General features: G+C 40.8%; 1 protein-coding gene across 2 annotated transcripts; it reads left to right on the forward strand.

Annotated features, from left to right (window-relative positions):
- Positions 1–8972: 8972 nt before the first annotated feature.
- PAPSS1 (3'-phosphoadenosine 5'-phosphosulfate synthase 1) lies at positions 8973–115791 on the forward strand. Of its 2 annotated transcripts, none has more exons than XM_084872465.1 (12): positions 8973–9105; positions 17775–17889; positions 28394–28629; positions 31485–31623; positions 36229–36347; positions 54185–54298; positions 57530–57641; positions 59370–59575; positions 64077–64212; positions 75017–75285; positions 96553–96782; positions 115060–115791. In XM_084872465.1, exons 1-12 carry the CDS (start codon positions 9046–9048, stop codon positions 115196–115198), a joined length of 1875 nt encoding a protein of 624 aa, XP_084728591.1. In that variant the 5' UTR covers positions 8973–9045; the 3' UTR covers positions 115199–115791. The 2 variants fall into 2 exon arrangements, with proteins under 2 accessions (XP_084728591.1, XP_084728592.1); XM_084872466.1 differs by lacking the exon at positions 8973–9105 and adding an exon at positions 14538–14556.
- The last annotated feature ends 28388 nt before the right edge of the window (positions 115792–144179 follow it).

Here is a 144179-nt window from a genome sequence, read left to right on the forward strand (position 1 = left end):
TTCCCCCCTCCCCTCCCCTCACCCCGGCACAAATTTTCATGCACCAGGCTTCTATTGTGTGTGTGTGTGTGTGTGTGTGTGTGTGTGTGTGTGAATGCTTTGCAGAAAAAGAGCACTGGTTTAATAAATTTTGGAGATTGTGCAAACTAGAGCCTTTCTCTTGAGCTAAAAACAGTAAGGATTTTGCACTATAAAATCTATTTTCTTTGCTTACCCAGCATTTCTCAAACATTTAAGTGTATTGAACTGTGCCTGGTACTTCCCTTGTAAATATTTGTTGAGTGAAACTTATCACAGGACCACTTTTTTCACAAAATACCCATTGACAGTACAAAAATTGATGTTTCCAATGGAAAGAATTTGGGGAAAACAGGGCTATTTTGTAAGAGAGAAGTATGCGATTTTTGTGTCTCTCTGACCTTCAAACCCCATCTTGGTGCTTCCTAGTGAATTCATTATTGTATTTAGATGGCGTGACCCCATTTCCTGGTCCCAGGTGATTAGACTCCAGATGAGCACGTGGTCCAAAGGCAGCTATCTATAGGCTGGCCAGCTACTTAAAATATATCCTATCACTAGAGCTTTTGGGGGAGCCTAAATTGGATAGTGATAGGCAGACCAAATTAGGTCTGTCCCTTGGATAGTTGGGATGTGAGAAAACCATTCAGCTAGTTGATAGGGGCAGAGAATCAATGAATTTCCATTCTATGGAGCCCTTGGTGCTAGTTCTTCATTATCCTGATGCTGAAAACACTTCTCTGTCCCTTTCTCATAGCAACTTTAGAAGAAAACTCCTGTAGTGAGGTAGCCCATCTACGTCTCTATTTCTCACTATCTGAAAGAGTCTATTACATGATGTCAGGGAGGGAGGCCTATGCTCTGTTTTTCAGAGTGAGGAAACCTTCTACTTACTTGTCTAGTCAGGGAAGAAGTGCCACTATGACATGTCCTTCTCAAGCATGCAAAGCCGGTGGGAGTTCAACAGCAGACAGGACAGGGTAGGAGAGGCTGGCAAACCAACTGCTCAGGCAGTGTTTTCAACTGTCGTAGGAAACCCTTTGTCAATAGATCAAGAGGAGACTGGATATAGGTGAGAATTTTTCTTTAAAAAACAACTCGGAAATATATGCTGAAAGTTCTAGTTCTGGGCATGTTATTCCCTCCCCCCTCTTCACTGACTAACAGAAAGGAACAAGGAGAAGTTAATGGTAGAAGAAAGGTGACAAGTAGAAGAAAAGAGCACATAGAGAGCAGTGAAGCTGGAGCTATTGTGCAAAATGTAGTGAATTACTGAAGCGGAGCTGGTCTAGGAAATAATGGACAACCAGGAGAAGGTAGCGCAGTCACTAGTCCAAGTCTATGGAGGAGTCAAAACGGAATCATTCCCTAGGTATTTATTAGGAGACGGTTTTGAGGAGTGGGGAACAGCACCCAGAAAATTCCACTTAAGTCCACAGACATGCCAGGTCTAGAATGTCAGTGAGAAGAGATAGAATACTGACTTTGGGACACTAAGTCAATAGTGGGTTTAGCTGCAATTTTCATGAGGTAGAAGAAATTACAAATTGAGATGCCAAGAGCAATAGGGCTTGCCTGTTGTTATTATGCAGACAGCCTCACTGCAGGCCGAGCGTTTGGGGAGTTATCACAAGAAAGAAACATGCCTGCTTTGGGATGGCAGGATTCTATTTTAAAAGTAGTCTTTTTAATATATATATATATATATATATATATATATATATATATATATATATATATTACTGATTTTTTACAGAGAGGAAGGGAGAGGAAGAGAGAGTTAGAAATATAGATGAGAGAGAAACATCAATCAGCTGCCTCCTGCACACCCCTTACTGGGGATGTGCCCACAACTAAGGTACGTGCCCTTGACCAGAATTAAACCTGGGACCCTTGAGTCCGCAGGCTGATGCTCTATGCACTGAGCCAAACCAGTTAGGGCTAAAAGTAGTCTTTATCTTTTAGAGTAGTTGTCTATTTACAGAAAAATTGAGCAGGTACAGAAGTACATTAAGAGGGTAGAGTTCCCATATACCACCATGCTCAATTTCCCCTATTGTTAGCCTTTTACCTTAGTATTATTACATTTAATGAACCAATACTGATACATTAATATCAATGAAAGTTCAGTTTATTCAGATTTCCTTAGTTTTTGCCTCATCTCTTATTGTGTTTCAGGGCCCATTCAGGACACCACATTACATTCAGTCCTCATGTCTCCTTAGCTCCTCTTGGCCCTGCCAGTTTTTCAGACTTGCCTTGTTTTTTATAATCTTTACAATTTTGAGGAGTACTGGCCAGGTGTTTTGTGGGTTATACCTCTATTGGAATTTGCCTGATGTTTTCATCATGACTCACCTGAGGTTATGAGTTTTTGGCGGAAGATCCAGAGAGATAAAGTGTCATTTTCATCATAACAGCACATCAAGACTGCATGTTATCAACATGATTTATCACTGTTGATGTTGATCATGATTACCTGGCTGAGACAGTGTTTGCCGAGTTTCTTCACCATGAAGTTACTCTTCTCTCCATTTCCTTAGTACTGCTTGAAAGGAAGTGCGCTCAGTCCATATTTAGAGAGTGGAGATTATTCTCCCTCTCCTTGAGAGTCAAGTACCTACATAAATTAGTTGTGATTCTTCTGCATGGGAAATTGTTTCTTTTCCCTACTTATTTTTCAATCATTGATCTATATTGATTTGGACTCAAACATTTATTTTATATTTGCGATAATCCAATAATGCTTTATTAATTTTGTTGCTCAAATCATTCCAGCTTTGGCCAGTGGGAGCTCCTTCATTTGGCTTCTGAGTTTCTTTGACAGACACTCGTGAATGTGGTGTTTTGTTGTTTTTCTTTTTTGTATTTCCTTACTTTCTGACACTCTACTAGTAAGATGTTCCAGGCTCATCTTGTATGCTTCTTTGCTAATCCTGAAAACAGCCATTTCTCCAAGAAACCCTGGTTCCTTTTATTATAGATAGTATTAGAAACCAATACCATGGACATACAGGAAAGTGTACTGATTGCTACTGGGGTGTTAGTTCTTTTGAGCTCTCTCATCTGACAGAGCAAAGACATATATTAGTACATGTATATAATACACACACATCTATAAATATTCCTATATGTAGTCATCAGTACCTATATTATATACACACACACATCTATAAATATTCCTATATGCAGTCATCAGTACCCATATTAGACTAAACATGAGTTCTTACTAATGTCTCCAATTCGAATCCAGTGCCAAATGAATTATTCTAGCCTCCTCCCAATTCATACCACTTCCTTACCTGAATCTCACTGCACCAGTTGAAAAACTTGGCTCTTCTTTGTGCCATCCATTTACTTACCTTTTTAGTTACATTATACATGTATAGCAGCATCAGAATCATGAACTCTAGCACCAATTAAAGCATAATGCTTATTTGCAGTTCCTTTTGCCTTCTGTTTTACAGACTCCACTCATTTCCATATTCACTCAGGTCAGCACCCCACTCCCTTTGTTGACACTGTAAGGAAATTAAAAGATGGAGGAGTAAGCTTACACATTAAAATAGTTTTAAAGATATGTCTTGCATGTTAACTTGTTAATACTAAATTATGCTGTCTGTGGATGCACATTTAAGTGGTGAAACTTAAAAAAAAGCAAAGAAGTTATAACCATAGAAATAACCTCATAAGAAAGCAACTTGTACTTTTGGGCAGAAAAAAATATCAGTGACTTGGATGTACTTTCCCATTTGAAACAACCACAGAAACCCAATAACATAATACACAAAACAGTGGTTTTCAGACATTGGATACCAGGCATACTTGACAGTGATTCCTGAAAATGGGGAAACAAATAAGATAAGCCCTATAATTGCCTTAGCTTACTATCTGGAGGGAGTTTCCAGACTACAAAGCAGGGTTGGGGAACCCAGGCAGGGACCAGTGGTCCCCTTAGTTAAGAAGTTGGAGCTGGGAGTCTGGGAGACCGGGTAGAGTTAGAGAGGGGAAAACAGAGCAGAGAAGAGAGAGCTGCCACAGAGCAAGTTCCAGAGATGGCAAGAAGTCCACCTGGCAAAAGGCAGTGGGGAAACTAATGAAGGACAGAGAAACACACAGAAGGAGCAGAGGGAAAATGCCTGGAGCTCACAACCAGCAGAAAATAGACTGTGCTCCTCCCACCAGCCAGTGGAGAACCTTGGTCATGGGCCAAGCAGTCAAAATGGTGTTCTGAGTGGAGGAACACAATTAGTCATAGATGAATGGTTATTCTGACGTCACCGAATGATGCTAAAATCAAACCCTGAAAGGATTAAACTGTTTCCAAGTAACTTGACTGTGACCCAGAATAAAGTTCAAGAATATTTATAGAAACATAAAACAATGCAGCATTCAACAAAGTGAAAATTCATAATATCAGGGTCTGGTAAAGAGGAGGAAGAAGGGAAGGTATGGCTCATAATGAAAAAAAAAAATCAATGCAAAGAGATGTAAACACAGATATAGAATTAGTAGATAAAGACATTAAAAGAGTTTTGTTCCATATATTCAAACAGGTAGGGGAAAGATTTTATGTTAAATGGAGGCATATAACATACACTTATGTTTTGTAAACCTGAGGATATTTTCTCATTGATTTTTAGAGAGAGTGAAAGGGAGGGGGAGAGACAGAAAGAGAAAGAGGAGAGTGAAAGGGAGGGGAAGAGACAGAGAAAGAGAGAGAAAGAGAAACATCTATTGGTTGCCTCCCACATGTGCTCTGACTGGGGCTGTGATTGAGCCTGCAACTGAAGTACGGACGTTGACTGGAATAAAACCGTGGACACTTTAGTCCACGGGCCAATGCTATATCCACTGATCCAAACCGGCTGGGGCAGTGGTCGGCAAACTGTGGCTCGAGAGCCACATGCCGCTCTTTGGCCCCTTGAGTGTGGCTCTTCCACAAAATACCATGGCCTGGGTGAATCTATTTTTAAGAAGTGGCATTAGAAGAAATTTAAGTTTAAAAAAATTTGGCTCTCAAAAAAATTTCAATCGTTGTATTATTGATATTTGGTTCTGTTGACTAATGAGTTTGTCAACCACTAGGCTAGGGGAAAATATATCTATATATTTAAAAGACCCATTTTGACCTTCTAGAGATGAAAAATAAAATATTTGACAGGGAATATATAGAGAATTTTAAAACTCAGGAATAGGAGAACAAACAACTCATTTAAAAAATGGACAAAGGTTCTGATCAGACACTTAAAGATACATAGGAGCCAAAAGGCACATGAAAAGGTGTTAGCATTACTGTCATTAGGGAAGAACAAATTAAAACTATAATGAGGGCCCGGCTGGTATGGCTCAGTGGTTGAGTGTCATGGTTCAATTTCTGGTCAGGGTGATGTCTGGGCTTCAGGCTTAATCTCCATTGGAGGCAGCCACCAATGATTGTCATCATTGATGTTTTATCCTTCTCTCTTCCCCCTTTGAAATCCATTAGATAAACCACAGACACACATACACACACACAACAACAACATAATGTGGTACCATTGCATACTACTACAGTGACTAAAATGAAAACAAAACAAAAAAAATCAACCATACCAACTGTTGGCAAGGATATGGAACAACTACAATTCTTGTGCACTACTGGTAGAATTTGTAAAACCATTTTGGAGAATGGTTTTGGCAGTTTTCAAAAGTTAAATATATACCTGCCGAAAGGCCCAGTCTTTCCCCTCCTAGGTAATTACCCCAGGGAAAGGAAAACATATTTCCACACAAAGACTTGCATATGCTAGTAAATGTTCATGGCAACTTTATTTGCAATAGCTCCAAACTGAAATCACCCAAATATCCTTCAACAGATGAATAAACAAATCCTAGTATATCTATGTGCTGAGTTTAGCTAAGCTACTCAATGATATCGCTGCTTCAGCATCCATTTTGTTTTGCCAAGTACCTGTGGGAGCCTTAGCCTCTTTTTTGCAATTGTATACTCTAGATCAGGGACTTTCCACCAGTGTGCCTCAAGAATTTTCAAAACATGCAATACCTGACTGCTTAGACAGGGGCACTGATCTCTTTTCCCTTAGATAAAAAAAAAAGAAAAAAGAAAAAAAAAAAAGAAAAAGACCATGGTCATCCAGTATAAATGAATCAAATTATATATATTTTTTTTGTACCACAGAGTTTTTAGTAATTAGCTTCTGTGTGCCGTGAGATGAAAAAGGTTGAAAATCGCTGTTCTAGATAGTAGCTTGCTGAGTCACAAGCAAATACAAATTCTGGATATGACTTTCTCGAAAGCTCTGGTGACCAACAGTCTCCCCTGCCTCCAAGACTTTCCCTTTGCATGCCTTTTAGGTGCGATTCCCATGGAGCTTCTCAAAACTCTGCTCTTGTTAGCTTGACTTGAACAATGTGTCCCTAGCTTGGGGAACCCAGAGCACTCCATTAATGGAGCCTAATAAAGGCATATGCTTCAGGCTATCACTGTCTGTCTGCACCTTGCCTGACCTCCCAGGCAGCTCCTGAAAGTGGGCTGTGTTGTGAGTAATAAACTTCTGTATTTCAGTTTCTCTTGTGGTCCCTTGTTGAATAGCAACTCACTATCCAGCATCCTATGCTCTACTTAACACATGTCAATTTAACAAAAGAATGACATGGTACAATGGAATACTAATCATCAATAAAATGGAATGAACTATTGATATGCACAGCAACATAGATAAATCTCCTCATAATTATGCTGAAGGAATCTAGGGAAAAGAATACACACGGTGTTTGGCACTGCTTCCCATTAGTCACTACTCATTTATTTTAACATATCAAAAATTTTAACACAATGTTTTACATATAGTGAGGTACTTAAAGATGATGTTTGTCTTTGGTTCAATTATCTGAAGCTTGGATGCTCTTCCAAGCTCATTGCTATCATTGGCAGAATTCAGAATTATACTGAGATTCAATTCTGCATTCAGATCCTTGATTAAGAATCCTGTAGAAAAAGCTATAAGAAACCACAGACATTGTAATTGGTCTAGTAACAAGACCAAATTTCTCTTTTAGAAATATCACTCTGACAGAAGCTTTAAGAACGTTGTGAGTGGAAGAGAGCTGCACCGGTGGAAAGATGTACAGTTAAGGGGCTTAGCTGTGATTCAGGTTGGATACAGGAAAAGCCTAATTTGAGATAGTGGTAGTCTAGCAAATAAACAGGGGACTTATTTGCTAGCTATCAAGAGGTAGCAGCTTCAGGTTTTAGAGATTGGGGTGTGTGTGTTGAGGGGAGAGGGTTTTGGGTATGGGGGAGCAGAGCTTCACATAACTATCTCGGTGCCAGGGCAAGCAGCAGGGAAGCTAAGAGTAATGGCGATGGGAGAGGAGATAACTCATGGAGGAAGCTCCCCCACACCCTCTAGCTCATCGTATGGATTAGCCCTGCAATAACTGGGTGAATTTGAAAATGTTCTTCACCGCCGCCGGGCATTCTCCCCGCTGGTAACACTAAGCCCTCTTAAGCCTGCATTTCAGTCCTCTAAGGAGTTCCTGAGAAGCTAATAATACAGAAGCATGTTTTCAGCCTAGTCAGTGAGAAGTACTGGACAGAAATCTGATGTGAAGAGAGGTTTCCAAGTGGGTGTTAACTAAAGAAGAGGTTCAGGCTGTAACAACAACAACAAACAAAAGGATTTATTTTTTTGGAATCTGAGAGATGTAGATTCAGGGAGCACCCCAAACTGCTCCGGAGAGAACAAAGAAAAGGCGAGGTTTATAAAGGCAAAAACCACAGCATAATCCTTCCATGAAAATGAAAGATAGGTTCACAGGGATGGTTAGTTCCAGTATGCAAATGAGGGAGGGAAAAACTACAAGGATGAAGGAGAGTCCAAGCATTTCCATGGAGCAGTTGTTCTAGAATGTTTATGGCTCAGCCTTGAGCAGAGGTTAGTGACTTGTGGCAGCTCTGAGAACCGAGGCACAGTGTTCATAGGCCCCACTTCCCTACCAGCCTCCTGCCTGTTTGACTCTCTTAGCAGCTTAGGCCATTAGATTTTCTCCGTGATGGTGGGGAAGGAGGACACTTTGCAAATAACCTCTAAGCCCAGTTGAGATAGTAATTATGGATGTCCAGAAAGGGCGCATCAATTCTGTAAACTTAATCATACGTTGAGCAGAAGGTTAAAGTGAAGAGCAACTTTTGGAAAGTAAGTTCAGTGAACCAATCCTTCCCTTTGCAAGAATGGAAAAATCCATTAAAAAAATACATTATTGATTTTTTACAGAGAGGAAGGGAGAGGGATAGAGAGCTAGAAATCAGTGAAAGAGAAACATCAACCAGCTGCCTCTTGCACACCCCCTACCGGGGATGTAATCGAACTTGGGACCCTTCAGTCCACAGACCGACGCTCTATCCACTGAGCCAAACCGGTTCTGGTAAAAAAAAAAAAAAAAATCCATTTTTAAATGTGTCTTGGCTAACAAGGGCACAGACTTGGTGGACACAAGGCTGGTAGCCTGGCGTATGGAGGAAAAGCCAGAAGGGCAGGATTTCCCATCCATGTCTTCTCCCAAGAGCATTGGCCCGAGAGAGCCAGTAGCCATTCCCCAGGAGGCCGGCCGGCCCCCGCGCAGGCGCAGCGCAAGGCAGGCCGGCGAGGCCTGGGCGCCCCTTGGTTCTCTTCCCTGGCCCCGTCCCTTCCAGAGAACGAATAGGGAGGAGCCTCGTGGGCGCTCGAAGCCACACCCCACCTTCCATTGTCCCGCCTTCCGCTTCGCCCCGCCCCCGCGTACCTCTGCCCCGGACCAGCAGGAGCGGCAGCTGATGCGCGTGCGCGCGTGCGGCAGGAGTCGCGAGCACGAGCGCACGTCGGCGGCGCGCGTGCGCGCGTGCGCCGGCGCTAGGTGACCCCGCCTCCCGCTCCGCCCCGCCTCCCGCCCCGCCCCGCCCCCGCCCCCGCCCCCGCCGGCCCTCCCTGCTCCTGTCGGCCTCCGGGCTCTGAAGATCCCGGCACCCGCGCGCGCTCTGCAGCCATGGAGGTGCCCGGGAGCTTGTACAAGAAAGTCAAGCTGAGCAACAACGTGCAGAACTGGGTGAGTGGGGACGGAGGAGGCTGGTTCCGGAGCCCCTGCCTGCCTTCCGCCTCCCTTTGCATCCTCCCCGGGGCGCCGGGGATGGGTACCAGAGGCCGCGGCGCCTTGCAGCCGGGGTGGTGGGCGGGTGGTGCGGGGCGTGGGTCGGGGGCTACGTGGCGTCCCACCACCCCCCTCCGTGGGAAGAACGTCCTCTTCTTCCCCGGTTCCTCGGCTCCGATGAGACCTCGACGTAAAGTCTTTGCCGAGAAGAGCCGGCGGCTGCGGAAACCGGCACCTCCGGAGGGGAGCGAGCTGGTTGCATCCCCTGGCGTGGCGTGGCGTGACGGTCTGCAGAGGAGGCGGGGGCGGGCGCGCGTCTCGGGGCGTGCTGCTCCTGGCTGGTTTCTCTTGGCTCCGCCAGCGCGGTTACCCAGGGTCGTGTGTGTGTGTGTGTCCATTTCCAAGTCTTTCCATGTCTGCGCTTCAGTGGGCAGAGAGAGTGCCCAACAATGTATCCATTCATGGGCTGAGAATTCGCTGAACTGAGCTTCTTTGTGGCTCGGTGTTAAAATGGAATGGCATAACATTACATGGGAGTTTTTAAGACTCAATTCCTGGAGACAGCAAGGTGTGGGGAGACGGAATGGGTTATAAGGTTTAGCAGCGACTGCCAGTTGGCTTTGAGGGTCGGGTGGGTGGTGTGTCCTCCTGTAGGCTGCTTCCTTCCTTCTTCTTTGGTAAGAAACAGCCTTTAATTCAAACGCGTTAGTGCCCTCCTGGGTGGGGTGGGGAGATGGTGTCCAATCTGGCTCTTTGGAAAGGCGCTGGTTTTAGGTGTAGGTGGGCATTTTTATCTCACAGCACAACGAAGCCATGAGGTTTACAGGCAGCCTTTGCAAATCGTTTCAGGCAGATGCTCATCTGCAGCCAGTCATTTCCCGTGTCTGTCTTTGCCCAGGAGGCTCACCTGCTTCCTTTCTCCTTGTAGATATTGTCTTTTCCTTAGGTGTTAGGGAAGGCGAGTTAGAACATTGGAAAGAGCACTTACTGGACTACTGGCCTGGTGTCTCTGACACCAGCTTGGCCATTCACTAGTGTGTGATCTTGAGGAAAATAACTTTACTTCTTTTAAACCTCAGCTGACTAAAGAAGGGTATGACAGTGTGTACCTCACAGGGTTATTTCGAAGAGTAAAGGAGATAATGCATTTGAAAAAGTACAAGGAAGTGTCATGAAACTGTCGACTCTGCTCCTGTTATCTTGAGTATAATAGGGGACTCCGTTAAAGTATTTAAAGGTAATTTCAGTTACACCATCTGTTGGTCATTTATTTACTATTCCATTTGCCAAATAAATGAATATTTGTTGTAGAGACCTGTGCCAGACATAGAAAAGATGAAAAATGAGGGACGCGCTGTTTGCATTTCTGGTTGCTCATGGCCTGATTGGGGTTGTAAATGACTTTGCCAGGTGATAAGTTTGTCATTTTGAAATTCATTTATTTTATTTATTTTTTGCAATTTGGAGGAGAGATTAATTTAGCCTTGGTGTTTTGGGGAGGGTTTACAAAAGAGAAATGTGCCCACATTTCTGAGGGAGAGGGGAGCTGTGTGAATAAGGGCTGGGGATAAGAATTATTTTTTATTCTATGACCAACTCACAGTTTACTCTGGAGAGTTTTTGTTGAGGAGTGGAGATAAAATTCCATAAGCTGGGACTATGTTATGCAGTTGTTTTTGTTAATCCTCACCCAAAGATATTTTCCCATTGGTTTTTAGGGAGAGTGGAAGAGAGAGGGAAAGGCAGAGAGAAACATCGATGTGAGAGAAACACATCGATTGGTTGCCTCCTTTATACATCCCAACCAGGGCCCAGGCCAGGGAGGAACCTGCAACGAAGGTATGTGCCCTTGACCAGAATCGAACCTGGGACCCTTTGGTCCGCATGCCGATGCTCTATCCACTTATCCAAACTGGCTAGGATTAGGTTATGCAGTTGTTAATGTTTGCTCCCAGTGTTAAGACTTGATTCTGTGGGAGATTTAAAAAAAAATTTTATTTTATTTTATTATTACATTTAAAAAATATATATTTTTATTGTTTTCAGAGAGGAAGGGAGGGATAGAGAGATAGGAACATCAATGATGAGAAAGAATTATCGATCAGCTGCCTCCTGCATGCCCCATACTATGGGTCCCAGGCATGTGCTGCCCTGACCGGAAATGGAACCGTGACCTCCTGGTTCATAGGTTGATGCTCAACCACTGAGCCACACTGGCCTGGCATTCTGTGGGAGATTTTTGATGAGGCTAGAATTTTTAATTTTCTGGGCCTTGTAAGTCTTTTTTTTTTTGTCCCAGTAGGGAACATCCACCATATTTCCAGGATTGAGATTGACACAAACTTGAAGAACTCATACACCTTTAATGTTCCTATTGCATGATAAAACTGGTGTTCCAGGAAGACCAGGTGATTGAGAAATTAGACATTGTTCCAGATGTGGAAGCCCTGGAAAACAGACAGGGTTATAGTGAGGTTTAAATGAATTACAGGCATACCTCATTTTATTGCAGTTCACAGATACTGATTTCATCAACATTGAGGTAAGACCTTCTTCCTTCAGCAGAAAGATTATCACTCACTGAAGACTCAGTTGATGGTTACCATTTTTAGCAATAATGTATTTCTAAATTAGTTATGCAGGTTCTTTTTTAGACATAATGCTTTCGCACACTAAATAGACTGCATTGTAGTGTAAAGATAATTTTTATGTACGTTGTGAATCCAGACATTTCTGTAACTGGTTTTATTGTGGTAGCCTGGAACCAAACCCAAGAGATCTCTGAGGTATGCTTGCGACATGCCTTGTTCCACAGGTTGGGATGCAGTGGTAAAACAACAGAAAAGGGCTCTGCTGTCATGGGTATTACATTCTACTTGAGAGACAGTTAATTGAAAATAAACAAATAAATGAAGGAGATAATTTTCCTTGTTGCTACTTATACCTTTTCTGAACATTTCCCCCCTGAATACTGCCAGGTGCCTTTCACAGAAGGCCAGCTGCCTGTTCTGAATTTTGGGGGAGACTGAATGAAGTAGCACAAAAATGAGACAGGAGTGCAGAAATGGCACACATAGCATATTGAAGGCCAACCGAGAAGCCCGTATAAATCATTCTTTGGAGCATGGGCCTCGCTCTTGTCAGGGGTAGATATTGATCTTCCCATTCCAGAAGCTAGGGAGATATTATAGGAATAGTTGCCCAAAGAGGAAAAGCTGGTTTTTTTTTTTTTTTTACCAAGAATGTACTCTTTTTTTCTTCTTCTCTTTTTTCTGACAATATTTTTTTCCATTGATTTTTAGAGATTGGCGGGGAAAGAGAGAGACTGAAAGAAACACAGATGTGAGAGAGACACATCGATTGGATGCTTCTTGCATGCCTTCGACCAGGGCCTGGAGCCTCTAACCAAGATTGTGCCCAGAATCGAATTCGGCCTTCAGTCCATAGGCTGATGCTCTATCCATTGGGCCACACTGCCTAGGGCACAAAGAATGTACTCTTTAATGTTGACTAGCAACAACAATAAAAAGAATGATAGCAAGGTCTAGCTCTGTATCTTACAATCTGGTAGCCACTAGCCACTTGTGGCAAGTTAAATTCAGCCAAAGTTATAAAATAAAAAAATTCTGTTTCTTAGTTTCTCTGGCCACATTTCAAGTGCAGCATTGCCTCATGTAGCTACTGACCACTGTATTGGACATGCAGTATAGACCATTTTCATCATCTGAGAACAGCAGGGCAGGTCTAAGTAGTCACTTTGGGGTGGATGCCAACATTCTTCCTACTTACCTAAGTATACTCGTATTCGTGGTCTTATCTTTACTTTCTGACCAGGGCAAGGAAATTTCAAGAGGTAATGACTTCTATCAGGATTTTAGGCAATTCTGAGCTCTGGCTCCTCGCAGGGTACCCAGCACTGTTAGCCCCTCCCTTAGCACAGTTGCTTCTCTAAATTTGAAATGTGAAATAAACTTTCCCATCCTGGCTTTGTTACATAGAATTTTGAGGTTTAGGTCTTTACCAGTGGTTTTCAACCAGGTAACATTTTGCCACCCCCCTGGGAACACTTTGCAATATCTGGAGACATATTTGGTTGTTACACTGTGTGTGTGTGTGTGTGTGTGTGTGTGTGTGTGTGTGTACCCCTGCGCATCTGGCGAGTAGAGGCTTGGGATGCTGCTAAACATTCTACATGCACATAATAGCTCCAACAGTAGATTATCTGGGCCAGAAAGTTATTATTTATGAAGTTGAGAAAGTCTGCTTTACTCTTGGCTTTGACTTAGCAAAAGGGGAAAATGTTATGTAAAACTTAAATGCAAAAGTAGTAATTTAAAATAAAAATCCAATTGATACTAGAATTCTCTTTTTCACCCACTTGGAAGTTACCATCTCTTGCTCTGAGTTGGATCAATTACCCATAGCATACCAACAATAAAATTCCAACCCTGAATTATTTTAAAAACACATTACTAAGTCATTACTTCAAATGAAGAGTATAATACTTCTTTCTGTTACTTACCTAAGGGGTAAACATTTTAGTGAAAAATCCTTTCCTAAGGACACAGTTCTTTACCAAATAAGTTTTAAGTGAGTCAAACTAGTGAAATATTAGACATTATTTTATAGAAGTTCATTTTCTAACTTCAGAAGAATGCAGTCATTAGGTTGCTTTCTCTTATTCTCTCTTTGAAGTTTGCATCCCTTCCCTTTGTCTTTATCTCTCTTTTGTGCTAAGTGTACAATTCATTGTGTCTTTGTATATTCACAGAGTTGTGCAACCATCACCAATATATAAATTGAGAATATTTTCATCACCCCTAATGGAAACCCTATACCCATTAATCATTCCCTACCTTTCTGCTCCCTCCCACCTCCAGCCCCTGACATCCAATAATACACTTTGTGTCTTTGGATTTCCTTGTTCTAGATTCCTATAAATGAAATAATAAATAAATGTAGCCTTGTGTGTGTGTTTTCTTTCACTTAACATACTGTTTTCAAGGTTAATTCACTTTGTACTATGTATCGGTAGTTCACTCCTTTATATAGTTGAATTTTCCATTATATGGATATACCCCCTTTTGTTCATTTGAGCTATTTCTACCTGTGGCTATTACAAATAATGCTGCTGTGAGCAATTGTATATTAGTTTTTCTGTGCACTCATGGTTGTAATAGTTAATTTCAACCTTTCCGGTAGAAGTTAGTGAGCTGTTGGCTGCCAGCGTCTGAAATCCCTTCATGTGTGTGGGGTCTGTCCTGCTGTCTTCATGGTTGAGGCAAGGGTCTGTCACCGTGTCATGATTTCTTTATCTGTTCGTAGTTGGTGCCCTTCCCTGAAATGTTTGTCCTCTTTTATCCCCAGTATCTCGAAGGGATCAATCAACAATACTGAATGAATGAATAGGTATAGTTCCAGACTCATTTCTGACTTCTAGGAATCTTTTAGGGCTGGGCTCCCCACCTGGAGGTTGTCCAGGGGCCCTTCCGTATATAAAATATTTAAATATTTTAAATCTTAAAACAAAAGTTGTGGAGACAAAATATATGTGCAATAGCATGCATAACAGTTGATGGTGATCAGATAAACATACTGGTCATTTGGAGGTTTGGGTTAGGGCCAGAGATCTGCTTCCTGCCATGCAATCCGTGTTACTACTCACGCATGTATTCACAAGGCTTAAGTGTAGCCATCTCAAGTTTTCTCAATCTTCAGGAATGTATGGTCTCCACTTTTGCTGTTTGGCTTGGTATCATTCAAAAACTAATTTCAGTTATCAGTAACTGAACTAAAGGTTTCAGTCATCAATAACTCTGTGAACTAAGGGTTTCTTCTTATTGTATATTACTGTCTCTTCAGTGTTATCCAAATTATGTCTTTGCACATAAAAGGAATGTGCCTGTTACCATTGCAGGAATTCTCTTTAGCAGTCAGTTTAAGGTAGATTGTGGGATGAGTGAGAGAAGTGCAGGTCCTGAATTATTCTTGATATTTGGTATATGCTCTGGGCCTTTACAAATTTCACTTAATGTGGGGCTCTTTATAAAATCATAATAAAGTCACAAAGCATGAAAGTCTCTATATGCCATGGTAGGAAAACTTAGTTTGCCCTAGAGGGAGTGGCTAAAATAACAAAACAGCTCACGTGGAAATTAAGGTGGGTCAGAAAGGAGGCCACTTGTGTGTGTGATGAGGACAGCAGTCTGTAGAATGTGTAGCAAAGGTACAGTGGAATATCAGAGGCCATGTGACTCTGTCTAGCCCGGCAACAGGACTGATAGTCATTTAGTCGTGAATTCTTTGAAAATGAATTGCCTAGTTCTGCTGGATTTAAGATTTCGGAATGTTAGTCATCATTTCATTTGCATGTTATGCAGAGAAAAGAAAACATGCTGTAAAATAAATGCCTTGTATCTAACTTTTACTGAACACTGGCTAGGCACAAGAAGAGAGGATGGGCATTGTGGAAAAAAACAAAGGAGTATGTCACTCAGGGTGTCTGATCTGGCTCCTCAAGCAAGTCAAAATATATGCACAAAAAGACATCCAAAAGTATTAAAGGGTCTATAAATAAATAATGACTCTGGTAGTACATATTACAGGGTCTATAACACGTAACTAAGCCATTGAAGACAAAGACTAGGAATGTAGAATCAAAAGGAAATACTAACTTAACTCACTCTTGGTCCTTAGTGAGTCACTCATGTTATATTTTTCTGTTAGAATTATAGGAAGGATTTATTTAGAATGGGTGGAGAAGGAAAAGAAAGGGGGAGGGGAGCGAGAAGAAGAATGCACATGGAAGTGGCCTTTAGTGCTTTTATGTAGTTCAAGCATATTTTCAGGACCTTGCAGTTTCAGTTGTTTTAAAAAAATGCTTTTTGATTTATTCTAAAAAACCAGTAGGAAGGAACATGTGGCACATCCTTTTTCTAGAGTTTATTTTTTTATTGGAAAGTACCAAACATACATAAACAATAAGCCTTCTCATACCCAGACTGCCATATTTGCTGCCTGATTTTTTTTTTTTTTTTTTAAATGTAGGAGCATTCTTTTCTAGTGATTAAAGCAAAAGATCTCTGCTTGTCTATATTTTTCTCTCAGCCATATCTTCAGTAGATTATTGCTCGATATTTTTTATACATTCTACTCAATTTACTAAGGAAAGCAGAAGACATGGTATAGGGCTAAAATGAATTAAAATTCATCCAGATACATGTTGCTTTTTGCCCCAAAGCACTTGGAAAAATTTCCCCAAACAAAATGACCTAGTTAAACCTGTTTTGCAACTATAGGAAACTAACTTGTAGGCACCCTCCTTGTTGCTTCCCCCATTTCCTGTCTTCTCGCCTCAGGCAGCCTGCCTGGGAGCTAAAACAGGAGGAGGTGTCTCTGCTTCCCAGAGATGCAGATGTCTGTTTGGAAGCCTGTACTTTGACAGGGGTCTTCAAACTACGGGCCCGCGGGCCACATGCAGCCCACAGAGGAGTCTGATCCGGCCCACCAGGTTTTTTGGGCAGTGAGCGCAGCCGAGGTGTTACAGTAGGAATTAGTAGTTCATATAATCCGGCCCTCCAGCTCTCTGAGGGACCGTGATCTGGCCCCCACTTTAAAAAGTTTGAGGACCCCTGGAAGACATTGGAAGTGCAGAGCTGGAAAGTTAGGTTTGCTTCATCAGCTTATTGGAAAGAAATGGATTGGGAGACTCATATTAAAATTTTTATAAGTGGTTATTGAACAAATAAATATACTAGAGGCCCAGTGTACGAATTTGTGCACAGGTCAGGGGTCCCTCTGAGTGGCCTGCAGGGATTGGGCCGAAACCCCTCAGTCAACGCCGACTGCAGCTCCTATCTGCCCCTCCCGCTTATCCTATCCCCACTGTGCCTGCCTTGGGCTTGTGCCCAAACAGTCCCGATGGGGAGAAGCTGTGGCCTCCAGCCATGAGCCCTGCATCTGTGCCCTCCCAAGGAAAATGGCCTGTAGGATCAGGCTGAAACCAGCTCTCCGACATCCCGGAGGGGTCCCGGATTGTGATAGGATGCAGGCCAGGCTGAAGGACCCTTCTGGTGCACAGTTGGTCTAGGGAGGGACTGTGGGAGGACTCCGGGGTGTGTCTGGCCCATCTCCCTCAGTTAGAGCATCTGCCCCCTACTGGTCAGTGCACGTCATAGTGAGTAGTTGAGCAACCTTAGGATATCATTATCATATTACACTTTGGTTGTTTGGCCGTTCTGCCATTCAGTCTATTTGCGTATTACCCTTTTATTATATAGGTTATTGTAAATACATCTATTAATGAGGTGATCAGTGGGGATGGGTCGGGGTGATGTTTGTGGTGTGCCTATTAAAAGAATTGTCCAACTGTGTATGTGGGCAGTGAGTGACAGCAAGACTCAGATGGGCAGAGATGCCTTCCCCTCCTGTATGCTGCAGGGTATTGGGAACGGGAGATGTGGAAAGAGATCTTGAACCTTAGGCACCTCTCAGGCAGATTTTAGAAAAGACTATCTCTGGAAGTTGAAGAGCTGGATGGAAAGATGTTCCTTTACAAAATCCATATGCTTATCTTTTGAACAATTCAAGTGAACAAGAATTCTTTCTTTTTTCCCCCCTTTTTCCAGGGGATGCAGAGAGCAACTAATGTCACCTATCAAGCTCATCATGTCAGCAGGAACAAGAGAGGCCAGGTGGTGGGGACCAGAGGTGGCTTTCGTGGTTGCACAGTTTGGCTAACAGGTATAGTCAAATGAACCAGGTTATTTCAAAAGCAATGTTATAAACAACCTTGAGCTAGGGGTAAGCATATTTAAATTTTGAGCCCAGTTCTTCTATCTGGAGTGTCATAACATGTAACCAACAAAGTTGCATAATAACCTATTTCCTTTGGGTAATTTCCCCCCCCTATAGAATTGTTAAAATAAATTGATGCACCTTAAAACTATACCTTGTAATTGATAACTACATTACATTCTATAGACTTTTGCATGAAAATAAGATCTGGATTCTGCCTTCAAGAAGCTAACAATCCCCTCTTTTATAGATACTCCTGGGTGTTATGAGGTGGTATGTAACATGGACACTTTGTAATATTGATTGATTAAATGTAGGAAAATTCATTAGAAAAGAATTAATAATGTAAACCAAAGAAGAGAAAGAATGAGTGATAGAGAGAATTTATTCCTTTCATTCACCTTTTGTCTCTTGATTGGTTTTTGTGGTGGTTTTGCCAGAGTCTTTGTGCTTAGCCAAAGTAGGTTGGGGAGAAGGCAAATTCATACAGATTTTGGAGATAGATTAGGAATTGTGTATTTAATAAACATGTATTCAAAATTTATATACATCTCACCAAATTGCCTACTTAGATTTTATACCTATTCACTCTCCCACTAACAGTGTGGGAAGAGGGTCCATTTTCCAGTGTCTTTGTCAACATTAGATAGTACCAACCCTGAACATTTGTGCTAATTGTTAAAAACAACATTTCTACTTTGGTTTCAATGTTAAACAATTCTGTTTGTTTTTGTCTGAAAGAATTCAACACACATCTTCCCATCTCCTCATTCTTAAGACTGGATTGTTGTTAAATTGCTGTTTTTTTCATAGCTCATGTTTGAACACTTAACATACTGTTCTCCAATCTTAGATTTCTGTAATTGTTTGTAATTGAATTCAGTAAGTAAATTAATTCAGTATGTATCTCACCATCAGTTCTTTTATCATTGCATGCTCACTCATGAACTCTTCCTTTGAGTTAGGTTTCAGTTTTCTGTATTTCATTGTTAAATAATTTTGGTAAGATGGTTTTCTGCTAGGTTCTAGGTTCCCTGAATTTTAATTTTCGAGGATGTCTGTCTATTATGACAGCTTGTCTTGCAAAATATATATTTGTGTATTTTTTGTTGTTGTTAATTCTCACCTGAGGATATTTTTCCATGATCTTTTAGAGAGTGGAAGAGAGAGGGAAAATCAGAGAGACACATTGATGTGAGAGAAACATATCGATTGGTTTGCCTCCTGCTCATGCCCTGACCAGAGCCCAGGGTCGGGAGGAGCCTGCAGCCAAGGTACTGGTCCTTGACTGGAATCAAACCCGGGACCCTTTGGTCTATCCTCTGAGCCAAACCAGCTGGGATGCAAAATATATATATATGGTTCATACTCTCTTTGTCCAGAATTCTGAAAGCATTACTCCATCGTCTTCTGGTATTAAAAGTTGTGTGAGACAAATATGATCCTCCCTTCCTCCCCTTATTTTTAAGAGCTTTCCTTTTTCATCTGGATGCGTGAAGAATTATATCTTTCCTGTATTTTCTTTTTTATTTATTTATTTATTTTTATTTTTTTGGGCTAAGGAAAGCAAGTTACAGAGGCAAAAGAAGGACCCTTGGAGCTCAAGAGAAAGAAAGCAAAGGGGGAAGGAAAGGAGAAGGAGAGGGGGGGGGGATGGGAGGGAGGGGGAGGGAGAGGGAGGGAGAGGGAGGGAAGAGGAAGGAGGGGAAGGCAGACGGGAGAGGGGAGAGGGGAGAGGGGAGAGGGGAAAGGGGAGAGGGGAGAGGGGAGAGCCCTTCCCTGTATTTTCTTTTAGAAGTTTTCCCTTTCTCACATAGGCCCTATATCCTTCTGCAGTTGATTTTTGTGTGTAGTGTGGGGAGGGATCCATTTTTTTTTATATGGATAATCAGTTGTCCCAAGAGCATATGCATATATTGATGAGGGTATCTGATCTGCAGTGCCAGCCATCATCAGTTTCCACTTACGTGTGCTTGTTTCTGGGCTCTCTGTTTCATTGGTATACTTGTTGATTCTCCTACGATTACCACATTGTCTTAATTATTATATTTTTATAAATCTTGGAATCTAGTGGGATAAGTCCTCTTATCTTATTCTTTTTAAAAATAATTATTGATTATTATTTTTTTTTTAGAGAGAGGGAGGAAGGGGGAGAAAGAGTGAGAACAAGAAGGAGGGGAATAAGAGGGAAGAGAAAGAGAGAGAAAGAGAAAGATCAGTTTGTTGTCCCACTTATTTATGCATTCATTGGTTGTTTCTTGTATAAACCTTGACTGGGTATATATCTTGGGGTATCGAGATGATGCTCTGATCAACTGAGCTTCTTGGCTAGGGCTTACCTTATTCATTAGGAATAAGAAGATTTTTTTTTTTTTTTGTCTCTGTATTATTGTATAAAATTTTTAATCAGTTTTTCCAATTTCCCCTAAACCTTGTTGGGATTTAGTTTGGTATTACATTAAATGCAAAGCTCAATTTGGTAGAAAATTGATATTTAGGATATTGGATTTTGGGTACTCTTTTTTTCTTTTTAAATATTTTTTTATTGATTCTAAAGAGGAAGGGAGAGGGAGAGAGTGATAGGAGCATCAAAAATGAGAGAGTGCCCAGTCAGGGAGTTGAACTGTGACCTTCTGGTTCATAGGTCCATGTTCAATCACTGAGCCATGCCAGGTGGGTGGGTACTCCTTTTCTTGAACATGGTATATTGCACTTATTTTACCACTAATGATGCTTATAAATACTGTTGATCAGCTTTTTAAAAATATGTTTCTTTTGATTTTTAGAGAGAGAGGAAAGGGGAGGGATAGAGAGATAGAAACATCAGTGAGAGAGAGACATCATTGATTGTCTGCCTCTTGCATGAGCCCTTCTGGGGATCAAGCCACAACCTGGGCATGTGCCCTGACAGGGAATGGATCCTTAATCTCTTGATTCTTGGGTTGACACTCCCCCACTGAGCCATATCAGCCGGGCTATCAGATTTTTTGGTACTTGCATTATGGTCCTGTTGAAGTATAATAATCTCTATTTTGTAAAATCACTGTTTAAAATTTTCTGTTGTTTTTAAATGATCCCTTGTTCTACGTAGTCAACTCAGTTATTTTTTAGACAGTCCCTTATTCTGCAAATTAACCGTTAATTTTTTTTTAGCTTAAATGAAAAGATAAAGTTAGCTGTCTGACCTTGAAGGCTAGCCATCTGATGTAAGGGGCTGATACTACTCCCTATTAGTTATGTACTATACTCAAGGTTATAAGCTGTCTGCAAAAAATAACTTACACAAAGCTCTTTGTAAAGTCTGCAGAATGTCCGGAACCAAGAAACTGGAAGAGACAAAGAACTGGAAGCATATAAATAGGGAAAGCTTCCTCCATAATTTTTTCTCAGAATTTGACAAGAGATATTCTGCTCTAAACCCACATGTAATAAAGACTCCTAACTAATTGGCTCATTAAGGTGTCCTATGTTCCACTCACTGATTTACAATATAACACCATATGTTTTCATAAATGTGTATTTGAAAAGAACATATAGTTTTCTGATGTGTGAATATGTTCATCATATCAAGCTTGGTAGTTACACTGTTAAATCTTCTATAGCCTTTATTGATTTTCTTTTTCTTGTTTTTTATGTTGAAAATGGAGGCCCACATTTCTTTCTTTTCTTGTAATTCAGTAGCTTAATTGGGATCTGTCAAGGTATTAGGTGGTTTGTTTGCCATTTTCCTGGAGCATGGTTTGCTTTTCCTTAGATTTTATTTCAGATAAATTTTCTTTTTTTTTGTATTTTTACATTGGTTGGTTTAGTAGTATCCCAGGACTGCTGAAGCAAATCACTACAAAGTGGGTGGCTTCTAACAACAGAAATTTATCCTTTTGTAGTTCTGGAGGCTAAGAATCTGAGGTCAAGCTGTCGACAGGTTTGGTTCCTTCTGTATACTCTGTTCCCTGTTTCTCTCCTTGCTTATGGAGGTTGCTGGCAACCCTTGGAGTTCTTTGGTTAGTAGATGTATTATTTTATTTGCTTTTACAAGCAAAAACTTATTTAGAAAGTTACAGAGGAAGAAGAAGTGAGCCATGGAAAAGGTGAGTCAGCTGGGCTGTGTGGGCTTGGGAAACAAGTCACAGAGGCCAAAGAAGGGCCCTTGGAGCTTAGCAGAAAGAAAGCAAAGAAAACTCGCCTGGGGAAATAAGGAGGAGAGTGAGGGAGTAGGAGAGAGAGACAGAGAGATCTCCTATCTTCACAACACCTTCTTTCCTCTTTATGTACCTGTCATATAAGGGCACCAAATATTAGATTTAGAGTCCACCCTAATCCTGTACAACTTTTTTTTTTTTTTTTTTAAATAAATCTTTATTGTTTATATTATTACAAATGTTCCTCATCTTTCCCCCCCTCCATTGCTCTCCTCCACCAGGTTCCCACCCCACCCTCTGCCCTTTCCCCACCCCCCATTGTCCTCATCCATAGGTGCACTGTTTATGTTCAGTCCCTTCCCACACCCCCCTCTCCCCTTTTCCCCAAGAATCGTCAGTTCACTCCCCTTCCATACCTCTGATTCTATTATATTCACCAGTTAATATTGTTCATCAGATTTTTTTTTTTAATTCCCTTGGTTTTTAGATTCACTTGTTGATAGTTACGTATTTATTGTTCATAGTTTTTATCTTTATTTACTTTCTCTTCCTAAAGAACCCCCTTCAGCAATTCATATAATTCTGGTTTGGCAGTGATGAACTTCTTTAGCTTTTTTTTTTTTATTAATGAAGCTCTTTATCTGGCCTTAACTTATTACATTCACAAATGCCCTATTTCCAATTAAGGTCACATTCTGAGGTTCCATGTAGACATGAATTTTGGGAGGACACTATTCAATCCAGTTCAGCTGGTTTCTCTTCTTCATGAATACCTTGAATAGCATACCTTAGAGCTGGGCTGTCTACCTTGTTTTATTGTTCTTCTATGACTGCTTTAATAACTTCACATCATTTTTTCTATGTTCACTGTAATCATCTCAATGAATCCTTCTGTGTCAGTAATTCAGTATTCAGCAGTGTCAATTCTTATTTTGTTTCAAATTAAATCCTATCTAATAAAAGAGTAATATGCAAATTGACCATCACTCCAACACACAAAATGGCTGCCCCATGTGGTAAAAGATGGTTGCCCCCATGTGGACACAAGATGGCTGCCACAAGATGGCCAGCAGGGGAGGGCAGTTGGGAGGGACAAGGCCTGCAAGGGAGGGCAGTTGTAAGTGATCAGACCAGGAGGGGAGGGCAGTTGGGGGCGATCAAGCCTTCAGGAAAAGGCAATTAGGGGTGACCAGGCCAGCAGAGGAGGGAAGTTGGGGGCTTCTGGGCCTGCAGAGAAGGGCAGTTGTGGGAGACCCATGCCTTCAGGGGAGAGTATTTAGGGGGACAAGGCCTGTAGGGGAGGGCAGTTAGGGGTGATCATGTCTGTAGTGGAGGGCAATTAGGGGTGACCAGGCCTTCAGGGGAGGGCAGTTAAGGGTGACCAGGCCAGCAGGGGAGGGCAGTTAGGGGCAATCAGACTGGTAGGGGAGTGGTTAGGGGGTGATCAGGCTGGCAGGGAGAAGTGGTTAGGGGCAATCAGGCAGGCAGGCAAGCAGTTGGGAGCCAGCAGTCCTGGATTGTGAGACTAACAGGATTTGGCCTAAACAGGCAGTCTGACATCCCTTGAGGGGTCCTAGATTGGAGAGGGTGCAGGCTGGGCTGAGGGACAACCCTCTTCCATGTGCATGAATTTTGTGCACTGGGCCTCTAAAATTTGTAAAATATATAAATACATGTGTGGATAGGCTTTCCTTATAATTTAGGTTGTCTTTATGTTATAACAAGTTTAGATTTTCATGTTTCAGTTTTTTTATTTTTGAAATTTGTTGCTCAGCTGGTAGTGCAAGAACGTTAATCTCTTTGTTTTAGTATTATTGCTGTCTAACAATATATTCAAAACCCAGCTGTGTAAAAAACAATTTTAATTTGCTCACCATTTTGTGGGTAAGGAATTCAGAAGGGCTCAGGAGAGCAGGTAGGTCTTGCTTGGTTGAGGTCACACTGGTGTGGGCTGCAGTCTTTTTAGGGCTCAACTGGGCTGGGTGTGTGTGAGATGATTCAACTGACAATGCTTGTCAGCTGGGATTTTAGCTAATCACCTGGAGCACCTGCTTGTGATCCCAGAGTAAGGAATAGCTGGCTTTTCTCAAATTAAGTGTTCAAAGAGAAGCTGCATAGCCTTTTCTAGTCCAGCCTTGGCAGTCACACACTGTCATTTTCAGTACAGTCTTTTTTTTTTTTTTTTTTTAATTCTGGGATGTAAAGCTCTTCTTAATTTTAGCTGATATACTATATATATATATATATATATATATATATATATATATATATATATTTTTTTTTTTTTTTTTAATTTTTTTATTTTTAAAATATATTTTATTGATTTTTTTACAGAGAGGAAGGGAGAGAAATAGAGAGTCAGAAACATCGATGAGAGAGAAACATCACCCAGCTGCCTCCTGCACACCTCCTACTGGGGATGTGCCCGCAACCAAGATACATGCCCTTGACTGGAATCGAACCTGGGACCTTTCAGTCCACAGGCTGACACTCTATCCACTGAGCCAAATGGGTTTCAGCTACAATATTATATTAATTGCAGGTATACAACAGTGATTTGACATTTATATACCTTATGAAGTGATCACCAGGACAAGTCTAGTAACTGTGATGACTGTATAAAGTTATTATAATATTATTTATTGTGTTTTCTGTGTTGCACTTTGTAGCTCCTTGACTTATTTGTGTTATAATTATAAGTTTGTACCTTCTAATCCCCTTCGCCTTTTTTCCCACACCTCTACCACCCAACCCTCTGGCAGCTATCAGTTAGTTCTTTATACCTATGAGTCTGTTTTGTTTGTTTAGTTTAAAGTTCATTTAGTTTAAATAAACATTCTGACAGGTGTGAGATGATATGTCATTGTTTCATTACATTCTTTTGGCCACAAGTGAGCCCTATGGCCAGCCTAGATTCAAGGGCAGTGATGTGAGAGTGTCAATGTCACATTGTCGAAAACCTTTCAGGATGAGAAATAGCTGTTGTGGCCATCTTTGGAAAATATAACGTTATGCTATACTCATATGAGTTTTTATTGTTGAGATTATTACAGATGTTCCTCTTTTCCCCCCCATTGCCCTCCTCCACCTGGTTCCCGCCCTAGCTCAGGCCTTTAACACCCTATTGTCTGTGTCCATAGGTAATGCATATATTCATATAAGATCTTTAATTTCTTCCCACCTTCCCCATATCCCTTCCCTCTGAGAATTGTCAGTCTGTTCCATTTTCATGCCTCTGAATCTATTTTATTCATCAGTTTATTTTGTTCATTAGATTTCTTATTTGTTTATTTTGATTTTTAGATTTAGTTGTTGATAGGTATGCATTTGCTGCCATTTTGTTCATTTTTTTTTTTTTAATCTTTTTCTTCTTCCTCTTCTTAAATAATACTTTCAATATTTCATATAATACTGGTTTGGTAGTGATGAACTCCTTTAGCTTTTTCTTCTCTGTAAAGCTCTTTATCTGATCTTCAATTCTAAATGATAGCTTTGCTGGGTAGAGTAATACTGGTTTTAGGTCTTTGCTATTCATCACTTTGAATATTTCTTGGCACCCCCTTTTGATCTGCATAATTTCTGTTGATAAATCAGCTGGCAGTCGAATGGGCATTTCCTTGTCGGTAACTAACTGTTTTCCCTCTTGCTGCTTTTAAGATTCTCTCTTTGTTTTTAGCCCGTGGCATTTTCATTATGATGTGTCTTGGTATGGTCCTCTTTGGGTTCCTCTTGTTTGGGACTCTCAGTGCTTCCTGGACTTGTAAGTGTATTTCTTTCACCAGAGAGGGGAAGTTTTCTGTCATTATTTTTTCAAGTAGATTTTCAATATCTTGCTCTCCCTTTTTCTTCAGGCACCCCCATAATGTGAATGTTGGTATGCTTAAAGTTGTCCCAGCGACTCCTTACACTATCTTCATGTTTTTGGATTCTTTTTTCTTTTTGCTCTTCTGGTTGGGTGTTTTTTGCTTTTTCATATTTCAAATCATTGATTTGATTCTCCAAATCCTCTATTCTACTTTTGAATCCCTATATATTATTCTTTATTTCAGTCAGTGTATTGTTAATTCTGATTGGTCCTTTTCTATTTTTTTTTTTTTGGGGGGGGTTTCTAGAAGATTCTTGAGTAACCTTATAATCATAGTTTTGAATTCTATATTCAGTAGTTTGCTTTCTTCCATTTCTTTCATTTGTGACATGTTTCTTTTTCTCTGCATTTTGGCTGCTTCCTCTGTTTGTTTCTATGTACTGGGTAGAGCTACTATATCTCCTTCAGCTGGTAGAGTGGCCTTGTATAGTAGGTGTTCCATAGGGCCTAGTGGCTCAGCTGGGAGCTCTCGGTGCACCCCTTTGTGGCCTGTGAGCACAGTCTTGTTGTAGTTGAGACTTAATTGCTGTTGGTTTTACAGGGAGGAATTAACCTCCAGGCCAATTGGCTGTGAGGACCAGCTGCACCTACAGTGGGAGAGCTGCTGTGCAGAAGACACCCCTATGAGCAGGACTTGCTTCAGTGGGGCTTTGGTGCTCACTGAGTCAGTGCCTTATGGATGTGAAGAGTTGTAATCTGATATGGCCTGACATTGACCATTGGGTACCCTGGCTCTTGGATCTCCAGGGAGGTGCAAAGTCAGCTACTGCCTGGTGCTACCAGGCTGGAGCTACAGAGAGATCTGCAGATTCCTCCTCTTTTGTATTAGGTTTGAGAAATTCCCAGATGAGTCCCAGGTATGAAGCAAGGCAGACTGGTGCTGGTGCCAGTCTTGGGCCTTTTATTGATAGGTTTGGGGCTCCCTGACCCAGCTATAACTTGTTTGAGAGATTTTAGCCTGAGCAAGGACAGACCATTCATATGCAAAAGCCACTGCACACAGCTTGGGTGGCATTGTAAATTGGATGAGGCAGGGTCTTAGGGAATCACCAGGGTGGAGCAAACAGAAATGGCTGCCACTCAGCCCTGCACCAGGGAGGTCCCAGCATAGGAATTATCATCCCTGCAAGCACCTCCATCTGGGAGAAAGCCACCCTGAGTTCCTGCCCTGATGCCAGACAATCCAGTTCCTCTCGCATGTGTCTATGTTCCCCAGAGCCCCACCCTAGTGCTGGAGCTCAGAGGAAGTAGGACCTTATAAGTTCAGTTTGTGGTGCTGGCCTTTTAAGAGGAACAACTGTAACTCCAGCAGCCTCTGTGTCACTGAGCCCCAGTCTGCACTGGTTTTTACAGCTTTTAATTCTTACTGCCCTTAGAGACTTCTTTTCCCAGCTCTGGAACCCTGGGCTGGGGGTCTGGCGTGGGGCTGGGACTCCTTGCTCCTCTGGGTGGCCTCTGCATAGATGATCTCCCTCCTGATTAAAAAAGTGACCCAAGTGGGTGCAGGACGGCCCATTATGGGCCTCCACACCTCCAGCAGTCTCAGTGTGCTTTCTTCTTTACTTCTCTATTTGTAGGACTTCCATTCAGCCAGCTTTCTGGCAGTTCTGGATGCTGGTTGTTCTGTATTTTAGTTGTAATTTTGATGTGGCTCTTCATATAAGTTTTTAATGTATAAAACAATTAGTTTTGAATTAATCCTCTCAACATATCTTTTTTCTTTCTTTTTTTTCAGTTAGTCTTCCATACTACCACGACTTCTTTCCAGAATGTCAGTACATTAGACTTCAATATTGTGTCTCTTGCTTCATAGCTACCTTAGTTATGAATTCTACAATTACACATCCCCCAAGGTGGCAAGTATGAGTGCATAAATGTGCTCTTTCATTCGTTCCTTCTTGGTTAGTGAAGTAACATCATTGGTAGAGACAAGTGGGTTGAAATGAGGATATTCTTTCAAGGTTAATTATGTTATAAATTGGATTCCCAGATACTTTTATCTATCAGAGGTGATGATCTTGGGATATAGAGGTAACAATAATATTTCATTTACTTTTGTCTTTTCTTTTTCTTCTCTTGTCAGAAGTAATTTGGGCATACAGAAGTAATGTGGGTAGCTTTAGAATAGTGGTAATAAGAAGACAAAAGGAATACCTATCCAACATTGTCTAATATTAAAATTGGTTAAGCTCTTTGAAGTTCATCAGTGATTTCTAGGACACCTTTGGGCATAGATAGGAGTTATTAAAAACATAAATGATTATTATATTTAAACTACAGATGTTTTTCTAGCTTAGAGGTAAATCTTACAGAGAAATATTTATAAGATTGTTACTGAGAGACTGTTGTGAATAATGAATGTAATTAAGTCTGTATTAAAATTCTTTATTACTAACTCGTCCTTCTGATTTGATGTATGACATCTCTGTGTACTGTGTAATTTTAGGCTTATCTGGAGCAGGGAAGACCACCGTGAGCATGGCTTTGGAGGAGTACTTAGTTTGCCATGGTATTCCATGCTATACTTTGGATGGTGACAACATTCGTCAAGGCCTCAATAAAAATCTTGGCTTTAGTCCTGAAGACAGAGAAGAGAATGTGCGACGCATTGCAGAAGTGGCTAAGTTGTTTGCAGATGCTGGCTTAGTATGCATCACAAGTTTCATATCGCCTTATACTCAGGTATGTGACTTTGGGCTAAATACAATACATGTATTGGGAACATGGCAAATAGTTTCAGCATTAACATTTGCTTTGAGGCTAAATCCAAATTAAAAAGAATTAGCTTACCACATTTTTGTGCCGTGACTTTTCTGAGTAAACTCATTTTTTATAAAACCTGCTATAAACTCTTTCCCCCCAAAAGTGTAACCAAAGTCATTGTCCTTAAGCCAAGCTGACTTTTTAATTCAATATGCCTAGAGAAAATACTCAGCGGGTATCAAACACCAGGAGAAATCTTGTTTCTTAGCATGTGTTCTACCGTGTTAGCTTCTCTGCTCAAAATTCTTAAGATCCATCTTTCATCATATTCTTCTTACGTCAGAGACCATAGCAACATTGGATCACTATTTGGTATTTCTCTGAAAATCTTTTTTTCTCACTGCAAGATTTTTGTTTCTCCCATCTGAGAGGCACTCTTCTCCTTCCTACTATCCCCCTCTTCTCAGCATCACCCAGTCCGTTCATGCTTTGAGATTCAGATATCTCCTCCTCCATGAATACCTTCCTTTTCTCAAGAACCTCAGGCTTTGTTGGGTGCCTCTCTGTGGTGTCCTCATTATTGTACTTTAACACATTGTTAGTTATAAATACCAGTTCCTTGGTTGGTGGTGATTATGTCAGCAGCAGCAGAGGTAGTGGTAGCAAAAATATTAGTGATAATAGCAGCTAACGTTCATTGAACTGTTGCTTTGTACTAGTAACTGTTTTATAGTGCTTTTATGTGAATTAACTCATTTAGTATACTTGTCACCCAGTAAGGAAGGTAGAGGTGAGGAAACAGGTGTAAATTACCAACCACAGCAGGGGTTTGCATCCACACAGTGCCCCTGAAGCCCATGCTCTTGTCTGCAGTTCTTTGCTGCCTCTTGGGGCTGGGACTACATCTTATTTATCTTTGCAATATTGATGCCACGCTCTGTTCTTGGAACACAGTAGATATTTAATGTTTGTTAGGTGATAGCATAGCTCCTTAGGAAGCCCAGATGTCAAAGAAGAGGCAAGTTCGTTTAGTGATTAACGGCAGGGACTTTGGAAACAGACACAGTGGGCTGAGATGTCAGCTCTTTCTATTGTGGTTATGACCGTGGCCAGTTTACTTAACCTTCCTAAGCTCTGATAATGCTTGGCTCATAAGGTTGCTCTGAAGATTGCATTCAAAGCTCTCAGCAAAAATTTTGTTGCTCTCATCTCTCGGAGCATTAAGAATGAGGTTTGGACGGTGCTTAGGGCATATGAGAATCTGTGTTACCATTGGGATAGAATAATGTAATATAGGACATGTGCATTTTTCTATGTCACCACTGAACTTGAGCGTCTTCGTTCTAAAATAAACCTAATCATTCCTGTCAAGGAGTTGGTATGCTAGGTAACCTGGGAGGAACATACAGATGTGAACAGTCATAATATCTTGAGGCAAGTGAAGAGGTGAATGTATATAAGAGGTTCTGTGGAAGATTCACAGAGGAGGCTCCGCAAGTGAGTCACAAAGGATGAATCAGAGTATACCAGTTAGACTGGAGGTGAAGGCTGTTTCAGACAGAAGGGTTACAAAGGCATGGAAATGTGAGGGCATTTGGTCTTTGGAGGACTCTAGGTTGGTAAAACTGCTGTGCAGGGTGAATGTGAGGGGAGATAAAGCTAGAGCAATTTGCAGACCCTTGGGGTAGTTAACAGTTCAAGAATGCTGGGGAATGTTGTCATTGAGTTTGCACCTTAGTGAGGAACCTTTGAACCTGGATGAGAATGTCCTGGAGGTGGAAGACTGGTTAGGAGGCATTTGGGAATGGACATATTGAAGGGCTGGTGAGCCATTAGCAATAGCAGACTTGGTGTCTGGTTAATTATTGCTTCTTCTTTTTTTTTTTTTTTTTGCAGGGAGAGCAGCTAGGGAGTGAAGGCTGGTGCTTTCTGAATAAAGATGGAATTATTAAGTTAGAAAATACGGGATAGAAAGGGAGAGGTTGAGTATTCACTTCAGGTGGGTTAGATTTGAAGTGCTAATGGAGATGATCATGGGAACATTGGTTCTGGAGCCCAGGAAAGTAGAATTGAGATGCAGGTTTAGTTATCATTCACTTCCTTAGTTGAAACCTAAATAAAGTTGAGTATACAGAAGAGCGTATAGAATGAGAGGAGGGCTGCTGATGGAAACTCGAGCACCTTCTTTGAAAGGACAGCTGGAGCAGTAAGATCACAACTTAGTAATCACTCTGCCAGACATTATAGCTATAAAGCTAGTGAAGTGATTTTAATATATGGGAATAAGATCTATGACAGAGGTACATGGTGGGTACATCTGGGAAGCTGGAGAGAGCAAGGACCCTCAGTCTGGGCATGCACGGGAGGCCTCCTGGAGGATGCCACCTTGGGGATATGCTGTGAGGGAGCACCTTGCGTTAGCCAGAAGAGTGGGTGTGTGGGGAGGTATTCCTGCCAGGGAGGTGGTAAGAGCATACGCCCAAACATCTATAGATGAGGGGTTTGCATCTGGCAAGTGAATAAACTAGCCTCAGACTTCTGAATGGCCCTCATGTAGGCTGAGGTTGGACATTAGGGAGAGGCCTGATGATCCTGTATTCAAGCTGTGCTCTGGCTCAGGTTCCTCATAAAATCAAATGGAAGTTTTTATGGGGCATCTTTTACTTTTCCCTCCTTGAATTCCCCCAACATCTCATTTTAAGAATTGTATGCTTTTAAAAATTGTTATGGATTTTATCTAATGTATTTATTTTTTACTCATCTTTGATATTCACATAGTACCTTTGATTTGTATACACACTTTTTATTGTTCCATACCCATCTTTTTTTCTAAGGATCGCAACAATGCGAGGCAGATCCATGAGGGTGCGAGTTTACCTTTCTTTGAAGTATTTGTTGATGCTCCTCTGCATGTTTGTGAACAGAGGGACGTCAAAGGACTCTATAAAAAAGCACGGGCTGGAGAAATTAAAGGTAAGTAACATTTTCCCCCTGTTTCTCTTCGCTTAGATATTTTATCTTACCATATCAATTTCATTTCTTTTCTAAGAGATTGGGGATATTCAAATGACTTGGAGCTTCTTGAGAGAGAAAGTGGGTCTTAATACACGGTGGTAGCTCTCAGGCCCAGGAGAGGTACTGGCACTTGTATTCACAGTGACTATCACTGATCTGGTTGGAATCCTAATCAGAAGACAGAATTTTAGAGTGTTGGGACTTTGGGGGCTGGTGGAAACTCCTTGATATAATTAGCTGCCTGGCATTAGATGGGATATCAAAGGCGAGCTGCTGCTATTACAGCCCTTTGTTCCATTGATAATGTAGAACATTTCAGAGCCAGTGGGAAAAATGCCTGAATTTTAAGCATCCTGAGAGCAAGAACAATGTCTTGTTCTTGTGCTTGGAATGATGGCTTATTTATTCTGTGTACAATAGTTGAATTGGATTGGATTAACATATCACTGTTTCCACAAAATATACACACCTTGCTTTTTAAGTTTTATGGTCTGCTCCAAGAGTTTCAGCTGTGATGAGCATTTGGACATAGGAAGGAGACATTTAGATCTCGTCTGCTGTGGCCTTTGATATCAATTATATTATTTATCTTCTAGACAACTTTGACATTAGTCCTGTTCTATTATTAACAGAAATAGAGCACATGCAGTGTTAAAAAGAAAAAAATCAAAGGTAGATTACACAGTCAACCTCATATAGGAATCAATGATTCATGCAGGTAGCTTTTGTTTACCTCCCTCACAGGGAGTGCTATGGCCTGGGACTTCCGCAGGAGTTCCATAAGCTCTGAATTATAGATGGTGGCATTCAGCTTCTGGTTCTGAAAAGGAAAAGGTGGAATGGGAAGGAAAATGCTTGTCATTCTGGGCTCTTCTGTATTTTGGACATGGGGAAGCTTTAGCGGTTGGGTCATAATCCTCCTGCTGTGGGAAATCTGGGTCCTTGGGCCAGGTTGGGGTCCTGTCCTGCCCCATGGAGACTCAGTTTCAATTGGTAAGCTGTCACTTGCTTGACTCAAAAAGCACAGGATAATGTGTGACCATGGGAGGGAAACCAATTTCACCCCTTAACTTCTATATCACTCTCTCCCTGTTGAAGGGCAGTTTGTTGTAATAGAGTTTTGACGAAGAGAAGCAAAATGATGTGTCCAGGATCCTGAAGTCTACATTTTTTACTTTTTTAATTGTCGTTGGTTTTGTAAACATGTTTCATTGAGGGAGGTAGATGTGTCTGCTGGGCTGGAGTAAACGACTTGAAAGCAGGGACACCACCTTGTGTGTTTTCATAATGTTAGAGTGTAGCACAGTGGCCCAAAGCATAATGCCTGGCAAACACATAGTAAATGCTTTTCAGATGGATTAGAAGGGGGAGTGGAAATCAGATGACAACACCCATTTATCAACCCTTGCTATTTGCTTTTGGCAGGGAATATATTTGGAGTTGGAGATGCAATGATGAATAAGACTTCATCTAAAGTACCTTGAGTCACTTTGAATTTGCATTCTACATCTGAGAGTGTGTTTGTATTAGCTTAGTTTGCTATGTGTTACTTGTTTAATTTCCTGTTCTCAATGCTTTTGTGCACACATTGATAAGATGTTCCTCAGGCCGAAACCGGTTTAGCTCAATGGATAGAGCGTCGGCTTGGGGACGGAAGGGACCCGGGTTCGATTCAAGTCAAGGGCATGTACCCTGGTTGTGGGCATATCTCCAGTAGGGGGTGTGCAAGAGGCAACTGATCGATGACTCTCTCTCATAGATGTTTCTAACTCTCTATCTCTCTCCCTTCCTTTCTGTACAAAATCAATAAAATATATTTAAAAAATATTAAAAAAAAAAGATGTTCCTCAGGTTAAAATATGTATGTGTATGTACATGTGTACCCAGATTTATTTTATTTTATTTTATTTTTTTTAAATATATTTTATTGGTTTTATACTGATAGGAAGGGAGAGAGATAGAGAGTTAGAAACATCAATGAAAGAGAGTCATCGATCAGCTGCCTCTTGCACACCCCCTACTGGGGATATGCCCGCAACCAAGGTACATGCCCTTGACCGGAATCGAATCCGGGACCCTTCAGTCCCCAAGCCAACGCTCTATCCATTGAGCCAAACCAGTTTCGGCCCAGATTTATTTTAGGTTTCCTATGGTGCTGGAGTTCTGATTGTTCATTTGTTTGTTTTTAAAAATTTCTTGTTAGATGACACTTAAAAAGGTACCTGCCAGTGTTGATGATATACATTCAAGGACAGATGAAATTGCATACATCCAGCAGGTCTCAGGATTTTATAGGTCATTTGGCTTTTATTAAACTGTAAATATATCACTCTATCAGCCATTCTAATGCCTAGAGTATTTTCATGATTATTGCTCATGTAGTTATTAACTACTGAAATATAAATGTTTTTCTTACAGCATTAGTGTATTATCCTCATCTACGGGATAAGTTAGCTTGGAAGAGAATTCCTCGACTAGTAGAATGTTAAGCCAAGTTTTCTAACATACTGATTGTCAAGCTTTACTGCTTGACAATTAGCATTACTTGTAGGAATTTTTAAAACTCTAGTGCCAATGCTGTCCCTAGACTCATGAAATCAGAATCTCATGGGAATAGGACACAATGATCCCAGTGTGTAGCTACATTCGAGGATCAGAGCTTAAGAACTAGTGTTTTAACCAGAATTATTCCTCCCTCCCTCCTTCCCTCCTTCCCCCCCTCCTCCCCCCCGGCTGTTTTATTGTGACTCACTACTAAATACTGCTGGAAATGTTAGTAAATCAGAAATTTATTCCTGGGTTTAGGACTTCATGTGATACTTAGAAATATTAGATAGGAAAAAAGTGAAATAAGAGGACTCTATAGACTTGTAGTGTATATTTAGAACACTTTTGAGAACTGTACCTCTTAATAGTAATGATGTTAAATTCATGTTCATCCTTCTAATCCAAGGCTGACCTAAGCATTCCAAGGTGGGCAGGCCTTGAATGACTTGTGTGTGTGGGTGGTGCAGAAGTGGGAGACAGGAAGAATATGTCTTCAGCTCGGCTAGCCCATTCTGGGAAAACATCACGTGTTCTTTATTTTCTTGGCAGTCACAATGGGAGAATCTTAAATAGTGGTTAATAACTAAATTTGATTGTGAGATACATTTTGTGATAGAACAGGATTGCCCTCCTGATTTGTGTTTTGTTTAAGCTAAGAGTGGTTAATTTGTCTTGCCTGAACACTTAAGCTGGTGGCAAGGGGGAGCCTGCATAATCTCTGTGGACAGACTGATCAGGTGTTCGTTTCTGCATTGAGAGGAAAAACCTTATCAATTTAGTTTTATGCCTAGAGTAGAGGTACTATATTCTGTATTTCTGTGGAGAAATGAGGTGCTCCTTTTGCCTGGTGTTAATTCCTGTGTCTTCACAGGCAGTTTAGACATTTAAAAAGAAAAAAAAAAAGCAGAAGTATAGTTGATCCTCATTAATTGAAGATTCCATAATTGCGGGTTGGCTTACTCACTAAAATTTATTTGTAACCCCCACATGTGTACTGACGGCACTTTAGCAGTCATTTGTGGACATGCGCAGAGTGGCAAAAATTTTAGTGATCCGGAGCACACATTCCTAATTGAAGTTGAACAAGGTGACATTTGGCCTTTGTTTCCTCTATCATACTGTAAAGAAGCGTCCTTTTTGTGGCTTATTTAGTATCATGGTTTTTGCATTTCTGGGGTGCTTTTTGTTGATGATTTTGCTGTTTAAAGTGGCCCCAAGCCTAGTGCTGAATTGCAGTCTAGTAAGTTCTGGAAGGCTGCCATGTGTCTTACAGAGAAATATGTGTTAGATACACTTCATTCCCGCAAGCATGAGTTAGAATGCTGTTGGTCATGAGTTCAGTGATAATGAATGAACAATATACACTTTATGAACGCATAATAATCTGGCCACTCAGTGTGTGTGTGTGTGTGTGTGTGTGTGTGTGTGTGTGTGTGTGTGTATTAGAGGCCTGGTGCATGAATTTGTGCATGGGTGGGGTCTGGCCTGCCTGGCCAGGGCGTGGGGACATGGGCAGTTGGCTGGCCTGCCTGTTGGTTGAACTCCTGATCGAGGGGACAATTTGCATATTAACCTTTTATTATATAGGAAATACACTGAGTGGCCAGATTATTATACCTTCAGAGATCAAAATAATCTGGCCACTCAGGTCTATATTAAGAAAGGTGCTTTAGACAGAAATGCACAAAAAACAGAGTTATATATTAATCAGTTAACAAAAGTTTTGTTGCCAGAAACTCACAGGAGTATAACTCCAAGTTTCACCTATGAAGAGTGCTTCAGTATTTACTGATTTAGTGTTTACAGCACACAACTACTGTGATGATGACAACTGACTGTATGTGGATAAAGAAGAAACGAACGTTTAATTAGAGGAAGAAGTTTTATTACTCTAACCTTGTACCTTAGAGGGGCAGCATAAATATTAACTTCAACATAGCAGAGACTTGCACTGATGAAACAAAGGTAGTTTGCTTTTAATTCCTGCCTTCCTTTATTATCTGGTACCTTTTATAGGTTTCACCGGGATTGATTCTGAATATGAAAAGCCAGAGGCCCCTGAGCTGGTGCTGAAGACAGACTCCTGTGATGTGAATGACTGTGTCCAGCAGGTTGTGGAGCTTCTGCAGGAGCGGGTAAGAGGAGGTCAGAGCGGGAATCACCAGAGACTGTTTCTATTTATAGCATACCCATGACCCCCCAAAAAAGTGGAGGTAATGTGGAGGAATGTCTGTATTTTTAAATTCTTTATAGTGTCAACGGTTTTCTGTATGTGTCCGTTGCTGTGCTAGGTATTGGGGGTGGGGGAGAGGATATACTATGTATGCACAATATATGAAATACCTATCAGTGTAACCTACAGGAGGCTTGAGAGCCAGTAATCTTTTATTTTACCGGTAATTTTACCACAGAAGTACCTAACAGAGAAAACTCAGCCTTGACTTATTCAGCTTTACAACTTGGCATTATTATATATTTTTTTCAGTTAAGATACATAAGGGCATACCACGGTAGCTAGCATATACTTTGGGCCTGGGAGGTTTTGGAGGGGGAGGTTTCTGTGTCCTTTCATGCATCAGCAGATCCTGGGCCAAGAGTTCCTCCACCTCCCTCCCTTTGGCACCATATTTGCTTCTACCCCTTCCCCCCCACACAGGGGACCCTGTGAGACTTTCTTGTCCTTCCCTGTCAGCTTAAGGCCTGTGTTTTGTGAGCCAAGGGTGCAGGGAGATAGGAGAGTTTGATGCCTGTGCACCACTGAGGAGAGCTCACTTTCAAGTCTCCAGACCTGCTTCCAATCTTTCTTTCGAGCAGCTGTTGTAGGCCTGACTGTGAGTGAGTGCCGAATCCCTGGTGTCTGGGCTCCCAGTCATACTGGTCCTTGCTCATCCTTTTGCGTTTTAAAAGCATTTTAGCTGTTCTTCCTTTCTGCCTTTATTGCAGTATTTTCTTGCTCTCATGCTCTACTAAAGGGAGCAGTAGGTAATGTGTCTTGTCTTCTCTTGGTGGGACTTGTCACTCTTCGGGAGCAGTTCATGCCACTGCAATAGGACCTCTGCTCTGTGACAGTCTTAGGGAAGTCTAGGATTTCATAGATTAGCTGGTCTTTCCTCTTCTAGAAGCTGCTCTACTTGGGTATTTTTTCCTACCTTGTCTTCTAGCTCACTGATGTGGCCCTCTGCTTCTTCTAGTCTACTCTTGCTGCTTTCTATTGAGTTCTTTACAGCAGCGATGTCATTTTTCGTTTCTTCTTGGTTCTTCTTCATTTCCTCTTGGTTCTTACACATATTGTCGAATTTGTCTTCTATTCTTTTCATCCACCTTATGACCATTTATCTGAATTCTTTCTCTGACAGGTTGCTTGCCTCCATTTCGTTTACTTCTTTTGCTGGTGATGCCTGCTTTTCTTTCATATGCGGGCTGTTTCTTTGTCTCTCCATGCTCTCTCTTATCTGGGTGTCTGGTCATGTAGTTCTCTCTCTCCTTATCCCAGGCGAAATCTGAAATCTGACCTTTCCGTGAGGGAACGTAGAGCTCCTCTGAATCTGCGTGCTTGTGCCACGTGGGGACCAGTGTTCTCGGCTTCGCAGCTTTTTGGTGGATGCCGTAGTTGTAGATTCCCAGGGCTTTTCAGGTTTCCGATAAATCCACTTTCCCCTTCAAGATGGCGTGGTCTCTGCATCGAGCCAGTTGCTCCGGGAGGGAACCCAGCAGCAGTGGGGGCTGCCCAGTCAGGGGAGCCCTGCCCAGCAGTCTCTGAGCAGTCCCCCACTGTCTCCTGGGGTATAGCTGTCCCTCATCTCACCAACAAACACTCCCTGTGAACCACACATTCTCCCTTTATTTTCTCACACACACACTATCTTGCAGTCTGCCTTCCCATTGGCAACTATCTTCTTTCCTGGCCTTTCTTCTTGTTACATGTTCTGCTGCAGAACCTCTGTTCCATTTTCAGCACATTGGGTTTTTTATAGTTTTTAAAAATTTGTTTGAAAATCATAAATATTAATTCCAAGTCATGTTTGTTGCAACTGTTTTCAGTATTTTTCTTTTTCATTTGATTGTATTTTTGTTTGCATTTTTTGTACATCCAACCTATCTTTTTAAAAAAATATATTTTATTGATTTTTTTGGAGAGAGGAAGGGAGAAGGATAGAGAGTTAGAAACATCGATGAGAGAGAAACATCGACCAGCTGCCTCCTGCACACCCCCTACTAGGGATGTGCCTGCAACCAAAGTACTGCCCTTGACCAGAATCGAACCTGGGACCCTTCAGTCCACAGGCTGACGCTCTATCCACTGAGCCAAACCAGTTTCGGCCCAACCTATCTTTTTTACTTAGATTTGTCATTATAGTGTTAGAAAGTTGTACATGATTTTATTTTCTGTTACTTTAGATCACTGTTTCCCAAACTTTTGACATGTGTGTACCCCTTCTATAATTTTCGTAACATTGAGTACCCCTTGTACTCATGAGAACGTAGAATTAGGCACAGCTAAGCACAGTGAAGTGCATATTCCCACCAAACTCCAGTGCAATGCGTACCCCCACCAAACTCTTCCTGTACCCCTGCGGGTACGCGTACCGCACTTTGGAAAACACTGCTTTAGATGATTTTTTTTTTTTTTATTTTACTAAAGGCCCGGTGCACAAAATTTGTGCACAGAGGTGGGGTGTCCCTTAGCCCAGCCTGCACCCTCTCCAATTTGGGACCCCTCGAGGGATGTCCCACTGCCCACTTAGGTCCGATCCCACTGGGCAGTCGGACATCCCTCTCACAATCCAGGTTTGCTGGCCCCCAACTGCTCGTCTTCCTGACTTCCTGATTGCTCCTAACCACTTCTGCCTGATAGCCTGATCACCCTCTAACCACTCCCATGCCAGCCTGATTGATGTCTAACTGCTCCCCTGCCAGCCTGTTGTGACTCCAACTTCCCTCCTCTGCCGGCCTGGTCACCCCTGACTGCCCTCCCCTGCAGGGTTGATCGCCTCCATCTACCCTCCCTTGCAGGCCTGGTGCCTCCCAACTGCCCTCCCTTGCTTGCCTGATCACCCACAACTGCCCTTCCCTGCTGGCCATCTTGTGGTGGCCATTTTGTGTTCACATGGAGGCAGGATCTTTGACCAAATGGGGGCAGCCATCTTGTGTGTTGGAGTGATGGTCAATCTGCACATTACTCTTTTATTAGATAGGATAGAGGCCTGGTGCATGGGTGGGGGGCAGCTGGTTTGCCCTGAAGAATATTCTGGATCAGGGTGGGAGTTCCCTTGGGACGTGGGGCAGCCTGAGCGAGGGGCCTCTAGTAGTTTGCAGGCTGGCCACACCCCCTGCTGACCCAAGCGAAGGCCCTGGTATCTGGAATTTATTTACCTTCTACAATTGAAACTTTGTAGCCTGGAGTGGATCCAAGGTTCCTGCTCGCTCTGTGGCTGGCAGCCATTTCTATTGGGATTTATTTACCTTCTATAATTGCAATTTTGTAACCTTAAGTGGAGGCTTAGGCCTGCAAGGGCAGGCGGAAAGCTTGGCTTTCTCCATTGCCTGGGAAACCCAAGCCTCTCCTGCTCTCTGTGGCTGTAGCCATCTTGGTTGGGTTTATTTGCATACTCACTCTGATTGGCTGATGGGTGTGGTTTGTCGGCATGGCTTGTCGGTGTAGCAGAGTGATGAGGTGGTTAATTTGCATATTATTCTTTTATTAGGTAGGATTAGTGATTCTGAAGTGTTTTTCTTTAATAAAACCTCAGAAACTTACTCATAGATGCTAATATGTAATTATTGGGGGATCATGAGTCCCTAAAGCCATTTTATAGATTACAGATAATTGCAGGTAGTTCAGACATTTATAAGTGATTATTCTTACTGTGTGATGGTACCACGGGTCTCTCTCTCCTTCTCTTCTTTTCTTCCTGCAATTCCTAGCCTCTTCTTTGGGCCCTATTTACAATAGAACCTTTTTATTGGGGGAGGGGCAATTTTTTTTTTTTTGTTATTCTTAAAAAATGTTATTTTGAGAAAAATTTTTCAATTCTTTGTAAGTTTAAAAATAGCACAGATAATTCCTGTATTTCCTTCACCCAACTTACTCTTGTTACCATATTATGTGAACATAGATCATTTCTGAAGAATAAGAAATTAACCTTGGGTATGATACTAGAAACTACAACTATGGACTTTACAAGTTTTTCCACTAAAATGCTTTCCTGTTCCAGGCTTCAGAATCTCATGCTATATGTAGAGTTAAATTGTTCTTTGACCATGATTCTATAAAATGAAAGTACAGACTTGTATCTATAATGCATAAGACTGCAAGATTTTTTCCCTTATGATTAAAAATGAGAGTAAACTGCTACTGTACAATTTTAGGCTCCTACTATTCATATTCTCTCTAACTGGTCACCCAGCATCCAGTTTTGTATGCCTTTTATTCCATCCTAGACTGTTTGCAGAATTATCTTTCTAAAGTGTAGTCTAATATTTTTTGTTTTTACTCTAAAACATATATTGATTCCCCCCTCCCCCCCCCCCCCATTGCTTATAGAATTAAGGTGATTCGTATTCAGTCTGGTACCAAGCTACATATTTTGTTATTGTCCTTATGTATTTCACCATGGTATTACTTCCCTCCCCCCTCCATCCTGTAATCCCTCCCTCCTTCTTTCCTTCCCTTCTTCCCTTTCTCCCTTCCTTTCTCCTTCCCTCCCTCCCTCCTATGCCATTGCTTATCTAAGACTGTGTTCGTAGTATTAATCTGTCATTCCTAATTAATGATTATACTAATTGCCTTTTCTTTTATACAGATCTTAGTCTATATTATGCCTGCTAGATGATCTGGTAATTGTCATTCAAGGTTGGAAAATAGGGCTAGATATGAAATTAGAAGTTACTGATTACTAATTATAATGGACATATATGCAAGGGTTTGTATCTTAAAATTTTCTTTTAAAATTGATTTTTAGAGAGATAGAGAGAGAGAGAAGAAAGAGAGAAAGAGAAAGGGAGGGAGGGAGGGAGAGAAAGAGAGAGGAGAGAGAGAGAAAGAGATAGACAGTCATGGATTTGTTGTTTCACTTATTTATGCATTCACTGGTTGATTCTTGTATGTGCCCTGATAGGATCAAACCCACAACCGTGGCATGTGTGAACAGTGCTCTAAAGATATGAGCTAACAGCCAAGGCAAGGCTTTATGTCTTTTAAAATATTTGTTTTGATAGCTAAACTCTGAGGGAAAATGGCTTTCCTCTTAGTTTAACTTGTATATCAGGTCCTGAATAAAGGCATTTTGTTCAACATTGCTTTGTTATAATGCTGATGTGATGCTATAGGAACCTATCTTATTTGTATCAGTTAGCCTATGATAAAATTGGTTTCCTTATACAGTCTTTTGCTTAAAACCATAGAACTTAAGGAGGATGTTAAGTGATGGATCACGAGAATTCTCTCCTCATATTACACAGAATTTTGAAAGTATCATATTAACTTGTAAGAACATGTAGTAAATAACTTCAAAATGCAATGGGTGTTTAATTTTAAAGCGTGCCTTTACCATTTATGTAAAACATTTTTGTGTACTCTTTCAGTAGAAACTTACCTGGCCACTGGGTAAAGCTACTGGTCCGCAATGTGTTAAGTGAGGACTTACTGTGAGAAGATCAAACCACCCGTTGTTTATTTATCCACACAGTCAGCCTATGAAGTATTTCACAGATATTAAGTAACTTGCTCATCAGCATGTTGCATTCTATACCTAGGATTCCAGGTATATGAATTCCTAGGATTCATTTTCATATATCATTGGCTTTTGCTTTCAAGAATGTTCTTATTTTGCCTTAAGTGCAATGTAATTAAATCTACAACTAGAAAGGGGTTCTGTTTATATTCATTGATGAGAAACATTTTCTTTTGAAAAATTATTTATTTTTATATTACAGCTGGATGATGACAAAAGAAGAAATTCAAACGCTTCCTTAATGCAATTGTTTTCTTTTGGTACCACCCTCCTTCGGGGGAAGGATTTCAATTATGTACTTTCCTAAGTAAACAACCTCACTTCCCATTGAAAGCATGCATTTCTGCATTGTACATGGCTCACACTTAATTTAACAGATACTTTGTGCTATTCACACTGGGCACTACTGTAAATACTGGGGTTTGTGGCAGTGAATTAAAAACAGTAAAAATTCCATTCTCATGGACCTTAATTTTTAGTTTTTAACCACCATTACTTACAGTTACAGATGAGAATGACATATATAAATTCATTACGTTTTTTTATAACATGATGTGGCATTCAAAAATACTATGGAATGGTAATTGCTGGGAGGGAGAGAGGAGGTAGAAGAGGGTATAGTGGGAGTAAATACTGATGGGAATAAAGAAAATAATTACTATTGAAAGACGACTACACACACACACACACACACACACACACACACACACACGACTAACTTCCGTCCTGGTATGCATCCTCCATTGATTTTTCTCAACAAGTTGAATCTTAAATGAAACATGTGAACACCCGACATTCAACTCAGAGTTCATGATCAAGGAGTACATTTACCTGCTGCACCCTTATTGCAAGGTGACTTTCATACAGACCTCTGCATGGCGACCAGGGTGGCAAATGCAGCTCAGCTTCAATATCCTCACACACGCATTTGTTAGGTTTTCCAAAGGTGGGCTATGTGAGCTCACGTAGTAGAGTTCAGATACTGACTGGGAGGTGAAGAGGTTGAATGTGTAGAGTGAATTGGTGTCTTAAAGCAAGGAAGAAGAACAGATCATCGTGGCCTTATAGTGTGTGCTTTGAATGGGGATGTGGAGAATAAGGAGGATATGCCTTTAAATAATGTTTTTGCATTACTACCTGTTGTTGTGTGTAAGAGTATAATTGCAGGTGCTCAAGGCAGATGGCATGGGCAGAGATGGAAACCATCAACAGTAACTCCCAGTAGTTGAATTCTTACCATACACAAGGCACTGTGCTAGGCACTTCAAAAGCACTGTTGTGTTTAATTTGTATTTAAACTGGAAAGTAGTCATAATTATCTTCATTTTACAGATAAGGAAACAGATTGAGGGAGGTGAAGTTGTTTGTCCCAGGGTAGCTCAGTCGGGTGGAGCAGGATTTGAACACAGTCGGATGGGTTCTGCAGCCCACATCCTGGTCTTTCTACTACACTGCCTTCCCTAATATCTAGATGTTTTCAGTTTCTAGTTTATTTCTGAAATATGCATATTTTCTTTTAACTGTCTTTCACATTCCCTGGCCAATTGTTCTCTAAGTGTTGTTGGGATTAAGAAATTGAGAAGAATGGACATTTCTTGACTTAATATTTTTAGAGTACTTTTAAAATACTTCTGAGCAGATCAAAGAACACTGGGCTGGAAAAAATGTTTACTATGTAAAGAACTAAGCGGCCATGCCTGTCCTTGGTTAGTGTGGAATGTTTGTTCAGTGTAGTGTGAAATAAGAAAAGTGTGTGTAGGTCATTTGATTGACCTTGGGAAGCTGCCGATGAGTCATGACTTACTTAGATACTAAACCCACATCTAAGTGGTAAATGAGTTGACTTGGCTTTCATGCCATCTATAACAAAAACTCCATTTCTAAAACAGCCATCTAAATTACCTTTTATCTCCTCTTTAGATTCTGTTTGCTAGACTTGGAGGATTTTTTTCTTACACCAACCAGTTCTCTGGTTTCTCTAACACCAATGGGGTGTCTAATCATTCAGTTCAGTCCTGACACTAACTATCCAGAGTTAGCTCAGACCCTACAGGTTAAGGGCTTTCTCTCAAGACTGCCTCTACTTCAGATGCCAGCTGGAAATAGGGTGCCCAGGCTGCCTGTGTGTCTGCCCAGCTGACTGCACATTCAAGGGTTCCCATGATGTCCAGCCTGGCTCCAATAATTCCACTCACAGAACTTGGAAAAGCTCTTTCATTACTATTACCAGGTGGTTATAAAGCAGGGGTCCTCAAACTTTTTAAAGTGGGGGCCAGATCACGGTCCCTCAGAGAGCTGGAGGGCTGGACTATATGAACTACTAATTCCTACTGTAACACCTCGGCTGCACTCACTGCCCAAAAAACCTGGCAGGCCGGATCAGACTCCTCTGCGGGCCGCATGTGGCCCGCGGGCCGTAGTTTGAAGACCCCTGTTATAAAGGATACAGTGCAGGAACTGCCAAAGAGAAGACATGCATGGGGCAAGGTACGGGGCGGGGAGAGACGTGGGGCTTCCATGCTACCCTCAATGTTCTCACCCTTCCTTTAGGGGTTTTTATGGAGGTTTTATCATGCAGGGACGATTGATTCAATCTTTGGCCACTGGTGTTTAAACTCAATTTCCAGTCCCCCACCCACAACCATCTAGGGGTGAAGCTGAAAATTCCAGCTCTCTAATGACTTGTTCTATTGGGACTGAGCCCCGCAGCCTGGAGCAGCGGTTTTCAACCGTTTTCATCTCACCGCTCATATAAAATAATTACTAAACTTCTGCAGCACACCAAAAAAAATTTTTTTTCTTGATCTGTCAAAAAAAAAAAAAAAATTGGTATAATTTTGATTCATTCACACTGGATGGTTATTGTTATTTTGGTTATTGTCATTTTTATAATTTGACATTCTGAGGGAAAAGAGGTCAGTGCCCCTGACTAAATAGTCAGGCATTGCATGTTTTAGAAATTTGTGCAGCACACTGGTTGAAAATTGCTGGCCTAAATGGTGATGGAAGGAGACTTGACGTGGGGTGGTAAACACACAATCCAATATACCGATGATGTATCATAGAATTGTATACCTGAAACCTATGTAATGTTACTCACCAATGTCACCCCAATAAATTCAGTGAAAAAAAGAAAGAAAATTTTTGCCCTAGAGTCACCTCATTGTTACAAAGACACTCCTACCACTCAGGAGATGCCCGGTGTTTTAAGAGCTCTATGTCAGGAAGTGGGGACAAAGACCAAATATACATTTCCCATCGTACCACAACTTGTTCTAAGAGCAAGGAGAGGAGTGTGTTCTGGACCGTCTAGAGAACGCAGGTGCTTGAGAAGTGCTGTCTCCATGGTAACAAATGGGCGTTTTTCTGCTTGGTGTTTGGTGTTTGAAGAGACTCTTCTGAAATGAATTCTATCAGGAATTGTTTTGTTAATTTTTACTCTAAGTGGCATCGATTTCACTGATCGAGAAAAATGTTCTTTGAGCATGTGGCACCATGGGTATGTTAGGAGGAGTTTAGTTAGCATAATACCCTCTGTCATCTTTGTTCTCTTACTTGTCTTTCATTCTGGACTGTGTAACATAATGGGATAGGTTAATGCAGTCATTTATATAAAGACTGAATTTCTCAGTATTTTGCCAGAGCATGTTTATTTCTTATTGTGCTTCAGGAGGCATATATTTAATAAAAAAAAATGTAGAAGACTCTGAAAAAGATTGAGGGTTTTGGATTAAAATTTTTCCCCTAACCCTGGAATGGTCACTAGATGGCCTGCTGGTATTGCATTTTAACTTGGTGTGTTCTGACATAAGGAAGTAGGCTTCTTGCTGCTGGTTTTAATCTAAAGAGATATTTTAAATTATGTTTTTGAATCTACCAGGAACTCTAGATTTACTACTGCTATAAATTATTTAAAGGTATGTCTCTTTATGGAATGGTGGCTTAGTGCTCTTAAGTAGGTTTTATACTGTACATAAAAACCAGACTTCGCAGCTCAGTTTTAAAGTGTTGCCAGAATGTTTTTTGGTGCTCATGCTTTGGAGGCATTGTAGTTTAGATAATAGACACTTAATATTTACATAAAAATACGAATGTGCTCTAATGTTCAAATCTGTTGAGCAGACTTGGCTCAAGAAAAAAGTACAGAAAATTTACTTAAAGGAGAAGGTACGAGCCACTATGTGTTTTCAGGTAGTGAAGACAGTGCATATCGTTTTTCTGTCTTCCGGTTTCTGATTAAAAAGAAACAGTTGTCTCCTTGAACAAAGATACAGATACAGTGCATGTTAGATCTGAGAGTGCATGTCATCAGTCAAGCAGAAAATCTCTTGAGTACTCATGTTACATTTTAAAATGAATATTTAAACATTCATACTCTCTAAACCCACCTCACTGGTAGTGTGTGAATGGTGTCCTGACCCCCTTAGTTAGGGGGACTCCTAGGGACACCCCTGATCTTCCTTTACCCTGAAATGCTGCGGAGCTCTGAAGATTAGATGAGGGGCTTAGGTGTGCAAACACATGCTGACCTGGCTTATGATGTTTTTGTGATAAAAAGTAAATTCCCTGAAAACAAGGGTCTTAGATGTACCATTTGAAGGACACATTGTTTTCTAATGGCTGTCTGTGTCTCTGGAAATCCTGATGAATCCCAAATAAAATGGGAAGCTTGTGTGGCAGGGACATCCTTCTGCTGTCCAGACCCCTTCTCTACTTGGAGGTGGTTTTGCCCCTGTTAGAAGTTTAGCCGTAGTTTTGGAGACTAAAAAGGGTTATTGTAACTAGAATGTGCTAGGAACTGTCTGTCTGCATTTGAAAATTCTTTTTGTGTTCCTGATAGTTCTCCGTACACTTAGCCTATGTAGAACTTGCTTCCTGTAAGCAAATGTTCCATGTTCATCTTCATTCATGCTGTTACATTGTGTTATTGCAAAAAACGTTCACTTTATGAATCTTTTCCGAGGAGGGGGAATAGTAGAAACCTTTTTTTTTTTTTTTTTTTTTACATTTTTTAATTAAATTATTATCTGTGTACATATTTTAACATTGCGCCCCCCCCCCCCCATAGATACCCTCCCTCCCCAGAGTTTTGTGTCCATTGGTTGTACTTATATGCATGTATACAAGTCCTTCGGTTGATCTATTATCTCCCCCAGATCTCCCTACCCTACCTGCTGTAATTTTACAGTCTGCTTGTTGCTTTACTGTTTCTATATCTACCTTTTGGTTCATCAGTTTATAATGTTTTTTATTATCCATAAATGAGTGAGGTCATGTGGTGTTTCTCTTTCATTGACTGGCTTATTTCACTCAGCATGATGTTCTCCAATTCCATCCAGGTTGCTGCAAATGATGAGAATTCCTTCTTCTTTATGGCAGCATAGTATTCCATTGTGTAGATGTACCATAGTTTTTTGATCCAATCATCTGCTGACAGGCACCGATGCTGTTTCCAAATTCTAGCTATTGTAGATTGTGCTGCCATGAACATAGGGGTGCATATATCCTTTCTGATTGGTGTTTCTAGTTTCTTGGGATATATTCCTAGGAGTAGGATTACTGGGTCAAATGGGAGTTCCATTTTCAGTTTTTTGAGGAAACTCCACACTGTTCTCCACAGTGGTTGCACCAGTCTGCATTCCCACCAGCAGTGCACGAGGGTTCCTTTTTCTCCGCAACCTCACCAACACTTGTCGTTTGTTGATTTGTTGATGTTGGCCATTCTGACAGGTGTGAGATGGTACCGCATTGTTATTTTGATTTGCATCTCTCAGTAGAAACCTTTTGAACTTTTACTTTGGCATTGGTTAGGAATCAGAAGGATTTTGTGTCTAAGTTGTGAGGCTAAAATTCATTTAAAGATATTTCTGGGTGTGAAGTTTGAAAAGAAGAATTTTGTAAAATGCTTGTAATGAAAAGATTATTATGACTCAAAGATAGGAAAACATTTTCTCTTTATTGAAAACAGTGATTATAGCATCTATGTTTGTACATATAAATTACTAAACCTGTTTTCATGCTAAAACTATGCTTTATTCATGCACAAAACACTAACAGATTAATTTGGTTGGATTAATAGTATAAGTGCTACCCTTTCATGTTCAAATTAATTCTCTTGGAGACACTTAGATTTGCTCCCAAATTATTTATACCTTTGCTTTTTAATTCTGGGTATGGTTGGAAGGAAATAAGACAGGATTGTGTATAAATATTTGTTAGTTCTCAGTTCCTACTTTGAACATCTCTTCAGAGGAAATTGACTCACATGCCTGATGGGCCTTCCCAGGTTGTGGCTTTCTGGAGTGGGGTGCTTCCAGGGTGGAGGCAGGGAGTACAGACCCACGCACGCGGGACATCGCAATGAGCACCATGTATGCTGTTCTTCATCAGTGTTTGTGACCTGAATCTAGTGATGCCAGACTAGGAAACCAGCCCAAAATGCCCTGTGGCGTCCAACGAAGATCAAAAGATTAGTCTTTGGATGCTGGTCTCTGACCCCCCAAGATTGTTGACAGCTATCTGTGGTAGATGTGGAGGAGAGGGAGAGTAAGCAATCCCAGCACAACATCAAAAAGGTATTGCAGCCTTACAGTGATACAGGATTCAGAGATGGCAGTGGAAGCTTTATGCAGAGTTGACCTACCATTGAATTGAGAATGGAATGCTTCTCTTCCCGGGAGGCCCTGTGTCATTTGTTCCCAGGCTGCATCATGGTTTCGAATTTCTAAGGGGACTAGAGTGGTTGGAGTGGAGGTTTTCATTTTGTTTACAGTGATGGGATTTGAAAAGCTGTTTGAAAATCATTCACATATTAACGTTTAGGCCTAACTGAAATGTTGAGATATCATTACTTTTTGTCAAGAATTGACACAAATATCACATGGTAACCAGAAACCGTGGGAATTATAAATGAACTCATGAAAATAAATCAAGAACACCTTGTGAGAGAAAATGTTTTATAATTTAGTTTTTTATGGGAGAAACAGTAATGGGTTTTTGTTTGTTTTGGACTTTTTTTTTTTTTTTTTTTTTTTTTTTTTTGGAGGAGAATTGTACTGGGACCTCAGTTCCAATACTTACCAATTAACTGTACACCTCGGATAATAACCTCCTTTCTGTAGCTTTCATTCTCTGTTCTGTAAATGGGAAACAACAATAGCACCTGCCTGTCTCAGAATGGTACTGAGGATTCTATGAGCTAATATGCGTCCAGTGCTCAGGACTGTATCTGGCATGTAGCAAGCAAACTACAATAACTATTTATTGAATATTTATTGTGTGTTAACTGCGGTGGAAGAAAATATAGCAGGAATCTGGGACAAGTTACTAACCTTTCTCCTGAGCCTCAGTGTCCCCGTCTGTAAAAATGTAGAATAGCGATAGTTTCTTCCGCTGTCGTAGGTAGAAGTGTATGGAGATTAAATGCATTAATTCATTTGAAGCTCCTAGGACAGCACTGCTATTACAGAATGCATTCAGTAAATATTAACCCTGCAGTTCAGATACTGTAGTCATTTAATTGTCACAATGGCCCTGAAAGAAAGAAAGCATTAACTATTTTTAAACCTCTGAGAAGGAGGCAGGTTCGAGATGTTAGGTAACCTGTTGAAGGTTGCACTGTTAGAATCTGAACTCAAATCTTAGATACAAACATCAGGAGTAACTGGCCTGCAGACCCCTCAGGCTTTCTTGAATCTCTTTTTAGTTTTGAAGATGATGTGTCCCTAATGTATTGTGATTAATGTAAATATTTAAGTTTAATTCCATTTTTCCATCCTCTTCCTCATAAAAGTCCTAATGAATGTCAGACTTTTATTTGTAACTTAAGTAAATTTTAGCATTTGTTTCTAGTCTGGAGGATATTAGTTCTTTGTTTTGCAGCTGGGAAAATGTGTATGTCTCCTGACATCTCTGAGAGCTTTACAGATCCAAAAAGCTAATTGAACATATAGGGTGTGTGTGTAGTGCACTTAATGCACATTACAGTATTCTTATAGGAAAAGTTGATTCTGAATTTTTATTTTGTGGTTGACGAAGTAATAGGCTGTGTACAAACTGCTAAAACTATTAATTGTCCTGTAATGTGCCTATGGGCAAAAACAGTTGGAAGGGAATATGTAGAAATGATAATGATAACCATATATAAGGTAATGTGCTTTTCTCATTTCCATTTTTTTACTGCGATTTTTTACTTAAAAATGTATTAAAGTGCATGTATTAATGTATTAACTGTATTATATTTAATAAATGTATTAAAATGATTCCTGGAGTTAGAAGCCCAGAACGGTACAACGGTTGACATTTCTTTTGGGAGCCAAATTTTTAAAACTTAAACTTCTTCTAACGCCACTTTTTCAAAATAGACTCGCCCAGGCCGTGGTATTTTGTGGAAGAGCCACATTCAAGGGGCCAAAGAGCCGAATGTGGCTAGCGAGCCGCAGTTTTCTGACCATGGGACTAGATTAAGTTAATCTGTTTCTCTTGTCAGATAGAAGGAAGAGTATTTTCTATATGTAATTTTCTCTTCGGGTGCACAATGAAGTGAACCCCTCAGCAGAACTTAAGACATGTCCTTCTTACCTTGGTTCATTGGAAATGATAAGTCTCATTCACCCAAAATTGCTTGGTATTTCCATCTACAAAAAGAAGATAGAGGCAGCAGATGGGAGCTTTCTTCCTTCTCCAGTATTCTTTGAATGTGCTGACATAATCTTACCATCAGCAGAGATAACAAACACCTGCAGCTGTGGGCACCTGCTGGTAGCTTAATTGCAAAAGAGACTCTAGAACAGGGGTAAGGAATGTCCCACTCTTGGGCCTATAAGGCCCAGGAAATCATTTGGTCTGGCCCTGCTAAAGCATTAGGGGTGAGTTAAATGAATATTTGACCAAATATAGCAGGCTAATTTTTAAGTTGATAATTTTGTATGGCCCATGAGTGATATAAATATCTAAATGTCCCTTGGCAGGAAAAAAAGGTTCCCACCCCTCGTCTAGAAGGTTAATGAAGTGTCCTGTGCTATGCAGGGTTTCTCTCTCTCTCTCTCTCTCTCTCTCTCTCTCTCTCTCTCTCTCACACACACACACACACACACACACACACACACACACACACACACACGTTTCCACTTTCCCACTTTCCTCCTGTTAGCAGTGGGGCGGCCATGCATGTGACTAATGGGCCTTCAGAAAGTGCCCTTCAGGTCTACATTCCAGGAGCAATCTATTGGCTGAACTTGGTAAGGCAGCAAAGAGTGTTTCCTTATTTCTTCTCTTTTAATTTTATTCTTTCTCTCCCCCCCCCCCTTCATGTTTATTCTTATTTAATCTTGGGTTTATGATGAGAAACACCAGAATTTTACCCATAGGAATAGCCTGATTTTGGCACATGATTTAGCCGGAGTTGAACTGTCTCAAAGAATAATTGTTTCTAGATTCTCAGAACCCACAGGGATTGCTTGAATAGTGGCATCCATACCTTTCATAGGTTATCTAGCTTTGATACGCATATCTGACCCTGCTTTTTTCTCTACACATAGTATTAATGTAAGTCCAAATATAAGTTGAAGTTTCTTCTAGCACCTATTCCTTAGGAAAAATAATAGGGATTGTCCTTAAAAAAGTTGGTTTCCCATTAATATTTATTTTGAATAACTTTTTGTTATTTTTTTTTTAAATGGACTTTATAGGGCAGTTTTAGGTTCACAGCAAAATTGAGTAGAAAGCGCAGAGAATGAGTTCTCATATGCCTCCTGCATGCCTCCTGCTGTCAACATCCCTCGCTAACACCCCTTACCAGAATGGTACATTTATTACAGTTGGTGAACCGCATTGACACATCATTGTCACCCATAACTTACAAGTTACCATAGGGTTGTACCTCCTGGGGTTTTGACAAATGTATGATGACATGTATCCACCATTGTAATATCATACAGAATCGTTTCACTGCCCGAGAAAATCCTCAGTGCTCTGCCTATTCATCTTGCCCTCCACCCTCCTCCTGTCCCCAACCCCGGCAACCACTGACCTTTTTTACTACCTTCAGAGTTTTTTATTTTTTATTTTTATTTTTTTTATATAAAATATATTTTATTGATTTTTTTACAGAGAGGAAGGGAGAGAGATAGAGAGCTAGAAACGTCAATGAGAGAGAAACATCAACCAGCTGCCTCCCGCACACCCCCCACTGGGGATGTGCTCACAACCAAGTACATGCCCCTGACCGGAATCGAACCTGTGACCCTTCAGTCCACAGACCAACGCTCTACCACTGAGCCAAACAGATTTCAGCTACTACCTTCAGAGTTTTGCCTTTTCCAGAATGTGACATAGTTAGAAGTATACAGTATGTAGCCTTTTTAGATTGTCTTCTTTTACTTAATAACTAGTGGCCCTGTGCACACTAGTAGCTCGCTACTGCTTGCCTCAGCTGGCTCACCACCGCTGTAGCTCTCCCCCGTTTGTAAGCTTGTAACTGGCTGCTTCCCCCTCCTGTAGCTCTCCCCGGCTTGGAGCTCCCTGTCCTGCCCACCTGGTGATTGGTTGTTATGCGTCATGGTGTAATGACCGTTTGCATGTTACCTCTTTATTATATAGGATATGCATTTAAGTTTCCAGCATTTCTCTCCCCCCCCCCCCTCCGCATTCCCCCCCCCCCCCCCACAACCCCAATACTGCCTAGCTCCTTGCTCATTAATGCTGAGGAATGTTCCATTGTTTGGATGCATCACAGTTCATTTATTTGCTGAAGGACTTCTTGGTTGTTTCAAGTGTTGACAATTATGAATAAGGCTGCTATCAACATCTGTATGCAGGTTTTTGTGTGGACATAAGTTTTCAACTTATTTTGGGAAATATCAGGGAGCACAACTGCTGGATTGTATGATAAGAGTAATTTAGTTTTGTAAGGAACCACCAAATTGTCTTCCACTCGGTCTATCATTTGGCATTCCTATCAGCAATGACAGTTTTTGTTGGTCTGTATTCTCACTAGTTTTTAGTATTGTCAGTATTTTGGATTTTGGCCATTCTAATATGTCTGTAGTGGTATCTCATTGTTTTAAATTTAATTTGTCTAATGACATGATGTAGAATATTGTTTCAAATGCTTATTTGTTATGTGTATATCTTGTTTGGTGAGGTGTTCGTTCTGATATTTGGCTCGGTTTTTGAATGGGTTTTCTTGTTGAGTTTTAAGAGATCTTGCATATTTTGGATAACATATTGCAAATACTTTCTCCTTGCCAATGGCTTGTCTTATCATTCTCTTAACAATTACCTACTTTATTTTCAATAACAAAGTATTGCTCACATGAGATAAATGTATGAGAAGCTTTAATCCAGTTTTATATGCTTACCATTGTTACTTGATAGATTTGGCTTAAAAATTTAAAGTAATTATATACATTTAGTAATTATTCCCAGGAGTGTGACAAATGTGACCAAGCCTTGTAATGATCACCTGTGTGCAGCAAATGAGTGTCTGTGTTGTGGTAATTACGCATGTGTCCTTGCAGGATAAATGAGGCTAAAGACCACCCCAATCCTATGGTATATAATAAAAGCATAGTATGCAAATTGTCCCCTCAACCAGGAGTTGTCCAGGAGTTCAACAAGGAGGCAGGGCTGGTTGGGGGAAGAGAGGGAGTACCCAGCTGGCAGCCAGCAACTTCTAGGGATCCTACCAGTGCATGAATTTTGTGCACTGGGCCTCTAGAGTTATATAAATGAGTATCTGGAGTTTATATAAAGTTTCCAGACTATATTTCATATGGGATCAAAAGTGCTGTTTCTCAATCCTAAAGTTGTGGAGCACTTGTCATATTCCTGAAAAGGTGGCTTAAGTGGCATGTTCTCATGACATGTTAAAGGTAATAATGGTTATGTTTAAGTGGATTTTTTTTTGGTTTGTTTCCAAATTCTTTTTATCATTACCTCTTTAAAGTCATGTCTTCTATGCAGTTGTCCGATTTTGAAGGTATATGGTATGTTCTAGGAATTTCTTTCTCACTAGATAATGGGACATTATGCATAGTGACTTCTTGTATGGGGGATTTTATCTGCTTGAGGGTAGACCAACTGATATTTGGAAAATTGATTGGGGAGGGACAGCATTCAAATCCCTCTTTTATGCCTCTTTTTAAAAGTCTTATTTTTAAATTTAAGTTTTTCTTCATTAAAATAACCCTGAAGAAGGCTAAAATTCAACAGTTTATTGTATTTGTGTTTTTGTATAGGATATTGTACCTGTAGATGCCTCATATGAAGTAAAAGAACTGTATGTGCCAGAAAATAAACTTCAATTGGCAAAAACAGATGCAGAAACACTACCAGCATTGACAATTAGTAAAGTAAGTACTTTGTTACTTTTTATACCAAGTACTATGGCCTTATGTACAGTTGGTAGTCTGTAAAATTTGTGGTTTTATGGTTGTGTTTGAGGGCATAGTTAGTTGTGGTGTGTATCACAATTTCCAGGGTGGGAAATGTGCTTAATTTTAATTTGTAAAGCCATATCCCTAAATGGTCATCGCCTTGATTTTATTTTAGTCATTATATATATATTATCTGCTTGAGGGTAGACCAACTGATTTTATATATTAAATATCAAAGAACAAAGATTATATAAGATTTTTAGGTTTATCAGAACTGGGTTCTAAAAGGTTGAGAAATACTAATCTGCAATAACTAATTTAATTTACAATAACTAATTTAAAGTTAATAATTAATTAATTTAAAAATGAACATTTTTTTCTTTAAACATGTTTCCCAATCCCCTGCCAAAACTCTGAGTCTCCCTTTCTTATATTATTAAGAATATTTCTTTTGTATATCTTAACTCTAATGATATCATTGGGTATTTTCCCAATAAAAAAACCTGCTTATTAAACTAGATATGGTGACAGTGGAAATTATCTAGTAAAACTAGATATGGAGACAGTGGAAATTATAATTTACTAGAGGCCTAGTGCATGAATTTGTTCATGGGTGGGGTCCCTCTACCTAGCTGGCGATTGAGGCCTATTGGGGGCCAGACGGCCTGGGGGAGGGGCTTCGGGAGATTGGCTGGCTTGGGAGAGGGACCATGGGAGGTTGGCTATGGGAGTGCACTGACCACCAGGAGGCAGCTTCTGCATTGAGCGTCTTCCCCCTGGTGGTCAGTACATGATAGAGCGATTGGTCATTTTGGTCATTCAGTCATAAGGGTTGCTTAGGCTTTTATATATATATATACTAGAGGCCCAGTGCACAAAATTTGTGCATGGGGGGGGGGTCCCCTCAACCCAGCCTGCACCTTCTCCAATCTGGGACCCCTCGGGGGATGTCCAACTGCCTCTCATAATATCCCTCTCATAGTTGGATATCCATCTCATAATCCTGGACCACTGGCTCCTAACTGCTCATCTGCCTGCCTGCCTGATCGCCCCTAACAGCCCCCCTCTGCCGCTGGCCTGGTTGCCCCCAGCTTCCTTCCCTGCCAGCCTGGTCACTCCACGCAGCCTGCTGCTCAGTCATAGGATGTCAGGGGATTGGTTGTCCCTCACCAATCCCCTGACATCCTAGTCGCCCCATGCAGCCTGTTCCATTGTCCGTTTGGTTGCGATGGTCTCTTAGGCTTTTATTATTTTAGTTAAATCAGTTTCAAATTTTAGAGAATTTAAGCCTTACCTTTAGGTATACTATAAAAACAGAGATTAAGGAATAAGAGCCTGGACTAGAAGTGGAATTTCCCAGTCTTTGTTTAGTATGATAAAAATTTGACACACCCAGCACAGTGCCAAGTCTGAAAGTAAGGAAAAAGAGGAAAAACCAAACTTCTGAGCTTGGAGAAAGATTTTCCAAGTACATAGTTTTTCAAATCACTGATAGGAGTAGATGATCCAGTGTTCCTTGTAAGGAATGATGGGAGTACAAACATTTGGAGTCGGAGAGCAGAGCCACTTGGAAAGCTGATATAACTCACTATAAAGGAACTGATGACTTTGCACAGAATGAACACAAGCACACATGCATGTGTGCGTGAACACACACACACACACACACACACACACACACACGAAGAATGACAGTGAATGGACATGAATCCAGGTCAGTCAAGCTTGACAACCCAGAAGGATAGTAGCCTTTTCTGAAATGTAAATTTTTCTTCAATACAGTGGTTTGTTCTCTGCACATCAGTATGAGAAATAATTAAAAACTCCATGCTAAGTCAGATAGTATATTAGCTTGGTCTGCCCTAACAAATACGATAGAATGAATGGCTTAAACAGCAGGAAAGTCCAAGATCTAGGCACCGGCTGACTTATTCCTGGTAAGGCTCTCTTATGGCTCAGGGACAACTGCCTTCTCGCCATGTCCTCACAGGGTAGAGAGAGGGAGCGCTGGTTTCCTCTTCTTATTAGGGCTAACCTATTGGATTAAGACCCACCCTTATAACCTTATTTGACCATTGTCACTACTTCAGAGGCCCTATCTCCATGTCTATTCACTTCGGGGGGTTAGGTATTGACATGATTTTCAGGGGGCACATTTAGTGCCTAATAGATACCTTTTAGAATTAGATTCTACTATAGACAAAGAGTGGCCTTGGTCACAGGTGTAGGGAAAACTTGAAATTAATTTGGTGCATGCATATAATTTTTTCTTTGGAATTGAAGAAGAGGAATTTGATTTTTCAGTGGGTCACATTGGCCAACCTACTTCGAAAATAAATAGTAAGTAACATTTTACTTGGCCAGGTGCTGCATCTTTTCTCATTTGAGAACTACGGCTACATGTTACAGCACTAGTTAAAAATGAGCATCCCTAGCTTACTTTAATGATACAAAGATGATCATTTCTTTAATGTTCTTATGGGATATACTAGAAATCGTTGTAAAGTGAAGTGTGCTCTATTATTGGGGAAGGGCTATTTTTAGCTGAAATTTTAGTTTAGGACAGTGTTGTTAAAGTGTAGTTTTTAGATATCATTGTCAACATTTTCTGGAAACTGTTAAAAACACAAATTCTTGGGCCCTATAGCAAACTATCTGAATTGGAAACTTGGAGGTGGAGCCATCTTCATTTTAACAAGCCTTCCAGTAGTTTCTTATATACATATATTAACATTTGAGAATCACTTTAGGAGATACTTTTCTTATTGGAAACGTTTGCAAGTCTGATGTTATTTAAACTTACTCGGAAAAATGCGTATTTTTCTAGTGCCCTAATTATTAGATTTGTATAATCTATAATCATTCTTGAGATGTTTGTTTCCATCACTTTCTTTTTATTTTATTTTATATTTTATTGATTTTTTACAGAGAGGAAGGGAGAGAGATAGAGAGCTAGAAACGTCAATGAGAGAGAAACATTGACCAGCTGCCTCTTGCACACCCCCCACTGGGGATGTGCCCGCAACCAACGCACATGCCCCTGACCGGAATCAAACCTGGGACCTTTCAGTCCGCAGACCAACGCTCTACCACTGAGCCAAACTGGTTTCGGCTGTTTCCATCACTTTCAAAATTAAATTCCTAAAGGCCATTACTGCTTTTGTTCACAAGTACATGACATAGAAAATTTCCTTTCTCCTTTACTAGGTGGACATGCAGTGGGTGCAGGTTCTGGCAGAAGGTTGGGCCACCCCACTGAATGGCTTTATGCGAGAGAGGGAGTACTTGCAGTGTCTTCATTTTGATTGTCTTCTGGATGGTAAGACATTTTGCATGTACATAGAGTGTGGAAGAGATGTTGCACAGTTATAGGGATTCGTCACTCTTTATAGGAAGTAGTGGTACCGTTTTAATGAAGGTAGTGTCTTAAGACTAAGTTATAACAGTACTAGACATTTTAAGTGGATAGTGAGATCTGTTTTCCATTTTTGTTTCCCCGATTGTGATTTATTGCATGGGGAGAAGGAACACCTGAGGATTAGGGATGAAAAGAATTTCAAAGGCAAATAGTTTCCCTGTGCCATAGCCACCTGATCATTTTCGTGCTATATGGAAGCCGTGCTTGCTTAAGCCAGGCCTTCTAGTAGGGAGCCAGGGAGATCAAGTTTAGGAGTCCTGAAATAAGTGGTTGAAAGGATGGTTCTTCCTATTCTTTTAAAACACTCAAAATTACATTTTGTAATAATAATTGTAATAATAATTACATTGTATATTGTAATAATAATTCAGCTACCTTAAATGTTGTATATACTGTTGTTCCATGTCACAGAACCCTCCTCAATTGCTACCATGCCCTTCTGTATTATGACTGCTTTTCACTGGGGAGTGAAATAGATAGTAGAGAATGTAATTTCTAATTGTTCTTCCAGGTAAGTTTTATCACAAGAACATAAGGATTAAATATTGTTCTTCAATTTTCTTCCTTGGACTGTGTCTTGAGTATTGATTTAGTTTTGGGTTTGATACAACATTTTGCACTGTATGTAGTGGTGGTAATTTTAAAACATCTAAACAGTTATCAAAGAAGTTATGCCATGATTTCCCAGAAAAGTATGGTTTCCATTTGGTGTGTAAATAAGATCCACATAGCAATTTGAGAGTGCGTTTTATTTTTCTAATCTGTGCATGATGAGTAGGAAGAAAACCATTTGGAGCTTGAAAGGTTGGGAACCGAGAATGTGCCTTTGGTCTCAGTGGCACACATTTTGAGTTAAAAGGAGCACTGATTACCTTCTGCCTTTGTGTCCTGGCCAGTGATAGCTGACATGGGTTCAATTCTGATTAAAAACCAAGTAACAAAAACCTTTTAGGTGTTTTTGTCTTTCTGTCTCAAGGATATCTATGTATATTCAAAAATATATTTTATTGATTTTTTACAGAGAGGAAAGGAGAAGATAGAGAGTTAGAAACATCGATGAGAGAGAACCATCAATCAACTGCCTCTCCTGCACGCCCCCTACTGGGAATGTGCCTGCAACTAAGGAACATGCCCTTGACCAAAATCGAACCCGGGACCCTTCAGTCCGCAGGCCGATGTTCTATCCACTGAGCCAAACTGGTTAGGGCTCAAGTATTCTTAACCAACTTGCCACTCAAAAGGCAGTTATCAGCACGAATTAAAAAATTTTTTTTAAAAGGCCCTGAACCATATTGCTTTATTTTATTCATATATTGGAGGTATTTAGAATATTGCTGGTGATGTTAAACTTAACCAGCTGAGTTTTACTTGTTAAACAGCTTCTTTTACTTCTGTGATTCTATCCCATACTTTCATCCCAAAAGACAGTTTCATGAATTGTTGTGAGTATTGCTACACACACTGTTGATTTCCTTAATTTTTGCTGTTTTTTTAGCCTCTACTGCTTATTCCGTCTCCTGATTTTCTGTGCCAGGCACCAGTTAAACATTGTTAGTGTCCACTGTGTGAGATGTGGCTACGTGAGGCCCGTTGAGTAATCCAAGCTGTGTGTTCCTTTGTGCCCTGCAGGGGGTGTCATTAACTTGTCAGTGCCTATAGTTCTGTCAGCTACTCACGAAGATAAAGAGAGGCTGGATGGCTGTACGGCATTTGCTCTGATGTACGAGGGCCGCCGTGTGGCTATTCTTCGCAACCCAGAGTTCTTTGAGCACCGGAAGGAGGAGCGTTGTGCCCGCCAGTGGGGAACGACATGCAAGAACCACCCCTACATCAAGGTCCTGTACAATCCTGGCTGCATTTTATCTCGATTCATTACAAATAACATTTGTGCTAAAAATGTGGGCATTACCTGTCTGTTGGTAGTTCCATTGACATGGTTACTAGTTTGCAGAAGGGAGACTGGATCTTAGGTTTGTGTGATGAGCATATGGTCTTATCACCTGGTTCAGATAAATATTTGTTCAGTAACTATTTAAACATCTACTGTACACGAGGCACCGAGCTAGATGCTGGTGCTGGACACGCAAGCACAGTCTGTATGCTCGGGGCTCCTAACTTTTAGTGGTGGTACAGACGTTAATCATGTCCATACAGGTAGGGAGGGAGGTCAGGATGGTTTTGTCTTGTCTGGGTTTTTAATTGAACATTGTGCTTCCAGTATGGGAGCAGTGCAATAGAATTAGTCTCCTCAAAGTGCCTTGTGTACTTTATATGTGACATGTTTTCATTGAAGTAAAACTTCTGTTACTTGTTAGGTGTTTTAAAGTACACTTTGAGCACTGAGAGAAACTAAGTGAAATTGTAGTTACTTTATCTAGAAAATGTCTGTAACAGCTATTTAGATATTGGAAATGTGCTAAAATCTCATTTTATTGTCTTATGAAGGACAAAAATTGATAACTTTTTAAAAATGGGATGTATTTTCTTAGAAAATAAGGAGGTCATGGTGTCAGGCATTCCTTCAAAATTAAATTTTACAGTTAATAGTAACAAGTGACATGGCTTACAACACATGCTCATGTAAATTCTTTGAGTCACATGGCAAACCTGTAGGATGGCGGCATATCCTTTGAACATATGGACAAAGTGAGACTTACCGGGGATACATGTCTCGACCAAAATTATGCAGGTAATAGATGGGATGAGGGTCTGATTTTAATCTAGATCACTTTGGGCGCCAAAGCCATTTTCCATAATCATAGCAGATAGTGGTTATTGGTATGTGAGCTTCAGATACTATGTAGCCTATATCATTAGAGCAGGGGTCTTCAAACTACGGCCCGCGGGCCACATGCGGCCCGCAGAGGAGTCTGATCCGGCCCGCCAGGTTTTTTGGGCAGTGAGCGCAACCGAGGTGTTACAGTAGGAATTAGTAGTTCATATAGTCCGGCCCTCCAGCTCTCTGAGGGACCGTGATCTGGCCCCCACTTTAAAAAGTTTGAGGACCCCTGAATTAGAGGGTACTTTAAAAATATCTATTTTTAAAAAATATATTTTATTGATTTTTTACAGAGAGGAAGGGAGAGAGATAGAGAGCTAGAAATGTTGATGAGAGAGAAACATCGACCAGTTGCCTCTTGCACACCCCCTACTGGGGATGTGCCCGCAACCAAGGTACATGCCCTTGACCGGAATCTAACCCGGTACCTTTCAGTCCACAGACCGATGCTCTACCACTGTGCCAACCCGGTTTCGGCAAAAATATCTAATTTTTAAAAAATATTTTTATTGATTTCAGAGAAGAAGGAGAGGGAGAGAGAGATAGAAACATCAATGATGAGAAAGAAACATTGATCAGTTGCCTCCTGCATGCCCCCTACTGGTGATCGAGCCCACAACCCAGGCATGTACCCTGACCAGAATCGAACCAGGGACCCTTCAGTCTGCAGGCCTTCATTCTATCCACTGAGCCAAACCAGTTAGGGCACTCTAGGGTACTTTTCATATGAATTTGATGGAAGAAATATTTATTTATTTATTTGTTAATCCTCCCTTGAGGATATTTCAATTTTTAGAAAAAGTGGTAGGGAGGGGAGAGACAGACAGAGAGAGACACATTGATTGGTTGCTTCCCACAAGGCCCCTGACAAGGGCTGGGGATTGTGCCTGCAGCTGAGGTCTGTGTCCATGACCGGAATGCAACCCAGACACCTTCAGTCCGATGCAGTATCCAAACTGGGTAGGGCGACGTTTGTTTTTTAATCACTCAACAAACAGTACTGTTTATATTTTGAACCATTTTTTAAGAGTGATCTGTAGACTTCTTGGTATTAGTTGGTACCTGGTCTGCAGCCTTCAGGCACCAGCAGGGTCTGGATAGGCGGGGGCTGAGCTAGCCAGAGTTCTCAGCAGAGATTCAGTGTTTGAGAACTAGCTGGTGTCCAGTGGGAGAGAGGACCTTGGGAAGCTAGAGGGCTTACCATTCTGCCCTGAAATGTTAGGACTTGGTTCAGTCATAATAACCATTTGCATGCAGTTATGCTTCTCAAACCACATTTCTGTTAGTTGGTCCTTTCAGTGACCCTTGGAGGTAGACAGTGTATTTCTTTGTCCTCAACAAACTTGGAGTGGGCTCCGCTTGCCCAGAGCTGCATAGGCAGCAGTCCCGAGTCAGGGGTAGGTCTGTCCTGGGTCTTCTGTGTGCTTCTTGCTACTCTGCATGCTTGCTACAATCGAAGAGGTTGCAGCAGGCTTGGGGATGAGAGGACCACCAGGTGTTGCTGTGAGGAACTTAGCCGGGCAGTCTTTTTTTTTTTTTTTTTTTTTAAATATATTTTTTATTGATATTTTACAGAGAGGAGGACGGGAGAGAGATAGAGAGCTAGAAACAGCGATGAGAAAGAAACATCGACCAGCTGCCTCTTGCACACCCCCTATCGGGGATGTGCCTGCAACCAATGTACATGCCCTTGACCGGAATCGAACCTGGGACCTTTCAGTCCGCAGACCGATGCTCTACCACTGAGCCAAACCGGTTTCGGCAGCCGGGCAGTCTTGCTCAGGATGTCCAGTCCCAGCTCCACTCCCACCCGAACCGCCCGAGCTATCCGGTTTCTAGGCTAGACTGGTGCTCCTCACCTGGCTGGAGTCCTGCGTCCTCTCATACCCACTACCTTCCTTTCTCCTCCAGCAGCCAGAGTGCATGCAGAGTGTGTCTTCTCAAAATGGAAATCCTTCCAAAGTTGTCAGTAAACGGCTCTTATAATTAGAATAAAACCCACGGGCCTCTGTGGCCTTGCATGATGCTCCTGATCTCTCTTACCTCTGCTCCTGTCCTCGCTTTCACCTTTCCTGACCTTCCAGCCACATTAACTTTCTTTCTGTTCCTCAGAGACAAAGCCTTTTGCTGCTCCGGGACGTTGTATAATACTTGCTGTCCCTCTGCCTAAAATGCTTTACCTCATGGCTGTTTCCTTTTCATCATCTCAGGTTAAATGCTACCCTCCTCAGAGAAGCCTTCACTGCCTCCTTTTTCGCAGTCACTCACTATACGCCCAGGGCACTGTGTTCCATTGTCCTTTCGTGTCGGTACCAGCTGGTATTTCTCTGGTTGCTCCTCTGTCTCCGTTATGTGACATAAGCTCTATTGCAGGAAGATATCTCTCTCTCTTTCTCTCCCTCTCCCTCCTGCGCCCCCCCCCCCCCTCTCGTTTCCTGCTGTATTTCCCAGTGCCTGGTGGAAGCCCTGGCACATACCAGTTGCTCAGTAAATGTTTGTTGAATGAGTGGTCTGATGGGAGGGGAAGGACCTTCTCGTGGGGAAGACCAGGCAGGAAGGGGCGGCAGCAGTTCAGGAACATCGTTAGCACATAAACCGCAGTTGTGGGAGAAGGGCCAGCTTGAGCTGCTCTGTGGGAGGGACACGTCCTAGGAAATAGCATCTCCTTTTCCAGATGCAGGGAAAGAGGACAAGAGAAGATAAGAAATTTGAGGTGGTGTGGAGATTGGAAAGCATGACTCTGTGCCCAACTCTGTCATCATTACTTTAATTGCTCAAAAGTTTAGGATTGGAGAGCACAAAATAGGGGCTAATCTAGGGTTACAAATTTTTGTTAATCAACATACAACAATGAAAATAATGTTTTTATTACTTAAAAGTCTTAATTATTCATGTTGGTTTTGTTTGCCCTTTCTTTTTAAATGGACTAGTTGTTTCAAAAGTCCTTTGAGAAATTATAGAATGCTAGAGGCCCAGTGCACAAATTCGTGCATTGGTGGGGTCCCTTGGGGTGGTCTGCAGGAATTGGGCCCCAGCTTGCACCCGCAGCCCTGCAGCCCTGCCTGGCACCACTCTGTAGCCTGGTGCCGCCCCTTTACCTGCTCCACCATCCCACCTGTGGGGTGATTAATTGGGACTGGGCCCCCACTGCTGCCTCTGCAGGGCGATTGGGGGGGTGATGGGCCCCTGCTCCCACCCACCTTGGCCTGCTCATCTGCTCCACCACCCCGCCTCGGTTTTGCTCTCGTTGGGGCCCGCTGCCAGCACTCTGTCCCCAGTGCCTGCCATGTTCTGTGCCGCCCCTGATGGTCAGCACACGTCATAGCGAGCAGTCGAATTCCTGACTGAACAATATGCATATTAGGATTTTATTATATAGGATACTCTAATTCTGTAGCATTTTCAATCCCAATTCAGTTGTTATGCTAAATGTACTTACCATTGACCTTGAGATGAAAGTAAAGGTTTATAACCATAGCTAGCTTGTATGAGAACAATGTTCTTATTTTTCTCTTGGTTTCTATTTAAAACAATTATTTTCTCTTTCTTCCCATTAGATGGTTATGGAACAAGGAGATTGGCTCATTGGAGGAGATCTTCAAGTCTTGGACCGAATTTATTGGAATGATGGTCTTGATCAGTATCGTCTTACTCCTTCTGAACTAAAGCAGAAGTTTAAAGATATGAATGCTGGTACAACATGGAACTAAATACCTAATATGGGGCTATTTATTTATTTTTTTCTTGATGGGAAAAGTGTAGATTTCCCCCCAGTATTTAATAACTGGAGGCCTAGTGCATGAATTCGTTCACGGGTGGGGTCCCTCAGCCTGGCTGGTGATCGGGGACTATTGGGGTCACAGGAGGTTGGCTGGCAAGGGAGGGGCCACAAGAGGTTGGCTGGCTGAGGTAGGGGCTGCTGGAGGTTGGCTGTGTGTGCACTGACCACAAGGGGACAGCTTTTGCATTGAACATATGCCCCCTAGTGGTCAGTGTGCATCATTGCGACTGGTGGGTTGCTTAGGCTTTTATATATATAAATCTAACACTGAATGATGAGTAAAGGTAAATGTAGCAATTGGAATATGTAAGGAAAAGTATCATTGGATCTAACATTATTTTGTATGCTACGTGGAAGATGAATGCTAATAACAAATTGATCTTTTAATTGTTTATTATGAAACTCTCCTGTTAAAGCTGAATAGAACTATGGAAGAGGAATTTTTTGAAGAGCTCATTCGTATCAGTGTGCTTTATATCTCAGAATGTCTTATATGAGTGGACTGTGTCACTGTAGAAAGTAATAGGAAAACAGAACTTTTATCATGTTTGTTATTCAGTCAACAAATGTTTGTTGTTTTTCACCAAGTACAGAGGTCCATAAGTACATGACGGGAGCTCACAGTGGAAAAGAGAGAGACATTCAACAAATAGCAGAAAAGGTTGTTGAAAAGTAGGTTAATAATGATTTTAAATTTCTGGATTAGGATGGAGTGGAACAGTAAGAGCAGAGAGCCTATAGATTACATATTATAAAAACCCTAGGAGAGGCTTTTTAAAAATTTTTATATCAGATACCTGCTGCTCATAGGTCTTTTACATAGAGGTAGGTAAATGGTGTATTTACACTGGTGTGCCCATACTCTTTCTCTCCCTATACTCACAAGTCCACGGTGCCATGTAGGACAAAATCATTCATTGGAGTTGGGAGGCTTTTTTAAGATCTGATGAATTTTGAAGCATCTTATAATCACGTTACTAATTAATTCTCACTCCACAGAAATGTTTAAGCCCTGAGTGTTAATGCTGTTTTGTGCGTTTAAAAAAAATATTTCCTGTGTAGTATAGAAATCAGGCAAAGAAGGCGAGAAAAATCAGGTGTACATGGTTGCTTTTTAAGGAAATAGCTGGCCTCCAAGCTGTGTTTGTTCTCTCCTAAGCGACTGTAGGAATCAGGGCAAGAGCACCCATTTCATCAGTTGTGTCCAGCCTCTCTGAACCCTAGATCCCAGCAGGTCATTTGGAGTCTTGTGTACAATGTCCCCGCTTCACCACCATAGTAGTTATGTGGTTGTGGGAAATTGCATTCATTTCTAAGGCTCAGTTCCCTTCGTTGTAAGAGTAAGGGCAATGATAGTACTAATGCATAGGATTTTATTTTAAAGAGTGAAATGAGATGTCTAAGGCACTGTAAACAATACCTGGTACATGGTAAGTGGTTCAGGTCCTAATTTCTGTTATGTGAAGGAAGCTAGCCTTATCTGTGTTTTTGTGAAGGTTAGAAAAAGAACGTCTGTGTATTTTTAAGTTTTGCTGTAGTTTGCTAATATTTGAAAATAAGATCAAGAACTGGAGGCCACACACACCCTCTTCAGAGCTCCACAGTTCCCACCCAGCGTGCCTCCTTCATCACAGCTCCTGCTTGGTTCCCGTAGGACAGTAGTTGGCAAACTCATTAGTCAACAGAACCAAATATCAACAGTACAACTATTGAAATTTCTTTGGAGAGCCAAATTTTTTAAATTTAAACTTCTTCTAATGCCACTTCTTAAAAATAGACCTGCCTAGACCATGGTATTTTGTGGAAGAGCCACACCCAAGGAGCCAAAGAGCTGCATGTGGCTCTCGAGCCACAGTTTGCCGACCACGGCCGTAGGTTATTGAATGTAGGATTGCTCTCCCCAAGCCTTTCCAAACTTGATTTTTTCCCTTCTGAATCTGAAGCGAATATTTGGCTTAAATTACTTGTACTCAAATAGTCTCTGAAAGCTACATTTGCTGCTTACCTGTACAACAGCTTATTTATTTTGTTTGTTTCTAACATTTTTTGGGCCCAGTCACAGGGAATATCTTTATGTAAGTCAGGGATGGCACCTCACTCTCTGGTCAGTATGTGATTAAGGGTCAGTGTTTGAGTCTGTTCTGCCCACTGAGAGGTAGGTAAGGTTTTCATTCCTGACAAGAAACTGGCTTACAACTGAAGTCATCTCCTCCCGTCCTTCCCTTCCAAGCGGGAAGTGCATAGGTTGCTGCCGTGTGACGGTGCACTGTCCGGAGCTCTGGCAGTCATTTTGCACTCCTGAGGATCTGTGAGAATCTGAACTGTTTGAGTTTGTGATCCAATCCTGGGTTCCTCTATCTCTGGACTTCTTGCTCAAAGACCTAATGCATGTTTGAATTATTGCGGGCACTTCTGATTGGGTCTTATTTGCAACCAGAAGCATCTGATAGTTTTTTTGTTTTTTTTAAAAAATGTGCATATTTTTCTCTCTTTTTTCTTTTTTTTTTTCTGGTGAATGGGGACATGTTAATGGAGGACTTGCTGAGACAACCTCATTTACTTTAATTTTTTGCCAAAATTTGAATTCATATTTAAAATTCACCTTAGTAACCCCATGGCAATGGGCAAGGAGACACCTGATTGGTGGTGTTGGTCTTATATCAGTCAGGGGCAAAGCAGACGTACAGTCCTTAGTTCATCCTAGCTTGATGCCTGTGTCGGTGGCCAGAGCTGGTTCATGCCTGAGGCACATAAAAAATAAAAATAAAAATAAAATAAAATTCACCTTAGTAGATTAATTGTTGGCATGGTTGAGGAGCCTTATCAAGGAATTATCATTCATAATTAGGGACTTTAATATGACATCTGTTTTACAGTCTTTAGTGAGCCAAACATTTTAAATTAGTTAGAGAATTTATTGCATAATGAGTGATTGCAACTTTGTTTAGAGTAGCTAAGAGCCAGTTATTAGCCTTGCATTAGACAACAAAGATGGTGGAGTGTTAGTTTGTTTACTTTTCCATTTTAGTACTAAGGCAAATAAGCAACAGGCAGAGGAGATTCCTTTGTAGTTCTTGGTCACTGTTAGGAAACCATAATAAGTCATCTGCTGATGGATATGAAATGTAGTTCAAGGGAGAGAAAACAAGGAATATTTATTTTTTCTCTTACTTGGGGATTTTTTCTTACCTCTCTCTTTCTCCTTCCCAGTGTTAAAAGAACTTTGATCGCCCCTTTTGGGCTGTCGTCTTGTGCACATTGACATGATTGGTTTTGCTGTTCGGCCCATCCTGTAGCTGGAAGGGTTGAGAGGTCTTTAACACCGACACAGTGGTCGCAAGGTGACATGATTCCAGATGGCAGGTTCTTTGAACCACTGGTGCTTGATCTCTATCTTGGAAAGAAAGAATGAATTTCACTTAAGCCAAGGAAATATTTGAATTATTTTTAAGCTTTTTTGTGTGGTATTTATTTATTACACACAGAACACTGGTGCCTGCCAGGTTGCAAAGGAAAAAGTTGACATAATTTCCTTCAGGCTAGTATGTGGTAGCACAGGGCTGAATAAATCTAAGAAAGCTTAGAGCTGCTGAACTAAAAAGTCTATTTTAAATGAATGGGTTGGGCCATTAGATGGATATCTTAGGCCACGTTGGGAATGATGAATGAGAGCTGAGGCTGCGCAGGTGGTCTGTCTTTGAGGGCACTTGGCTTTCTTGACCTTGAATGGCGTGAGCTGGAGAGAGTGTGGCCTGAGGTTGGGTAAGGAGAGACTCAGTCAAGTCGGAGCACATGCAGAGGACCTCTGAACATAATTTAACAAAGCAGGTGTTTAAAGAAGGATGGTCAGGGTTAAGGGAACTCACAGGAATGTCTTAGCATCCAGGGAACACAGTTTAGGGTAGTGTTACCGCTCCTGAGAGGGCACGGGAAGGGAACTGTTTCCAAGCCTGGGAAGAGGAGCTGTGGCTGTGAGGAGGGGCTGTGGGGCAGAAGCTAGTGGTAGGGGATGTAGGCACAGCCGGAGTCACAGTGCTGAGGCAGCATGCTAATGGTGCAAGAGCTCCTGCAAAGCTTGTCTCCCGTCATCTTCTGGTTGCCTGCCAATGTCTCCCATCTTGGAGGCATGCACACACATGTGCACACACAGTGCACACTTGCACACACATGTACATACATACATGCACACAAAACACACATGCAAGCACAGGACAGAGAATTGATATGAAGCAGCCCAGAGCCCAGTTGCCAAAAGGTTTATATTCCACATATATCCTTATTTTTATTTGAAAATATTTCTAAAGGGCATGTACCTTGGTTGCGGGCATATCCTCAGTAGGGGGTGGGCAAGAGGCAGCTGATTGATGACTCTCTCTCATTGATGTTTCTAACTCTCTATCTCTCTCCCTTCCTCTCTGTATAAAATCAATAAAATATATTAAAAAAATGAAAATGAAAATATTTCTAGTCTTAAGAATGAAAAACATTTTATGGCTGCATACTTTGGATTAAGAGTACCTGTTTGTGAAGAATTCTAATTAGTGTTTATATTTACTCAAATGGCCTATGTCTTATTGATTTTTTCCCCCCTTCAGAAGCAGTTTCAGTAAAATAAATACTACTAATTTATGATAGTCTGGAGAGAGGCAAGGGAGATCAAAGCCTTCTTTCAAATTCTCTTCAAAAAACTTCCACAAAACCTCACTTTAAATGTCATATGTGCGCGTGCACACACAAACACACACACACACACAACACACACACACACACTCACACACTCACACACATACACCCCTCTCTAACAACCTGACAATTATCAATACTTCTTGTTTAGCTACTTTATTGATTCAAGGAAAGCAGAAGTGCCTGTTTTGAGAGCTTTGGAGTAAATAATGTGGTAAATATTAAAGCTTGAGTAGGGCTGGGAGAAGAAGCTTATTAATTATGCTGTTTGTAGGACAATGTCGCACAGAAGTTGAAAGCGGGGAAGCAGGAAGCTGTTGTAATCATGGGCTTAGTGGCTGGGATGCATACCAGGGCTCTGGCCGGGGAAGCACGGTTCTGAGGAATTGGGGGGAAGGGTGACGAGGAGCTAGAAGCACTTTCTTGCTCATCACCTTATTTGTTACTCAAAACGGTCCCGCCTGGAGTGCCGAAGTTGTCCATGGGCAGGCACTCAGCCGAGAAATTGCAGACTTGGGGTCCAACCTGGGTTCTTTGCATGGTGCCCCCTGGGTTTGATGCCCTGGCGTTCGACTAGGCGACCTGAGTTCTGCACTCTCCAGGGAGTCGGTGCTGGCCCTCCTCCCACCATCAGGAGATGCTCATGGCCGCTGTTTGCTTGCCTGCCACACAACATTTGCTCAGAAGTACCTTCTCTACTTCCTTCTTCTCTTTTCTCTGCTAGAAGGAAACGGGCAGATTGTTCTTCTTTCCATGATGTGCTGGCTCCTGGGCAGATGGTGTTTAAGCTGAGGAAGAGGGGACACCTGTACTACTGGCTCTTCCTCTATGTAGACATGAAATACAGCCAAAGCAATGGGTTTTGGGGGCTAGACCTGCGTCTGGCTTGTGATGTGACAGTAATAGTGAAGGTGGAAGAAACAAGGGGATGCAGGGCAGTAATGAGCAATATATCTTGCAATGGTTTCAGCGATACCTCTAAACTGCTGAATTGGAAGGTCAGGACTCAGAGATGCAACTAACAGGAGCCATCTGTGTGCAGAGTAATTGGGTCCAGGCGAAGGGTGAATTTCTGGAAGAGTGTGTGGAGAAAGAATTTCTTCGGTCGCAGTGGTGAGCCTTGCTGCTCTGAGAGGTCCTACAGGATGTCAGTAACAGGTGATTGCACCAAAACGGCCAAGCAGAATATAAAATGCCACGCATACCTGATGAGGACTGTGTAAAAATGCATGGGCAAGGAGAGCAACTAGGAAAGTGGTTTTTGTTGTTGTTGTCCTTGTCTTTGTTTTGTTTTTATGTGAGAAGCAGCGGAGAGGTCAAGAGCATTTAAAACAGGAACGTGTCCTTTGGATTTGGCAGGAGCTTCGTGCCACGTGACGGAGCAGGAAGGAATTGGCTGAATGAATGAATCCAGTCCTGCTCTTCCATTTATCCTTCACACAGTCACCAGACTGACCCTCTGAAAACAAAGACCTAATTTCGCCTGTTGCTGTTGAAGGAAGTGTATTTTCCTTTGCCCATGGGCTTATTTTCTGGTTGGTGAACGTTGGCTTCTCCTCCTCTGACCAGATTGGACGCTCCTGGGGGCAGGATGGGTTTCACTCTGCCTCAGGACAGCATCTCTACGGTGGCTTTTTCATCTTGCCCCACATTGTCTACTCCCTGCCCTGTCTCAGGGTGCGGAGGGAGGAAGGCCAGGTCGTGGACATGTTTTGTGAAGAGGTGGTGCAGGCCTGCGGTGCATCGGTAGTGAGGGAGTAGAGCTTCTGATGAGATCTAGGGCACACGTGCTTCATCGCCCGCGGAGGGTGAGGGTGAGGAAGGGATAAGGGATCTGAGTCTCTGAGATGAGTGATGGGACTGTGCTCCCCGAGGGTGTGGAGGAGGACCAGCGATGCACAGGAGGCTGTGAGGAATCCAACCTGAAGTGTACTTGGGGCACTAAGAGGGAGTGGTGAGATGATCTGGGGTGTAGGGCGGGTTCTGGTCAGCAGACGCAGATTTACTAGTCGCTAACACAGGGCCCTGCTCAGGGGCCTCAGGCTGCTGGGAGCAGGATGGGGAGAGTGCTTAGGGGTCAGGGCATTGCCTGTCTTCGCTGTTGTCATAGTAGGGCTCACCCCGTTCACAGTGTGTAGGTTGTGGTCTGCCAGAGGAGCCTGTCTGGGTCCTGGGGGAGGAGTAGATTGAGTGGGTGGAGAGCATGGGAGAGGGGCGCCTGGGAAGGCACATGGGCATTTTCCTTAAATTGTCAGCTGAGTCCAAGACAACTGGCAGAGCTGAGGCTCAGATACACATTTCCCCAAGATGGCAGAAAGTGTAATCAGCTTGGCCTTCATACCAAGCCCAGGTGTTGGCAAGGACGGGTCTAGATATGTAAATTCAGGCAAGGGAGGGCCTACTTAAGAATGCACATAAGCTCCTTTGATCCTAAGTTTTGGTGTTACTTCTCAGTGTTGGGTATAAAATAAATGCGCTGGGAGGGGTCACCTCGTCATCTTCCTATCTCTCCAGCAGACAGAATGGCGGCCCACCCAGTTCCCAGCTTTAAATCTACCTCTGTGTCTTCTCTCTTTATTTCCATTATTTCTCAATCCCTGGCTGCCTCCACTTAGAACCGGTTCGTTCATCTCTCTTTCCGTGTGGGATGTGGAAAAGGGAGGCCCCCGCCACATCAGTCCCCTGCAGAGAATGGGAGAGTTGGTGGAAGTCTTACTTTATATGGAATTGTGGGAACATGTTCCTCAGCAATAATCATCTTCTCATTTTGCTGTCTCTTCACTCTACCCACTTACTCTCTGCCCTGCCCATCAGTCTTGCACAGTGCCATTATCATTTTCTGTAAGACACTACCAGTTAACTCACAACCCCTTTTGGTCCCATTGTGTCCTGTCTTACTTGGCATTTGATATTTTATGTGATCATCTTCTGTCAGCTTTTATATATATCTGTGGCAGAATGGATGATCCTGTGTTCCTCACACACATCTATCTCAGCTTTTCTGCGTCCACAGTTTGGCTCACATCAGTTAGTTTGGTTAGAATACTGATTTTACTTCTATCAGTCACATTTCATTTAGCAAAATATAGCATGCAGACCAAGTTTGGCCCACTGCTGTTCTTTGTAAATAAAGTTTTATTGTGAACCTGCCACATTCATTAGTTTATGCATTGTTTGTGGCTCCCCCCCCTCCACCCCCCCCCCCCCCCCCCACCAGAATAGCGGGCTGAATAGTTGCTGCAGAAACCCCATAGCCTGCAAAGCCTAAAGCATTCATTCTGGCTCTTTAAGGAAAAAGTGTGCTTTTATTCATGGTGTCAGCAGCTTTGCAGTGTACTTTCTATAAGTCAAGATTATGGAATACCTTATCCTTTCCCAGGAACAGGTACAGAGGGCTAGAAAGAAATGGAAATCATAAGTGTTAATATTAAAATTTCAGTCATTTGTAGATCACCACCTATTTTTAAACATGATCTTAGGTAAAGCAGTCTGAAACTAAGCCATAAGGAATTATAAGTGAGAAGGCAAATATTTTATACTGATTATGGTGTGAAAACAGGGAAATCATTGCTTTTTAGAAAATGGCAATTACATGAGACATAATGAAAATTGTTGTATTAGTGGCCCCAGGTTCATAATGGCCCATTATTCTTTTATTTTTGATGGAAAATTGATGAAAGAAAATTTAATAGTGATGCACACTGGGCTATGTTCATTGGGACAGTGTCCTGGGAGTGTAGCTCCCAATGGATCAGATGCTCTGACTACAGGGTTCATTCACGGAAGTTCTTTAGTGGAGAGACCAAAAGGTCGAGGTGAAAATACAGCCTGGAACTACAGACGGTTACAGCCATTTGTATAATTCATTGATATATAGTGATAAGGAATTGAAAAGACCAGAAACTTAAGAAAGACCTGGTTCTGTTGGCAAGAAAAAAATGGGCAGACAGATCAAATGTGGTCATGGGATTTCTGAGTTCAACTGATAGTAAGGAAAGAATTATACCTGGAAGGCATTTTGGCAGCAAAATCCTTTATATGTTTCTAATGTGAACTTTTAATAAGTCATCCATCTTAACTTTATCTGTTAAATGTCCAGTGTGGAGCTAGATTAATTCTTTTTGGAAAGAAAGCCTAGGTAGATAAATTGTTAGAATTTGTGAAATATGTGTATGTGAGACAGAATTTATTTTTTTATGTTTCCTTTTGCACATCCTGTCATATAAATAACCGTGCTAAAGGGCGATTTTACAAAGTCAGATTTGACCTGATTGAAGTCTAGGAATGTAGTCCTCATACACCTGAGATGCATTAACCAAGGGTCATGTTCAGAGATAGACTCCTGTTCGTGATTAGAGAGGACACAGCTGCCTGTCCCGCACTGAGCTCACTCCCTCACTGCGGAAACGCTCGCCGGGAGGAGAGTTTGTGCTTCATATTGGGTGGCTCACAGTTCTGATTTGTTCTGTTACAGATGAGGTTCACCTTTTTTAAAGTTAGTTTTTATCACTTAAGATTGTGTTTGCCAGTTTTTTTCTGCTGTAAAGTTAGCAAATTGTTTTATACTTACAAGTATTTTGGGGGAGAGATTTTTAGACCATAAATATTCTGTTGTCATCAGATTTTTACCTGCTAGTTTTAGCACAATACAAAAACTGTCAGATGGTGAATTTCTAATCCCTTCATTTCTTTTACATTTATTAGTTGACTTTCTACCATGAGGTAGAATTTCCACTTCTCCCCATTGGTTATTCATTTTTTTTTATTCTTAGGGACTCACAGATTCTTGTTTTACTCTGTTGGGTACGATCCATTACTATTATTTACTTGGATGTTTAACTTGTTCTGGGTTCGCCAGACTGGCTACTTTATCCTTTTGACGTGCCCCTGTCATTCTTTGAGCACTTTCTTCATAACACAAAGGATGTTTCAGCTCATGTTGAGCAGCAGGTCTTGGAATAATTTTATTGTCATATAAAAGGAACTTCAAAGCATAATGCTGTAAATCTTAGAATATCAGAGGTTGTGCCCCAAAAAACCCTAGTTAAATAGGGGCCACAGTTTCCCTCCTGGGATTTTGTCATGGGATAGAAATGGGTTAGAATGGAGAACAGATTGGAGAGGACGTTGATGTTGTACTGCTTGGCTTACCATTATCAGGGGAGGGTAGGACGTGCCTCTCTCTGAGTCAGGCTTGGATGAACATGGCTCTGTGCCAGGGGTTGTGAAGGCAGTATCAGACCTCCTCTGTCAGGTTGTTACTCTCTCCTGTGAGATTGCTCTGTGACCCCAAAGAACCATGTCTTCTCAGAAAGGTCTCCTAATAGGAAGCCCCATGTAGGGATAAAGCCAGGATTGTAAGCCCGAGATACAGAGTTAATCAGTCTAATGAATCTAGCAGTTCCTATTGTTTGGGTAATAGCAATGGCCCCTGTAGGGATATTGGTGTTGCTTAGCTATAATCCAAAATCCCAACCTGGCATCACAAAGCCAGATAGGTTCCAGTCAAGCAAGTAATCACATACTTGGATAGCAAACAAATTTTTTGAATTATAAATGTCTCCACCTTACCGTATTCTTTTAATAAAGAAGTGTCTTAGGTCTTATGGAGCAGCGTTTGCCAACCGGTGGTCCGAGGGCCACTGGTGGTCCGTGAGGTCCGAAAGGTTGGCGATTGCTGCTATGGAGGGATTGGCCTGGTGGGTCATTAAGGCAAAGACCAAGAATTTATATCCACGTAAGCAGCTGAACCAGGATGTCAGGGCCTGAGAGTATGATTGTTCTCAAATTTCCCATGAATGCAGAAAGTGATTGTTATAAACCCATCAATGTTATGACACATCCTCAAACTTGGGATATTAGTAGAAGTGCAGGTCATGTTGGCGTGGTTAGAGCAGTACATGTTTTCACCCGTTTTAATTCCGAGAATGCGTGCTTGCTTAATCCTAAGCATCAGGCTTCAAGAATTGTTTATCTTTTGCAAGGTCATCTGTTAGAAACATGCTCCTCTAACTCTGAAAATTCTCTTTTCAGATGCTGTCTTTGCATTTCAATTACGCAACCCAGTGCACAACGGACATGCTCTACTAATGCAGGACACCCATAAACAGCTTCTAGAGAGGGGCTACCGGCGCCCTGTTCTCCTCCTGCACCCTCTGGGTGGCTGGACCAAGGATGACGACGTTCCTTTGATGTGGCGAATGAAGCAGCATGCTGCCGTGCTGGAGGAAGGCGTCCTGAATCCTGAAACAACGGTGGTGGCCATCTTCCCGTCTCCCATGATGTATGCTGGACCAACCGAGGTAGACTGCTTTTCAGATTTTCATGCAGCAGTGTGGAGACCACTCTCATGAACACAGCTAGAGTCAGCCACAGACCCGTCGGATCTGTGTGTCCATTGCAAACACTGAGTGTGCCCGGAGGGCTCTCCTGCTCTATCAGAGATGTTCTCTAAAGGGGGAGAAGGTGGGTAGGGAGGAGCATGCTCCTCTCGCTCTTGTTGCAGTCCGTGGTCCCAGTTGTGGAACAAGTTCTTTGTAGATAAAGGGCTTGGTGAGTTTGGAAAGATGTGACACAGAATGTAACTGCTGACCACGGTACAGACACAGCTCCAATAGCACCTATCTCATCCCTTTGACTAAGTCCTGAGTCACTCTTCCCAGGAAACAGATTTGCTCTGATTTTTTTCTTCTTCTGAATTTTGGAAGGGCCAACAGCATTTGAATAGGAAGAATGTCTGAAAAACAGACAGGGAACATTCTTCGTCTGTTCTTTTGTGAAGGACTGGAGCATAATGGAGTGAGGGTGCAAAATTGCTTCTTGATTTGAGTGGGAGAGGGTTCTAGCATTCTCCTAAGGGGGGAGAAGGGATAATTTGAGATATTTTTATATCTCTATATAGGGAGAACTTAAATAGATTTTTGCTGGAAGGTAGTGTAGGCTTTCAAAAAATTTTTGTTGAATGAATGAAAGACCTAAAAAACAGTGGGAAATTCCTAGCCAGCTTCTTGTTGGGCTTTCAAGCTAAAGAGTAGAAGGCATGTTCTTATGTTATTCTTTTTCAACTCTTAGTCACATTTATCTGGGGGACAAACCCTTTTAGAAAGGGTCAAATAATTTAGTTGTACATACTCCTCTGTGATGTTTTCTTCTTAAAAAAAAGAAAGAAAAAGAAAGAAAGAAAGAAAGAAAGAAAGAAAAGCTTCAAAGGAAACCCAAGCATGTTTAGTTATTTTTGGGATCAAGCCCAAAAATTTTGATTGGAGCTTAGTTATGGGGCTGTATGCTCTGTTACCTCTTTCCAAGAAAAACAGGCAAACAAAAATCAACAGTCACCATATGCTGGAAGATTTCTTCTTCTCTTGGATCCAGCCAAAGTAATGCAGGTAAAACTCATATTCTCCCCTCTTTGTTGTTACACAATGCTCATGAATATTGGGTAGGGATAGACCTTTGAGTTTCCTAGAGATCACTCACAACCTTTAGTTTTTACATCTCAGAGAAAAACTAAAATTGTTTTGGAAATAAAGTAACAATTCTGTTGCAATAGTACCCCAATCTCTTCTTTGGTCCTATCTCCATCATCACCATCATCATTGTCATCTAAAGGGAATCATTTGGTCTGAAGTTTTCCAAAATTATAGGATGAATGGTTTTCAATGAGGAAATGACCCAAATGAATTTAGCATCAGAAATGGGTAATGATAGAAACCTCATTAAGAGCCAGATAGGAAAGTGAAGGAATTTATCTTCCCTATTCAGGGCATGTTTTTCCTCTTTGTGTTTCTTATTCTCTAAAAGGAGAAGAGAGAGGACATTTTATTAACTAAATGAACAACTGCTTTTTAGAAGGTGGGAGTGAGGGGATAGGTAAATAATAAATGCAGCCAGCTGTAATGAATCCTTTCTTGAGAGTCAAGCATGCTGTTTTATCTACATTAGGAAGATTTTCATGTCTTCTGATTTCAGAGCAGGATATGTGTCTACAGAAGACTCAAAGTTGAAGATACCTTATGTACCTTTTGGTGCTTGCATTTTGGCTCACCTGGTAATCTTCCTCCTTGCGAGGCAAAACTGCCTGGCTGGCAGGCTGGTTGCAGGTGGCCTCAGATTTGACTCCCATTGTTGCCCGTGAGAACATGGTTTGGGAAAAGGAGGAGAAGCCTGTTGTCCAGGAGGCCAGGCACGGCTGTGGACCTGGTTTGCCACCAGCTGGCTTTTGATCTTGGGTTAGCCATCTCTGGGCTGTGCTAAGTTCCCAGTAAATGGTTATTTAAGGGATGCACAAGGGGCTGAATGTTCTTTAAGGTTCTATCCCGTTCTGATCATTTCCTAGTTTTTCTTTTATTTTTCCTTTTATTTCATATTAAAGTATAATTATAGTACAATGAATTTATCCCATTTGGTCACATTCATACAACTAGCACCCATAGTTTTTGAAAAGACTACTACAACACCCCAGAAGTTCTTCCTTCCCCCTCCTCTGCATTACCTGCCCTTCCCCCCTGTCATCACTGCCCTCACCTCTCACATCGTGGATCCAGTTTGCTTGGTTGTAGTTTGGATACTCTGGGAAACAGACTCTGAGAGCGAGATTAGGGTTCAGGACATTTATTAGGGAGAGTACTTCGGGTCAGTGATGATGGAAGGGAAGGGAAAGAAAGAGAGCAGGGTTGGGCAGTGGAAAAGCTGATTTGTGATTCAGTCTTAGTGGAAGCCTCGTTGATCCCCTGTGGAGTTCTGGAAAGGCCCTCAGAGATCTTCCAAGTTGCATAAGAAATTGTTGCTTATAGCCCCTTTTTTTTTTTTACCAGTGATTGGCTTCTCAGGAAGGGGCGGGCCTTGGGGCTGCTGCTTTTTGAGAGGCAGCTTCTAAAGCGGGTGGACAGCTGCCTGGTGTGTGCTGGCAGAGCACCGAGCAGCTGGGGGTGATCTTTCCTTCCCAAGGAGGGCATGGGCGGTGCATCCCAGCATCCAGTCCTGCCTGTTCTAACACCTTTTACAGCTAGAATTCTATACTCTCTCGTGTCTGGCTTCTTTCACTTTACATTTTGTTTGTGAAACTGGCCCTTATTGCTGTATGTAGTTAGTTGGAGGTCAGTCATTCTCAGAACTGTGGAGTGTTCCCTGTGATAGGCTTTTGGCCAGTTTCCAGTTTTTTGCTGTTAAGAGTAGTGCCGGTGTGGAAGTGTTAATGCACATTGCTGTTGGTGCACCTGCAATACCATTGCTGGGTCGTGGGTTTATATTTGTTCAGCTTCAGTGCATGCTGTCAGTCAGTTTTCCTGTGGGTGGGAGTATTTTACACTTCCATCTGCAGTGTATTTCGTTACCTGTATTTTTTATTTTATTTTAGCAATTTCTGTCCTTTAGCCTAGACTATTTGGCCAAGCACTTTGTAATACTTTTACTATTTCTAAAGCAATTGCAAAAATGTTTTTATTGAACCTGAAGAGGAAATGGAGCATGGTAAATGAGTTGTCCAATACAGTGATTGAGAAATAAGAGGATAATAAGCTCACTTTTATTGGACTCTTACTGTATTTGTCAGGCATATTTCAGGTTCTTTACATGTATTAGCTAACTTAATCCTTAAAACAAACCGAGGGGAGGTCCTATTACTGCTCTCAATTTAAAGGTGAGGAAACGGAGACTCAAAAAGTAGTTCAAGGTCACATAGGAGTCTATAGACTGTATGGCCGCAGGGCCATGCATTTAACTTCCACAGCATGTTTTTATTACTAGAGGCCCAGTGCATGAAATTTGTGCACTCTGGGTGGGTGGGGGAGAGGGTCCCTCAGCCTGGCCTGCACCCTTTCACAGTTTGGGAGCACTTGGGGAATGTCTGACTGATGGCTTAGGCCCGCTCCTTGCAGTTGAACATCCTTAGCGCTGCCGCGGGGGTGGGAGAGGCTCCTGCCACCGCTCTATGCTCTCCCGTCATGAGCTGAGCGATGCTTCTCCTATGGGAGTGCACTGATCACCAGGGGGCAGCTCCTGCCTTGAGTGTCTGCATCGTAGTGACCGGTTGTTCTGCCATTTGGTTGATTTGCATATTAGCCTTTTATTATATAGGATATAATAGTACTGCGTGAGAAAATATGTAGTAGTCATAAAAAAAATTATGTGGTCATATATTATTTGAAAACAGTCTGGAAACAGATTCTTAAAAATCTTCTATAGATGTGCCAAAATAGTGACTTAGGATGGCCCTACTGACATTCATTAGAGGGGGAATCTCTGGTATAGTGGCTCTCACTTATTTTTTGATTATCATAGCCTAGAGCTGTGGGTTATGATATTCTTTATACAATCTGTACAGGCATACCTCAGAGATAATTGCAAGACCACCACAATTTAATATCACAATAAAGAGTCACATGAATATTTTTTTTTCTACTATGCAGAAAAGTTATGTTTGCACTATACTGTAGTTTATTAAATGTACAATAGCATTATGTCTAAAAAAAAACCCCGGTGTACATAACTAAATTAAGAAGTACTTTATTGCTAAAAATGCTAACCATGATCTGATCTTGTTGGAAAATGGCGCTGATAGACTTGCTCAACATAGGGTTGCCATAGACCTTCAATTCATGAAAACACACACACACACACACACACACACACACACAACAACAACAACCCATAATATCTGTGAAGTATAGTAAAGAAAAGTGCAATAAAACTAGTTGTGCCTGTATTCTTGCTTTTTGTACTCTTATGATATCTACCTCAGTTAGATATTACTAATATCCAACTGTTTTTGTGTTGTGAGGAGTGAATGGGATAATGTACATCAGTTAGCACATTGTGTAGCTTGTGATAGCACATGGTGATTAGCATCAGCTGCCTTAAAAACACCCACAAAGTACTTTTGCTGCAAGTTCTTAATATTCCTAGGATTCTGTCCCCACATCAAGGGGGCTGCCTACACCTCAAAGCTGCCTCTCAGTGTGAAGTCCTAGAATTTTGGTTTGGACAGAGAGCCTGGAATGACCTTCTCCCTAACAAACTTCATATCAGAGGATATATCCTCTGATTTGGAATGCTCTTTGGTGTTTGATAGTACATAAAAATACGAAAATTAATAATAAATAAAGGAAAATAAAATTAACTCCTTTTTGAGTGCCTGTTAATGTGTCACTCATTGAACAGATTCTTTGCATCCATTGTATAACCTCCTCCCCACAGCAGCTCCATGAGATGGGTTTTATTCCCATTGAATGATGAGGTCAGTGCAGCTCTGAGCAGGTCAGTGATTATAATGGGCAAAGTAGATTTAAAAAATATTATATATATATATTTTGATTGATTTCAGAGAGGGAGAGAAACATTAATGATGAGAGAGAATCATTGACTGGCTGCCTTCTGCATGCCCCCTTCTGGAAACCGAGCTTGCAGCCTGGGCATGTGCCCTTGACTGGAACGGAACCCAGGACCCTTCAGTTCGCAGGCCAACACTCTATACATTGAGACAAACCAGTTAGGGCCGTGGTCGGCAAACTGCGGCTTTAGAGCCACATGCAGCTCTTTGGCCCCATTCAGTGTGGCTATTCCACAAAATACCACGGCCTGGGTGAGTCTATTTTGAAGAAGTGGTGTTAGAAAATTAAGTTTAACAAATTTGGCTCTCAAAAGCAATTTCAATAGTTGTACTGTTGATATTTGGCTCTGTTGACTAATGAATTTGCCGACCACTGAGCTAGGACAAGGAAAGCAGATTTTATTTGGGAACTATTACCCTAGAGGAAAAGAGACCTCAGGATAGAATGGGGCTCATTTCTAAATATGGCATGGACAGACGGGTGGGGGAAATAATAGCCAAGGAGGGAGTGGGGGTTATGGATGGAAAACTACTAAGAGGCAACTTCGGAAATAACAGTCAATGGATGATCCTGGTTAAGCAGACCCAGCAGGATTCTTACTGAAAGTGGGCCAGTCAGACCAAGTATCACGTGGAGGGTGGGGGTAGGGAAGTGGTCTCCATCCCTGGGGGTAAGGGACGAAGAACTGGATCAGATATAGTGGATGAGGCATTCCAGTTAGCAAGACTTTTGCTACAGTTGGGCATTTCAGGCCCGACAAGGATGCACACTGAAGGCCAAGGCCTGGAGGGCTTCGAAGAGCCTGCCTGGAGTTCGGTCAAGAAGAGAGGGTCACATCCTGCATCCAGCAAGCTGCAGAGGGCTTGGCCTATGCTCCTTGCTGTGTGGAAGCCCCTAAGGGGTCTGTGCCTTGGCCGTCTGTGAAAAGGCATGGAATCTCGGTGCCTGCACAGAGCTTGCAGGGCTTAGAGATTATAAAGGCTCCTCGGGTTGTATCTGCCAGGAGATGCCTGTCTGGAAAGCTAGGTATAGGCTTAGAGGTGCGGTTCTTGTCAGGAAGCATCAGATCCGGCGTGTGAGTAGAAGGATCTTTTAAAGAGCAGAGTGTAGGCATACTAGTAAACATCTTCATGTTTTAAACCACTAAGTGTTTTAATGTTTACGACCTGGCAGGAACTCTGAGATTGAGCGGCTTATGAAAACTACCCATTTTTTTTTTTTTTTCCCCCTCAACCGCCTCACTTGTTTGACTTTTTTGGCTTATTCACAACCTTAAGTGAATGTTTTTTGTTTTTATAATAAACAAAAAGGACACCACTCATTTTTTTTTGTAGCTTTTCCAGTGACATCAGGAAAGTCTGTCAGTAATGCTTATTTGCCAACTAATAATACAATTAAAAACAGTGACTCTTCCTTTAACCATTTTCTGTAGGTCATTTAGAAGGCATTGGTACCAGATTTGTTTCCCTCGCACAAATGCTTTTCAGAACAATGAGCAGCTGTCAAGCCTGTTTGGTTATCACCAGGATGTCCCTGAGTTTCCAGTCTGTAAAGACTTAAGGGCTTGACTCCTAAGTTCCATTTTAGGAATTGGGTGGGTGGGGGCAGCATGGGGAGGGAGAGTTGCTTTTCTAATGCTAAAAAGGTATTATGTTTGTATTTTTGTGAGGTATTAATTGCCTTTGAAGTCGTGTTTGTCCCTTCTACCATATTACTAAATCTATTTTTGTAAAGGATGAGAATGCTTTCTAAGACCTGTTACGTGAAAGTTAGATGTATTTTGGAATGTGGCTATGTACAACTAACAGGCGTAATCTGGTGTAAGACCTTCAGATGAGAGCTGCCAGTTGAATTTGGAGAAAACGCATTGTTGGGGGGAGGAACTTTTCTTTGCCATGAAAGCTACCCATGCCTTGTTAAGTGACTCCTTGATAGAGACCGGTTCTGTGTAAGTGAGCAGGTGCCCTTAAACAGGGATGGTAGGAACATACAGTAGTCCCCTTTATCCTCGGGGGATGTGCCCCAGTGGATGCCTGAAATCATGAATAGGGCTGAGCCCTGTATGTACTACCTGTAGGCTCGGTGCACTGGATTGATGCACAGTGAGGAGGGGGGTTTCCTCAGCCCGGTCTGCACCCTCTTGTAGTCTGGGACCCCTCCCTCGGGGGATGTCCAACTGATGGCTTAAGTCCAAGCTGTCAGTGGAACATCTTTAGCACTGCCGCAGAGGCGGGAGAGGCTCCTGCCATTGCCATTACGCTTGCCAGCTGTGAGCCCAGCTTCTGGCTGAGTGTCACTTCCCTGTGGGACTGCACTGACCACCAGAGGGCAGCTCCTGCATTGACCATTTGCCCTCTAGTGGTCAGTGCATGTCATAGCTACCAGTTTGCCTTTTGGTCGATTTGCATATTAGCCTTTTATTATATAGGATAGGATTTTTTTCCTATACCTATATATGGTCCCACTTAAAGGAAGTGTTATCGGTGAGGTGTCCTCTGTGTCCCCACTGGTTGCTGGTGGAAGTGGGCTTCTTGGGGTGCCACTGGAATAAGAATTTCTGGAGGCCCCCACGGGAGGATGAGGTAACATGGAAAGTTTCATTTCTGTGGAATCAAACCCCTGAGTTTCCAAGTTCCCATCTCCCTCTGCCCTGCCAAGGAAAAAGTCCAGCTGTGTCTTCATCAGGGCTGGGATTAAAGCCATTGCCCAGAGTTTCCGTTCCATGTTTGCACAGCCGAGTCCAGTATCTGGCTGGGTTAGCTTGTGTTCACAGCTGTGGTCCATTGGCTGTGGGGCGCATGGCCATGGGCTATGCGGCTCTTGGGGCCACAGGGCTATGGAGGGAACAGGGGCGAGTACAAGGAAGCAGGAACAAAGCCACAGAACAAGAGAGCAACAAGAGATTCTAGAGAGAATTTCTTGTCTGCAATTTAACCTTCTAAGATTTTGTGCGCTTGCAGTGGCTCCATCTTCTCTAGCCAGTTATCTTTTTACCAGCTTAGACTTACAGGCAAACATCTTCCCTGCATTACCCAGATGTTACTGCCCCTGTGTCCCTCTTCCTCATTGTTGGACCCCTTTCCCCAGTGATTCGCAGGGAATAGATTGGTGCTTCCCTGGGGAGTGTGATGTTGTAGCTTCCTGGTGAATCTGCCCAGATGATCCTGTTTATAATGTCTGGCCTTCCCTTTGCTACTTTGCTATTATTAATGTTAACAGAAGCGCCTTCTCTTTGGCATATCCAATTTGCCAGCATCACTACCTTTTCACGTTGGGGCCCTCATTAAATAAAATACTTAAATTTTACTTAGTTACTTGAACACTAGCAGTGTGATACTATGACAGCTGATCGATAACTGAGATGGTTAGTAAATGGCTAATGGGCAGGGAGCCTGCACAGCATGAAGATTCTGGCCAAAGGGCTTTATGTTCTGGGCAGATGGAGTGGGAGAGCATGAGATTTCATCACACTGGTGCGCCAAACCATTTCTTTCTGGAATTTTCCACGTAATATTTTCAGACTGTGGTGAACTACAAGTACCTGAAACCACAGAAAACAAAGCCTCAGATGAGGTGGGGCATAAGTGTTAGACTGCTAGAGTCAGACTGGACCTCAGTTCAGGAACCTTGGTACTTGAATTCTGGCTAAGAAAGAATTCAGAGCCAAGACTCAAGCTATAAGAGAAACAACTTTCAGAGGCAGCCGAAGGGCTCTTGGAGCTTAGGAGAGAGAAACAAGGAGAATACTGCTGGGGGGAGGGAGTGGAAAAGGCATGGCGTGCCCCATGGATGGGTCCTCCATTTAAAGGGCTGTTAGAGTGGGGATTTTAGGGGGTTTCCCAGGGAAGGATCTCAATAGAATAAGCATCAACTTTCCAGGTGTGTCCTTTCAGAGTTGTGGTCTCCACTGATTGGTCAGCACCAGGACAGGGGTCATTAGTTATTGCAGCTAGTCCTGATGTCAGCCATCATATTGCTCATCTGGTTTTGTTGCTTTTCTGGGCCTGGAGCTGAAAGACAGCTGAAGCCTAGATGTTTTCCCTAGGGGTTAATGCTTAAGGGCGTGGTTGTGTAAAGGTTCACATGGGAGTCACATGAGGCCACTCTTCCACTCCTTGTTCCTTCTCCAAAGGGTCTTTACCGCATGACTAGCAACTCGCCAGGGGAGGAAAGGTCGGGAGGATCAGAACTGGGTCAGGGGAGGGTCTGAACTAAACGACCAGCTATCTGAGAGGTTGCCCTGGTGACCTTCTGTACATGGCCCATCATGCTTGCTCTGCTCATGTCTATCTGACTGCCGACCACAGAACTACTGTGTTGCCACCTAGGTGCCCGTATAGTCAGTTAGTTAGTTCATGCTTTCATCTAGTATCTATCTGGAGCGATAATATGTGTTGGGTTAGAGATCTGTTCCTGCCTGTAAACACTTGCAAGAGTTCTGATAACTTAAAGGGATGTTATTCTTGAGATTTCAGCCAAATTATGGGAGCCATAGATTCTCAAGTTTTCATTGTAACCTTTGGCCCCCTCTGGCATCCTTGATAATTTAGTTTTGTGCCTATTTGTTTTATCCATTTTTCTGGAGCAGTGTGATACAGATTCACAATCTCTTTTTTTTTTTTTTTTTTTTTTTTAATATATTTTATTGGTTTTTCCACAGAGAGGAAGGGAAAGGGGTAGAGAGCTAGAAACATCAATGGGAGAGAAACATCGACCAGCTGCCTCCTGCACACCCTGCACTGGGGATGTGCCCACAACCAATGTACATGCCCTTGACCGGAATCGAACCTGGGACCTTTCAGTCCACTGGCTGACGCTCTATCACCTGGGCCAAACCGGTTTCCGCCAGATTCACAATCTCTTATCCAAACTATTTGGGGTCATGTATTACTTAATTCTACTGGGGGTCTGGGACATAGAGAACATGGACATTTCTGTAGCAGTGTGAATGATTTCTCACACTGAGTGGGATTGGTAAAGGCAATAAATAACTTCATGTCAGTTTTGATCAGGTTTTGCTCCTAAATTAGTTAAAAAACTAGGTTTTTGAATTTTCGGTGGATATGTTAACTAATCTTTCTATGGTAATCATGTCACACACCATATATATATATCAAGTCATCACGTTTCACACCTTAAACTTATAGAACATGTTACATGTTAATTATATCTCAAGAAAATTGGAAAAAAATTAGATGTCAGATTTTTGGATAAGCAATTTTGGGTAAGTACCATAAAAACATTTAGATCTGTTGATTTATTTTGAAAATACCTTATTTTTCGGACCATAAGACACACTTTTTTCCCCCCAGAAGTGGGGGGAAAAAGTCCCTGCGTCTTATGGTCCAAATATAGCCTACACATATACTGTAAAAAAAAAAGTTTTTTTACTTGCCCGGCTCTGTGTGGTCTCTGTGTGCTTGCCCGGCTCTAAAATGGTTCTAAATGCTGCTGTTTACTTTACAGGGTTGATTACATGTGTTTATGACTGTGATGTTGGGTTTTAATGCACATAAAATATTTTAGGACACTTATTTGTTTCAGAATCTTTTTTTCTTCATTTCCCTTCTCTAAAAACTGGTGCGTCTTATGATCCGGTGCGTCTTATGGTCCGAAAAATACGGTAATTATTGGGATCTATATAGTCTCTTATTTCATATACTTTTAGCTTGAGAACTGAAATGACTACTTTAATTCAGAGATATTATAGATTTCACATGGGGGAAGACTGTCCTTTTTCTCCTGTTTTTTTTTTAATTTTTTTTTTTTTTTTTTTATAGATTTTCAGCTGAAAATCTGTTGTTATTGAAGCAGTATCAGGTTTTAATATTTGAGATTAGCCTGGTTTTTCATTTTTTTTTTTTATAGTTAGATAATCCATACTATTTCTTTTCTGCTCTGATAACCTGTCTTGTAGGCCTTGATACGGTATAAGCAGCTCAGTCAGCTTGAAGAGCTTAAAATGATTCCTGCAGCTGAGAAATCAAGAGGCAGGCTGTTATGATCTGGGAATTTATAAAAAATAGAGTGATGTGCTAATGTAATGTACAAAGAAAGGAGGGGTATTTTGACATGGAATTCATAAGATGAATGGAGGTATTGATTTTTTTATCCAACAAGAATAGGTTATGGATATAACTTTCTAAAGACTTTTAGTAGTGTTAAAATAAAGGCACTTTTGATAGTTTGGAACAGGAAATGTCCGAATTTACATTAAAATTGTCTCTCTTTGTGCCTGAAGTTCTTTTATAAACCAAGTGAGTATCAGAGTTTTACCTTATGGAATATTGACTTTAATAAAATTTATTGCACTTAAATAAAATAAACTTTCGGTGTGAATATGTAAAGAAATTGGTCAGTTTAGCTGGATTAAAAATAATTATCTTCAGTATTTTTAAGTGAGAAAAATTGAAAATACATACGCAGTTTGATAAAGCAGTTCTCAAGCCTTAATTGAAGATGAAGTGAGATAATTATTGAATGTCAGTATTAGTTAGCACTCGGCATTTGTATTCAGTCCTCCTGTCATCCTCTGCAACCTGGGCTTGTGTCCTGGCTGGGAATCAACCGGCAACCTTTTGGTGCCCTGGACAATGCCTAACCAACTGAGCCACACCATCCACGGCTGATTTTACTGTAAATGACTGCACAGTTTCCTGGTGCTAGGAAATTAATTTAATCAACAGCCACACCCCATTTAAGGAGATTTGGGTTGTTTTCTGTCTTTTATTATTATTATTTAAAAAAAAATATTTTATTGATTTTTTTTTCTTTTTTTTGCAGAGAGGATGGGAAAGGGATAGAGTTAGAAACATCAATGAGAGAGAATCATCGATCAGCTGCCTCTTGCACGCCCCCTACTGGGGATGTGCCCTCAACCAAGGTACATGCCCTTGACTGGAATGGAAACTTGGACTTTTCAGTCTGCAGGCCAACATTCTATCCACTGAGCCAAACCGGTTTCGGCTTTATACCAGTTTTCATTCACATGAGCGGAGTAAAAGAGTATAATATTCAGGCAGGTGGTCACTATGCATGTAGATGTCTGCTTTTTCACCGAGTTCGAATCCCTGGAGCCCATCACAGGTTGTTGTGACTAACACTACACCCGGAGAGGTGTATTTATTGAACCAGGTGTTTTCTCCACTAACCTATGTCTTTAAGTCCTATAAATACCACAGTTTCCAAACAATTCAGTTATGGTACTATTTGAGGTGATAGAGTATTTTAAAGTTTTATTATATAAATTAATGTTTGTTACATATACTTTTAGTCTTATGATTTCCATATATAGATTTTTCTTTCAATAGGGATGAGTTACTCACAGGTCACTTCTGATTGTTTCTTGTTTTCTTTTAATTTGGCTAATAAGACAGTTTCTAGGAAGTGGGAAATATATAGAGGGAAATAGTCCTTTTTTCTTTCACTTATCTCTTTTAATTAGTCTACTTTTAAATGAATGCAACTTTAGACTAAATAAGTCACTGATTTTAGATTTTGGGTAAAGATCTTCTTGCCCTTTGTCTAATGACAAAAAGAATAATTTCAGTGAAGATGTTTCCTTTTAATTCTTTATTTTGGCTTATATTAAATTGTGTTCAAAAGAGTGAAGATCAGCAAATATATACCATATTAATACTTAGGACTAAAATACTGTCAACAAGTCTTTTTTGCTTGTCAAGTTATTATTTCACTTTTTGTTTATTTTTGACATTTGTCTTTTAGGGAACATATTATCTTTTTCAGACAATGAATGAGTTTCATTAGTCAAGAAACTGTAATTTACAAAAGTCTTTCCTGTTAATGAGCTGCATTCATGTTTTAGTTAAGCACAATAAAATATAAAAGGGCAGGAAAAAAAACATTTTGAGCAAAACTTTATAAAAATATAGTCAGTGTTGTGGAAATCTTAGATCTTGTGAATATTTTTGTGAAGTTTAGACATCCTTTAATTTTCTTCCAGCTTGTGTAATGAATACAAAATCTTGTGGTTTGTGTAATTTGAAACATATTTTAGCAGAGTGAGATAGGAACCCTTTGAACCAGAGTAGGTAAAACTTAGCTACATTTTAAGACGTGTTTTCTTTTTTTTAGGTTTATTTTAAATGCTGCGTTGACACCCTATCTACTTTAAGTTTGTTGGGAACTAGGAACCTTACTAAAGTTTTCCTCCATTTACTTTGAAGATGTAAAACATGGTGGGAGCATAAATCAGTATTGTTTTGTAAAACACACTTGCATGGACCTCAGATGCACAGAATTAGATTAATCATAATTTGTGGTATACTGTGTATGAGTGCACTGTGATCATTGGTCCATGAGTTGGTTTATTAAGTTGTGATTATTTATATATTTGTTACCTTTGAAAATTATTGAGTGAACAACTGTGAATTGCCTCTGACCTGAGAAATATAACTTGCACCTCCCAGCTTCTTCTATCATTCAAATCTGGAATTGGAATCGCTTAGGTTTTTGACATTTGCCAACATGCTCGTCAGAAGTTTTATGCCAGTTTTCATTCACATAAGCAGATTGACCACTATGCACTTCAGTGTCTGCTTTGTCACTGACTTTGAATTTAGGGAACCACAAAAGGTCTATGATTGACATGATAAACAGAGAAGCATATTTATTGAGTCAGGTTTTTTCTTTGTGAGTCAAAGTCTTAGGTCCTAGAAACACCATAGTTTCAAAATAACTCTCCTGCCATTCTTCTCCCTCTTCAGGTTATCACAGTCTTGAATGTTGTAATTTTTATTTCCTTACGTTTACACACATACATGCAAATTTTCATCACATGTACATATGCTCACATGATATATCATTTAACTTTACTTGTTTTCCAACGTAAATAGAGGTTGGATGCCTCTATGCTGATGATACTCAAATATCTATCTGTATTCACATCTCTTTTTTGAACTCCAAACCCATATATCTTACAACCTTGAATCTCTAACATACAGCTCAAACCTAACATGCCTAAAATGTTAATTGCCTCCTTTTAGCCCTCCAATTCTACTTTATCAATAGCTTCCTCCATCTCAGTGAATCCCAGTTTCTTCAGAGATCATGGGATCATCATTTTCTCTCCTAACCCATGCCTGTTTGTCCATAAAAATTATGTTCCTTATCACTTTCAAAATATATGTAGACTTTTGCTTCTGGTCATAATGGGGTAATGATACTTGACTTGTCCTCTTGCTGAAAACAAATATAAAATTGGTTAAGTATGTGAGACACCTGTGTGAAGGCAGTGTGCAGAATCCTGAGAGATGGGGCGCACACATACACAGTGAACCCCCAGTTTAGCCCGGTATGGTGCCTGGGGGAGTTTCCGGACTACAGCACAGACTGTGGGAATCCAAGCAGAACACCTTGGTCCTGTAAGCTGAGGAGGCAGAGCCTGGATCAGGGGGCCGCTGGATGTGCCAAGATCTGCAGAGTGCTTACAGGAGAGGAGGGTGCAGCACAGAGCTGAGGCTCCTGGTGCTCCTCAGAGGATGCTCCCCAGTGTTCCTTGGACTGCGTTTGTGCAGGGCGTGACTCTGCGAGGCCTGATGCAGACGGCTGCAATAATCTAGGGTGGAGTGAGGGTGCTAGAGGTTGGGTTACCCAGTGTTGGAAGATGGCGTTCCAGCCCAACTCAAATGGAGAGACCTTGTTAACATTCCAGCATTGAACCGAGACACCAGAAAAACTTCCCTTAAGAGCCAAGACCAGAGTATTTGTCTGGGTCCCATTAGGAGGTGGAAATTGCACAGACTTTAAGTAGGGAAAATTTAAAGAATTATTACACATCAGTAATGGATGTAATAATAACTGTAAAAATGTCAAGTGAACTCTAAAGGGTACCATACGGTTGAAGGAGATGACTAAAAGGAAGGACAAACTTGTAAAAGGGATTCCTTCCCTAAGAGTTGGCCCCAGACCTCATTGAAAAAGCTATGGTTTTATCCCAGTGGGTGGAGGAAAAATCCAGTGGACTGTCTGGGCCACAGCTGGTTCACAGGAGCCAGCAAGAAGGAAACAGTGCTGGTGCACATGCTGAGGCTGACAGGTGCCCAGCGGGTGTTTGGGAGCCCGCTGCTGCCAGAGAGACGCAGTGTATGATGCTGGGGTGCAGAGGGGTACAGGAAAAAATCCTCTGGGCACAGGTGAGCCCAGGCTGTGGGTGGGGTACAGAAGGGAGTCAGGGAGCCCCTGCTGCTGGGTGGCTTGGGGTGCACCAGTGTCTGAATTAGGCGGGCAGTGGCGAGGTGGTCCCTGGGTTCAGGTTAGGGTTTTGAAGTTCTGAAGGATTACGCCCTTTGGGTTTGCTCATGGACCAGAATGCCACCAGTATCCATATACACAGGCACCACTGACACTCCTTCCTCCTACAACGTTCCTATGATGCCCTCTACTGGTAAAACTCAACTTTGTGCTTGCTGATAGAGAAATGCTTCGAGTTCAGTCCATTATCTTAAATAATTTGGGTGAATTTGGAGTTGAGAGGCAGTAGATGGATCAAAAGCTAGACCTGCCCTGGCCAGTGTGGCTCATTTGATTGGAGCGTTATCCCATACACTGAAAAGTGGCAGGTTCTGAAGGTTCTGTTCCTGATCAGGTCACATACCCAGATTGTATGTTTGATCCCTGGCTGGGGCTCATGCGGGAGGTAACCGATTGATGTTTCTCTCATCTCTCATCTCTCATCTCTCTCTCTCTCTCTCTCTCTCTCTCTCTCTCTCTCTCTCTCTCTCTTCCCCCCCTCCCCCATTTCTCTCCCCTTCTTTCTTTCTCTCTGCCTCTCTCTAAATAAATAACAAACATATTCTTGGGTGAGGATTTTTAAAAAGGCAAAAAAAAAAGAAAAGCTATATCTGCTCAACAAGGCTTACAACCAAGCCGCAGAAAGATAAAAAGAGGTGCCAATTACCTCCTTAAAACAAACCTTCCACAGGTCCAACATACAATAACAAATTACTGGGAATAGGAAGAAACTGGAAAGTATGATTTACAATGCAAGCTCTTTGTTATTACTTAAAACAGACCTTGAGATGATGCTTATGTTAGAATTACCAAGTAAAAGTATTAAAGCTTTTTAAAGGAAAATATGGATGGGGAATCTCAGGGGAAAGAAAGGAAACTAAGAAAAATCAAATGGAAAGTCAAGTACTAAAAAAAGCATAGTATCTGAATTGAAATAATTTATTGGATGGATTTAAAATCAGACAACATTTGGCAGAAGAATTGGTCAGTGAGCTAAGAATCGGATTAATTGAAAAAATTTGGAAAAAAGAGAGAGAAAATGGATGGGGAAAATGAGCAGAGCCTCAGTAACTGTGGACAATATCATGCTATCTAACATAGATGTAATTGGAGTTCTGAGAGAAGGAGACAGAAAAATGTGTCAGAAAAAGTTTTTGAAAAAATGGTGGTGAAAGCTTTCTGAAATTGGTGAAAAACATCAACCTAAAAATTTAAGAAACCTCTACTCTTGGGAAAAAATTAATTCAAAGAAAACAACACTTAAGCACATAGTACTCACACTGATGAAAATGAATGATGTAAAGAGGAAACTTGAAAGTAAAGTGATGGGGATGGAGAGTTGAAGAGAGAACATTAGGGAAATAATAAAACTGATGCTGCGGCTCAGCGGTTGAACATTGACCTATGAACCAGGAGGTCATGGTTTGGTTCCCAGTCAGGGCACAAGCCCAGGTTTCGGGCTCCATCCCCAGTGGGGGATGTACAGGAGGCAGCCAATCAATTATTTTCTCTCATCACTGATGTTTCTATCTCTCTCTCTCCCCCTACCTCTCTGAAAGCAATAAAAATATATTTTAAAAAGTAGGAATGATGCCTAACTTCTCAGGAGCAATGCGAACTGGGAGCAGTGGGTTAGCATCATTAAGAAAAAAAAAAAAAAACAGCAAAAAAATAAGCTTGTTAATCTAGAATTCTGTTTTCTCAAAAAATAAAAGTAAAGACATTTCCAATAAATGAGATTTAACAATTTCGTTAAGGAAGAAAAGCTTTTCATGGATCTTGCAGCAGAATTCCTCAGAGGCACTATTTTTGTTCAGCTAAGGTGGGCTGCATGGCAAGGAAGACGACAACCTGGCATCTCATCCTCTGGAACAAAGTTCCTGTCATCAGGGCGAAGAGGAATCAGTTGTGTAGACATCCAGCCGTGAATTAAATTGTGGAATCAGGAAAAAAGTGACAAAGCTCTTTGTTATTTGGTACATAGGTGCAAGAAAAGCAGAAAATAAGTCCTTTGTTGTTAGCTTGACCATCAGCCGATTCTTAGAAGGTTTTATAGAAAGCCTTTGGACATGGCTTTGTATTTCTTCCCTATGCATTCAGTGCTGGCCACTGGGCATACGAGATAAAGAATACATCTTGATCTCAGTCTGCTGGAAAGATAAACAGACAGCTCTTACAGGTTGTCAGTGACCATCTTCTAGGCCACATGTGTCAAACACAAGGCCCGCGGGCCAAATCCAGCCCGCCAGGCCTTGCAATGTGGCCCGCACCGCGCTGTCATCACTGCACTCCGCTGTCAGTTTATGACATTGTCAGTTTATGACTGTTCAGTAAACCATTCGGCCCGCGATTTAGGCTGGATTTTAGATTTTGGCCCCTTCTCTGATTGAGTTCGACACCCCTATTCTAGGCAGTGTGCCATCTTTTTCATAGAACAAATGGATTTCCTTTAGAAACACCGGTTAGGAAGCAGTTAACTCAACTGGGATCATCAGGGAATGTTTTACAGAAAAATAGTAACAGCAGCAATGATTCTCCTTTATTGAGGGCCAGGTGCTGTCCTGAGTGCTTTCAACTCTTCCATCAATCTTATGTGTTAAGAGTTATTCTTGTTTTTATAAATTTGGAAACTGAGGCTTATATAAGGAAATTGCCTGAGGGCATTCAATTAGTAAGGGGCAAAGTCAGGATGTAAATCTAGGACAGCCTGACTCCACAGCCTGTGTGCTTACCCAGATGCAACAAGGGCTCTGGACTGACTCGCAGTCTCTTGATTAAAGCATATCACCTTTTCAGTGGGTTATAAGTTAACCCAGTGTTTCCCAACCTTCTCTCATGATGAGAATCACCTGGTGGAGTTGTTAAAACACAGATTCCTGAATCCCAACTAAGAAGTGCTAAACTAGGATTTTTGGGAACATATAGGTAAAATTGCATACCTAACTTAGTGCTCTGTATATAACATCTGTCTTAGAGCACTAGTTAAGTATACAATTTTACCTATATGTTCCCAAAAATCCTAGTTTAGCACTTCTTAGTTGGGATTCAGGAATCTGTGTTTTAACAACTCCACCAGGTGATTCTCATCATGAGAGAAGCTTGGGAAACACTGAGTTAACCCACACCAGGTATTTTTGGAAGAGTTACATGTTTGCCTTATTCACGTCTGTTATAGTTTTACAAGTATTCCCATGGGGAAACCACTCACTAAATTGTAAATTAAAATAATTCAGGTCACCTGCAGGAGAATGTTGACTCCTTGTTTGGTGTGTGTTTACCTTTAATTTACTCATGTAACCTCTAGAAGTCCAAGAGCAATTTAATTGACTGGTCATTTTACGAGACAAAATTAGAACTGGCCACTGCCACCAACCACATGCTCTGTGACCCAATAAAGTGCTAAGTTTTCTGGCTTCAGTTTCCTCTTGTTTTAAGAGTATGGAGCTGGTTGTGGATTAAATGATCTGAGCTTCCTTAAATATTAAAATTAAGCCATACATTCGATGTTTGTGGACCTTTTGGCGTTTGAATTATTTAAATGCCTAGACATACATACTTAATGAGCAAAGTGAGTTTTCCTAAATTCAGAGAACTTAGACTGCTCTTTCAGTTTAATGCTGTGCAAGCAGCCATTCATTTGCATGCAGCAGAAAAGATTTTTCATGTAAGTAGAGTTGCAAAGTAGTTAATTGACGGTAAAATTCTGACCTCGATAAATATTCTGAGTCTGAACTAGTAAAGGTATTTTGTGTGACTACGGTGAAGGGGCAGAGGGGAGTGGGCGGAATTTTCTTTATTTTATTTTACTGTGGCTCAATGCACATAGAATTAATGCTACAGCAGAACAGGGTGTAGTTATAGGACCGTGGGGTCCTCTCTATTCAGCTGGCAAATGGGGAGAGAAGAGCTAAGATAGCACTCGGGAGTCTTGTTGGCGTTCCTCAGCCGGAAATGGCACACATCACTTTGGCTCTCATGCCTTTGGCCAGAACTCCGCCACATGGTCCCACTGCAAGGGAGGCTGGGAGTTGTATTTCACTGTGCTCTCAGGAAGAAGGGTAGTACTGGGTACACAGACACAGAGGTATATGGAAAATTAAACGAGTGGAAAAAAATAAGACAGTTATTAACTCTAGAAAAAACAAACAGTTGTACAAGGAGGGGAATAAAATAAAGACCATAATAACGGCGAACATTTGCCGTGTACTTAACTCTGTACTAAGTACTGTTTGTTCTCGCTGCTCAGATGTTTCATATGTTAGTTTACTTAAAACATCTGTTTTTACAGGTGAATGTTGATTTTACCAAAATGTATCACTGTATTTATTGGAGAAATGGGATAGGGAATGAAAGTGGAGAAAAACCAAACATCATCTTTTATAATAGGAAAAATAATGTGGAAATAATGTCTACATTTTATAGTATCAAACTAAACAGTCAAGACATGATAGGTGCTGAATGTCATTTGGAAATAAAGAGATGGACATCAGTGGTAACAACTGAAAGAGCAAACGCTTCAGGGTGAGCAGTTCAGGTGTGGGGTGATTGCCCTCCTGCTACTGTGCTCTCCAAGCACAATATACAAATAATTGTTATAAGAGAAACTGTCAGGAGAGAGAAAATGAAAGCGATGTGTAGTGTTCATAATGTACACCTTATTTTCCTGCAGAACAGAGATGGTTTTGTAAAAATCACTAAATAATGGAGCCTCACATGGAAGGAAAGGAGCTAAAAACAGATTTCTAGACCTGGATTTGCACGATACTTTATTGGCCGAGTCAAACTTTGTGTGTACTTCAAATTTTAATGAGAATGATGATCTCTTAACAGTTACTCTGACTTCTAAATTCTAGGTGTTAGACTGATTTTTGTTTTTAAACTGTGTCTTAATCTGACAGTATGGGCTTCAAAGCTAGTTTTGCATGCAGCCAAATGCCTTGTTTAATTCTTGCCCGATATCCTGGATCATAGTCCCTTAGCTACATGTTTTCTCAGTACCAGTTTATATAAGTAGTCAAATTAGTTTAATCATTTGCATCCAGTAGTTTTTTTTTTTTTAATCAATGAACATACACAGAAAAACACAGAAGTCACAGTGTACATACAGCTTAATGAACTTCTACGGTGAACACAGCCTGATTGCCAGCCCTCGGCTCAGGTCCAGAAACAGAACTTTACCAGGCACACATAGAACTGACATCAATGTGGACTAAAGTTGCAAAGTGATTAATTGATGATAAAATTCTTTGTAGTATTAAGGATGAATTTATCTCCCTTTGACTGATGAAATTGTGTTAATTTCTGTTATTTCCAAAATTGGTCAAAGAGTATGAACTTTCAGTTATAAAATGAATAAATTCTGAGGATCTGATATATAGCAGGGTGACTATCATTAGTAATACTGTGTGTATACTTGAAATTTGCTCAGATCTTAAGTGTTCTTACCACACACAGGTAACTATGTGAGGCAATGACTGTGTTAATTTGATAGTGGTGAATGTTTCATAGCATATACATATATCAGTTCAACATGTTGCATACTTCAAATATATACAATTTAATTTGTCAGTTTATCTGTCAAGAAAATGGCAAGAAAACAGCAGAACATTACCGTTATCCCAGAAGCCCCTTCCAGTCGCTGCCATGAAAGGATCAATCTCTACCCGACTTCTAACCTCCTGGATTAGGTTTTGAACAAATCATAAATGATATCTAGCAGTTGTATAAAATCATACATGTAGACACATGTACCCACATATTTCCTTTAAGTAAAAAAAAAAATAAACATGTATGCATAAACAATTGTACACATTTATACTTTTAGTTTTTTGTTGTTTTTTTTTGAGGGAGAGGGGTTGCCAGTTCTGTTTATGGCTTCCCGAGGTTATACATTTAAATTTGGATCATATGAGAAGTATATTATTATTCCTTTATTGTTTCTTAGGACTCGTGATAAAGGCATGATGATCTAATAGGAAACTGTTATTCCAGGTCCAGTGGCACTGCAGAGCGAGGATGGTGGCAGGAGCCAATTTCTACATTGTTGGACGGGATCCTGCTGGCATGCCTCATCCAGAAACGGGGAAGGACCTGTACGAGCCAACTCACGGCGCCAAAGTGCTGACAATGGCCCCTGGCCTAATCACACTGGAAATAGTTCCCTTTCGTGTTGCCGCTTACAACAAAAAAAAGAAGCACATGGACTACTATGACTCTGAACAGTAAGTTTTACGTCCTCTGCACATATCTTGAAATACCTGTCTTCTCAGCTGCCCCAGGGCTTTCACGTGCTGTCTCATCTTTACAGCTACACTGATGACCAGCTTCGTTGTACCCACTTCAGAGAAAGGCAGACCAAGGAAACTAACTTCTCGATATCCCAGAAATTAGAAATAAAAATTGAATCTGGTTTTATGATTACAGGAATTTTGTCTTGAAGTATTTAAAGGCAGAATTGACATTTCTCTGTCTACCATATCTACTGTACCTTAGCATACAGAAGTGGTCCGAGGACTTAGTGATGAACATTGCTCTGCCTACAACATTTATATAAGTGAGAAAGTTTTTATTTTTTAATATATATTTTATTGATTTTTTACAGAGAGGAAGAGAGTGGGATAGAGAGTTAGAAACATCAATGAGAGAGAATCATCGATCAGCTGCCTCTTGCACACCCCCTACTGGGGATGTGCCTGCAACTAAGGTACATGCCCTTGATGGAAATCGAACCCGGGACCTTTCAGTTGGCAGGCTGACGCTCCATCCACTGAGCCAAACCAGCTCAGCTATAGTGAGAAAGTTTAATATTCTTGCAATCACTATGTGACAGGCACTATCCTAATTATTGTACAGATGTTAATTATTCCCTACAGCAATCTTATGAGGTAGGTGCTGATATTATTCCCAGTATATAATTAGTAGTAAGCTGAGGCATACAAAGGTCAAATAACTGTAAAAGGTCACGTAATCAGTAAATGTCAGCCCAACAATTGGACCCCAGCATGGTGGCTCCACAGTTGATGCTCCTGACCAGTAAGAGTGCAGTTTTTTCTTCAGAGATCTTAGGAGGAACAATAAACTAGCAGGCTTTTAGGATAAATTATTGGTAGTCTTAAAGAATGGATTTATTGATTGATGAAATTGTATTAATTTCTATCTATAGATGCTATCAGTAGGTACTACACTCCATGATTTAAAGTTGCAAGGTGAGACTTTAGAATCAGAAATCATGGGTTCTAGCTCAACCTTGCTGTGAGATTTGAGAGTCTCTCTGGCCTTATTCTTCATCTTAGGAATGATGGCTGTGGACAAGGTGATTACTGCCTTGCTCAAAATCTGTAGTTCTTTCCATGTTCTGTTGCACCTGCTTACTTTTATGTCTTTATATATATATATATATATATATATATATATATATATATATATATAAAAATTGATTTTTTTTACAGAGAGGAATAGATAGTTAGAAACATCGATGAGAGAGAAGCATCGATCAGCTGCCTCCTGCACACTCCCCACTTGATATGTGCCCACAACCAAGGTACATGCCCTTGACCGGAATCGAACCTGGGACCCTTGGGTCTGCAGGCCGACGCTCTATCCACTGAGCCAAACCGGTTAGGGCTATTTTTATGTCTTAGTAAGTGCTTGTACATATGGATTGTTTTCTTGATTGCTGCTTATTTAGTATAATTACATCTGCTTATTTAGTATACCTGCTTTTTTAGTACAAGTTACAGTTCATGTTCAGTAAATAGAATCGATAATTATTTTTTATTTATGTTTTATCCGTGTCACCTCTACTGATGGGTACTAATTGAAAATTGACTGTAGTAACCTTCCATCTGAGAGCTCTCATTCTTTTTTTCCATGGTCGTTTACAGTTGACTCTATATTCAGAAGTGATCTTGACCTGACCCTGACCCCTGTATGTTCAGTTGGTGTGGCCCATTTTGTAACACTGGGAACAAGAAAGGAAAAGAAACCTTTTTAAAAATAAAAACATTCTCTTGTTTCTAAGAGGGCCATAAATGTGTCATTTAATTTATTTGAGATAATGATAAGTTGTCTGAATAAGGAAAGACTATTACCAGAGGAGTTTGTTGGCTTCTAATTTAATAACATAAATAATTCTGGAGAAAATGCACAATTTTAGGTAATAGTAGGCTTTCTGAGTGACGAATTGTAGCTAAACTACAGGAAAATCTTGAATCAATGAAGAGAAAAGGCTTACGTAACTGGTATGGGCAAGCATAAAGCACGAAGTGTTCCAATGGCCTAGTTGTGGAGTTAAAGACCAGAGCAGTTCTAGAGCATTATTTTCTGAACACCTGAAATGTGGCCCAGATTCTAGTATACTCCTGAACCACACCATGAGAAGAATTTACAATCGCCAGAACATTTTTACCCTTGTACAAAATCAGGGTTTGCCAACACCTAGAAATAGTTCCAAATTGTGGCAGGTTTAGTTTTATTTTGGCCTAAGGATATGTGTGTGTGTGTGTGTGTGTGTGTGTGTGTGTGTGTGTGTATGTGTGCTTACATATATATGTATATATACAGGGTGCGGCAAAAGTAGGGTTACGTTATTCGTATGGAAAGTAGTATAGTAATTAATAAATAATAATGCCAGAATACACTCTGTTTCATGTACTCACAACTGTAACCCTGCTTTTGCCCCACCATATATATATATATATATATATATATATATATACACACACACACACATATTCATACACACACACATACACACACACACACACTATGATTTCACTGTAAAAAAAAAAAGCAGCTATAAAATTCATGTGCTAAGAGTTGTAAATAGACTGTTTCTACCAAAGCGATGCCTTAGAAGCTTAAGAAAAAAGAATTTTAAGAAAAGTAAAAGCAATTATAGTAAACCTTGAACTATATTACCACAAAAGGTTATTGAAAGTAAAAATGTAAATTAAATATTAAGGGAAGTAAAAATGTTTAGAATATAATGCTGTCCTTTTGTGGTTAAAATTATTCAGGGTCACCAACAGGGTTTCTAACTTAACGCTAGTCCCCCTTAACTACAGTTTTGCTTTCCATGGTTTCATTTACCGTGCTGTCAACTCTGGTTCGAAAATATTAAAGGTAAATTTCAGAAATGCACAATTTGCAAGTTTTAAGTTGCACACCATTCTGAGTAGTATGATGAAATCTCAGACCATCTCATCTGCCCTGCCTGGGAACGTGAATCATCCTTTTGTCCAGCATATCTGTGCTGTGTGTTTCCCACCTGTTAGTCACTTAGTAGCCATCTCCGTTATCAGATTGAATGTTGCAGTATCACAATGCTTGTGTTCAAGGAATTCTTATTTTACCTAATAATAGCCCCAAAGTGCAAAAGTAGTGATGTCTACAATTCGGATATGCTGAAGACAAGCTGTAATGTGCATCCTTTGAGTGAAAAAGTGAGTACGGTTATATAATTTGAGAGGGGCCACATTTGCATAACTTATTACAGTGTACTAGTATTATTCTATTTTATTAGTAGTTGTTTTCAGTCTCTTCCTGAGCCTAATTTATAAGTTAAGCTTTATCATAGGTATATATGCATAGGAAAAAACATGGTTTATACAGGGTTCAGTACTATCTGGGGTTTCAGTACCATCCACTCGGGAGGGTCTTGGAATGTACACCCTTCAGGTAAGTATACATCTACTGTACTTATTCTAGGGAGAAACCTACTTTGGAAATTCTTTTGGAAGCTCCTCAGCATTGTCTTTCTACAAGTTTATAAAACATGGAGTGTCAGAGATGGAGTGCTGGGCCAGGAAACTTGGCTTCTCACCCAGCATGCAATGCATTGGTTTAATTGTGTACGACAGTGTTTCCGAAACTTTTGACATATGTGTACCCCTTCTATAATTTTCGTAACGCCGAGTACCCCTCGTACTCATGAGAACGTAGAATTAGGCGCAGCTAAGCACAGTGCAGTGCATATCCCCACCAAACTCCGGTGCAACGCGTACCCCCACCAAACTCTTCCCGTACCCCTCGGGGTACGTGTACCACACTTTGGGAAACACTGGTGTATGAGATGTTTTGAAAGTAATGACCAGTCACTTAGAGAGGAGAGAAAAATAGAATCATTCAACTAGTGGCCAAATGCATAAAACTTAGGTGCATTTACAGGAGACAAAACTAAAGAGAGCCAGAGCTTTTCTTTTACATGATCCTTGTGCCTCTGTTTCATTACTTTGGCTTCTTTGCATGATCAGCTGATTTAATCACATGCAGGACCCTAGAACTCATCTGTATGTAGTTAGTTGACTGATGGGCTGGGAGGCCCTTGATAACTTTCATGTTTCCTGGGTAATATTGCTCTAAGTCTCTCTTTTAATCATTCAAAAGCTAAATAATTACATCAGTTCTCATAAGATTTTCCAATGATGAATTCTATATTAGTTGCATGAGCAGCTCATTTTCTTGGAATTTTTTTTGAGTTAGCAAATCTTAATAAATTGTAACGTGGGAGGCTTTAAAACTGCCTTAGTTTTCTAAATTTTTACATTGTGTTCAAATATAATTAAGTTGATGGGAATATGTTGGAAAGTGATTAAAATTTTGTGGAAAGGCAATAGTCTTTGATGTAGTGAGAAAACAGTTATTAATTATGTGCATATGATGTTGGCTTAAATTTGATTAATGGACATTGTTCAATGCCAACTTTTATGTAATTAATGATTTTATAGCTTTTGATTTCACTAAATACCAGTGTAAGACAAGATTTAGGGAGAAAAAACCAGCTTCATAAAAATTTCAGGCAAGATATTATTGATAGGAATTATGATGAAAATCATCTGTTTATACTTAGGAAGTTAAGTAGGTCCATATTAGCTATAATAGAGATTCAAAAAAATTTAGTTTTAGGACTACAAGATTAAAGTCCTTTCTTTCAGATATTGCAAACTTTTAGGGATACTTTTTTGGGGTGTAACTTTTTTTCCCCTTTATGCAGTAAATCTTTGTATTTGAGTAAATGTAAGATTATGATTCACATGCTTGAAATAGTAACTAAAAAAAAGAGAGCACACATGAGTGGGTGTGCCTTTTGGAAGTGGATAAATGAAGGGACAGGTGGATGTAAATGTTTGCTGTTCAGTTATTTCCACATTATCAATATTTTTTTCATAGTTTTAAAATACTGGCATATACTCAAAATCATACAGTATTAGTGTCATTAAAAAAATACACATTCTGGTCAGGGGTGGGGGTGGGATAGAAGGAGGCCAATGAGGAAAAAAAGGGGACATATGTAATACTTCCAACAATAAAGATTTAATTTAAAAAAATACATTCTAATTGTAGGTATCCTTCAAGGCCTTTTCATATATTCTTCCCTTCTTTTGTATACTTTCCACAGGAAAGCTCATCTATTCAAGCAGTTTCTTTATGGTGACTCTTTTTTTTTTTTAATTAATATAGTAGAGGCTTGATGCATGAAGATTCTTGTAAAAATGGGCCTTCCTTCCCCTGGCTGCTGGCATCATCTTCGCTCCGCCCGGAGCCGTCTTTCTGCCTTCCCATGTTGCCCAGAGGCCCTGAGTGGCTGGGGCACTGCGGTATGCCTGCATTGTTGCCTTGGTGATGATGCAAGCATCCTGCCCCAGCTAGGTGCCTATGTATGCAAATTAACCTACCATCTTTGTTGAGTTCATTTGCCTACTCCTGATTGGCTGGTGGGTGTCCATAAGATATAGTCAATTTGCATCTTTCTCTTTTATTAGTGTAGATGTTTATTGATTTCAGAGAGGAAGAGGGAGAGAGAGAGAGAGAAACATCAATGATGAGAGAGAATCATTGATTGGCCACCTGCTGTACAACCCTCACTGGGGATTGAGCCCACAACTCAGGCATATGTCCAGACCGGGAATTGAATCTGTGACCTCTTGTTCCTGAGTCGATGCACAACTGCTGAGCTACACCTGGCTGGGGTATGATACCTCTTAAAGCTATATATATGTCACTGTTTCCAGTTGCTGTGCTAACTTTCTGTTGCTGGCCACATATTATTAAAAATGTAGTGGCTTTAAAACAGTATTCATTTATTACCTCATAATTCTTTACGTCAGAAGTCTGGGTGGGCTAGACTAGATTCTGGCCAGGCTAGGCTCTTATATGAAGGTTCTAAAATGAATCCACTTTCAAGATGATCCTTGTTTGCAGAATTCAGTTTCTTATAGTTCTTCATACAATTGCTCTCTGCTCTTAGAAGCCACTTTGAGGTCTTTCCTTGTGGGCCCTTCCATCTCAGCCTAGAGCCTCGGTCATGGCAAATACATCTCCTGCTTCAGCTCTCTCTAACTTCCCTTCTGCTATTAGCCAAGAACATCTTCACTTTTAAAGAGCTTGAATAATTAGGATAGACCGACTCAGATAATTTCACTATTTTAGGTTAGTACTTTAGTAACTAATTGTGTCTGCAAGATCCTTTTGCCATATGATGACATATCATAGTAATGCCATAGGGTGAAGGTCCTGAGGGCCATCTTAAAATTCTGTCTACCCCATTAATGGGCATTTCTGCTTAGATTTCTTGATATTACTTAAAATACCCAGAAACAACATTCCCTTTCCCTCCACCTATTTTCTTTTCTAAATATATTTTTAAATTGATTTTTCACAGAGAGGAAGAGAGAGGGATAGAGAGCTGGAAACATTGATGAGAGAGAAACACCGATCAGCTGCCTCCTGCACACCTCCCCACTGGGGATGTGCCCACAACCAAGGTACATGCGCTGGAGACACATTTATGGTGCAGGCCTTGTTTTAGTGGGGCTTTGGTGCTCACTGAGTCCACCTCCCGGATCTGTCACTTATGGATGTGAGGAGTTGAAATCTGGTGTCTCACACTGACTACTAGATACACTGGCTTCTGGATCTCCAATGGGGTGCAAGTCCACCCAACAGGAGCTACAGCGAGCACTACATTTTTCTGCTCTTTGCTTGGGGTTTGGAGGTTTTGGAGCTGTCTGAACTGGCTTGCAAGTTTGCTAGGTTAAACTGTGATAGTGAAGGCCATTCATATGCAAAAGCCGCTGCTTAGAACTTGGGTGGGTTTATAGGTTGTGTGGAGTAGGGTCTCAGGGCGTCACCAGGCTGCCAGCCAGCCATCCCCACGCCTATGACTGCGTCTTTGTGTCCCGCGCCCCAGCGTAGCAAGCAGTTATTCCTGCGCCACCCTCACTTTCCGACCTGATGGCAGACAGTCCAGCTTCTTCCCGTAGGAGTTTGGGTCCCCTGTGTCTTACCAGAAACTGAATTTCAGAGAAATCGGGAGCTTGTCTCCCTTCAGGTTGAAGAAAGCAACGTCCGCTGCCAGCCCTGAGCGCATGGGCCTCCGTACCTCAGCTTTTCAGCGCTTGTGCAGGTATCAATGCTCTTCTCTCTTTCCTTCTAAGTTGTAGAACTTCCACTCAGCCAGCTTTCCCGAGGTTCTGGGTGATAGACATTTTGTCTTTTAATTGTAGTTTTGAAATTGTTGTGCAAGGCAGCAGTTTAGGTGTTTACCTACGCCACCATCTAGGATCCTTTATTTTTCCTTCTTGTAGAATTCCCGAGTCTGCTTCTGACATAGCTTACTTGGAGAAGTCAAGGCCAAACTCTTAAGTGAAGGCTGGAGTCCAGATAATCTGAGCACTGAAGCTGCTCTCATCCTGGTGGGCCTAGCACACTTGAGTATTGATTGCCATGGTCCTGTCTTAGGTCGCAGTCTAGCAGGAGACAATCCTGTTTAGCTGGGACTCCTTCCCACCTACGTGTAAGGAGGAACCTGAAGGGGAGAAGGTGAGGAGAGCACAGAGCATTATATTCAGGAGCCCAAACTCTGCTCCAGGGGGCCAAGCACATATTATCTGGGTGTCATCAAAACAAAACACTAAACAGCCAGAAAGTTTTCATCTCACATGGTGGTTTTAGATGGTTCTTGACCAGATGTGCCTCAAAGTATTCAGTAAAAGCAAACAAAATTCTCCTGGGGCATTAACATCTTTGTTTTAGGACTCAACTTATTCCAGTAAATAATTACACAAGCTGACTGGACAGTTTCAGCCAAAAATGATAAAATACACAAGGAAACCAGAAAAGTGGAAACTACAGTCAGCAGAAGAGACCTGCACAGACTTCACGCAATAGAATTACCAAATAATAGATTGCAGAAATAGCTATGCTTGCAATGTTTATAAGAACGAAGATAAGTTTGAAACTACAATATCTATGAGGCACACCCTCATAAAGAAATAACCTAGCAATACAGGCAAGAGAAAATTGAGAGGGGATGTCTTGTTATCAACACATTTCCAAGAGGTTTATTATTTAAATCAAGAGGTTTATTCTCAAAAGCATGGGTTGCCGAAACCGGTTTGGCTCAGCGGTAGAGCGTCGGTCTGAGGACTGAAAGGTCACAGGTTCGATTCCGATCAAGGGCATGTACGTTGGTTGTGGGCACATCCCCAGTGGGGGGTGTACAAGAGGCAGCTGGTCGATGTTTCTCTCTCATCGACGTTTCTAGCTCTCTCTCTCCCTTCTTCTCTGTGAAAAATCAATAAAATATATTTAAAAAAAAAAGAAAAAGCATGGATTGCAAGCCTGGGAGACACAGCTTCCAGTACAAACAAAGCGCGTTCTGAAGAGGGAAAGGTAGGGCAGGGCATTTAAGGACAAAAACCACAGGAGGCTGACCTTTAAGGGGATTGATTGCTAAGGGAAAGCAGAGCCGTTAGTATGCACTCTACATTTTCTGGGTGGTTAGGTCAGTGGTCGGCAAACTCCTTAGTCAACAGAGCCAAATACCAACAGTTCAACAATTGAAAGTTCTCTTGAGAGCCAAATTTTTTAAACTTATTAAATTTCTTCTAACACCACTTCTTCAAAATAGACTCGCTCAGGCCATGGTATTTTGTGGAAGAGCCACACTCAAGGGTCCAAAGAGCCACATGTGGCTCGAGAGCCGCAGTTTGCCGACCACGAGGTTAGGGCAACTGAGCTTTCCAATGTTTGCTAATTTAGGATCAGCAGGTGGAATCATGAGATATGACCAAGGGTCAGTATCATAACATCAGCGGAATTGTCACAAGACACTGGCCACTGCCTGGGTTTTCCTTGGAGCTCGCAAAACAAAGCTGTAAAACAAGCCATGTTTAAATAGTAGGGAGTGCAGTTCGTCAGAGTTCAAACTGCCAAGCTGCTTAGTCACTCAAGCAGAGCCAGAGACCGAATTGCAAAAAAGAACCAGATATTTGGTCACAAAACTGTGATATTAAAATCCTCAGTGTCAAGGTGTGCATTTGTGCTAGCAGGAGTTAATGGGAGCTTCGGTTTGCCTAGATTGTGACAAGAATTGGGAGATATGGATTGACTCAAAACATCTTTAGGAGACATAGTCATTAGGATTTAAAGTATAATTGCTATATTAAATGAAGGCTGATTTTTTTCTTACTAAATACATAAATATAATATCTTCTCTTATCCTCCCCTCTCCTCCTGGATTTCAAAACAAACACCATCACCACCAACAAAACATTTTAGTTCAGTGTTCTCTGGAATTCCAGAGGTGACAGACAGGGTTTTTTTTTTTTTTTTTTTTTTTTTTTTTAATATATATTTTATTGATTTTTTACAGAGAGGAGGAGAGAGGGATAGAGAGCTAGAAACGTGGATGAGAGAGAAACATCGACCAGCTGCCTCTTGTACACCCCCTACCGGGGATGTGCCCGCAACCAATGTGCATGCTCTTGACGGGAATCGAACCCGGGACCTTTCAGTCCGCAGACCGACGCTCTACCACTGAGCCAAACCGGTTTCGGCGACAAGGGGTTTTAAGGAGAAGAATTGGTAGGTATAAAAATACAGTGGAATTAGTATAGTGACTGTGTTTCTAACACCATCATTATTTTATACAAGGTACATGTTATGCTTTCTGCAATAATACTGTGATTCTGAGAGTGTTCTGATGGCAAGATTCTGACTTTCCATTTTATAAAATAGTTCATAAACAAAGTAAATTTTTTTGCATTTTACTCCCATAATTAAGAGACATTTATTAACCAATATACTGATAATTTTCTCCCCAATTTTATGGAATACTTCCTTTGATCAGCAATAAAATAGCTAATATGGAAATGTAGTTATTTTTCTTTATCCCTTCATAGACCACTCTAGAGAATATCAAGAGAAGTGAGAAGCTTATATTTTCTAAAATAAATAAATAAATAAAAGTAATCTTTTTCTCTCTGGTAGTTAACATTAGGAATGAATGATACTTAATGAGATTTCATAGTATTTTCTTTTTTTAAAAAAATTTTTTAATAAATATTTTTATTGATTTCAGAGAAGAAGGAAGAGGGAGAAAGAGATAGAAACATCAGTGATAAGAGAGAATCATTGATTGGCTGCCTCCTGCATTCCCCCCACTAGGGATTAAACCCATAACCCTGGACATGTGCTATTGACCGGAATCGAACCCAGGATCCTTCAGTCCGCAGGCCAACGCTCTATCCATTGAGCCAAACCAGCTAGGGCCATAGTATTTTCATTATAAAACCAAGCACTACCCATGTACTGCTTTTCACCAGTCTTAACATTTATAAGAGAGAAGGTGGTTGTGGGCAGAGGGACATGCACTGAGAAGTAGCCAACAGCGGAAGCCCCTATTAGAACTCTAATGAGCTGGCATAGATGGAAGATTTATTGTTTTAGTGCCAGGAAGACCAAAGTAGCCTTGAATCAGTGCAGGTCAAAGGTCTCTTCTTTCTCTCTTTATTTCAACACCCTTACCAGGTTTGACTCCTCTGGGAGGATGGATGGACACACCTGTCAGTACTAGAGGAAAAGTGGAAGAAGCAAGAGAGTTCCCAGGGAGATGTTTCCCTTAGTGCTAAGAGTAGAGTGATCTGGGGCTCCCCGCAGAGCATGACAAGGTATTCCTAACACTCCCGCTGGCGGAAGGGAAACGGGTCTCTGTGATGTTCCTAGGCAGTTCCTCCTTCATGGTGTGTGGGATACCCTGATTTGATAAATCCTCAGGTGAATAAAGGATGAATGGGATGAGTTCCCCCAGTGGTCAACCAGTAAATATGTGCTTTGCTTATAGTTTTCTATGCATTCATTTAACATAGCTGAGTATATAATATAGTAGAACTTTGTTCTTGCTTTTTATTATTTGCTTTTCATGAGCATCTTTCCATGCTGTTAGAAGTTCTCTGTGCACATCTCAAGGCTCCTCATTGTCAGTTCTGGTACTGTACTGTGCCATGAGTCCTGATGGGGTGTGTGTAGTGAATGATGACAGGGGTGAATGGTGACAGGAATGAATGATCACACTGTGTAGGCCCCCTGTGTGCTTCAGAATGAGACTGGTGGGAAGGACTTCTGCTCATGTCCTTAGATATCACTGAGGGATGGTGGTATCTGCCTGTCCCACCTGGTCCCACTTCTTCCCACCCTTTTCTCTTACAAACATGGGGTATCGTTTTTCTATACCCATGCCTTCAAATGCTGCACTACATATTGAGATCAGGCTGTGATTTCCCTCGAGTGTAGAGTTGTGCCGTATCCAGTCACTGATCTGGTAAAGAGGACCAGGAGGAAATAGCCACAAGTCATATGTTCCAGGAATTGATTTCCCCCCTTCTATTGTACCAGTTAGCAGGCTTTCTCAACTCAGCCCTGTTGACACTGGGAGCCGCACAATTCATTGTTAGGAGCGCCTGTCCTGTTTGTGGTAAAATGTTGGCCCTGGGGAGGAAGAGATATGGTAGCAACCAATGGTTTGTAACAATATTGGCATATTTGAGTATCTTATGCTCTCCTTTTAAAAAAAAATATTTTTATTGATTTCAGAAAGGAAGGGAGAGGGTGAGAGAAATAGAAACATCAGTGGTGAGAGAGAATCATTGATAGGCTGTCTCTTGCATGCCCTCCACTGGGGATGGAGTCCATAAGCCGGGCATGTGCCCTTGACCAGAATTAAACCGGGGACCCTTCAGTCCACAGGCCAAAGCTCTATCCACTGAGCCAAACCAGCTAGGGCCCGTATGCTCTTCTTACTTATTTCATCATTGACAAATGAAAAAGAAGCATTCCTTTTTCCCTCAGAGTCTTCTTCCTACTTTGATATTTGGAGCTGATCTATGTGTTTTCAGAGTACTAGAAATCCTGGTTTCTAAATAAATGAAGATAGTCACATATGCCAATATAGTAGAAAGCAGAAAACAAAAGCATTTAAGAAATCTTGTGACAAATGGAAAGGAAGCAGTTAGACCAAGGTCCTTGTTACCCAGAATTCAGTACTCGGGTTCACTTCATTTTTATGGCTAACTTGTAAATAATTAAGCTCTTTGGGCTACTACTTTTAAAAAACCCTTTGAAAATGTATCATTTCTGTCTGTATAACCTCCTGCCTTAATCGGAGGCCTTGTACAGGACGCAGCATCCAAGCATGTCAGCGGTCTGCATAGAACAGCCCTGGGCCAGATGCCTCAGCCCAGGCAGTTTTATGATGGTGGTGGGCATCTGAGAGCTTCCAGGACTAGTTTCCTGAACATGAAGCCATTCTTGAGTAATCGGAGACTTTTTTTTTTAAAGAAGAAGATAAAAGTGATGTACCTTTTTCTAACTGAGGGAGCACAAAAATCCAGAATTTTGCCCAGCAGGGTATTTGTGGATCCTTTTGAAACCTGTTCATTGGCACTCAGTTAAAAAACCCCTCTTCTCAAGCTCAGAGATACAAAGAACAGATGGGTGGTTGCCAGAGGCGGGAGGGAATGGGTGAAGTTAGTCAAAAGCTATAAACTTCTAGTCATGGGGATGTAATGCCAGGCATGGTAACTAGACCTAATAATGTTGTATTGCATATTTGAAAGTTGCTAAGCAAGCAGATCTTAAAAGTTCTCAACATAAGCTGAAACCGGTTTGGCTCAGTGGATAGAGCATCGATCTGCGGACTGAAAGATCCCAGGTTCGATTCCGGTCAGGGGCATGTACCTTGGTTGCGGGCACATCCCCGGTAGGGAGTGTGCAAGAGGCAGCTGGTCGATGTTTCTCTCTCATTGACGTTTCTAGCTCTTTATCTCTCTCTTTTCCTCTCTGTAAGAAAAATCAATAAAATATATTTAAAAAAAAAAAAGTTCTCAACATAAGACAAAATGTTTGTTTTTGGTAACTATGTATGACAGTGGATGTTAACTAGGCTTATTTTGTGGTGATAATTTCCCAATACAGATATCCAACCATTATGTTGTTCACCTGACATTAATACAATGTAATATGCTAATTATACCTCAGTAAAGAAAATGAAAAGCCACCAAAAAACCCCAGTTCTTCTACACTGTTAATAGGTTACAGATTTTGTGACCCGTTATGGTAAAGAAAATTGAATTGCAGTGACTTCAGGAAACAATTTGATATTTGACTGATTGTCTGATAGAAGCAGTTCTCTAACTTTTATTCATAAAACTGAGATGGTGGGAGGAAAACATGATGAATTAAGGATTGGGTTAAGTTCTAAATGTTTTGCGTATTTCAATTGGTCTTGGTTTGGAGATAAAAGTTTTGAAATTTGTCGTGTATGATGTCAACCACTGCTTTTTAGTTCCTAGAAAGAAAGACAAAAAGCTATTTATCGGGTTGTGAAAAGACGATTTTTTTTTTTTTTACCTCATTCTTAGTTGTTGGTGTGTGTGTACTGTATTATATATAAGCATCATTCAAGCTGGATGAAAACTTAAGTAGACCCCAAGTAGTTTATTAGATTCACTTATAAGTGACCATCATTAATTTTAGTTATATTAGAAAATAAATTCTTCTTTGCTTCTCTGATCACTTACCATCTAGTTAGCGAAGCTGGCCTAATGGAATATGAACAGTCAGAAGGTGCGCTTGAAGAGCTATCTACTGTCCCCAGCCCTTGTCATTTAAATAGCTTGTGCTAGTGGCTCTGATGGCCACATATGTGGACTGAAAGACTGCAGATGGTTGTAAAGATGTAAAATCTCCAGCAGTTATTGTGTGTCGGAGTTAGTGAAGATGCTGGCCACATGTGGTTAGTGTGCCCCATGTGGGGACGATGCTGGTCCCACGGGGCCCCACGTAGTCTACTTGATCTTCTGGTTTCCCCCTTCCTACAGTTTAAATGCTCCCCCCCCCTCCTTTTTTTAAGAGCAGGAGTTCTGTCAGCTGTGGATTATAAGACTCTATGACCAAGTGGTTTTGAGAAGAAAAAAACCAAAACATACTTGTGTTTCTTTTCTAGGTTCCATGGAAGATTGGTAACTAGTACAATTAGATCGCCTAATTAGAGTTGCTTTGTAGTCAAAGCCTTACGTCTTTTATTCAGTAGCCTTTTCTGCTTCAGCAGATTCCTGATTACTCACAGGTGAAGGTCAGAGCTAATTTTAGATCATTCCTGGAGTGCTCAACTTCTGCTTGATTTAATTATTTCTGTAAAATAATGCTCATTTAAATAGATGATTGTAAACACTGTGATTCTAGGCCTTGCGTTGGCCTTCTGATGAAAAACAGAATCCGTGTGTGACTGATAGAAGTACAGTTATGAGGCAGAGGGAAATGAATGTGTTTTTCCTAGCCAGGGTGGAGTGCAACCACCACCATGTGGAAGTAGGAACTCCAGTCCCATGTGATGAAGAAACGCCTGTGGCATGCAGGGCAGATGGGGTGTGAAATAGCGTCAGGAAAAGAGGTACCCAGGGACCTTGGTTTTAAAATGCAATTTCAAAAGGAATGCAAGCAAACTTCTGGATTTTAGACAGCATGGCATTCTGGGGAAAGAAAAGACTTTAATTGGTCTGGCCTTTCTTCCTTTAATCAAAAAGGCAAGACGGAATCATCCAGCAGCTGCTGTGCTCTTGTGTTTTTCTCACCGCCATCAACAACCAAAGATTGCTTCATGCATGTGATAGCATTTTCTTTTTTGAAATCAGAGTTTTAAATTTATCTGGCCAGAAAGTGTTCGAGTCATCATTTTCCTCCATGAAGCTTAGTTAGGGAGCTGGTAAGGGAACCTTCTAAGGAACATTCAGTCTGAGATTTTGTCAAATGGTTCTCAGCTGAACTAACCAAGCTTACATCAGGCTGGAGCAAGGATTTTGAGATATAATACAATTGGGAAGAAATCTGGACCCACCGGCCCCCATTGACTTTGTGCCTAGGCTTGGCTTTGATCCTCGCAGGTGTAACCTGAAGATGAGGTGGAGATCAGTTGACTGAGTTGATGGATTCTATTACCAGTTTATTCCCGTACAGCTTCTGGTTACCCTCAGAAGCCAACCTTACGTCTTTGTGGAAAGATTAACTGCCTCACCTTCTTCTACAATAACTTCAAATCACTATTCTTTACTTCATTCTTAACCCTCCTCTTTGCCAAAGCTCCTTCCCCCGTGTTCTTTTTTTAAGACCTTCTCCGTCTTCCTGTTTCCTCCCTCCTGGTTTTCATCCTGCTTCTAAAATTAGCTCTGAGCTTCATTCTTGCCATTCATTTTGTTCTGCCTGTGTACTTACTCTTGAAAAAAAAAAAATCGCATCTTTTCTCCTCTGCGTCTCTGCCATTTTACTATTCTATCTGTTTTCTTCATCACCCACTAAAACTCTTCCATTAAAGAAAATTTAAATTCTGGTTTGTCAATCCAGTGGTTTGGGTTTTTTCCCCCTTCATTCATGGCCATCTTCCTTAGTCCCTCTGTGGCCTTAAACTTTTAAAATGTCCCTTCTTCTATGACTTTCTTATAATTTTCTTGGGTTTCTTCCTGTTCCTTTGACAAATACTTTTGCTGAGCTTATCTTTTCTAAAATCCAGTTTTCATTTCAGTGTTGACAATTTACAAGTTATGTTTCTAACCCCAACCTTTTCTGATTTTTTAAAAAAACTCTCATAGTATTGCTTCTAGGCCTAACTCACGTGCAGTAAATTTCTTTTTTCTCACCTTAAGTTGAACTCATTCATGGAAGAGAAAGATGATCACTCCCTGGCTGGTGTGGTTCAGTTGGTTGAGCACTGTCCCGTGCACCAAAGGGTCTTGGGTTCAATTTCAAGTTAGGGCATATACCCAGGTTGCAAGTTTGATCCTGGTCAATGTGGGAGGCAGCAGTTTGATGTTTCTCTCTTACTTCTAGGTTTCTTTCTCTCTCCCTCTCCATTCCGCTCTCTCTAAAAAATCAATTAAAAAAAAAGAGGAAAATGATTGCTTACTTCATGTTTCAACTGTGGTCACCATTTCATCTGCAGAGGCCAGTCTAGCTCTGACTTTTCTGCATATTGCATAGGTGACAGAAGTGGGAAATTTAAACTGTTTGAATCCAGCCTGCTTTGAGGCATTCTCCATTACCCTTTCCTTCTCATCACCACCTTTGAAAATTGTATAGACATTTCACCTGAGAAGAAGAGGGCTGTTGAAATACTAGTATCTGTGTGTCCTTTTGTTTCTCTGGTAGTGTGGGGAAGAGGAAGAGCAGACAGGGCGACTAGGAGAAGATGTCAACGTGTCTGAATGAAAGAAGTAGTGCCTTCTGCTTGGTAGCAATGTCACTGCGGTAGGACCAGAACAGGGAGCATGTGCTACAGCAGCATCCTGCTCACCTGCTCTCATTGGAGTGGCATTCCAAATGATGGAGGTTTCAGCCTAATGAAAGGAATTTAAATTATTATACATCACTTTGGATAACGATTTTTAAAATAAGCGTTTACTCATAATTTTTTTGATATTTTATTTGATTTTGATAATTGATACAAATCATTATTGTAGAAAACTGCAGAACACATGTTGAACAAAAGTAAAAGCACTCATGACACCACTTTGTAGAAATATCCTTTTAACATTTCTGTGTTTTTTTTATAGCCTTCCTTTCCTCTCCCCCCCACCCCCCATTCCTTGTATTTTAACAAAATTGCAGTGGTATTATGTATAAAGTTTTCTTTTTAAAAAAAATATATTTTATTGATTTCTTACAGAGAGGAAGGGAGAGAGACAGAGAGCCAGAAACGTCAGTGAGAGAGAAACATCGACCAGCTGCCTCTTGCACACCCCCTACCGGGGATGTGCCCACAACCAATGTACATGCCCTTGACCAGAATCGAACCTGGGACCTTTCAGTCCACAGACCAACGCTCTACCACTGAGCCAAACTGGCCTCGGCTATATAAAGTTTTCTATCCTGGTTATTTCATGTATTAATTACATCATGAACATCTTTCCCTGCCCTTACCTGTATTTTAATAACTACGTAATTCTCTTCAGGGCTATACCATCATTTATTTAGAACCGTCAACTTTTAGGTTATTTATATAAAACAACTTTCGTAATAGGTATCTTTCTGCATAATACTTACCTGCATCTGTGACTATTTCCTTCACGTAAATTCCTGGAAATGTGATTATTAAAACATACCTAGCCTACCTCTAGTAGGAAGGGCCACTTGACAGTTTATGATTTCACTGGATCCTCAGTTTAGCTCCACAGATAACGAAGAGGGGAGGGAACATAGAGCTCCTAATAGGGAGTAAAAGTGGTCTGTGATTTGGTGACTTGAGTGACCCAGAGCTCATGCTGGGTCATGGTCTGCTTTCTAGTTGGTCCCATTGTTCGAGGGAAGATGAGATGTTACCGGTAGACAGTATGTGTAATAGCTGTAGGTGCCACATGCTTAATGATGTAAGGGCTTTGTTGCATTTTGTATGTCTGAAGAGGAGAAGGACTAGCACTGCTTTTGTAGTAGCTTATCAGTGGAATAATAGCAATTATTCCTACCTACTTTCTATTGCTATTATGAAATTCCAGTTTTTCTCTTAATGTTCCAATGTGCATTTCACCTTTCAGATTCAACCTTCCTAAAAGTTTTTAATCTGTGCTAGCTAAATTATATTTAATTCTTTTTTTTTAAGTTCATAGTTGCCAGGGGCTGGGAAGCAGAGGGTGAGATGGGTATGGCTATAAAAGGGAAACTTGAGGCATCGTTCTGGTTTTGGAACTGTTCTGGACCTTAACTGTGGCGCCTACATGAGCCTGCACGTGTGATAACGTTGCACAGAACCAAATAAACGCCCTGGGAAATGAACACCAAGAACACCAGGGAGATTTGAGTAGGATGGTAGATGGTTTCGGTGCTGATGCCCTGATTGTGATGTTATGCTGTAGTTTTGTAAGATGTTACGATTGGGGGAAACTGGCTAAACGGATACATGGGATCTTGCTGTATTTGTTCTTATAATTGCCTGTGAATCTACAATTATTTCAGTAAAAATGTCAATTAAAATAGGTTTGCCAGTTCTGAAATTGGATGATTTTCAATAATGTGGCATTTTTACTCAGTGATAACTTTGAAATCAGCTTGATATTCACAAGAACATGTCCATTTTTTCTCAATAAGTTTGTCTACTGTGAACAGAATGGACAATTGCTTCTTAATATTTTCCTATAACTAAGTTTCTTAAGGTGTGACACGATTTTCTTTCAGCCATGAAGATTTTGAATTTATTTCGGGAACACGGATGCGCAAGCTTGCCCGAGATGGCCAGAAGCCTCCTGAGGGTTTCATGGCTCCCAAGGCCTGGACTGTGCTGGTGGAATACTACAAATCCCTGGAGAAAGCGTGAGCTGCTAACCAGGCCCTCCACCTTTGACACTTCGCTGAGTAACCAGAGGGGACCACATAGTTACTGTTGGCATTTCTTTGTGGTGGTGTCTGTCTGGACGCCCTTTCTAAAACCAGACCATTGTCCTTAACTCGCATCAGTTTTGGTCTGCCTTATGAGCTCTGTTTTGAACTAGTGTAATACAGTGCTGATTTTAATGTATCTTTTCCACTTATTATAGTTAATATTCCTATAATACAATTTTAAAATCTTGTCTTTTTATATTATATTTATGCTTCTGTCTCATGATTTTTTTCCAAGCTGTTATACTAATTGTAACCAATAATATACACATTGAATCTCATTTTCATCCCTTGGAAAAGGAAAGAAAACCCACTAAACAATAAACGTGGCTAGACCTCCTTCTGGAAATTTTACAAGACATCTGTAGCAATTAGATTTTTTTCCACATTGAAAATATAAACTGCTTTCTTTATTCCTTCCTTCCAATCAGCTATTGATTTATAATCTGTTATAATCTAAAATATTCCTATGATATGTATTAGCCCTGAATGAACTTTCTTTATTCAATAAAATTAAACCTTTTGACTTTATTTGTGTGATATTTTTTATTTTTATTTATTTCAGAGAGGAAGAGAGAGGGAGATGGAAGCATCAGTGATGAGAGAGAATTATTAATCGGCTGCCTCTTGTACTCCCTCCACTGGGGATCAAGCCCACAACCTGGGCATGTGCCCAGACCAGGAATCGAATTCTGTGACCTCCTGGTTCATAGGTCAGTGCTCAACCACTGAGCCACAAGGGCTGAACTTGTGTGATACTTTTAGTTTTGTTTACACATATGCTTTCCATTTTGTGAAGTTTCTGATGGAGGAGAGAAGATAAAGGTATCTTTTATTACTGGAATCTCATAATTATTTTCTAATGTATTCCATAGTGAATTTGTAGGTGGGAAAATAGGAATGTATTCTCAGCCTTTTCAAAAACTGAACATGTTTCCCCAATATTCTTAAAGCACCTCAGAGCGTGGTTCCAGTAGTAGAGAATGATACAGGGAGTAGTAGGATGTCAACTAGTCCATTTTTTGGGGAGAGAGAAGGCAACACACCAAGTTTGCTTTTGTAAAATATTCTCAAGTTGAATATTTATGTGAAGATGCTTTTTTAGGAGCTGGATATGCACTTTATGTTGAGATTCCAGCTTTTTTGATTTTTCAATCATGCTTTGTATTGTAAAATAGTCTTGCATGGTTTGGCCTTAAAAATTCATCATTTTAAAGAGATGGAGATGATACATGGATATAGTATATTGTCATTAAGGTGGAAGGGTATAAGATATTATTCAGAAAGGAAATAGAAGGAAAAGTATTTTTTAAAAAAGGTAAAAATGGTTGGATGATGGAACCAATTAGTGAGAAAACTCATAAATAAAAAAAAAAGTAGGAATTATGAGTAGATATTTTCTTGTGGATAGATATATATTCACTGTGGAAAGTATTAGCAGGTGATTGAGAGGACACATGGATGGATATTTGATGGGAAAAATTAGACATGATAGTTTATTACTTTCTTGGCGCCACATTATCTAATTGTCTTTATTTGGGGATAACTCCTGTATATAAGTCCACAAAGGTTGAAGGGCACCATAGACTCCCCCTTGGCAACCATAGACAGCTAAGGTGTGAGAGCACCTTGACTCAGTTAATTTCAAAAACTCCCACCTGACATGTTGAACATATAGAAAGTGATGCAGAGATATAGAGACAGAATAAATCATGGTTTCATGGTGGTAGTGGTAGAGTCAAGATCCTGGGGTCAGTGAGTGTCCAGTGGAGGTGGCACCCATGGCAATTGGGTCTCCTCTGCAGAAGTAACGTATCTAGAATATTCCGGTGTCATGATCTTGGCTGATTCCTCTGCCATCAACATCCTTTCATTCCTGAGTATTTTCTAAGCCTTATTCTGTTACATTTTGCATCACATCTGTAAGGTACCCACCAACCTTCCCATTAATTCCATTGTAATCTAAATTATCGGGAGTTTTTATTGTTTGCCATCAAATACCCTGATCCTAATAGGTGGGATGTGGGGGGGAAAATGTATTTCACAAAAAATATCATGCCTCTGCTAAATTTCAAGATTATTTTTCCATTTAATTAGCATTAAATGTTTAAAATGTAGAAAATAAACACTTTCAAAAACCTGGCACTCAGAAAATTTAGCATCCGTTCAAAACTATGAAAATGTACTCATGAAATCAAGATTAACAGCATTCGGGTGAGATTTGGTCTAAAAAGTAACTCTGTGTTCCATTGTGTAATTGTCCTCCAACCTACCAGAGAGAGAAGTGATGGAAACATGATTTTAGACCCCTGTGCCCTTGGGGTTGGCCACCTAGTTGGTTGTGTGTTCCAGAGAGATGGAGAAGCAAATGCAAGCACCAATGACTTCCACCAGCCCACAGGTCAGCGTGCGTGTCTTTACTCTGCAAATCTGATGTGCAGAAATAGTTTTTCCTCTTCCCAGTTCATAAAAATGAGCCCAAGCTAATCTTTAAAACGTTCAACCCTCACACCAACCCTGCCAAGTGGGGTTGGAAATCTCCATGCCATTGTAATCTATCCATCAGCTGGAAAAGTGGATGGAAAATAATAATATTGTTTTTGAAGGAAGGAAGAAAAGAAGAAAGTGTAATCGTCTTGGCAGAAATATAATGTTTTAAATCTGTCAAATCTCTATTCCACTATGATAATCAAGACCACATATTTGCATTTCATTTGCCATCCAAGAGGGGAACAGTTGGGTCTATGTCTTGGAAGTCAGCATTCAATTACTTTATCAGGAAAAATTCGGAAGTCATGCTTCTTACATATGGTATATTTTTATTAGCACGTATGTATCCATGGGTGGGTTGGCTTACAAAGTAAACTATTTGCCCACTGGGACTCTTACATGTGGGGTATATTTCTTTGAGGGCCTACAATCCTCTTTGGTTATATTCCTGCAGGATTCCCTTCCCTACTCCATACAGTCTTGTCCTGAATGTAATTATGTGAGTCGTGCCAAAAGCATCCTGCCCACCTAAGGCCCAGCCTTCTCTGGACTGAGATAAAAAAGCTGGCCTCACTTGACTATAATTGAGCAAGGTGTGTGAGGATTGAAGCCTCCTTTTCCTGGCATCCTGCTTCCCCAGATTCCCAAGGCAAATGGCACCAGAACTTGGGGCCTCCATATGAGGAACTGAAATAGGAAACATGGACAGTTTTGTCATGGATCTCTGGTCCTGTGCCAGCACGGGGCATTCCTAACAATCTCCCTTTGCTAAGAAAGGGAAGACACCTCCACTGAAATGAACTGGAAGGCTGACCCCTCTCAGCTTTCCCCCAATAGCCCTGGCTTAACCTCCCTGAGAAGGTTTGTACTCTCCTATAGCTTGATGACTCCTATTTCCCAAGAATGCTTAGGCGTCTGTTAAAAGCAAATGTACAGAGACATGGAAGCATGGAACAGAGGGGGGGAGGGGGGAATATGTAGGGAGAGATTAATGGGGGAATTTATATGGACATTTGCACAGTCCATGGGCATAGACAATAGTGCGGTGAAGGACTGGAAGGGGCAGGTGCATTATATTAACCATTTTTCTTTTTCTTTTTTTTTAAAAATATATTTTATTGATTTTTTACCGAGAGGAAGGGAGAGAGATAGAGAGCTAGAAACGTCGATGAGAGAGAAACATCGACCGGCTGCCTCTTGCACACCCCCCACCGGGGATATACCCGCAACCAACACACATGCCCTTGACCAGAATCGAACCCGGGACCCTTCAGTCCGCAGACCGACGCTCTACCACTGAGCCAAACAGGTTTCGGCTATATTAACCATTTTTCTTTGCATTTATTTTTCTTCTAAAGAATGAGAACAAAAGGAACATTTTAATCCCTCAATCTCTCAGAGCAACCACCATATACCACATAATAAGTACATTGGGGGCCTTAAGGTTGTTTTTTTTTTGTTTTTTTTTTAATGATTTTAATCTGTGGAATAATAGGGAAGGGATTTAATCTTTGGAATAATAGGGAAGGGATTTGATTCCTTTCATTCATATCTCTAATGGATTAAAAGTATTATGCCCCAAGTTTGCGTAAAAATTTTTCTCTTACTACCAGAAATAAAAGAAACAAAGAACCTCAATAAAGAAGATAAAATATAGTGTAGCTAAGAGACAAACTTGCAAACTCTGTTTTGAGTGATTAAAATTACGTTGAATGGAAACTTTAAAAGGCAATAGTTTTAGGAAAGGATCTTGAGTGATGACTTGTGCCACAATAAGTCTGAAAGAGATCATAGGTCGTGTGCTAAAAGCATAGAGCTCTATTTACTTGGAGTGGAGGCCATTACATTAAATGGGAATCTTAAAAAATGTGAAAGCATTTGTTCCAGAAAATGTGAAAGCATTTGTTCCAGAACTTTCCATATAATAGATATTCAGCATATGTTTGCTTCCTTCCCTTTCAAAATAGCACTGTGCGTTGTCTAGTCTCTATTTCACCTTTATGGATGGGATCCTCACTGCATTGAGGTTGTCAGTGTGCCAACCTTTAGGGGCTGGGACCTGAAGCTCCTAGACTGATCATGACAGTCTGTTCCCAGCTTTCCAGCCTTCCTTGTAGCTATCACTGGCCATTGGACCAACTTGGGCCAAGAGGGAGGTTTTGCTTTCCTCCTAATAGAGAAGGGACACAGCTAGCAACATGATAGTTTCTTTTGTTTTTGTCTGGTAGGCAAAAGAATGCTTCCTTGATAAGTTCTGTAACAAGATATAATGAGTGGTATTTAGAAATTTTTTTTTGTTTGTTTTTTAAAGCCTAAAGAAATGTTTTTCAAATTGTGGTCTTGACCCATCTGTATTCAAGACACCTGGTTGCTATCTCTGGGTTGAAGCCAGGAATATGCATTTTTAAATATGTGCTTCATGCCATTCTTATGTACCCTAAAGTTTGATATCTGGTGGGTGGGAAAAAAGCTGAGATGGATAGTTCTTTTGAATATGTTTGTTTAAAAAGTTATAATATGTTTCTATCTCTTGATGGAAGGAGCTGTGAAGTCACATTGCAAAAAGTAGAAGGAGGGAGATACCTTGTGGTCATTGTTGTACTTTACAGGTGATGGGCTTGATGGTCCTCCTCATTCATTTACTATGATCCTATCCTGAAGTTTTGCCTTTTCCAAGACACAGAGCTTCTCAAAAGAAAAAGCCAAATATATGGGATCAGAAATTAGTAACAGAGGATCATATTAGGGGTTCTGCCAGAAACTGAACCATGCCTAGAGCTTAATGATCCGTAAGTTTGTATAAGTCTTTACTAGAGTTTCAAACATTATTTTTTCCTACCTCTTATTTGCCAGGCTCGAAGAGTAGAATAATACCAATTTTCTTACCACATAATGAGGACATACAATGCTAACTGCTATAACAAAAACCTCAAATTCTTAATGACAATACAAAAATAATCTATTTCTTGCATTTATCAGTCTGCAGGTAGTTGTAGGTCATATTTCATTTTAATCTGTGGCATCCTCAATCACTTTGGAAGAGAGAGCAGGGCTGACCATGTGAAGGTGCCTGAAAGTGGTCTTTATTTATTACTAGCCACATGCCATTGGCCAGGATGGCCATATGACTCCAAACTAATTGCAAGGAAGTCTTGGAAACATAGTTTCCCTGAATTCTTAGGACATATTAAAGAGATTAATGTGCATTTAGCTAGTGTCTAAAGAAAATTTCTTGATTATCTTTCCAAAATGTTAGATGTATTATGAGGGTTCATATGAGAAAATACAAAATAATAACTGATTAAGAAAATGAGGACAATGAGAAAATGAGTCAGAGATACCTCGTTCTAAGAATTTGTGTTTTATAAACTTGAAATCCTTTTCTTATTTATTATAGAAGCAAATTCGCTATTCATTCCCTCATTGTGCCATCTCAGAATTCATAATCCAAATCAATTTCTGAGTGCCTGAGCCAAACAAGGCATTCAAAATGGAAATTCTTTTTAATTAGTCTCACCCACATAATTTTTGTTTGCTCTTGTTATAAATCTAGTAAATAAGAAAGTCTTATATTATCTTTCCCATTTTATATAAAACAAGCATAGAGACCTTATGTAAGACTGTCATGCAATCAATTGCTCTATTGCTTAAGTTCCTAAGACAGATGGAAAGTGAGTCTGGGAGGGACCCATTGGCAAAGTACTGTTGAGTATTATCTTGATTTTATCAAAGTATGATCTTGATTTTTAAGCTCATAAACTGACAGTACCTTGATTGCATGCCGTGGCTGGTTATGGTTATTTCTTTTCTTTCTTTCTTTCTTTTTTTTAAAAAAATATATTTTATTGATTTTGTACAGAGAGGAAGGGAGAGAGATAGAGAGTTAGAAACATCGATGGGAGAGAGTCATCGATCAGCTGCCTCTTGCACACCCCCCACTGGGGATATGCCCGAAACCAAGGTACATGCCCTTGACCGGAATCGAACCCGGGACCCTTCAGTCCCCAAGCCGACGCTCTATCCATTGAGCCAAACCGGTTTCGGCTGGTTATGGATATTTCAATAAGACTGAACTAAGAGTCAAGGCCAGTGTGTCCTTGGGAAACTTACTCATTTCTCTGAGCTTCAGTTTTGTCACCTATAAAATGAGGATCTCACAGGAATTGGGGTTTGATAGGATATGTGAAAGCATTTGGTACATAGGAAGGGATACATAAATGATAATCCTGAATTTTATCATGATCCTCCTGTATAGTCTCATCAGAGCTTCCATCCTCTCTGATGTAACCCTGGAGTGGGCAATGGGATACAAATCATGGCCACAGAGGGAACAAAGGTCAGTTTCAGCATTACAACCTGATCTCCCAACTCTGTGAGCACATGGTAGTCAGCTCATTCTGTAATGTGGGATTCCAGATATTTATATTTACAACCTTAAATATCGCCAAGTTTTAGGTGAGCTTTTCTGTGTTAGGGGAGTGGAGTGATGGGAGGGAATACTATAAATAGGCTTAGAGTCATAATCTAATGAGTATGGTTTGGGATAAGGACCTAGGATGAGAGAATATGGCCCAACATGTATGAATGCTGATCTGGCCCTGTGTAGTGGGCTGCGAGCTTCCTGGCAAGTGTGGTGTGGAGCATGTCAGGGCTCTGAGGGTCTCCTTTGTTCTCTCCTTCAAGTATCTCAGATCCACTTGCCAGGGAAGATCTGAGCAAGGGAGGTTGGTCTCATGCCTGGAGCTGTCTCATCAGCTTTGTTTTACCATATTTCTATTTTCATCCATCTGGGTCCAGAACTATGCACAGGGAAGAAGTAATTGCAAAGAAAGCCTTAAGTTTCTCTTTTACACAATAAAGAGGGGTAGGAGGGAACAGTTGTCAACCATTGGGACTGATTCCACTGTCTTTGTTGAGGAATTTTATTGACGCTTGAGGAGAAAAGAATTTGTTCTAACGCCTTTCTACTTAATTAAACCACCTTTCGCCAGCCATTCAGATAATTAAATCCTAGCCTATTGCTCTCTGGAAGTCATGCTCATGTAGGCAGAGTTTTAAACCAGGTGGATACAGGTAGGTGTCATAGATTTCATGAATCCCCTGAAATTATATGGGAAAAATTTTTACATGTGTGCCTTTTCCTGGTTTTTGGAAGATTCTTATAGGCCTCTGTATTCTCCCCATAAAATTTTGAGAATCACTGGTTCCCATGATATCCACTCAGTAAGTCTGGATCTCAGTATGGTACATTGCTGCTCTATATTTTTGAGAAAAATAGAAAAATCAGGTGAAACATGAAAAAGAAAAGAAATCAACTCTAACCACACTCCCCAAAGTCACTTTTAACATTTTATTATATGTCTTTCAAGTCTTGTTTCTATGGATTGAACTTAAAAAAAAAACCAACATAGTTGTAAGTATGCTATTTTTTTTTTTTTTAAATTAGAAAACACAGTTTCTTTCAGCCATTTCCCTTATTGTTGGATTTTAGGTCATATTAATCTCCAAAGTATTAATAAATTTATAGCGAATGTCATCAGGAATAAGACAATTTAAAGTGATTATGGCTATAATGTAGACTTCCAAAGGTGGAATTTGAGTGCCAGAGATTATCAGTTTTTTTCCCCCCAATGCTCTTGATATGTAATTGGATCCACAAATTATTTTTCCAACGTTTCCTTATGCAAGTGCACACACCCATAAGCACAGTTCATTTCTAATCTATTTATTACAAAGCAAACACCAGTTTACTTACATTGCTAATGTTCGAGAAACGCCCTTCATGTCCCTCTTAGTCATTTATTTCTTTTTCCACAAAGGAAACCACAATCTTTTATTGGGAAGTCACTTCCTTGCTTTTATTTATAGTTTTATCACCAAAGCAAATGTCCCTAAATCCTAGAGTTTGGTTTTGCCTGTTTTTCAAACTTCATATATATGCTATCACACAGTATGTAGTCTTTTGTCTGGGTTCTGATGCTCAGTTTTAGGTTTGTGAGATTCACTTCTGTTGTAGCATGCCACCAATAAGTTAATTTTCATTGCCATAAAGTCTCCCCTTCTGTAACAATTATGAGCTGTGGTCTATCATCACATTACAATACCTGAAGAGATTGTGTGTGTGTGTGTGTGTGTGTGTGTGTATTTTTTTTTAATTGATTTTTTTTTTTTACAGAGGAAGGGATCTGGATAGAGAATTAGAAACATTGATGAGAGAGAAACATCAGTAAGCTGCCTCCTGCAAACCTCCTACTGGGATATGCCACAACCAAGGTACATGCTCTTGACCAGAATTGGAACCTGGTTCCCTTCAGTGCATAGACTGAAACTCTATCCACTGGTTAGGGCTTTATATTTCTTTATAAAGAAAGGAAGAAAACAATACTTTGAATATCTATTTTAGTTTAGACATTACAAACCTGAATGTTGTGGAAGAAAATGAGTGTGTTATGTGCATGTTTCAGTTTTTATATGTGGCATGTTCAATGAGGGAAATAACTAATATATAACATATGGAAGATAATCTATATTCTAAAAACTTGCACCTTAGTTTGAAAATACAGAATCATATAGGCGTGTGTGTGTGTGTGTGTGTGTGTGTGTGTGTGTGTTTGCTTGTTTATCTAGGAAACTCTTTAAAGTGTGATGAATGTTTCTATATTTACTAGTAGATGCCTTGATGTGCTAATTGGACACTGGTAGAAATTCACTTTGTTTTTCTGCAAACAGATAAACAGTTATAATCTTTCCTTCCCACAAACAGAGATAATGGAAGGTAAGATTATTGATAAAATCCATGACTATATATATATATATATATATATATATATATATATATATATATATTTGATTTAAAAACAGAAAATCACTAACTTTTTCATTTATAAAATAGAGATTTTGAAGCAGATGTCTTCCGTAATTCCACTACATGCCTTAAGCAAATCCAACTTTATGTTCTGACCCATTTAAAAATAGACTTTCCTTCAGCTCATGTGTTTCCAAATGATGGATTTTAAGAAATAGAAGCTCCTCTACTGTCATCCTCTTTATCTATGAAGAATGATTCTTTTTGTATCTTTCACTGCATTAGGTCCAGATGAGAGGTGTCACCAAACAACCTCCCAGCAATTCGGAGCACATTTTTGGGCTCCAAGTTCACAAAAGTGATCTGACTCATTCACAAAGTGGCAATTATACCTTTTGTGGTGAAACAGAAGGTCTCGCAGACTGTCAGGTGCTTCCTCCCTTCTGAAGGCTGTCCTGGGAGGTGTCCATGTTTGCGTGTCCATTTCTGACTCCAAGGGAAGAGGAATCAGGATTTCCTGTTATTAACGGTATTTACACAATTAACGCAATCTCAGTACTTGCCTGGTGTGCAGTAAATATTTGGAAGTTGTTACTCTAGTCCAGTGTTTCCCAAACTTTTGACATATGTGTACCCCTTCTATAATTTTCATAACGCTGAGTACCCCTTGTACTCATGAGAACACAGAATTAGGCACAGCTAAGCACGGTGCAGTGCATATCCCCACCAAACTCCGGTGCAACGCGTACCCCCACCAAACTCTTCCTGTACCCCTGGGGGTACTCGTACCACACTTTGGGAAACACTGCTAGGCTACGGAGTCCTGGAAGCCAGCATCTGAGCAACCATTTCTTTTATGGCATTTATTATCTTCCATAGGAGTTTTGGCAACAATATAAAGGCCTGCTTGCCACCATGGTGCTTGCAGACACCGAAAGGAAAAATGGGCCTTCTTCTAACTTTGTTTATCCATTGATGTTCATGATTCCAATGAAATCAAGTCCCTCAAACGAGGAAGCAATTAAAATGTGCTAATTTCCAGGGTGTAAGGAAGGAAATGGATACTTTGCTTGTATTCCATAAGAGGGTCATCAATAAATCCCCACTGCCACCTAAATTATTGAAACAAAATTGCACATAACCTTCTAAACACCCCAAATTCATTGCTGAAGCTCAGATTTCTATGCAGCACATGCCTGTCTGGAGCTCATTCCCCATTACTTTAAATAAGAAATATAAGTAGGCTATTGTAGGGGAGGAAAACTTTTTTCTTCTCTTGTAGGTTTTTTTTTTTTAAACTTGTTTAATGATTAAATTGACATAAAATATTAACTGGAGAAAAATAAATTTAATTTTGAATGTATAGGAACTCCTAAAAATATGAGACTCAAAGAAGTGACCAAAGCGTGCAGCTTTTATATTTTATAAAACAACGGAACAATCAATATGTGAAGAATTGACACGACAAAGAGGTTTGGGTTTGGGGTCTGGTAAATAATGAAGTATTAACAAGGTTTGCTTATACTCCATCCCCAGCCTTGAATTCCCTTTCTTACATCCCCCCCATCCCCCCATCAACATCTTCACTGACCAATCAGAATAGCTCGTTTCTGATCCATCAGGACAGTGCCTTTTGGACCAATCAAACTGCAAGAATTTGGAGTCCTCATTTGCATGATGATGCACCAATCAGGGAACAGGAGCAGGGGCTTCTGTCTGTATGAGCCAGCTCCCCTTTGGCTTGGGGACCCCATTTTCCCTTTGCATTCAAGGCTGCTGTTTCCCTGGCTGAGCTGAAGATATGTTGCCAGAGCAGAGTGAAGCAGGCCAGTGCAGGCCAGAGCAGATTGGCACAGGCTGGAGCAGGCCAGAGCAGAGCAGACCAGTGAGGATAGGAGCGTGGCTCTCTAGCACCCGGTCACCTGGCCCAAGGGCTGCCTCACAGCTGAGCTGTTCTCACGCCCATGCTGTCTCACAACTGAACTGTTTTGCACTGAATAAAGTTTCTTTCTCCACCGCACTCCAAAGTGGGGGTTCCTGTTTGTGTTGAATGGGCACCAACAACCACTGGCTGACAAGAAGGACCAGAGGAATGAGTGTTTCTTACATTCAAGAATAGCATAGGTTAGAAAGCATCCCCAGCCCTTGCTTTTGTCTCATGTGAGCTCCTTGCTCATAGGTATTCCAAGTGGAACTCAGGAGATTTAGTCTGTTTGTGTTCTCTCTCAGCTCTGCTCCCTTTTCTGCAGCTTTCCGGCTTCAGCCCTCAAATCTTGATATATTTTCCTTTCTCTGGGAGACTTTTCTATTTTCAGTGGCTTTGGTTTTAGCTAGGTGCTCATGGATACTCTCTGGCCAAACTTGGTTGATTTTGAAAAAGAAGAGGAAGATCCAACAAAGTGTGAGCAAAAGGGGACTCTGGAATAAGCCCTATGGTTTGGGAGACCCTGTTTATTAGAAATTTAGACACACCAAGTAGATACGTTAGAGGGAATGGGCATTTCTGCCCCTCGCGTTGTGGAGCTCAGTACAATGCTTCTTTACGTCTCTTGCCTCCTGTCCTCGAAACAAAACACCCCCAACCATGTCTGCGTGCTATGTGGCTTGTGCTGCTAACATTATGAGAGATAGTAACTATTTCAGCCTGCAGAAACGATTTGGATGGTAAAAATGCAAAGGTAAGAGAAAAGACATTAACTCGTGTTTTTGAGGAGGCTTCTTTTGAAGAGCCCATTTACTCTTCTTCATGCTTCAATTTCTGAATCCAGAGATACTTATGAAATTAACAAGGCATTTCTGACAGCTTGTACATGGTTGCTTACTATTGCTTTTCAGCATTATAATTTCTATCACTTAATTTTATATACATAGTTCTAGATGTAATGTTGTTGTAATATAGATGTAATTTTGTACATTGGCAACTAAATGGACACTGAATGTTAGAATTGCAAAATAAATACCTTATACTAATAATGGCCTAGGTGGTCATCACATCCTGATGCCGGGATGCCCTCACGCTGTCACAAGATGGCTGTGCACCCAGCGGAGGCGGGGCCCGGGGACCTCTCTGTGCAGCGAGGCCTGGGTGTCCTGCGCTCTGGCTCCCTATGGTGCAGAGGAGTCAGGCTGGGGCATCTCTGCCACCTCGCACGGAAGAGGCGGGTCACAGCAGAGGATCCCCGCCGCCTCACGCAGAAGTGGGGGGTCCGGCATCCCCATCACCTTGTGCCATGGAGGCGGGTCCCGGTGTCCCTGCTACCTCGCCGGAAGGAGGTGGGTGGTGGCAGAGAGTCCCTGCTGCCTCTCCCGGAGGAGGCAGGTCCCTTGGCTCTGCGCACCCAGGAGGTGGAACCCTGGTTTCTGGCCTACCTCTTTGGGGCGATCCATCAAGGAGCCCAGGATGGGTGGACAGGGCCATCTCTTTGGGGTGATCTGTCACGGGGATCTCTGGGCTCCTGCACTGTGAGAGGGCACAGGCCTGGCTGGGGCATCCTCCCTCCCCCTGTGTGCACAAATTTTGTGCACTGGGCCTCTAGCGTTTAATAGGATTAATTATGTTTTATTTTCTGTTATAATATAAAATGTTATATTTTAAAAATATTAAATTAAAATGTATTTTATGTAATTTCTATTTGATATTTTGATATCCAGTAATTATTTTTATTTTGTCCTCTGATTTCTGTAATAATTTTAAATATATTAGAAGAATATCACTGTTTTTGAAAAGAAATGTGCAAATAACTTTCATTAAAAACTTCTATTCCCTATTTTCAATAAGGATATAGACAATTCTTATATATTTTGAATGCTATTGCATTTTATTTTAAATTTATGAAATTATTGTTGGTAGAACATAAATTATGTAAAAACCTTCACTCTAACAGCATAATTAGCAATTTGCTAAAATGTAGGCAAGAAAATTTTATGAAATAAATACATAATAACTTATGAGCCATATGGGTCTTTTATTAGTCACACAAACGTCACTGTCTCATCAATAGGACATCCAGATATGTAGAATAGTGGTTAAATTCAGTTTTTAAAACTATAATGCCAAATTTCAGTCCTATAAAAACTATAGTTTTACACAATCTTTTCAGTTTTGTTATTATGACTGTATTTGTCAAGGTAAGAGGATAAAACATACTTCATTCAACAGTTAGGTTGATTTTTAACTTTTAAGTCTCCAGTAAGTGATATACAGGCTTCTTGTTCTGAGAAAGAGAAAGCAGCTGGGCATGTGAGAGCTGCTGCCGGTGGCTGGGACCTGACCTCGTCCTTACAGCGAGGCAGTGTGCTCTCAGTGGAGCATAGACAATGCCACCCACAGCACCATCGGACAAGGTCCCTGAGAGACCATGATGGAACGAGACAGAAACAGATCACTAGGGACTCATTCTGCCAACAATAACATCTTCCAAACTGAAAACTAACCAAACATCTCCCTCTCTTAGTTATTCTGAGAGACTGCTAATTACTTACCTATACACCTTACTTTATTTATTTATTTTAATAAATTTTTATTGTTCATATTATTACAAATGTTCCCCCCCCCCCCCATTGCTCTCCTCCACCAGGTTCTTACCCCACCCTCTGCCATTTCCCCACCCCCCATTGTCCTCATCCATAGGTGCACAGTTTATGTTCAGTCTCTTCCCACATCCCCCTCTCCCCTTTTCCCCAAGAATCGTCAGTTCACTCCCCTTCCATACCTCTGATTCTATTATATTCAACAGTTAATATTGTTCATCAGTTTTTTTTTTTTTAACTTCCTTGGTTTTTAGATTCACTTGTTGATAGTTACGTATTTGTTGTTCATAATTTTTATCTTTATTTACTTTCTCTTCCTAAAGAACCCCCTTCAGCAATTCATATAATTCTGGTTTGGTGTTGATGAACTCCTTTAGCTTTTTTTTTTTTATTAGTGAAGCTCTTTATCTGACCTTCGATTCTGAGTGATAGCTTTGCTGGATAGATTATCTTTGACTGTAGGTTCTTACTATTCATCACCTTGAATATTTCTTGCCATTCCCGTCTGGCCTGCATGGTTTCTGTTGAGAAATCAGCTGACAATCATGTAGGTGCTCCTTTATAGTTAACTACCTGCTTGCTCTTGCTGCTTTTAATATTCTCTCTTTGTCTTTTGCTCTTGGAATCTTAATTATGATTTGTCTCTTTGGATTCCTTTGTTTGGAGTTCTGTGTGCTTCTTGGACTTGTAAGTCTAATTCTTTCACCAGGTGGGGGAAGTTTTCTGTCACTATTTCTTTCAGTATGTTTTCGATATCTTTCTCTCTCTCATCTTCTGGGACCCCCATAATTCTGATGTTGGTTCGCTTGAAGTTGTCCCAGAGGTTTCTTAGATTATCTTCAATTTTCTGGATTCTCTCACCTTCTAGCTTCTGTGAAGCAGTGTCTTCTGGCTCTTTATGTTCCAAATCTTTGACTTGATTCTTGTGATCTTCCATTCTGTTTTTAGGACTCTGTATAATATTTTTTATTTCAGACAATGTATTCTTTATTTCTTGTTGATCCCTTATCATTTCTTGTTGATTCCTTATTAATTCTAATTGATCCCTTTTCATATCCTCATAGGTCTTATCGATCTTTTCTAGGAAATGCTTGAAAAACCTTATAAGCGTAGATTTGAACTCTATATCCAGTCGCTTTTTGTCCTCCATTTCTTTCGTTTGCGATCTATTTCATCTCAGCATTTTCGCAGCTTCCCTGATGGGGCGGGGTTTCAGGGTGGAGCCTACAGCTTTGGCTTCTGTCAGCCCCTCCCTATGCGGCTCCTGAGTCTCAGGGTCCTTCAGTACTCATTCCAAGCGCCTCTGAGAGAAAGGTGCCCTCGATTTTCGCCTGCTACCAAACAGTCTAGGCTCTCCCCCAATGTGCCCAGAACTGGGGTTGGAAGTGGAGTTGGAGGTGGTGTTCAGAGCAGTCCGGAGCTTTTGTCTCCTTCCCGCCAGGGCAATCCCGTGGCATAGCCAACCATCCCTTCTCTGCGCGCAATGTGCGTGCCTCTGGGACCTCCTTTCGCCGCTCCCCCTGCGTTCTGCCTTACAGCCTAGCTCCCTCGGTTTGAGCCTGGGTCCCCGGGGTCTGGCCTAGAACTGGGTTTCAGAGCAGTCGGAACTGGGGCCCAGCACAGTCGGAGCTTTTATCTCCTTCCTGCTAGGGAATGCCTGCCAGGCACTCAGCCTCCCTCCTCTCCTGCTCCGTCCTCTCTGTGCGTGCCACATGTCTCCATACCTTAGGCTTTTACAACTCCTCCGCTCTTCCTTCTGGTTTTCTCCTTGCTTCTTATTGTAGAATTTCCAGTCAGTCGACTTTCCTATAGTTTTGGGCAATATCCATTTTATATTTTAGTTGTATTTTTTGAAATTGTTGTGTACGGCTACAGCTAGGTGTTTACCTGTGCAGCCATCTTGGATTCCAATACACCTTACTTTTCACTCTCTTTGCATTTTCTACACTATAAGAATTATTAAGAATCCCAAAGATAACACACCTGTTTCCTGAGAGCATCCAATCCTGAGCAAAGTCCCACTTTTTTTTTAATTTTAGTCCTAACTGGTTTGGCTCAGTGGATAGAGCATCAGCCTGCGGACTGAAGGGTCCCAGGTTCGATTCTGGTCAAGGGCATGTATCTCGGTTGTGGGCGCATCCCCAATGGGGGGTGTGCAGGAGGCAGCTGATTGATGTTTCTCTCTCATCAATGTTTCTAACTCTCTATACCTCTCCCTTCCTCTCTGTTAAAAATAAATAAATAAAAAATATTTTTAAAATTGATTTCAGAGAGGAAGGGGGAGGGAGAGAGAGAGATAGAAACATCAATGATGAGAGAGAATAATTGAGCCCACAACCCAGTCATGTGCCCTGACCAGGAATTGAGCTGTGACCTTCTGGTTCATAGGTTGATGCTCAACCATTGAGCCATGCCAGCCAGGCTAGTCTCACTTTCTTAAATTCTTCTCAAAATCATTTAACACAAGCTCAAGTCCTGTAAGTTCCATCTCATACCCTCCTAATAAGAAAGCTCATGTCCCCCATGGTGACTATACTCCCTTATTAAAATGAGTCAATAATGCCAACACACTGCAGACACCTTTGTGCTGGCTTTTGGCTGGAGGGCTTTGCCAGCACGTTTGCTCTAGAGCCAGCAAATACTAAGGGAGATCCTTCCTGCCTGGAATGCGGATTCTGATTCAAGTTCAGCTTTCTCTCTAGCTGGAGTTGCTGCTTCCTCCCTAGTTACCAAGGACCAAACCCATCTCCAAGGTCATGACTGATTCTCCCCAGATAGCACCAGAGGAAAGGAAATTCCTTCCATTAAAATAACTTCAATCCCGAGGCTGATTGTAGGGAGGCAGGAGCCTATGTGGCCAGAAGGTTGTAAACTTCATCTTGGTCCCCTGGTTCTGAGGTGTTCCATCCACAAGGTGGTGGTTTCTGATGTGAGAGAGAATGTAGGCATGTGGGGGCACTTACAGAGGAAGGACAATCAGAGCCACATCTGGCTTCTCTAGGCTTTGCTGTGAGACAGCCTTTGCCTGAAATGGATGTTCTTACTTAAATGTTTTTGCTATATTGTATTCTTTTCCTGCAATAAGCTGCAGATTTGTTATAAAACTGCAGCCCTGTTTCTTGTGAAATGATAAAGCTGGTGGTTTAATTGTTCATGGAAGAATTCAATAAATATTTATTAAGAACCAGTTATGTGCTAGTCACTATTAGAGTTGCTGATAACATAAGCAGTGAATAAATGGGCAAAAATCCTGGGTTTATGGCACTTACACTCCATGGAGCATTATGACTCCTTGCTGTGCTTGGTTCATATTAACGGAGTCTTTATGTTAGATGCAAATGTCTCTTTCTTAGTCATTTTGGATGGGTAACACCAACTGAATGGAGAGCTTTTTGATGACCAGTCCTACCCCACGCCACCCCTCTGTGCCCATCCCCTTTCTGAAGATGGGGAGGAAGGTTTAAGTTTTAAAACACATAAAGTCAAGGGCTAACTTCTCTAAATGTTGGTCTCTTTTAAGGAGTTCAGAGGTATTTGTTATCAGCATTATGTACCTGTACACAACTTATTTACTAAATTTTAAAAATTAGTTTCAGATTAAATGTGGCTATATTTACTTCTAACATCTTGCTGGCACTACTTAAGGAAACCAGAACATTTCTTTGTAGCTAGAAAGGTAATCTTAATGCTTGCATTAGTAGGTTTATCATAAAATCTAAAATAATAAAATCCAAATTTAATTCAATGCCAAAAATTTGTATTGAATACCTTCTATGGGAAGATGGTATCTTTCTCTTATGAAGGTTAAAAGGCATTGCAAACATTAAACATTAGTGGACATTTTCAAGATAATGCCTAGATTTGATCAATAAATTGCTGATATATGTATCTTACTACACAGAAAGCAACATTTTTAGTAATGACTCATATATAATAGTGTCTGCAATGTGGTTTCCATTAAAACGCTAGTCCTCATCTGCTAGTAACTTTCTCCAAATTTAATCTTTTGGGTTGAAATTTTCCATGCCTGGTTTAAGCTCAAAGGCATTTAAAAATTATTTTTTTAAAGTTGCAGGGCAATTCCTTTGGCTATCATATGTGCCTCTTCTAATTTCAATGCAGGCAAGAGAAAGAAAAAAAAGAGAAAAGGAAAGATTTGAGTATATCAGTATGGTATTTGTGTGTTCAACTAGAATCATAAAAGGCCTGACAGCCTAGATGTAAGATCATTTTATTAAGCTTGTTTCTTTAGGTAACTGAAGCAGGCTCACCGTTATCTGGTGTGCCTTTGTGTTTGCAGGAACTATTTCTTTACCCGATCCTTAGAAATGAAGTTCCCATGACAGTTGTATAGCTATGTGTAGCTGATTCTTGTGATGATTGCACACAATGCCTTTACTCTGAAGCTCTTGGGATAGGAGTGCAGGCCTTCATCATGTCCTTTCCCCCTGTTCCATGCTCCATGTAGCAAATATGTTATTTAGGAAACTAACGTGGCTTCTCACCACAAGATATGGATGATTAAATCTTCGGGGAGCTACGTTGAAAAAGCTGTCTCTGGCTTGTCACGTTGCCAAATGTGGAACTGTGCTGCCGATATTATTTTTGTCCTAGGATATCTGGAAATGAAGCTGTAAGCACACCTTCTCCCCATTCAGAACGAAAGAATAAGCATGCAGTCCTCGCCGAGGGGGTTGGTGGTTGAGGCTTATTGGTGTATGAGGCTAAACGGCATTCTTGAGGACAAAAAAAATGAGGAAGAGCACAGGCAGGAATTCCTCTTGGGCCAACACGAAATAAAACGAAATGCCCTGTTTCTTACAGTTTCGTGTGTCTTGAATCTTCACCTCACACTTGATTTAAACTTTATTTTCATCTTAAATGTCATTAGAGAGTCATCACTTTTCAAATTGTGTAGCTTGATTTTTACCTTAAAAACAAAAACAAATACACACACACACACACACATCAAATTGCCCCAAAGGCATTTAAAAAGATGACATCTTAAGTATCCTCTTTCTAAAGTGGTGCCCATGAACGTATATACAATAGCTGGTTTACGTGCCTGTCTATTCTCTCTCTCATGTAGACATATACATATACATTCATGTAGATTCAACATTTTCCACAAGGAACAAAAGGAATCTCATAATGAAAAGCAACGTTTTCTCTGGATTCATGCCAAGGCACCGGATCCTTGTTCTTTTCCAGTTGATTTATCTTAATGATGCTCTGTCAGGCAAAAGCCTTTATGAATTCTGCATAATGTCCTATTCAATTACAGTGGCATGCTTGCCTCAGCTTTGCAAGGCTAAGCTTGAGATGATTTCCTCCTCTAAGAATCTCTTCCATAGTCAGTGATAAAATAAGACCAGTTTTTGCTGGAAGAAAACAATTAACAAGAAGTTTCCTTTCTCTCTTTTTCTTTCTTTCTCTCTTTCTTTCTCTTCTTCTTCTTCTTCTTCTTCTTCTTCTTCTTCTTCTTCTTCTTCTTCTTCTCTCTCTCTCTCTCTCTCTCTCTCTCTCTCTCTCTCTCTCTCTCTCTCTCTCTCTCTCTCTCCTTCTTTCTTTCTGATTCATGCTTTAAAAAATTAAACCTGGACACCTTTTACCAACATTGTTTTTTATTTTATTTAGTTTTTCATTTCTTTCTATAGTTCAGTTAGATATAGGTCTTAGAACTATGCTTCGTGTTAGTTTTATGTGTAAGACAAGATAATTCTTTGTTCAAATGTTCCCTCTCAGTCTCCCTCATCTACAGAGAAGCATGGGAAGGGTTCGGGTTGCTCAGTAATAGTGCTCTCTGAAAGAACTTTCTGTGATAATGGAAATGTCTTATAATCTGCTCTGTGAAACACAGTAACCACCAGCCACTTGTGACTGTTGAGCATGGAAAATGTGGCTAGTGTTACTGAGAAACTGAATTTTAAATATTATTTAAATTTAATTAACTCAGATTTCAGTAGCTACCTATGGCTAGGGGCTACTCATACAACACAGGTCAACAGAATTTAATTCTAAAAAACTGCACTGAGGTTTGGCAAAACCCTATTCTTATAACAAACTACCCCAAACATAGTGCCTTGAAACAGTAATGTATTCTCTTTCATGATTCAGTGGGTTGACTGCTCAGCCAGACAATTCTCAATCGAGGTTTCTCATGTGGTTTCAGTCAGATATCAGTGGGGACTAGAGTCATCTGAAGGCTCAACTGGACTAATGTTTAAGATCGCTTCTCACTCCATACCTGGTGGCCGGGACTAGTCTGTTTGGAAGAGCTGGGGACTGGCCAGGCATCTCTCTTTCCATGGAGCCTCTTCACGTACCAAACTTGGGTTTTTCACAGCATGACACTCTCAGGAACTTGAACTTCTTATATGGTGTCTGGCTTCCCCCAGAGTGGGTAGGTGAAGAAACAGGAAGTAGGTGCTGCCATGTTCTATACTTCTTCTATGACCTATTGGTCAGAGCAATCACAGAGCCTGGCCAGATGTCAGAGGAGGTGGCCTAGACCTTCCTCTGGGTGGGAAGGAGGTAAAAAATAATGTGAGCATTTTTAGTTATCCACAGCTATTCTGTAGAGTGGCATATTTTCTCCTACATTCATCCAATAGAAATATGAAGGTTAATGCCTCTTCTTTTCTTCTCTACCTGAGCAATAAAGTAATTTCAATCATGTAACTTGAGGCCAAAAAATGACCAGAGCAAAGAATTTTGTGCTTATGATGAGGATGTTGATGATGTTTAAACTGAATAGGGGATCTAAGATGTGAGGAGAAACATTGATTTTACTTTAACTCAGGACTCAGCTTCATGTGAGGAGCAAACACCATTGACTACAATCATTTTCATGATTCTGAGATGATTGAGAACATCAAATTCTGGCTAAAAGTCCTCTTCACACTGTATCCATGTAAGTGCTGTCTTTATCTGTGAAAATACAATGACTAGAGGCCTGGTGCATGAGATTTGTGCACTCCAGAGGTCCATCGGCCCAGCCTGTGCCCTCTTGCAGTCCAGGAGCCCTCGAAGGATGTCTGACTGACAGCTTTGGCCCACTCCCAGCACAGGAAGTGGGCTTACGCTATCAGTATGACATCCTCAGCACTGCTGCAGAGGCCGGAGATGCTCCTGCCATCTCTGCTGTGCTCGCCAGCTGTGAACCCTGCTTCCGACTTAGCTGTGCTCCCCCAGTTTCATAGAGACCAGTCATTCTGCAGTTGGATCAATTTGCATGTTAGCCTTTTATTATATACGATTGTTTTAATATTTTTTGTTTTGTTAATGCAGCTTTAGTGGTTGGAGTTTTCTTTTTATTAAACCCCTTTTTCCCTGCCACTTTCAGCACCAAATTGATCTTTTCTTAAAGAAATTAATAATTCTATCTTAACAAAAATTCATCGGCTTCTGTAAGTGCATAACCTCGGTGTGTTTTGGGGTTTCTCATGTTGTACTACGGACAAGTTGGCTCATTTGATTTGTGTCATGATATAATATATTCAAAACATTTCTTCAGTTTAACATAAACTTTCTTCAACTTTAAAACATCTGTATGGATATCCTGCCGTCAGCCAGCTTCCACATGTTTTGTCCAAGAAAATTAAGGTGAACACTACTTTTTTCCTAAAAGGTTGACTGCATTCCAGGGCTGCTGTTAATAATTTGAACTTGCCATTGAGCATTAGTCCATAATGTTCACAGGACGCTGGGCGATGACCTGGGTCTAGGTCTCTGAGTCATGCGGAGGGTCAGCAATTCCATCACATGTAAAGCCTTCGGTGTAGTCTTGGGGCTGCTCTCATACCTAGTTGCCACACAGTCAGAAGCCTCCCAGCAGCTCTTCTGATACTGCTTTTGCTTAGTTTCCTGCTCTTTGTTGCTGAGATCTTCACGGCAGAGAGTGTGTCTTGGGTAATGGAATTCAGCAAGACTTTAAGATCTGTATTGCAGAAGGAAGTCTGGCCCGGTAGGACTTCCTTGGTGCACACAGCACCGATCAAGGGAGTGTGCCTCTCAGCACTGTTTGGGGCCACTTTAAGGGGTGATTGTGATTCTTGGGTCCATCCACTCCTTTCTTTCCCCCTGCTGTCATCCCCATTCTGATCCCACAGGAGGTCCCATAGCCCTCTTCCACCAGGTTTGCATGGGTCTGCTGCGGTTCCATTTGCTCTGGCTGCTGTATCTGAGGCTCTGGCCCTCATCATTATGAAAAGCCATGGCTTCTGGTACCTGGCAGAAGAGGATGCACAGAGAGGATGGGATGAATAATACGTGTAGTTTGGGACAAGAGATGTTTTGGGGAATGGGGAAATCAGTACCTAGGAACTAAAATGCAATTTGTCACTCCCATATCACAGAATTGCAATGTCTCTCCATCCTCAAAACCACCCTCTAGTCCATCAGCAACTTATTCACTCGACTGCCTTCCCCAGCTACTGCCACAGTGATCATTTGAAACTGTGTATCTGATCACACCACTCTCCTGCTCCCATTACTTCCCATTGCCTGTGGCATAAAGTCAAGTGTCCTTACCCTGATCAGAAAAGTGTCTGCATGTCCAGACTCATTGCTCACCATTCCTCACACCATCACTCAGCTCCAGCCACATTAAAGATTTGCAATTAGCTCAAACAGACATTACCTTTGCTACTCAGGACTTTTGCTCATATACATGTTCTCTTTTCTGGGAAAACTCTTCTCCCATTCCTTTAGCTAACCCCAACGCTTGTGTTGGGAAGTCTTAGTTTAGAGATCACTCTCTCCAGGACATCTCCGTCTGTGTCTCCGCAGACTAGGTTCAGCCCACTGTTGCATACACCCTTTCGTTATTTTCACCATGGCTCACTGCTCGCACATCTTTGACTCTGCGTTTGCCTTCCCCTAAGGTTGGTGACGTAGGAACACTTATTCACTGCAGTGTCCTCAGAACACAATGTAGTGTCTGGACCAGAAGTTAATAGTGACTGAAAAGTGGAATAAATTCCACACAATAGAAACAGCTCTGATAAAACCTTATTGTTGAGCATGACCTTCAAATAAGAAATTGTAGTGTGAATAACTGTCAACCTGAAAACGATTCAGGAACAAGGGATTTTATTTGTGTTGAAAGAATTACTGAACCCCCTGCCTTTGGGTTCAATGCGTACAAGAAGGAATAATCTTTGCAACACACTTAAGAAATTCGCAGTGGTAACACTGCCTGAGCTATGTTTGAATAACTTCGGGAACTAGGTATAAAGAAGATCACAAGCCAAGAGCGACAGAAGGAAAGGAACTCTTCCTTCGTAGGAAGCCTTGATCCTCCTCTCACGTGGCTGGACCCCGCTGTGTACACATCGTGCCTGGCCAAGCCCCAGCTTTACATGAAAGGGCTTCACCGGCTTTTAACAAACCATATGGTGAAAACATCGACACACACACATATTTCTCCCGGTACCTTCAGGCGCTGCTAAGCAGCTGGTATTAATGAATAAGAATGGCCATTGAAATCATGGTATGTTGTTGCTAGGAAGGAACAGTTTATAGCCAGGAGAATTATGGATTACTAGGCAAGAACACACAGAAATAGAAGGGATGTGTGATTTCTGCATTTCATCTAGATTTGGCCACCTGCACCGCTGAAGGCAATGCAATGCTGGGCTGATTAGCAAGTGTTAATTCTGTTCCTACTGATGGTGGTCCTGGGAGAGGGGACCCATACCTTCCATACTTACAGCATTATTCAGGGCCTTTGTCCCTGGCTGAAGTCACGGAAAGAGCTATGAAGAGAGTCCCTGGTTAAACAAAAACATTTTGTAATGCGGTTTCTCCAGTTTTTTTCATCCATGTTTTCTTAGGAAATAAAGTATTTGTTTCCTCCCCACTATATACATTAAAATTCTTATTACATTGAGACCCAAATCCTTTTCTAACCTTTTAAGAGACTCAATTCCTACCACAGCCCAGATGTAGGAATTTCCTCCTGTCTTCATGGGTTCCATTTCAGCTTCATACAAACTTTGGCGCAAAACTCAACCCTTTCACAAGGTTCCACAAAAAATAAAAACAAACAGAAAAATCCAATCTTTTTTTTATAATTTTTGGTAGTTTTTGGGTTATTTTGTATTTGGCTTTGCAACAACATGGTTAACATAACCCCGATGCTTCCTGCAGGGCCCTGGCTCTAGCTTCAACTTCTACCTCATCCTTTGCCCAATGCTGTGCTCAGATTCTAGGACCCTTCTTGTTCTCCCCTACATTATTCACAGCCAGATTTGAAACAATAAAGTCTGTGACTTATTCTAGTAAAATTACAAGACTCTAAAGACAAATTAAAAATCTTTAGGTGTGAATACTTTATAAGCATAAAAAATTAAATTGACTTCAGATTTATCAAAATAAATCAATGTATAGTTCAGTAGCATTTAAAAAAAAACTCAAGAGAAGAAAATAAGATACAACTATTTTCTATTCTGCTAGTTATATGTTAAGTGCTGTATTAGTTTTTATAGATGTTTTAATAAGTTATTGCAAACTTGGTGACTTAAAGTAACAGAAATATATCCTCCCATGGTCCTGGAGGCCAGAGTCTGAAATCAAGGTGTTGCGGACCACGCTTCCTCTGAAATCTGTAGAGAAGTGTTCTTCCCGCCTCTTTCTAGCTTCTGATGGCTCTTAGCAATCCTTGGGATTCATTGGTTTACAGCTGCATCTATTCAATCTCTGCTTCTGTCTTCACATCACCTTCTTCTCTCTGTGTCTGTGTATCTGCCATTTCTCTTATAAAAATACGAGTAACTGGATTTAGAACGCATCTTAAATCCAGGATGACTTTACCTGAAAATCCTTGATTAATTATATCTGTAAAGACCCTATTTCATAGGTAAAGAGGGTTAGGACTTGTACATATCTTTTCCAGAGGACACTATTCATCACACTACAAGTGCCAAGGCAAAAAAAAAAAAAAAAAAAAAAAAAAAAAAAAAAAAAAAAAGGCATTTCAATAAACCACTCTCAACACAAAATAGATCAAGTGGACTAAAAAAGTGGTATGTAAAACAGAGTTTATTCTTGTATTATTATTTATTCTTGTATTATATATTTTTCCACATGAGCAACTACAAGTCTACTTTTGCCCACCCCTATATAGAAGAGATAAAGAACATAATCAATGAGGCAAATCTTTGGGATATATATTGACATTACATACTGATAATAGAGTGCAATTAAATTTACCAAAATTGATCCCAATAGAAAAAGAAAGTATAAATAGATGAATATTTATAAGGGAAATCATGTTATCATATAACTAACAAACAAGAATATACCAGGCCCAGAAGTTTTCACAGGGGCAACATACCAAAATTTTAGGGTCAGATAAACCCTTTGATACATAATTGTCTTATAGAAAATTTAAAAAAATGAGAAAAGACATCTGTTTTCTTTAAATTAGGTGGTACCTAATCACAATAAAGATGATGATATGTCACTTGTGAATATTGATGCAAAAATCCTTAATAAAATACTAATAAATAACTCAGCCAGCATGGCTGCAGTTGAGCGAGACCTATGAACCAAGAGGTCATGATTCCATTTCCAGTGAGGGCATGTGACTGAGTTGCAGGCTCAGGCGCCAATATGGGGTGTGTAGGAAGCAGCTGATCAATGGTTCTCTCTCATCATTGACGTTTCTATCTCTCTCTACATCTCCCTTCCTCTCTAAAATCAATAAAATATATATTTAAAAAAATACTAATGAATAGACTCCACCATCACATTAAGGAAACAATAAGCCATGACCATGATAAAAAGTATGATTTTTATCAATAATATAAAGATGATTCAATATTAGAAAATCTATTAGTATGACTCACTATATAATAGATCTCAGGTGAAAAAAAAATCACATGAATATTTCTATATCTGCTAAAAATAGCATTTGACAAAATTCTATCCTAATAAAAACACTTTGAAAAATTTGAATAAATGGATACTTCCTTAATAACTACATAGAAAACATTAATGATATGGTTAACAAACTTAATTTAGATACAACTGAGCTCCAAAACTAGAGAATATTTTTTCCCCCCAATAACAACTATGGAACATACTTTAAAATTGCCCAACAAAATCGATTTCATAGGTACCACATTCCCTGTACAAAATACGCTTAATTAGAAATCAACAATAAAAAATTTAAAAAATATTCTTATATATATTTTAAATCTAGGAAACATAATTCTAGGTAACTAAGAAATAGAAATTAGGATTTTGAAATAATTATAATGAATAACAATACAACTCGTGCATGTGAAAATTAGTGAGATGCAGCTATAGTAGCACTCAGAGGGAGATTTATAGCCTAAGATGTATTTCTTTAAAAAAACTAATGTAAAAATATTAAACCTTAAACTCATAAGGTTAGGAAAAGAATACAGAAGAAACACAAAAATGGTAGAAAAAAGGAAATAATAAAAATGACCCAAAAAAGCAAGCAAACATACAAAACCACCAGAGATGATCATTAAAACTGAAATCTGGTTCTTTGAAAAATTTAATAACACATTACTGTAATAACATGGACAAGTTTCTGGAAAGACTGACCATGGGAAATAAGCAGAAGGAATCATTCAGTACTATTGAGAACACCACCAGAAAAGGGCTTTAACTGCTATGTTAGAGGGAATGATGATGTGGTTATATAGAGCAGAGGTCATGTTCAGCTTTCTCTCAAGTGCAGCCCAGATGCTGACTCAACTTTCATAATGGGTCCTGCATTTCTGTCTCTATGTCTTTTAGGTCCAGCCTCTTATCCTGGTCACTCTCTTCACTTATTTACATTCTTCCATCTCCTTCCCCACAGCCATAGAAATCCACCTGTTCAAATCCCTAATCTCAAACCTTTTTAAAATTTTTTCCTTGGTTCTCTTGAATTCATTGCTTTTGAAACACTAAGCTAAGTAGATCCTCCCTTTGAATTTCTTCAGCAGTGCCTTATTCTTTCACTCTGCAATTAGCACAGGACAGCACTGTTCTAGGCTGTGCTCTGGGAGGAGAAAAAGTAAACCTCTAAGAGAGCAAATATTAATTAAGACCTAAAAATATTCTTTACCACCTATATTTTGTATATACAAATGATTCAGTAATGACAATACAATAGTCATCTTAGGTGTTGAGTCTCAGTGATTATCAGAAGGCAAAATAGTATTGAATCTATACTAATAAAAGGATAATATACTAATTAGACTGGGAGACCTTCCAGGAGATCTTCCAGATTTTCTTCTGGACAAAGTCATGGTGGTGGGGCCAAAGTAGAGGTAGTTATGGGCCAAGAGGGGAGGGCAATTGTGGGTGATCAGGCCAGAAAGGGATAGTAGGGGGGCAGTTGGGAGTGAGCAGGCCAGCAGGGAGGACAAGTAGGGGTGAGAAGCCTGTCAGGGGAGGCAGTTGGTGGTGAGCAGGCTGGCGAGGAAGCAGTTGGGGGCAAACAGGCTGGCGAGGAGGGAAAGTAAGGGCGAGTAGGGGAGCAAGCAAGCAGTGGGGGGGGTTGGGGGGGGAGTTGGGTGTGTGCAGGCCAGCAGGCAGAATGATTAGGGGCAATCAAGCAGGCAGGCAGGTGAGCGGTTAGGAGCTAGCATTCCCGGATTGTGAGAGGGATGTCTGATGGCCAACAGTTGGACATCCCCCAAGGGGTCCCAGATTTGAGAGGGTGCAGACTGGACTGAGGGACATCTCCCCAAGCCCCCCTCGTGCACAAATTTTGTGCACCAGGCCACTAGTTCTTTTTATAAGTATGCTTTGGAGGGTTACCTTAAACTGGAATACTATGAGGAAATATATTAGATCTTTAGCAGAAATAGTAATTTCAGGTACTTAATGGTGATGCTCAAATTCTTAACATATTGATATTAACATATAGATTTTTTATTCCTCCAGTTAGGATAAAGTCAGCTTGTTTTTCTCTATCCTGTGACTTTTTCTCTCAAGCATTTGAATTTGGTAAATTCTCAGTGTATCTTTTTAAACACTTTTGCCTGTAATTCTTTAAAAACATGTGTGACTTAATCCATATGCTTTTCATTCATTTACAATCAAATCATCAAAATACAGTCTTTAAAGAGCTATTTGATTTCAAAGAACATTTTTTAATAAGCATTTAAAACCCTTTGAGAATAAAAACGGGATGCCACATTTTTCCAAGAGTAAACACAGCACAACCCAAAACACACTCATGCCCAGAGAAATCCAAGCTTCTGAATTTTAATTCTTTTCCATTCTTGACTAAATGAGCCATCTCCTATCTTCATTTAACTCCTGGTGAAGCATGAAGTATTTTGAGATGAGGAAGTTGTATTTTTCAAATTACTATTTAAAAATCTATTTAACTACCATTTGAGAAGAATCTATTAATACCTGCTTTAATTTAATTTGCCATTGTCATTCTACAGCAGAGGTTTTGTTTTTTTAAAGGTTAATTCTTTTTTTAAATCTTTATTGTTGTATTGCATATGTCCCCTTTTTTCCCCCCATTGACCCCTTCTAACCTGCTCCTGTTCCCTGCCCCAGGCCTTTACCTCTCTCTCTGTCTCTGTCAGAGATGTTTCTATCTCTCTCTCTCTTTAAAAAAATGTATTTATTGATTTCAGAAAGAGGAAAGGAGAGGGAGAGAGAGATAGAAACATCTATGATGAGAGAGAATAATTGATCAGCTGCCTCCTGCATGCCCCCTATTGGGGATGGAGCCCTCAACCCTGGCATGTGCCCTGACCCAGAATTGAACTGTGACCTCCTGGTTCATACATCAATGCCCAACCACTGAGCAACACTGGCCAGGCTACAGTAGAGGTTTTTAAACTATCGTCCAGAGACCAGCAACACCATCAAGATTTAGGTAGTTTCTGGAAATGCAAATTCTCTAATCCAATGGCAGGTGAACTGATTCAGTAATGGGGTACAGGTGGTGCTTCTGATAGGTATTCAAGCTTGAGAACCACTGTTCTAGGGCCTTGGTTCACTCTTCCATTTCAAAAACATGCTTTCAGGAAAGGTTATGAGCTCTGTCATTCACATCTTAGTTTGAATATATATAAAGAGCTAATATGCTAATTAGACCAAA

The sequence above is a fragment of the Pipistrellus hanaki genome, assembly GCF_964339955.1.
Source record: "Pipistrellus hanaki genome assembly, chromosome: 1".
Lineage (NCBI taxonomy): Eukaryota > Metazoa > Chordata > Mammalia > Chiroptera > Vespertilionidae > Pipistrellus > Pipistrellus hanaki.

Bases quoted from the DNA above. Each gene is read 5' to 3' on its own strand.
- PAPSS1 (XM_084872465.1), top strand. From the start codon at position 9,046: ATGGAGGTGCCCGGGAGCTTGTACAAGAAAGTCAAGCTGAGCAACAAC. The intron at 54,299-57,529 runs GTAAGTACTTTG...CTCCTTTACTAG, and splicing joins CAGCATTGACAATTAGTAAA to GTGGACATGCAGTGGGTGCA. The intron at 64,213-75,016 runs GTACAACATGGA...TTCTCTTTTCAG, and splicing joins GTTTAAAGATATGAATGCTG to ATGCTGTCTTTGCATTTCAA.